The sequence below is a fragment of the Xenopus laevis genome, chromosome 3L (assembly GCF_017654675.1).
Source record: "Xenopus laevis strain J_2021 chromosome 3L, Xenopus_laevis_v10.1, whole genome shotgun sequence".
In the NCBI taxonomy this organism is placed as follows: Eukaryota; Metazoa; Chordata; class Amphibia; order Anura; family Pipidae; genus Xenopus; species Xenopus laevis.
The window spans coordinates 149,989,112-150,116,984 of record NC_054375.1 but is presented as its reverse complement, the minus strand read 5'-3'; the positions used below and the strand labels follow the sequence as shown (position 1 = coordinate 150,116,984).

General features: G+C 42.7%; 7 protein-coding genes and 1 non-coding gene across 15 annotated transcripts in view; 2 read left to right on the top strand and 6 right to left on the bottom strand.

Annotated features, from left to right (window-relative positions):
- nacc1.L (nucleus accumbens associated 1, BEN and BTB (POZ) domain containing L homeolog) overlaps nucleotides 1–3,323 on the bottom strand; it is a 14,629-nt gene extending 11,306 nt beyond the window's left edge. The window contains exon 1 of the mRNA XM_018253700.2: nucleotides 2,521–3,323. The gene's annotated coding sequence lies outside the window, so the exon portion shown is untranslated. The remainder of the gene's footprint in view (nucleotides 1–2,520) is intronic.
- Nucleotides 3,324–10,411: 7,088 nt separating this feature from the next.
- On the top strand, nucleotides 10,412–24,210 carry trmt1.L (tRNA methyltransferase 1 L homeolog). 3 transcript variants are annotated; one of them, NM_001127754.1, is given in 18 exon segments: nucleotides 10,518–10,581; nucleotides 12,797–12,949; nucleotides 14,003–14,058; nucleotides 14,189–14,373; nucleotides 15,031–15,218; nucleotides 15,329–15,444; nucleotides 15,524–15,636; nucleotides 16,723–16,871; nucleotides 17,094–17,177; nucleotides 18,687–18,756; nucleotides 18,880–19,017; nucleotides 21,020–21,105; nucleotides 21,462–21,570; nucleotides 21,804–21,880; nucleotides 22,993–23,112; nucleotides 23,419–23,524; nucleotides 23,668–24,096; nucleotides 24,169–24,205. In NM_001127754.1, coding segments are annotated over 16 exon segments (1,806 nt in total). In that variant the 5' UTR covers nucleotides 10,518–10,581; nucleotides 12,797–12,839; the 3' UTR covers nucleotides 23,767–24,096; nucleotides 24,169–24,205.
- A 2,043-nt stretch (nucleotides 24,211–26,253) lies between these two features.
- man2b1.L (mannosidase, alpha, class 2B, member 1 L homeolog) lies at nucleotides 26,254–51,496 on the bottom strand. Its single transcript, XM_018253697.2, has 24 exons — nucleotides 51,335–51,496; nucleotides 47,872–47,974; nucleotides 46,979–47,152; nucleotides 45,748–45,941; nucleotides 44,764–44,896; nucleotides 42,690–42,835; nucleotides 42,439–42,555; nucleotides 38,427–38,509; nucleotides 36,025–36,145; nucleotides 35,815–35,893; nucleotides 34,673–34,782; nucleotides 34,403–34,510; nucleotides 33,989–34,105; nucleotides 33,669–33,860; nucleotides 32,031–32,128; nucleotides 31,719–31,836; nucleotides 31,392–31,510; nucleotides 31,209–31,310; nucleotides 30,260–30,347; nucleotides 29,224–29,304; nucleotides 28,899–29,135; nucleotides 27,919–28,068; nucleotides 27,716–27,818; nucleotides 26,254–26,555 (listed from the first exon to the last, which is right to left on the bottom strand). Exons 1-24 carry the CDS (start codon nucleotides 51,422–51,424, stop codon nucleotides 26,422–26,424), a joined length of 2,997 nt encoding a protein of 998 aa, XP_018109186.1. The 5' UTR covers nucleotides 51,425–51,496; the 3' UTR covers nucleotides 26,254–26,421.
- Nucleotides 51,497–54,114: 2,618 nt separating this feature from the next.
- On the bottom strand, nucleotides 54,115–58,904 carry wdr83os.L (WD repeat domain 83 opposite strand L homeolog; the record flags this gene model as incomplete). The annotated part of the gene is given in 4 exon segments (NM_001091094.1): nucleotides 54,115–55,204; nucleotides 55,661–55,758; nucleotides 56,906–57,011; nucleotides 58,688–58,904. Coding segments are annotated over 4 exon segments (321 nt in total). The 3' UTR covers nucleotides 54,115–55,137.
- On the top strand, nucleotides 58,875–76,108 carry wdr83.L (WD repeat domain 83 L homeolog). The gene is given in 10 exon segments (NM_001096235.1): nucleotides 58,875–58,938; nucleotides 61,897–62,038; nucleotides 69,964–70,084; nucleotides 70,436–70,541; nucleotides 70,636–70,684; nucleotides 71,846–71,972; nucleotides 72,327–72,394; nucleotides 72,513–72,621; nucleotides 73,121–73,235; nucleotides 75,892–76,108. Coding segments are annotated over 9 exon segments (945 nt in total). The 5' UTR covers nucleotides 58,875–58,938; nucleotides 61,897–61,935; the 3' UTR covers nucleotides 76,039–76,108.
- Nucleotides 76,093–86,118, bottom strand: dhps.L (deoxyhypusine synthase L homeolog). Of its 4 annotated transcripts, XM_018253696.2 has the most exons (11): nucleotides 84,379–84,455; nucleotides 83,643–83,696; nucleotides 81,157–81,366; nucleotides 80,013–80,126; nucleotides 79,574–79,695; nucleotides 79,395–79,491; nucleotides 78,964–79,050; nucleotides 78,777–78,882; nucleotides 78,587–78,690; nucleotides 76,656–76,781; nucleotides 76,093–76,562 (listed from the first exon to the last, which is right to left on the bottom strand). In XM_018253696.2, exons 3-11 carry the CDS (start codon nucleotides 81,349–81,351, stop codon nucleotides 76,464–76,466), a joined length of 1,050 nt encoding a protein of 349 aa, XP_018109185.1. In that variant the 5' UTR covers nucleotides 81,352–81,366; nucleotides 83,643–83,696; nucleotides 84,379–84,455; the 3' UTR covers nucleotides 76,093–76,463. The 4 variants fall into 4 exon arrangements, with proteins under 4 accessions (XP_018109185.1, XP_018109183.1, XP_018109184.1 ...); XM_018253694.2 differs by lacking the exons at nucleotides 83,643–83,696; nucleotides 84,379–84,455 and adding an exon at nucleotides 86,041–86,118; XM_018253695.2 differs by lacking the exon at nucleotides 83,643–83,696 and having other exon boundaries at nucleotides 84,379–84,508.
- A 12,179-nt stretch (nucleotides 86,119–98,297) lies between these two features.
- On the bottom strand, nucleotides 98,298–125,581 carry tnpo2.L (transportin 2 L homeolog). 3 transcript variants are annotated; one of them, NM_001095139.1, is given in 25 exon segments: nucleotides 98,298–100,098; nucleotides 100,177–100,317; nucleotides 100,409–100,483; nucleotides 100,608–100,707; nucleotides 101,446–101,521; nucleotides 101,866–101,961; nucleotides 102,484–102,582; nucleotides 102,743–102,830; nucleotides 102,928–103,086; nucleotides 103,174–103,281; nucleotides 103,720–103,806; nucleotides 104,134–104,305; nucleotides 105,918–106,143; nucleotides 107,305–107,457; nucleotides 107,647–107,821; nucleotides 109,216–109,276; nucleotides 110,391–110,509; nucleotides 114,503–114,625; nucleotides 114,861–114,942; nucleotides 115,026–115,159; nucleotides 116,679–116,785; nucleotides 117,132–117,281; nucleotides 118,902–118,977; nucleotides 123,343–123,457; nucleotides 125,423–125,432. In NM_001095139.1, coding segments are annotated over 23 exon segments (2,673 nt in total). In that variant the 5' UTR covers nucleotides 123,442–123,457; nucleotides 125,423–125,432; the 3' UTR covers nucleotides 98,298–100,098; nucleotides 100,177–100,209.
- LOC121401708 lies at nucleotides 104,003–104,074 on the bottom strand. The gene has a single exon (XR_005966450.1). It is a non-coding gene; the product is annotated as a small nucleolar RNA SNORD41 (small nucleolar RNA).
- Nucleotides 125,582–127,873: the final 2,292 nt, after the last annotated feature.

The following is a 127,873-nucleotide window of genomic DNA, read 5'->3' as shown; positions in this document are numbered from 1 at the left end:
TATCATCTCACTGGTGTTTCCTTCCTTTGTCAGGGAGAATGGATCGCACAGTATCAGTAAACAGAGAGTGTTTATAGCAAAGCAAACACTCCCACCATGCATTTCCCTCTGCTCCTCCCCTGGGGCCCAAATCACAAACATCCCACTGGGCTATACATATATATATATATATATATATATATATATATATATATATATATATATATATATATATATATATATATATATATATATATATATATATATATATATATATATATACACACACATATACACACACACATAAAGTACAAACACCTGCTTCCACTGCCGACAACATGTACCTTATCTGCTTTAGCCCAAATTGTGGATTAAAGGGATTGTTCTCCTTCCAAACACTTTTTTCAGTTGTTTTCAGATTGTTCCCAGGAAATAAAGACTTTATTCAATAACCTTCCATTTATTATTTTTTACAGTTTTTCCAGAGTCTAAGTTTAAAGTTGAATGTTCCTGTCTCTGGTGTTTGAGTCTGACAGCTCAGTAATTCAGGTGCAGACTCTGAGCTGTTACAGTTCTGCAACATTGAGTTGATACATTTCTCAGCAGCATTTCTGGAGTATTAGCAACTATTGTATCAAGTCTAACAGCTGCCTGTAATGAAACACAGGGATTCTGCTCAGCAGGGACAAAGATAAGAAATGTATCAGCTAAATGAATCAATTTAGAACAGTTTCTGGGATGGGGGTCGCTGACCCTGTAGCTACTTGAAAAATGATACTTTACACTTCAATATTAGAAAAACGGTGACATATAGAAAATAGAAAGTCATTGTAAAAAGTTATTTCTGGTGATCTATCTGAAAACTACTTGTTGTTTGAAGGTGAACAACCTCTTTCAACAGTCAAGTCACCTGTAACCTACAGACTGTTACAGCCAGGTATTTTTAATCCTTCAATTAGAGTCCTGCACGGAACCAATTTCTAAGACCCAGACCCGACTCACAACCTGCATATTTAAGCACTTTGATCTGCTACCCGACCGGCCGACCACCATCAAACAGGAAGTGATGTTGACACAAACCGGAAGTGACGTCATCAAAAGTGGGCGAGACAGAAACTAGTTTTGTAAAACTTTAAAAGGAGTAAAATATAGATCTATACCTGCACCTGAAAATCCTCCCCTCATTCTGCAGGGTGACCACTTTTTTTGCGGGTAACCAACCTGCTGCAGGACTCTACCTTCAAGTCCTGCTCTGCCCTTTCCCTGATTGAAATTTAAACTAAGGTTCCACATTTAGAGATTCGGCCGAATCCCGAATCCTTCGTGAAAGATTCGGCCAAATACCGACCCCTAATTTGCATATGCAAATTAGGGCCAGGAAAGGAAAAGGTGGGAAATGTTTTTGCTTACTTGATTTCCCTTCCCATGTCTAATTTGCATATGGAAATTAGGATTTGGATTCGGTTCGGCCATGCACAAGGATTCGGCTGAATCGGAATCCTGCTGAAAAGGCCGAAACCTGGTGAAATCCCGAACCGAATCCTGAATTCGGTGCATCCCTAATTCAAACACAGTCATTAGGTCTGACATTCTAATGGCTGCCTGGTTTCTAGGGGAAATGGGACTTAGCAACCAGATTCATTTAAATTGCAACAGGAGAAAAATAAGGGCAAGGCCAGACGTGGCGTTTTTGAGGCGTTTTTACAAAAGAACAGCCAGGCGTAAATACGCATAAACTGCACTAACACTGAAACAAATGAAAAAGGCACTATGGCAATTCACAGGACGCCAGTATTGGCGTTTTTTTTTTTTAGCAGAAACACCAATACGTCAAGAAACTACCAAATCTATAGACTCTATGGGATCTGCACGTCTGAAACCACACTTTGTGTAAATACGCAGCGTATTTTAAATATGGCGTCCAAATTCTCAATAAGAAGTGCATGTTGGGAAAAGAATCCTACGTACTGAAAAACGCATGTTGAGGGTCACATGTGGTTTCAGTGGCGTATTTACGCCTGGCTGTTCTTTTTTAAAAACGCCACGGCTGGCCTTGCCCTAAGAAAAGAGAGGACCAACTGCAAGCTGTCCCGGGGCAGTTCTGATGCAGATAAAGGGATTGTGTATAATTCTTACACTGGATCCTATGAAACTAATAAAGAGTCACACACAAGTCTACAGGAGCCTTCAGCAAAGTGGGGCCCATAAGAATCCCTCCATTCAGGCCCTGGGCCTTCACTTGCACAGTCCTGTCCTCAATCATATTAAACTTTCTAACTTTCCACTGAGAAGACAAAGAGAAAAATAACTACATGAAAGTCACAAAAAAAGTGTCCCGATCAGTTCCAAAGGAGCAGAAAGCCGTGGGTTGGCAGGGGATGCTGGGAGTTATAGTCCAAAGGGGAGGAACTATGTAATGAGGCAAAAGTTGCAGAGCCTTTAACAAGTGTGTGTTCATCACTGAGGGGCCAATATGGCGCCTGAAACACCTCAGTTTTCTCATAATTTCGCTCCATAAAGAGACATAAGGATGATACGTACCCCCTCTTGCTCTCGCCGCGCTCAGCTCCCCCCGGTAACCGCTTCCGTTTGCGGTCTTCGGCTCTCAGCGGCTCCGGGACCAGCAGCGGCCATTCATCGCCAAGTAGGGGAGAGCGAGCGATTGCCGATGTTACCCAGACGCAAAGGGGTGAGAGAGCGAGCGCCGAAAGCTCCGAGCCAGACAGTAGAGGGAAATAGGCAGGCGCCTCAATCGAGCGTGGAGTGCGAGGAGCCAGACTATAGGGGGTTGTGAGCAGGACAGATAGCGGAGCGCCGCAACAGCGATCCAGACTATGGGGGCGGGGATGAGACGAGAGATAGAGGAATAAAGCGAGCGAGATAAGGAAATAGAGTCATATATACACCGGTACCGGGCGCCTCGCAGCGGAACCTGCTGAGGGGAAAAACTGTCGGGCTAGCGCAATAGATAGGCAGGATACGCAGTCAGACAGTCGTACTCTGAGCGCACAGGGTTCTGATGGCTATGCGACAGTCTAGGGCAAGGAAGCGCCGGTAAAAGCCACGGGTGGAATGAGCGAGGCGATGAAGCGGCCCCAGAGTGACGAGCCAAGCTGCGGGGAGAACCAAAGTATCGGGGAAAAGGAGCAGACTGCATCCCCAGGGGAGACTGAAGGATCGCCGAGCAACGGAGCAGACAGCGAGGAAGAGATACGCGGCCAGTATCAATCCATCCTCGAAACACGGAGCAGACACACAGGGGAGAGGAACTGATCGCCGAGCATCCGAGACCCAGACAGAAAGAAAGAGAGCACGCAGGGAGCGGACGAGGATGCAAACAAAGGCGCGAGCAATCGACTGCCGGGACAACGAGCCAGACAGCACAAACAGGCAAATGAGGATGGAAGAATCATCGCTCCAGACAGGAAATTCATGATGGAGCATCAGGGAAGGGAGGGATAGAATTATACTGGAATCCATGGCTCATTCTTTCTATTTTCATGGATATATTGCAGGATATATTTAAATATCTGTTATGATGAATAAGGCAAAACACTTCTCATTCCCCTGGGCCAGCGAATAACAATAATGGCGATTATTAATAAGAAATACTGTGAATTCTCAGTTTAACTTATTCTGATTTTATTTCCCTCCTCATTTAACACCATAGTTTGTGGTTCTCCAATGTATAATGCAATTTCCCTCATTTTACATTTCCCAGTCTTATACTTTTCTGGTCCCCTTAAAAACTTTAAAGGAGAACTAAACCCTAATAATGAATGTGGCTAAAAATGCCATATTTTATATAGTGAACTTATTGCACGAGGCTAAAGTTTGAGCTTGTCAATAGCAGCAATGATCCAGGACTTCAAACTTGTCACAAGGGGCCACCATCTTGGAAAGTGTCTGTGACACTCACATGCTCAGTGGGCTCTGATTGGCTGTTGAGAAGCTAAGCTTAGGGCTCGTCACTAATTATCCAGCAGAAAATGAGCTTCCCTGGCTGTAATAAAAGCTGATGCTACAGGTTTGCTGATTATTCAATTCTGATGCTAATTGCACTGGTTTCTGTGCTGCCATGTAGTAATTATCTGTATTAATTACTAATCAGCCTTATATTGTGACATTTCTATTCTATGTGTACTGTATATTGTGAGTGGGTCCCTAAGCTCAGTAAGTGACAGCAGCACAGAGCATGTGCAGTGAATCAGCAGAAAGAAGATGGGGAGCTACTGGGGCATCTTTGGAGACACATATCTTTACTGCTAAAGGGCTGTACTAAATGTACAACATTTCTAGCTAATTCTTTAGTTAAGCTCCTACTGTATTATATTGAGCATAGCCATCTTTCTGAAAAAATATCCTTCCTACAGTTTTATGTTTTTCCCTTTTAATGACTTTAGCATCAAGCACCACGTTAATTGGGCAGACAGTAGTATACCAGCCAAGTGGCAACCCTAATAGGGAATAATAATAATAATAATAATAAGCAAGAGTGGGTAAGCACTAGGGTTGCCACCAGGCCAGTGTTTTACCGGCATGGCCGGTAAAAATGATTGCTGAGCCCAATGTTATTAATATGGAAAAAAGATAAATATAAAGGAAGGCCGGTATTTTTTATTTTTTTTGCAGAAAAGTTGGCAACCCTACTACTAGTATTTCACTGGCATAGGTGGCAAAATACCTGCCTTCTTCTTCTGCCTCTTTTCAGCTTTCAAATGCTCTGTAAAGCTACAAATCTATTATAACTGCTACTTTTGATTATCCGTCTTTCTTTTCAAGCCCTCTCCTATTCATATTCGTCTTTTGTTACAAACAATGCATGGTTGCTGGGGTAACTTGGACCATAGCAACCAGATTGCCAAAACTGTAAACTGGAGAGCTGCTGAGTAAAAAGCTAAATAACTAAAAAACCACAAATAATATAAAATTAAAACCAATTGAAAATTGTGTCAGAATATCACTCTCTACATCATACTAAAAGTTAACTAAAAGGCGAACAACCCCTTTAACAAGGAAGAGAGATTAAAAATATGGAAAGGCAAGAATTTTGTACCCAATAATTTCTAGTCACACCATTAATGCCCAACAGCAATAATACTTCTTTGGAAATTTAACAGTGTGTTGGTAGGCCAGAGCTGAAAAAAAGAACTTACACTCGCACACCCTGGCCGTCCGAAGTCACACGAATTCCAGGTGCTAGATGTTAGAGAAATTGGACGACCTCAAAAACAGCGTAGACACAAGACACACCAGCACAACGTGGATAATTCTAGCAGGATTTAACCTTGCTCGTTTATTTGCGGATGCATCCGCAAATAAACGAGCAAGGTTAAATCCTGCTAGAATTATCCATGTTGTGCTGGTGTGTCTTGTGTCTAGGCCAGAGCTGAGCCACCTCCAGTCCTCCACATGGTATAATACTACACCCCACTAACACAGAATTGTCTTAAAGGAACAATAACAGCCCAAAAATTAAAGAGTTCTTAAAGGGATTCTTTCATGATTTATATGGTGGTGTTTTTAAATTATACTGTTTACGCTGCAAATAATTCACTCTACCTTATACAATTTCATTGCTGAACCAGCATTATAAGGGCTTATGTACCCCTACTGTAAATGATAAGGATATAAGAAGTCACTGAGGGGTTCTGTGACCATATAAAGGCACAAGGCTGCAGGCTGAGTTATACAGGGAACTCTGAGTATCACTCATGTATTATAAGGGATAATGTACCCCCTACTGTAAATGATAAGGATATTAGAAGTCACTGAGGGGTTTTTCTGTGACCATATAAAAGCACAAGTCTGCAGGCTGAGTTATACAGGGAACTCTGAGTATCACTCATGTATTATAAGGGATAATGTACCCCCTACTGTAAATTATAAGGATATTAGAAGTCACTGAGGGGTTCTGTGACCATATAAAGGCACAAGGCTGCAGGCTGAGTTATACAGGGAACTCTGAGTATCACTCATGTATTATAAGGGATAATGTACCCCCTACTGTAAATGATAAGGATATTAGAAGTCACTGAGGGGTTGTTCTGTGACCATATAAAGGCACAAGGCTGCAGGCTGAGTTATACAGGGAACTCTGAGTATCACTCATGTATTATAAGGGATAATGTACCCCCTACTGTAAATGATAAGGATATTAGAAGTCACTGAGGGGTTTTTCTGTGACCATATAAAAGCACAAGTCTGCAGGCTGAGTTATACAGGGAACTCTGAGTATCACTCATGTATTATAAGGGATAATGTACCCCTACTGTAAATTATAAGGATATTAGAAGTCACTGAGGGGTTCTGTGACCATATAAAGGCACAAGGCTGCAGGCTGAGTTATACAGGGAACTCTGAGTATCACTTATGTATTATAAGGGATAATGTACCCCCTACTGTAAATGATAAGGATATTAAAAGTCACTTAGGGGTTCTGTGGCCATATAAGGGCACAAGGCTGCAGGCTGAGTTATACAGGGAACTCTGAGTATCACTCATGTATTATAAGGGATAATGTACCCCCTACTGTAAATGATAAGGATGTTAGAAGTCATTGAGGGGTTGTTCTGTGACCATATAAAGGTACAAGGCTGCAGGCTGAGTTATACAGGGAACTCTGCGTATCACTCATGTATTATAAGGTATAATGTACCTCCTACTGTAGATGATAAGGATATTAGAAGTCATTGAGGGGTTGTTCTGTGAGTATCACTCATGTTTTATAAGGAATAATGTACCCCTGTAAATGATAAGGATATTAGAAGTCACTGAGGGTTTGTTCTGTGACCATATAAAGCAGGGGTCAGCAACCTTTATGATCGAAAGAGCCATTTTGCCCCTCTCCCACTAAAGAAAAATAGTCTGGAGCCGCAAAACATAACACAGCTTATAAACTTTTTTAACCTTTTTTTAATTTTAACTGTTACAACAACAGAATACAACAAACAGAAGTGCATTGTGTATATGCAGGACTACTTTGAAAATAATTAAACACTCAATAGCCCTATTAAATGCTAGTGTTCTCATCTGTTTAATGTGACTTCTGTTTCTGAAGCTCCATGCTGATCGTCTCTCTCTTGTCTTGAGTGTGTGACCGTAGTAAGGACCATGATGAATCATCTTGCTGTGGCTCAGTCTTGCCACTCCTGGGACGTCTATACAGCCCACGCACCTGCTGGCGGCTTCTTGAGTGTGCTTACCGCGGTCGCACACTCAAGAAGCCACCAGCAGGTGCGAGGGCTGTAAATACGACCTGACAGGCAAAGCCACAAGACTGAGCCGCAGCAAGCAGGATGAAGAACCACATGCGGCTCTAGAGCCGCAGGTTCCCTACCCCTGATATAAAGGCACAAGGCTGCAGGCTGAGTTATACAGGGAACTCTGGGTATCCCTCATGTATTATAAGGGATAATGTACCCCCTACTGTAAATGATAAGGATATTAGAAGTCACTGAGGGGTTGTTCTGTGACCATATAAAGGCACAAGGCTGCAGGCTGAGTTATACAGGGAACTCTGAGTATCACTCATGTATTATAAGGGATAATGTACCCCCTACTGTAAATGATAAGGATATTAGAAGTCACTGAGGGGTTGTTCTGTGACCATATAAAGGCACAAGGCTGCAGGCTGAGTTATACAGGGAACTCTGAGTATCACTCATGTATTATAAGGGATAATGTACCCCCTACTGTAAATGATAAGGATATTAGAAGTCACTGAGGGGTTGTTCTGTGACCATATAAAGGCACAAGGCTGCAGGCTGAGTTATACAGGGAACTCTGAGTATCACTCATGTATTATAAGGGATAATGTACCCCCTACTGTAAATGATAAGGATATTAGAAGTCACTGAGGGGTTGTTCTGTGACCATATAAAGGCACAAGGTTGCAGGCTGAGTTATACAGGGAACTCTGAGTATCACTCATGTATTATAAGGGATAATGTACCCCCTACTGTAAAATATATATGTGCACTCTGTGTCTTAAAATGTAACATTGTAGTGATGAGAAAAACCAGGTCTAATATTATTTGTTGTTACTGGTATTTACTAAGCATATAAAAAGCAGCGTACAAGTATATTCCATAAATGAGGAATTACGCCTCCTCCCCAATCTGGGTAACAAATACCTGTGGTTACTCATGCTGACGCCTGGTGAGAACACGTTTATCATAGGAGTCAGTGGCCAGGGGAGGCTGCACTATTGTGGCTTTTCAACGCCATGCTACATCATTTGAGTCATTGCTATCTGGGCACTATTTATCCATTCTAAATGATTACACTGACAAATCAGGGCAGACATGTTTTAAAGCAAATATAGTTGATAAAAAAACACACACACACAAAGGTATCAAATAGTGTTTTAGACAAATTCTAGAAATGGATGCAAAGCAAGGAAACCCCACAGCCACCACCTGATATTATATGTACTTACAAATCCAGCAAGTCCATAACCTGGAGTCTCAGTAAAGAAACCCTTGCAGCGCTGATGATGGAATCACCTTTCCTCAGTCTCTTTGGCTGTTTCAGTAAAAGGAAAATCTCAACTAAAGGGTATTTTTTTTGGCTCAGGTGAGTTTTATTGAGGGCACACATTGTTACAATACACATTGTTTACAGAGTAGCAATTTGTATAGTGTGATTTTACAAGCTAATATATAGTACAGACATATCATCGATCATTTGTCAGAATCCACAACTGTCATACTTTCATATGCAACTCTAGGGCTCGGAATCCACAACTGTCATACTTTCATATGTAACTCTAGGGCTCGGAATCCACAACTGTCATACTTTCATATGTAACTCTAGGGCTCAGAATCCACAACTGTCATACTTTCATATGTAACTCTAGGGCTCAGAATCCACAACTGTCATACTTTCATATGTAACTCTAGGGCTCAGAATCCACAACTGTCATACTTTCATATGTAACTCTAGGGCTCAGAATCCACAACTGCTATACTTTCATATGTAACTCTAAGGTACCATTATGTTTGGCAATCAATTGGTCAATTTTAAGCATTTCCTATACAGAGTTTACCCAAGCTGAGTATAGGGGAGATCAGGTGATTTCCATTGTTGGGCTATAAATTTTCAGGCTTGGAGGAGTATTTTGAGTAGGATTCTGTGGGTTGGCAATGTTGAGTCTGCGGGTTTATGCCCAGAAGATACCACCTAGGATCTAGCTAGGGTTGCCACCTGGCCGGTATTTTACAGGCCTGGCCAGTAAAAATGATGGTTGAGCCCAATGTTATTAATAGGGAAAAAAGATAAATATATAGGAAGGCCAGTAATATGATCCCAATGTTATTAATTGTAAAAAAAGATAAATATATAGGAAGGTCAGTGATCCCAATGTTATTAATAGGGAATAAAGATAAATATATAGGAAGGTCAGTGATCCCAATGTTATTAATAGGGAATAAAGATAAATATATAGGAAGGTCAGTGATCCCAATGTTATTAATAGGGAATAAAGATAAATATATAGGAAGGTCAGTGATCCCAATGTTATTAATAGGGAATAAAGGTAAATATATAGGAAGGTCAGTGATCCCAATGTTATTAATAGGGAATAAAGGTTAATATATAGGAAGGTCAGTATTTTTTCCAGAAATGGAAGCAACCCTAGATATAGGGGAAGGTCAAAACCTAATATTTTATTGACCCGGGGCTGGATTGGGGACCAGAATGTGTGGATAAAGGATCCCTCTGCTGTTCTGCATCTCAAGCAACATGCAGAGACCTAAAGGATATTTAACGTACCTCCCAAAGAGGCAGAAAAACATTTGCTGTGCTCTGAACAGCAATTTTTGACCACACCCATGTTGTGGCCACACCCCCTAATTACCATGTTCATTAAACAAAATTTGGCAGGTTATGAAAGTTTGAACACATTTCTGTGTTATTACAGTTTTATAGAGTGGCTGATTCTATACAACTTTTCAATTGGTCTTTGTTTTGTATAGTTTTTTTTTATTTGCCGTTTTCTTCTGACTCTTTCCGGCTTTCAAATGGGGGTCACTGACCCCATCTAAAACACAAATGCTCTGTAAGGCTACAAATGTATTGTTATTGCTACTTTTTATTACTCATCTTTCTATTCAGGCCTCTCCTATTCATATTCCAGTCTCTTATTCAAATCAATGCATGGTTGTTAGGGGAATTTGGACCCTAGCAACCAGACTGCTGACATTGCAAACTGGAGAGATGCTGAATAAAAAGCTAAATAACTCAAAAACTACCAATAATAAAAAATGAAAACCAATTGCAAATTGTCTCAGAATATCACTCTCTACATCATACTAACTCAACGGCGAACAACCCCTTTAAGAGCAAATACATTTATGCATCACTTTAAAACCCACGTGCAATGATTGTATACTTTGCCCTATATAATGACATGGAATATTGATTCTGCACAAATCCACCACAACTCACACAGAGTTCACTTCCGGCGCCGCTGCATCGGCAGCGAATTAAGTCTCTGATAGGCTTGCTCCTTGCACGTGATCAGCTGCGCGTTCTCCGGCAAGATGGCGGCGCCCGTGTGACCATGCGTGGATTAGGAGAGAGCCGCGGTATATCGAACGGGTGAGGAGCTGTTGGCCACCACGTTCTTACAGTGCAGTGCTGCTGGTTACTCAGTGACTATGGGACAGTGAGGAGGGGCAGGCAACCTGGGCTAAAGTACAACTCACTTCTGTGGCATTCTGGGACTTGTAGTTCAGCATCAGCCGCAGAGGCTCAAGTTACAGAGGATACAGGAGACTAAGATTTTAGTGATGGTGTAGAAGGGTGAGTTTACTGTGTTGGACATGGAAGGGCTGGGTATATAATAAAGGTTAGGAGGAGGGGGATTGGTGTCTGCATTTAAATTTAGCTGTTATATAAAGGCAGGTTGTGTCTGGCCCCAGGTATATAGTTTTTTTTTAAGGTAGTAGTTGGAAGTTAGACAAAGACACATCCATCAGTTTAACCCAACTTGTACATGATCCACAGGAAGGCAATGAGGAATCAAAAACATTCTCCCATTTCCCACGTGTTGCACAGGAATAATATATATAATAATATCTACTGTGTACCCTGTGCTTGAATGGCTGCCCCTGTGGCTACACAGCAGCTTATTTATATAAACTATAGTAGTAATTATCTGTTATCTACTTTTTATCCTGTGCTTGAATTGCAGCCCCCATGGCTACACAGCAGCTTGTTTATATAAACTATAGTAGTACTTATCTGTTATCTACTGTGTATCCTGTGCTTGAATGGCTGCCCCCATGGCTACACAGCAGCTTGTTTATATAAACTATTGTAGTACTTATCTGTTATCTACTGTGTATCCTGTGCTTGAATGGCTGCCCCCATGGCTACACAGCAGCTTGTTTATATAAACTATAGTAGTACTTATCTGTTATCTACTGTGTCTCCTGTGCTTGAATGGCTGCCCCCATGGCTACACAGCAGCTTGTTTATATAAACTATAGTAGTACTTATCTGTTATCTACTGTGTATCCTGTGCTTGAATAGCTGTCCCCATGGCTACACAGCAGCTTGTTTATATAAACTATAGTAGTACTTATCTGTTATCTACTGTGTATCCTGTGCTTGAATGGCTGCCACATGGCTACACAGCAGCTTGTTTATATAAACTATAGTAGTACTTATCTGTTATCTACTGTGTATCCTATGCTTGAATGGCTGCCCCCATGGCTACACAGCAGCTTGTTTATATAAACTATAGTAGTACTTATGTGTCATCTACTGTGTATCCTGTGCTTGAATGGCTGCCCCCATGGCTACACAGCAGCTTGTTTATATAAAATATAGTAGTACTTATCTGTTATCTACTGTGTCTCCTGTGCTTGAATGGCTGCCCCCATGGCTACACAGCAGCTTGTTTATATAAACTATAGTAGTACTTATCTGTTATCTACTGTGTATCCTGTGCTTGAATAGCTGCCCCCATGGCTACACAGCAGCTTGTTTATATAAACTATAGTAGTACTTATCTGTTATCTACTGTGTATCCTGTGCTTTAATGGCTGCCCCCATGGCTACACAGCAGCTTGTTTATATAAACTATAGTAGTGTTTCTGAAGCAAACCCACCAGTTGTACCAGTGCAGGGCAACAGTACATTATATTGTCATTCCTTTAAAACACTTTAATTTTTTGGTTTTACTGTTTCCATGTAGAAGCCAAATATTTGGGGACCATGTCATAAATGGGATCTATAATGTACTGATTGTATAAAATTTAAATTAGAATGTGTTTATTTGATACACAATTGTGACACGTGGCAGCCCCCATGACCAGTTGCAGCGCCAGGAAGTATCTAGGAGACGGCAGCACAACTCACAATAATCCTGTTAACTTGGTTGTTCTGCTGAAAGCAACAAATTGTTGGATCCAGCTCATACAGCCTGACAGGCTTATATTGTACCATACATGTCTATGGAGGCCCCAGTATAAGCACACACACTTCCTATATACTTTATTAAATGCACAGCTAATTCTATGTATGTATGATAAATGCCATGTAAATATGTCTGTACGTGGGCTGTATCCCCATGTGTTCCTGTGCACTGAAGGAGAGTACATTGACTGTAATATACTTTGTGCAGGTTTGTCCCCTTGGCTATTATGGGAGGCGATTATTTGGGACACGTGTTTCAGGAACCTTTTTATTATGTGATTCTGATGATGATTTTGTCCTTGCTCTGCTGAGGTCTCCTTCTTCTGATGCGCTCCTGGGCTGCCATTGTAAGGCTCTCAACACTGCCTCATCTCACTTTTCCCTTTTCCAGAACAAGACTCTGATCCTTGGGAAAAGCCTCCTGATCATACATCATGGAGATTTCCGGAGAAACCATTATACATGAGGGAAAAGCCAGTGTCATCTTCCCCAGCACTAACCAAGTCTTCTATAATCCAGTGCAGGAGTTCAACAGAGACCTGACGTGAGTACAGCACTGGGGCCTGGGTTCTGCTTCCGGGGTTAATGTGTACAGTGCAGGGGGAGCGAGAGGCATGTGATCAAGGAAATCCTGTCTTGCAGAGCTTACACTCTAATATACAGAGCGACACGGATACAATATAGGGGGGAACCATTGGGAGAAGGGAATCCTGTCCTGCAGAGCTTACGCTCTAATATACAGAGGAACACAGATACAATATAGGGGGAAACCATGGGGAGAAGGGAATCCTGTCCTGCAGAGCTTACTCTCTACTATACAGAGAGAGACAATACAATACAGGGGGAGGGAACCATTGGGAGAAGGGAATCCTGCCCTGCAGAGCTTACACTCTAATATACAGAGAGACACAATACAATACAGGGAGAAGGAACCATTGGGAGAAGGGAATCCTGTCCTGCAGAGCTTACACTCTAATAAACAAAGATACACTGATACAATAAATGGAGAGGGAACCATAAGGAGGAGGGACTCCTGCCCTGCAAAGCTTTCACTCTAATATACAGAGGGACACGAATACAATATAGGGGGAAACCATTGGGAGAATAGAATCCTGTCCTGCAGAGCGTACACTCTAATATACAGAGAGATAGAATACATGGAGAGGGAACCATTAGTAGAAGGGAAGCCTGCCCTGCAGAACTTAAACTCTAATATACAAATAGACACTGAAACAATACATGGAGAGGAAACCATTAGGAGGAGGGACTCCTGCCCTGCAGAGCTTTCACTCTTTTTAATATACAGAGGGACACAGATACAATATAGGGGGAAACCATTGGGAGAATAGAATCCTGTCTTGCAGAGCTTACACTCTAATATACAGAGGGACCCAGATACAATAGAGGGAGAGGGAATCCTGCCCTGCAGAGCTTACACTCTAATATACAGAGAGATACAGATACAAAACAGGGAGAGGGAACTATTGGGTGAAGAGAATCCTGCTCTACAGAGCTTACACTCCTACATGAAAGGAAATGGGTAATAAATATATTTTGTTATTAGGAAATTATACTACTAATGGCTGTTTCCCTTTAGATGTGCTGTGATCACAGAATTTGCTCGTCTGCATCTCCAGCAGAAAGGGATTAAGAGTGAGTTTCTCTTGCTTTCCTAAATCAGTATAACTTTGTCACTACTCCATCAAATGACCCAGCCAATCTGTCTGCTTAGATTTGTTCAACGACAGGCCAATAAACACTAAAAGATTCTGCTTTCCTACAGTTGTGGTGCCTGGTGAGAGGGAGGAGCAGAAGCTGGTGGTGAACCTCTCGGAGGCAGGAGAGGACAACATGAACTCCAGTACAGAGAATAACTCCGCCCCCACATCTGCAGAGAATAACTCCGCCCCCACATCTGCAGAGAATAACTCCGCCCCCACCACTGCAAGTGTAGGGGAGCCCTGCCCTGTAAGTAAGAGAACATGGATTGTGCATGTCTCCCGGTGGGCCTTTACCAGACATATTGAGCCCTCCCAAGTAAAAGATCAAGCACTGGCCTTTATGTTTGATAATGTGCCAACTTGCATGCATAGCATGAAATAATGATGGCCTTAAAGGAACAGTCCAGTGTAACAATAAAAACTGGGTAAATAGAAAATATTTCTAAAATAGTTAGTTAGCCATGGGTCATATCTGTTGCTTTTGAATCTGAGCTGAATGCTGAGGATCGATTGCAAACTCACTGAACAGTTATGTCCCATGTGGCCCCCCTTATAGTCACTGACTAACTCAGAGTTAGAGAGCTGAAAAGCAGGAAGTAGTGTTCTGGCTATTATGTTACACATCCAGTCACTCCAGCCTTTATACATTACATTTTTGGCTAACTAACTATATATGAAACATTTTTTTTATTTATATTTTATTTTATTTATTTTATATTTTCAGTCTATCGATTTAACCAGTTTTTTTTATTTTTACACTAAACTGTTCCTTTAACACCCTGTCTCTATTTCTTAACTCTTGAGCCTCAGGCCTTCTTTTCCCATTGTACTAATTATACCACCCTCTACATTCCATGGCATTTACACCCTTCCCTAATGTCTGTGCATCTCTCTCCCTGCTTAGGAAGGTCTGCGTGTTTTAGAGGGTCTGGCTGCCTCCGGCTTGCGTTCCATTCGATTCGCCTGCGAAGTGCCCGGCCTACACAGCGTCGTTGCAAATGACTTTTCCGCCAGCGCAGTGGAGCTTATCAAACGGAATATACAGCACAACGACGTGGGGAACCTGGTGACCGCCAGCTACAGTGATGCCCGGTGAGAGGCCTACGTAGCTTTACTTTATGTATTTCATGGGATTTTGCTTAGTCTTCTTTGTCCTCTCCAACTAAAGGCTCCAAATATGGGCACTTTGCATTTGTCTGTAGGATGGTGATGTACAACAGGATGGGGGCACGAGATCGCTTTGACGTCATAGATTTGGATCCCTACGGGAGTCCGTCCATGTTCCTAGACGCCGCTGTGCAGAGCGTGAGCGAAGGAGGTGAGTTACACACCCAGCGGGCGCAGTATGAGAGTGTATATTGCTAAGCAGCATTCACACTTCTACCTCTGCCCTGTAGGACTGCTGTGTATCACATGCACCGACATGGCGGTTCTGGCAGGAAACAGCGGCGAAACGTGTTACAGCAAATACGGTGCAATGTCAATTAAATCAAAGTACTGCCACGAGATGGTGAGCGGATAATGTGTGGTGGGTCTGTACTTATTAACTGTGTCCGTATAATAGTGATATGTGAGTAGGGAAGTCCTCGTCCTGCACCCGACTCTAACCCCACTGATTAGGACTCACACTTGCATTTATTTATATTAGGGACGTACTGAATCCAGGATTTGGCCTTTTTCAGGATTCGGAATCGGCCGAATCCCAGTGCCTGGCTGAACCGTATCTGAATTTGCATATGTAAATTAGGGGCTGGTAGGGAAATGACATGACTCCGTCACAAAAGAAGATTTTTTTTCCACTTATTCTTTTCCTGCCCCCAATTTGCATTTGCAAATTAGGATTCGGTTCGGTATTCGGCCGAATCTTTCACCAAGGATTTGGGTATTTGGCCGAATCTCAAATAGTGGATTCGGTGCATCGCTAATTTATATACCCAAGCCTGGCCCATCCCAGTCTGTGATGTCACATAGGGGGCGGGCGGTGAGCGTCTTTAAATAGATCGGTGACAGAAGTGGGGCACAGTTAGGTCGCCAGATATTTTGTGCAACCCGTGGGCTTCGAGGCACTTTTATCAAGGGTCGAATTTTTGTGAGTTTTTTTAAACTCCTATAAATTTGAAATTCGACTATTTACAATTTATTAATAAAATGGAATTTTTTATACTCTGACAAATTCAAAGACCCAAACATTTGAATCGAGTTTGAATCTGATAAAATTCGATTTGTTTTTTTTTCTTTGGAAAAAAAACTCGATGTCAGGAAGGCTGCAAACCTCTCCAAATTGATCCCTGCACCTCTCCCATTGACTTTAAAAACAGTAAATCAGCAGGTTTTAGGTGGCTAATAGTCTAATTTGAATTCTTAAAGGGCCAGAGTAAATCTCGAAAATATAATTAAATTTTTTTTAAAAACTTGAATCAAATTTGCATAACTCCCTAGTCGAATTTGATCGTTTCGACCATAAAAAAAAATAGAAAATTCGAATTTTCAATTCGACCCTTGATAAATCTGCCCCTTTGTGTTCTGCAGTGGGAATGTTTGTGGTCACATGACTTACCATATTAACTGTGTATGTGCCATTCTCCATATCTCTCAGGCTCTCCGCATCCTCCTGCACAGCCTGGACCTGCGTGCGAACTGTTACCAGCGATACATCGTTCCTCTGCTCTGCGTCTCTGCCGACTTTTATATTCGGGTTTTTGTCCGTGTGTTCACTGGACAGGCCAAAGTGAAGATGTGCGCTAGGTGAGCTTGGGATGGTTTTAGAACTGAAGAACAGTGTCTTTGGGAGGACGGGAGGGTCAAGAGTTATATATGGTATTAGTTCTGGAACTTCAGTCCCATCCAGTCAGTTGTGTAGGGCTAAATGACAAACTATGTGTCATTGTTTTGGAGGGGTGTGTCTTACAGACCAGATTTTAAGTAGCAAATGAACTGGAAATAACAAGCTCCCCTTTATTTGTGCAGTAAGCAGGCTCTGGTATACAACTGCGTTGGGTGTGGGACATACCATCTGCAGCGAATGGGGAAAGCCACCAGCCATGGAAACAAGTGAGTTTTGGCTAAATCTGAGTTTATTAAAGGGTTATGGTTATATGAAAAAAATATTTATACCTAAAACTGTGAAATGTTTAGTCGATTGGTGCTGAAAACATTTTATTTTCATCATAAAAAGATATACAGTAAGTTGCAAAAAGTAATGGATTTCATTCTGCTTCGGAAACAGATTCGGCTGTTTGTACTAGAATTATATATGATCCTTGCCTAATTCATTAATATTTGCTTGTGCCTTTATATGGTCACAGAACCCCTCAATGACTTCTAATATCCTTATCATTTATAGTAGGGGGTACATTATCCCTTATAATACATGAGTGATACTCAGAGTTCCCTGTATAACTCAGCCTGCAGCCTTGTGCCTTTATATGGTCACAGAACAACCCCTCAGTGACTTCTAATATCCTTATCATTTACAGTAGGAGGTACATTATCCCTTATAATACATGAGTGATACTCAGAGTTCCCTGTTTAACTCAGCCTGCAGCCTTGTGCCTTTATATGGTCACAGAACAACCCCTCAGTGACTTCTAATATCCTTATCATTTACAGTAGGGGGTACATTATCCCTTATAATACATGAGTGATACTCAGAGTTCCCTGTATAACTCAGCCTGCAGCCTTGTGCCTTTATATGGTCACAGAACAACCCCTCAGTGACTTCTAATATCCTTATCATTTACAGTAGGAGGTACATTATCCCTTATAATACATGAGTGATACTCAGAGTTCCCTGTTTAACTCAGCCTGCAGCCTTGTGCCTTATATGGTCACAGAACAACCCCTCAGTGACTTCTAATATCCTTATCATTTATAGTAGGGGGTACATTATCCCTTATAATACATGAGTGATACTCAGAGTTCCCTGTATAACTCAGCCTGCAGCCTTGTGCCTTTATATGGTCACAGAACAACCCCTCAGTGACTTCTAATATCCTTATCATTTACAGTAGGGGGTACATTATCCCTTATAATACATGAGTGATACTCAGAGTTCCCTGTATAACTCAGCCTGCAGCCTTGTGCTTTTATATGGTCACATAACCCCTCAGTGACTTCTAATATCCTTATCATTTACAGTAGGGGGTACATTATCCCTTATAATACATGAGTGATACTCAGAGTTCCCTGTATAACTCAGCCTGCAGCCTTGTGCCTTTATATGGTCACAGAACAACCCCTCAGTGACTTCTAATATCCTTATCATTTACAGTAGGGGGTACATTATCCCTTATAATACATGAGTGATACTCAGAGTTCCCTGTATAACTCAGCCTGCAGCCTTGTGCCTTTATATGGTCACAGAACAACCCCTCAGTGACTTCTAATATCCTTATCATTTACAGTGTGTGATTGTGTATATGTATTGTTTGTCTAAAAACCATATACTATCTATACAGCATTATCAGAAATTGTAGGTTATTGTGTGTATACAGCATATTGTGTCCCTGGGAATTTCCTTGTCACTCAACCCAGTATTGTTTCTATATTACATTTTAACAGCATGAAATACTCACCTGCAACTGGCCCTCCTGTGACTCTGAACTGTGAATTCTGCCAGCAAAGGCAACAGGTATATCCGTGTATAGATACTCAGTCCCATTATACATAATAAAGAGAGCATTATAGTCACATAGATACTCCGGACTATAGATTGTGAATCTGAGTATTTCTTTTTGTTTTGTGCATCTTTCAGCTCGGGGGACCAATTTGGGCTGAGTCTCTCCATGATAAAGATTTTGTTGAGCGCATTTTATCTGCTTTAGAGCGAAATAATTCAAAGAGATTTAAGACTGCAGAGAGAATTCAGGGAGTGCTGAGTATGGTGACAGAGGTAAGTGTGAAATAGAGGCTTTCATAATCTGTGTGACCTTCCCCTCCCACTGCAGGGTGATACAGTGACACAGAGAGGAGGGAACTATGGGACATGAGTCTGTCCCTCCCACTGCAGGGTGATACAGTGACACAGACAGGAGGGAACTATGGGACATGAGTCTGTCCCTCCCACTGCAGGGTGATACAGTGACACAGACAGGAGGGAACTATGGGACATGAGTCTGTCCCTCCCACTGCAGGGTGATACAGTGACATAGACAGGAGGGAACTATGGGACATGAGTCTGTCCCTCCCACTGCAGGGTGATACAGTGACACAGACAGGAGGGAACTATGGGACATGAGTCTGTCCCTCCCACTGCAGGGTGATACAGTGACACAGACAGGAGGGAACTATGGGACATGAGTCTGTCCCTCCCACTGCAGGGTGATACAGTGACACAGACAGGAGGGAACTATGGGACATGAGTCTGTCCCTCCCACTGCAGGGTGATACAGTGACACAGACAGGAGGGAACTATGGGACATGAGTCTGTCCCTCCCACTGCAGGGTGATACAGTGACACAGACAGGAGGGAACTATGGGACATGAGTCTGTCCCTCCCACTGCAGAGTGATACAGTGACACAGACAGGAGGGAAACTATGGGACATGAGTCTGTCCCTCCCACTGCAGGGTGATACAGTGACACAGACAGGAGGGAACTATGGGACATGAGTCTGTCCCTCCCCACTGCAGGGTGATACAGTGACACAGACAGGAGGGAACTATGGGACATGAGTCTGTCCCTCCCACTGCAGGGTGATACAGTGACACAGACAGGAGGGAACTATGGGACATGAGTCTGTCCCTCCCACTGCAGGGTGATACAGTGACACAGACAGGAGGGAACTATGGGACATGAGTCTGACCCTCCCACTGCAGGGTGATACAGTGACACAGACAGGGAGGGAACTATGGACATGAGTCTGTCCCTCCCACTGCAGGGTGATACAGTGACACAGACAGGAGGGAACTATGGGACATGAGTCTGTCCCTCCCACTGCAGGGTGATACAGTGACACAGACAGGAGGGAACTATGGGACATGAGTCTGCCCTCCCACTGCAGGGTGATACAGTGACACAGACAGGAGGGAACTATGGGACATGAGTCTGACCCTCCCACTGCAGGGTGATACAGTGACACAGACAGGAGGGAACTATGGGACATGAGTCTGTCCCTCCCACTGCAGGGTGATACAGTGACACAGACAGGAGGGAACTATGGGACATGAGTCTGTCCCTCCCACTTGCAGGGGTGATACAGTGACACAGACAGGAGGGAACGATGGGACATGAGTCTGTCCCTCCCACTGCAGGGGTGATACAGTGACACAGACAGGAGGGAACTATGGGACATGAGTCTGTCCCTCCCACTGCAGGGTGATACAGTGACACAGACAGGAGGGAACTATGGGACATGAGTCTGTCCCTCCCACTGCCAGGGTGATACAGTGACACAGACAGGAGGGAACTATGGGACATGAGTCTGTCCCTCCCACTGCAGGGTGATACAGTGACACAGACAGGAGGGAACTATGGGACATGAGTCTGTCCCTCCCACTGCAGGGTGATACAGTGACACAGACAGGAGGGAACTATGGGACATGAGTCCCGTCTCCCACTGCAGGGTGATACAGTGACACAGACAGGAGGGAACTATGGACATGAGTCTGTCCCTCCCACTGCAGGGTGATACAGTGACACAGACAGGAGGGAACTATGGGACATGAGTCTGTCCCTCCCACTGCAGGGTGATACAGTGACACAGACAGGAGGGAACTATGGGACATGAGTCTGTCCCTCCCACTGCAGGGTGATACAGTGACACAGACAGAAGTAGTAGAAGGATCAGATATTGGGTGCAGAGCCTGAGTCATACCCCTATAAATCAGTATTAATGTTACACTGTAATGCAGAAAAGTATTTAAGTAGCATAAGCCAATCATGTGCCTCCCCAGGAGCTGAGTGATGTGCCGTTATATTATACCCTGGACAACCTGAGCAGTGTCATTCGCTGTAACACCCCCTCGCTGCTGCAGTTCCGGTGAGTGTTCAGTCCATGTAAATCCACATCAGCCCTATAGTATCTCTCTCGTCTCTCCCTCCACCCTGTTTTAGTATTTTAGTTTTATTATTCCTCCTTGTTCTATCTTCACCCATCTGCTTATCTCATTGTCAAACTGAGCCCCACATCCCATTAGACTACATATAGAATTTGGATAAAGAAACTGAGCCCCATGATCAGGCAGGGGGAGGGCCAGACTTAAAGCAGAGTCCCATCCCATTGGTTACTCCCTTAGGTGAGATCATCATGCCCCTCATTCATTTGTGTTTGTCCCATGAGCCTTATGGGATATTTTGTTACAAATTAGAATAACAGGATTGTGTTTCTCCCCACAGCTCTGCTCTGCTCCACGCAGGACACAGGGTCTCTCTGTCACACGCCTGCAAGAACGCACTGAAAACCGATGCTCCGCCCTCTGTCATTTGGGACATTATGCGCTGTTGGGTGAGTCTCCATGGGGATTCCTAGTTACCCACAATGACAAATTAAAATAACTCTAGTGTATACTGTTATGTGTTTGCAGCAAATCATTGCTGGGGGCGCTGTTTTTTTTTTGCAGCCTGTGACAAAGACTGACTGCCAGTAAAACTGGTCAACTGTGGTACTGCAAGTGACAGCTGCAGAAATGGCTGGGAATTGACATGAATTCATTTTATTTGCTTTATTGTACCCGTTAGGAGAAACAGAACCCAGTCAAGAGAGAGAGGTTGTCTGAGACCTGCCCAGCATTTCACATCCTGACTAAGGAGCCAAGGTGAGTGTGTACCCCCTACTGTAAATGATAAGGATATTAGAAGTCACTAAGGGGTTGTTCTGTGACCATATATAGGCACAAGGCTGCAGGCTGAGTTATACAGGGAACTCTGAGTATCACTCATGTATTATATGGGATAATGTACCCCCTACTGTAAATGATAAGGATATTAGAAGTCACTGAGGGGTTGTTCTGTGACCATATATAGGCACAAGGCTGCAGGCTGAGTTATACAGGGAACTCTGAGTATCACTCATGTATTATAAGGGATAATGTACCTCCTACTGTAAATGATAAGGATATTAGAAGTCACTGAGGGGTTGTTCTGTGACCATATAAAGGCACAAGGCTGCAGGCTGAGTTATACAGGGAACTCTGAGTATCACTCATGTATTATAAGGGATAATGTACCCCCTACTGTAAATGATAAGGATATTAGAAGTCACTGAGGGGTTGTTCTGTGACCATATAAAGGCACAAGGCTGCAGGCTGAGTTATACAGGGAACTCTGAGTATCGCTCATGTATTATAAGGGATAATGTACCCCCTACTGTAAATGATAAGGATATTAGAAGTCACTGAGGGGTTGATCTGTGATCATATAAAGGCACAAGGCTGCAGGCTGAGTTATACAGGGAACTCTGAGTATCACTCATGTATTATAAGGGATAATGTACCCCCTACTGTAAATGATAAGGATATTAGAAGTCACTGAGGGGTACTGTGACCATATAAAGACACAAGGCTGCAGGCTGAGTTATACAGGGAACTCTGAGTATCACTCATGTATTATAAGGGATAATGTACCCCCTACTGTAAATGATAAGGATATAAGAAGTCACTGAGGAGTTTCACATTCATATAAAGGCATGAGTCCTAAGGCTGAATGGTTTCATTTGGATTATGTAACTCCGAGGTGACTTCTAATATCCAACAGGGCATAGATTATTTTTAATAAAGTTTCAGTGACTTGTGCGACATCACTGAGCACCGCTTATTACAGGATATTCATGACTTTTTGTGTTTTATACAGAGCTAAGCCAATGCTGCTGGTAAGAACCCAGCAACAACCTCTTCAGTAAATCTTTATTGTTATTTCTCTGTACTTGCAGGATTGAGGCCAACTTTGATATTCGACAGGACGCCAACCCTAAATCTCGTAAACTGGGTTTAAAAAGGTTCCAGGAAAACCCAGAGGCAAACTGGGGCCCCAAAGCAAGAGCCAAAGCCGGGTAATTAGAGTTCTGTGGTTTATGGGTGTTAAAAGGGTATTAACTCTGGAGGTTCTCTTGTTAGAGAGACGAGGGGTAGTCCAGTGGATTTAGAGCCTCCATGAATTATTTATAACAGGTCTGTAGCTTTAGCTGGCTGAGGATGCTGGGAGTTGTATATGAGGCTTCTGTGAGCCACAAGTAGGAATAACATATTCTGAATGATGATTTGCCCTTGTGTGTTAGTTGTGGGGCTCAGTGGTGGGCGTATAGGGTTCTTACTTTGGGGTGTATTAGCCATATAAGTGCACGGCTCTTCTCTTTTAGGGGTGGGCTTTCTACTGCTCTAGAGGACAAAAGAAAGAAGTACCAGAACAAGAGGAAGAAAGACGAGAGCCAACTTAAAAGCTTTCCCAGCAAGAAATTTAAGAAGGTGAGGGAGTCTCATGGGTGCAACCCCTCCCCCCACAATTACCCCCAATATGTGATGTGTGTAAGAGTTTGCACTGCTGCCCGTTCAGACCCAGGTTTGATTTTCAGGACCGGCGCTCATGTTCCTTTCCTTATGTTACTCAGGGTTCCTGCGAGTTAGGGGACAACTGCTGTTACTCCCACACCTTGTCGGATGAAACACAGGAAGAATCTCCCACAACCCACGATGGAGCCCCTTCCTAATCCGGCTCCGCTGGGGAGAAATGTGGACATCCAGTGGTTCTGAGCAGTCACGAGCAGCCACAGGCCTCACCCCTATCTCACGGGACTGACAGACTTGGTAGATTCCAGGAGGAATGGATATTGCTTAGGAGCTTTCTTTTATTTAAAAGTGCAGGAGACGAAGCACTCCATGGTGCATCCTGCCATTTAGGATGCTGGAGTAATACAGATTTATATATAAATATACCCAATTTGTAACCTGAGTTTCACATTCAGTTGTACATAGTCGAGGATGCTTCCATACTGCTTCCCTTAACACAGACTCTCTCACTGGAAAACCATACAGTGTAAATGCATGAACAGATAGTTATAATTATACCGTGTAAATACATGAGCAGATATTGTTATAATTATACAGTGTAAATACATGAGCAGATATTGTTATAAAATCTGGAGTCTGTCACAGCCAAAGTGTCAGTATATGTAAAGAGGCAGAATGGGTTACTTTGTGCAGACATTAAGGGGCACATTTACTAAGCTCGAGTGAAGGATTGGAATGATTCAAATTTCGAAGTATTTTTTTGGGTACTTCGACCATTAAATAAGCTATTTTGACTCTAACTATTTTTACTTCAAATCGTTCGAGTCAAAATAGCCTATTTAATGGTCGAAGTACCCAAAAAAATACTTCGAAATTCGAATCTATCCGACCATTTGATAGTCGAAGTACTGGCTCTTTAAAAAAAAAAAACTTTGACTACCTACTGAGCTACAATGTTAGGGACCTTCCACCATACATTTAAGCTATCTCTGATCGATCGAAAAAAAATTTAGATCGATGGATTAAAATCCTTCGAATCGTTCGAAGGATTTAATCGTTCGATCAAACGATTTTTACTTAGATCGATCAAAGTATTTGCGGTAAATCCTTTGACTTCGATAGTCGAAGGATTTTACTTTGAGGGTCGAATATCGAGGGTTAATTAACCCTCGATATTCGACCCTTAGTAAATGTGCCCCTAAGCCTTGGCTTTGTGCTGATAATTTAAAGAAACTAAATGCATTATAGCCCCCGATTTAGAAACAGAGGTTTTCCCTTTGGGAATGGCCAATTCTAAGCAACTGTTCAATTGGCCTTCATGATTTATTTTTTAGAGTTTAATTATTTGCCTTTTTTTTTTCCTGACTCTTTCCAGCTTTCAAGGTGGGGGGGGGGGTTACTGCCCCCATATAAAAAAAACAAATCATCTAAGGCTACAGATTTATTGTTATTGCTACTTTTTATTACTCCTCTTTCCAATGAGGCCTCTCCTATTCATATTCCAGTCTCTTATTCAAATCAATGCATGGTTGCTGGGGTAATTTGGACCCTAAGCAGCCAGATTGCTGAAATTGCAGCTTGGAGAGCTGCTAAATAACTTTAAAACCACAAATAATAAACTATGAAAACCAATTATACTAAAAGTTTATTTAAAAGGTGAACAACCCCTTTAAGGGCAAAGACACACGGGCAGATTAGAGGAGATTAGTTGCCCAGCGACAAATCTCCTCTTCTTCGGGGCCCCGCACTGCCTTCCTGCCAGATAGAATGTAAATCGCCTGCGGGATGGCACTCAAATCGCTTCATTTACCAAAGCTTCCTCGTGAGGCAACTTTGGGCGACCTTGGAAAACAAAGCGCTCAGAGCCATCCCGCCAGCGATTTACATTCTAGCCGGGAGGAAGGCAGTGCGGGGAGATTAGTCGCCCCGAAGAAGAGGAGATTTGACGCCGGTCTACTTATCTCCCAGAATCTGACCGTAAGTCTCGGCCCTAAGGGAAGATTGTACCTGCAATGATCACCTAATAAAATCAGCTGAGATTTATCAGCCGTTGGCAAGTGGATAAAATGCAGATTTCTGTATCGGTCTAAGACAAATGATAGGAACTGGTTAAGGAAACAAATATTTTGTATGGTTTTCCGTATAAATTCACATTATCTTGGCAGGTTGGATGATTTGACCCAAGAGCCCCATTCTCAGGGCATGTAAGGTGCCATACTAAGCAGCTGGAAAGGGTACCGGCCAATGAGGAATTGAATAGAGCATCCTTGCTTACAGTCCATTGTACTGACTCCGATCTAATAGTTTGCATCAAAAAAGTGTGTGTTTGGGGGGTAAGTATGTGGGGTCAGCTGAAAACCATCATCCCGCTAGAAAGCCTAAAAACAAATGTGACGTAGCCAAAGATGGCAGCTGCCAACCCTGCATATAAAGACACGGTACAAGAGTTCTGGAATATTATAAATGACACCATAGCAGTTGGGGTGTTATGTGTTTGTGCTAAAGGTTAAAATCTGACCCTGGGAGTTTAAATTAGCATTTAAATGAAGCTCTGTTTGCACCCACTGTGTCTGGATTTCCAAGGGCACCTAATACCACCAATCTTCTGTTTCATATGTCCCTATTCGAATCATATCAACCCCCATATCCCTATCATCAGGCTGGTGTGTATGGCTCAAGGCTTGGTCTCTGTTTAAAAAAAAGTTTTTATTTATTTATATTTTCCAACAAAATGTGTGCATGAGACAAGCAGAAGCAAGTGAAAGGACACAAAATGAAGGTATGGGGCATAGGCAGCTGTGTGGGGTGGTATGAAGGGAATCCCTGTGCCCCCTGGCAGGGTCCCCCAAGTCCTGTTATCGACCATGCAAGGCAGTCTTGTCACGGTATCGTATGGTAGCCAGGAATGTGCGGATCTCCATCGGGGAGAGAGTTACGTTGGACGGGTCCAAAACAGGAGAACGGGGAGTGTCCATCTGGAGGGCTGACCCTGGGCAAGGAGAGGAAATGTCTGGTTAATCAGTGTGACTTGTACATAGGGCAGCCATCAGAGGGGAAGAGTTGTAGGCCAAGCCACACTTACTTGATCAGCCGGGCCCCCCCATCTTTCTGAGAGCTGCTGACTTTGGGAAGGCATGGACGTTTAAGGGGCCCTGGCTACCAATTTTCTTATAATGGAGGGGGGGGGGCCTTGGCCACCAATTTTCTTAAAATGGAGGAGGGGGCCCTTGCCACCAATTTTCTTATAATGGAGGGGGGCCTGGCCACCAATTTTTTTTCTCATGTGGGGTCCTATCCACCAATATTTTTTAATGGGGGCCCTGGCCACAAATGTTTTTTTATGGGGGGCCCTGACCACCAATTTTTTTTTTTTTTTTTTTTTTTTAACATGTGGGAACCCTAGCCACCAATATTTTTTTTTTTTACGGTGTGGTGGACCTGTGGGGTGGGGAGGGCAGACCTGTAGGTGGGGCCTGCGGTGGGCACAGCCCAGGAAATTTTGTTGTATGGGGCCCTGTGATTTCTAATGGCGGTCCTGCTTGTACAAGTGTAAACCATTTTGCACTTCTGTGTTTTTGCTGGAAATGTGTCTAAGGTTTCTCTTTCATTAAAATCTCGGCTTTGTTGCTTTGAACCTGGCAACCTTAAAGCACCTGTCCTCTCGCTCTAAAAGAAAATTGGAAGTTGCACTCCGATCTCTTCCATGCCACAGGGGTTTTTGTTCTCAGCCTACAATACAGTGTAGCCCCAAAATTTATGGTGAGCATTATTGAATATATGGTGGCAGACTGAGTCGGTATTACACAGTATTAGGGTCTCCGAACAGTGTAATGATTACTCACCACAAACGGGAAGTGGCCCAGGTGCACCGCCCTGAGCCCTCAGCACGGGGGGCAGATAAAACCAACAAACCAATATGGAGCAGGCACTCAAATAAGGCAAACTTCCACCAGGCAACAAGTCATAGTGAACAAAGTTTGTGACCTCAGCCTGACCCGTTTCGTGTCATCAACACTTAATCATGTGTGTTGATGACACGAAACGCGTCAGGCTGAGGACACAATAAACTTTGTTCACTATGACTTGCCTGGTGGAAGTTTGCCTTATTTGAGTGCCTGCTCCATATTGGTTTGTCGTATTACACAGTACCTGTTTTGGTTCTCCATGCTAGGCGCTTCAGACGGCTCTTTTCTAGATTTGCTGCTAGTGTGGTTTCTTCAAAGTCAGACAGAAATACGGAGGAAAACAAAGTCTGCAAAGAGTAGAAAGAATTGCTCATAAGGTTTACTTAGGGGAGGGTAAATTAGCTTTAGCGGGTGAGGTGGTTTATAGGAGTTGAGGTTAGTACTCACATTCAGGTTGATGGTGATTGGCTGAGAACTGTTCTTGCTCTCCTGGCTCTGGAATGGGTGTTCCAGTCTCAGTAGGATCTTATCCGGAGAATGCATGGCGAATGTGAGCAGGTGGGCATTGTGGGGCAGCTCGCTGCGCAGTGCTGAGAACTAGAGACAAAGGATTAAAGGAACAGTTCAGTATAAAATTAAAACTGGGTAAATAGATAGGCTGTGCAAAATAAAAAAAATATCTAATATAGTTAGTTAGCCAAAAATGTAATGTATAAAGTCTGGAGTGACTGGATGTGTAACATAATAGCCAGAACACTACTTCCTGCTTTGTAGCTCTCTTGGTTTCCACTGATTAATTAACAGGCAGTAACCAATCAGTGACTTGGTGAGTCACATGGGTCACTGAACAGTTATGCCCCATGTGGGCTCCCTTACAGTCTCTGACTAATCCTGTGGATCTCCTTCACCTACTTTGAGTTTTCCAATGAATGACCCCAGTACCTGTCACAAAGAAATTAAAAGTTGCAAACTGCACTGAAATTACATCCGGCACAGCCTCCCGACATCCAGCAGCAGAGCTGGGAGGAGTAACCCTGTCCTACCCAATCAGCAAATGCATTAGAATATTTTTGTACGTGTGCCAATGATTTAGGACAGGGATACCCCCAGCTGTCCATATATAGCCAACCCTATGCACATGACTATATAGGAGTATTGCCCCTGGCTGTGGTTGAAGTGCTCCTCATCTGACAGAAAACTGCAGCAAACACAAAAATGATGGTTCCCTTTATATATTTTGCCAATGCCCCTCTATGAGGAGTCGATGGGACGTAAGAAGATATGGAAGTGACAGTCTCAGTTCCTCCTCACATCTGCTCATTTGCCAAATGGTCAGACAAACCCAGGTTGGCCAATACATGACCAACCTTTATTTGCCAACAAAATATTTTGTCTCTGTTCAATTACATTAAGGCCATGCAACTTACCTTTCTCAGGGGAGTCCCTTCTTGGCTGTAGGGAATCCCATCCCCATAGGAGAGAACAACTTGAGGGGACATATATTGTTGCAGGGCGAGGGTCCTGTGTGCATCAGCCGCCTCCTCAACATGATCCAGAAGCAGTAAGTGTCTCCCCCTCACTACAATCCCCTCCCCAAAAAACCCATTCTCCAGCAGGGGCTCTCCAACTCCACGGTTATCATCATACAGAAGGCGCCGGTGAACCTGAGGGAAGAGCATTAGAGCACGAGAAACCCAAAATGGAAATCATCTTGGCTGGCTATAGATGTTCCTTGCCAACTAAATCACTTACCATCAGCTCTAAGGAACCATCTCGGATGCTGGATCCACCCTGCGATCTGTCTGTTAGAACTGAGAGCTGAGTATATTTGTCCTGCAGAGATAGAGGGACAGATAAGTGCAGACGTGTGATTACATTCTGCTTGTAACTACCCATCTACCTTACTATAATGATAACCAGGCACCCTGAAGGAATATTAAAGGAGAACTAAACCCTAAAAATGAATGGCTAAAAATTCCATTTTATTTTCTGGCTTTATAGCAGCAGCCGAAAGTTTCAGCATGTCAATAGCAGCAATGATCCAGGACTTCAAACTTGTCACAGGGGGTCACCATCTTGGAAAGTGTCTGTGACACTCACATGCTCAGTGGGCTCTGATTGGCTGTTGAGAAGCTAAGCTTAGGGCTCGTCACTAATTATCCAGCAGAAAATGAGCTTCCCTGGCTGTAATATAAGCTGATGCTACAGGTTTGCCGATTATTAAATTCTGATGCTAATTGCACTGGTTTCTGTGCTGCCATGTAGCAATTATCTGTATTAATTATAAGCCTTATATTGTGACATTTCTATTCTATGTGTACTGTATATTGACAGCGCTATATAAATAAATGATGATGATATTGTGAGTGGGTCCCTAAGCTCAGTAAGTGACAGCAGCACAGAGCATGTGCAGTGAATCAGCAGAAAAGAAGATGGGGAGCTACTGGGGCATCTTTGGAGACACAGATCTTTACTGCTAAAGGGCTGTGGTTGCCTTGGGCTGGTACAGAAGCACAAAACATCATGTACAACATTTCTACCTACTTCTTTAGCTAAGCTTTAGTTCTCCTTTAACCCACTGCCTCTCTCATGCACACAACAACTATATTTAAGGGAAAATTACCCTTTGTTATTTTAAGTGCATCCTCTGAATGAATGGGTCCATATTCAGAACAGTAACCCCATTTGTTCCTGCATCTCCTCATCATCACATTCCTTTATTTTGTGCATGGGGGAGGGGTCAGCATTAACTGATCCCCTCAAATTCTTGTAGCATTTACGTCCTCACCTTTATATATATACGGCTGTTAACAGGATAGTAATTTCCGGCCACAGGTTCTGTCTGGTTAAGTTTCCATGTTTCACGGGAATCCCTCCTGAGGTTAAAAAAATAAGTTAAATACTGAAGAGACATGGAGTCTGTCCCTCCCACTGCAGGGTGATACAGTGACACAGACAGGAGGGAACTATGGGACATGAGTCTGTCCCTCCCACTGCAGGGTGATACAGTGACACAGACAGGAGGGAACTATGTGACATGAGTCTGTCCCTCCCACTGCAGGGTGATACAGTGACACAGACAGGAGGGAACTATGGGACATGAGTCTGTCCCTCCCACTGCAGGGTGATACAGTGACACAGACAGGAGGGAACTATGAGACATGAGTCTGTCCCTCCCACTGCAGGGTGATACAGTGACACAGACAGGAGGGAACTATGGGACATGAGTCTGTCCCTCCCACTGCAGGGTGATACAGTGACACAGACAGGAGGGAACTATGGGACATGAGTCTGTCCCTCCCACTGCAGGGTGATACAGTGACACAGACAGGAGGGAACTATGGGACATGAGTCTGTCGCTCCCACTGCAGGGTGATACAGTGACACAGACAGGAGGGAACTATGGGACATGAGTCTGTCCCTCCCACTGCAGGGTGATACAGTGACACAGACAGGAGGGAACTATGGGACATGAGTCTGTCCCTCCCACTGCAGGGTGAAATAGTGACACAGACAGGAGGGAACTATGGGACATGAGTCTGTCCCTCCCACTGCAGGGTGATACAGTGACACAGACAGGAGGGAACTATGGGACATGAGTCTGTCCCTCCCACTGCAGGGTGATACAGTGACACAGACAGGAGGGAACTATGGGACATGAGTCTGTCCCTCCCACTGCAGGGTGATACAGTGACACAGACAGAGGGAACTATGGGACAGAAGACCTAAGTCCCTACCTTCTTTGCATGATTTGCCTGCCATTGGAATCCGTATAGAAAACACCACCTGTCTGCAGTTTAGTGTCAATCAGACTGATCACTTCTTTTCCACACCCATCTCTGCAATAACAGAAAGGCAGTTAGTGACAGAGGTACAATTCATTACAGACAATCCTTCCTCTTACACACAGCACAACTCACCCAATGGGGATTGGACCAACTGTCCACTCCAGTTCAACGTATCTCTGATCCTTGTACAGACGGACAACTTGAGAACACCAGGAAGAGAAGTTCTGATACACTTCCTGCACCAAAGAATTCTGCAGAAGGAGAATTCAAGTTGAAGCCATGTATAATAAAGACAGTTATATGGGGAAAGCCCTGTATAAAAGCAATAATAGGAACAGGGTATTTATAGAATGGGGCTGTGACAGACCAGGGACAGATGCACTTGGGAGTAATTGATAATGTGCCAAGAAGAAATATGATGTTAGAAAATATAAAGAGGACTACGTGTTTCCACCTCACCTGCACTAGGTAACTACGGGAGTGTTGTGACACAGGCAGTGGGCTTGAGTTGTTTGGCCTGAAGATATAAGCTCCTGACGGCTGGGAACTCTCCTCATTCCCAATGCTGGCGTTATACCTAAAAAATGGAAGGATAAAGGTTAAACATATATATATATGTGGAAACCTTGTTAAACCAACCTACTTGCTAATCATGCATTCGAATAACCAGTACAGTAGCTGCTGTATATATAAATGATTATATAGAAATATCCCTATAAAGATTAACCTGTCACAGTGTGTATATATACATTTACTAAATATCACTCTCACCAGTAGAAACTCTGTGTTAATGGTAAGGAGATATTTTTTTCCAGGTTGTGAATGCCACTCATCAATCCTGTTTCTGGGTCAAAGTCAACCCTATAATACTGAGAGAGTAAAGAATCGTCAATAGATGCTCAGGGGTCAGGTTAGTGGAATAAGTAGTTACAGGGACAATAAGGGGCTCAGGGGAGGAGTTAGTGGAATAAGGAGTTACAGGGACAATAAGGGGCTCAGGGGAGGGGTTAGTGGAATAAGGAGTTACAGGGACAATAAGGGGCTCAGGGGAGGGGTTAGTGGAATAAGGAGTTACAGGGACAATAAGGGGCTCAGGGGTGGGGTTAGTGGAATAAGTAGTTACAGGGACAATAAGGGGCTCAGGGGAGGGGTTAGTGGAATAAGGAGTTACAGGGACAATAAGGGGCTCAGGGGAGGAGTTAGTGGAATAAGGAGTTACAGGGACAATAAGGGGCTCAGGGGAGGGGTTAGTGGAATAAGGAGTTACAGGGACAATAAGGGGCTCAGGGGAGGGGTTAGTGGAATAAGGAGTTACAGGGACAATAAGGGACTCAGGGGAGGGGTTAGTGGAATAAGGAGTTACAGGGACAATAAGGGGCTCAGGGGAGGGGTTAGTGGAATAAGGAGTTACAGGGACAATAAGGGGCTCAGGGGTGGGGTTAGTGGAATAAGTAGTTACAGGGACAATAAGGGGCTCAGGGGAGGGGTTAGTGGAATAAGGAGTTACAGGGACAATAAGGGGCTCAGGAGAGGGGTTAGTGGAATAAGGAGTTACAGGGACAATAAGGGGCTCAGGGGTGGGGGTAGTGGAATAAGGAGTTACAGGGACAATAAGGAGCTCAGGGGAGAGGTTAATGGAATAAGGAGTTACAGGGACAATAAGGAGCTCAGGGGAGGGGTTCGTGGAATAAGGAGTTACAGGGACAATAAGGGGCTCAGGGGAGAGGTTAGTGGAATAAGGAGTTACAGGGACAATAAGGGGCTCAGGGGAGGGGTTAGTGGAATAAGGAGTTACAGGGACAATAAGGGGCTCAGGGTTGGGGTTAGTGGAATAAGGAGTTACAGGGACAATAAGGGGCTCAGGGGAGGGGTTAGTGGAATAAGGAGTTACAGGGACAATAAGGGGCTCAGGGTTGGGGTTAGTGGAATAAGGAGTTACAGGGACAATAAGGGGCTCAGGGGAGGGGTTAGTGGAATAAGGAGTTACAGGGACAATAAGGGACTCAGGGGAGGGGTTAGTGGAATAAGGAGTTACAGGGACAATAAGGGACTCAGGGGAGGGGTTAGTGGAATAAGGAGTTACAGGGACAATAAGGGGCTCAGGGGAGGGGTTAGTGGAATAAGGAGTTACAGGGACAATAAGGGGCTCAGGGGAGGGGTTAGTGGAATAAGGAGTTACAGGGACAATAAGGAGCTCAGGGGAGGGATTAGTGGAATAAGGAGTTACAGGGACAATAAGGGGCTCAGGGGAGGAGTTAGTGGAATAAGGAGTTACAGGGACAATAAGTGGCTCAGGGGAGGGGTTAGTGGAATAAGGAGTTAAAGGGACAATAAGGGGTTCAGGGGAGGGGTTAGTGAAATCAGGAGTTACAGGGCAATAAGGATGCATGTAACTACATAAGAACACACCTGGTTTTGGATTTTGTCCGGCTGCTTTTTGCCCTTTTTGCTCTTGAAGACAAATCGGTCTGGTAGGGACAGTTTCCCTACTGTAAAGCTGCTGAACCCCATGGCTGGTATTTGACCCTGGAATATCAGCTCTCTTTCGGCTCGCCCCTGATACAAACGCAACTCCTTTGTGAAGTCAGACACATCTACCACCTACGGAGAAGAAAAATGTGTCAAAAGATGGATTCCCAATAGGACAGTGCTCATATTTCTTTAACCTTAATATAGCTGCAAATATATAACTATAACTGCTTGGGGGTAGGAGCCAGATCTTTACTCACCTCACTAGGTATAGTTTCATCATTGGGGCCAATAACTTTATAGGCATGGCCGTTAACGGGAAGCCGGACGTTCCATGTGATGCTGCGCCCAAGAGGGTTGTACAGGAACACTTTGAACTGACCAGAAAGATAAAGAGAAAGACAATGTAGCAACAGCAGATGGTGGATGTTCCTTTTCCATAAACAGCTATAAGGAATTTATGTATGAGGCAGTATTAATAGGGAGATTAATCTTTACATTAACTATATGATGTAGACTATATGATGTAGACAGTTATATTCTGAGGCAATTGGTCTGTGGACTGTCCCCACTACAACTCCAGGTGTTACAGTGAGACATTATGTGTGTTGTCTGGCTTGGCACCCATATGAATAAGGAAGCAGATTATTGACACCCTTTATTTCTTTCCTTACATTATTGGCTGTTTCTGTCACATGACATACACTGATGTTGAGCAGATTGCAGAAAGCAAAGTTTTCCTTGATCCCAGTCAGGCTGGACAGAGAGTTGCTGATCACCACCTGCAGCAGCAACAGAATAGGGAGAGAGAATAGGAATTCATTTTAGGCAATTCAGCAGACTACTACATACTGCCTGTTGGTGGGTTGCTATGGGTTTGTTATACAGGAGTAAACATTTGACTCATTGCTGCATCAGTAGTGTACAAGGGAAATAGACAGTACCTGGCAGCTGTCCCACCCCTGAGACAGGCGGAGAGTGTAGTCATTATTCACAGGTTGTTTGGCAGTACCAGTCACAGCATCATGATGTTGCGCTACACCCATAGCTCGCCCTGAAAGGAGACAATCAGCAATGAGAAGCTGCCAATAGAAGCAATGTAAACCTAAACTGCCCTCAGTCTTCATATACCTTTGCTATTAGAAGTTTTCATACCTCTTCTGGGTTGCCATACAGTTTTATAAGAAAGTATTTTTACAGGAAGTAATAGAACAAGGAGTTACAGGGACAATAAGGGGCTATGGGGAGGGGTTAGTGGAATAAGGAGTTACAGGGACAATAAGGGGCTCAGGGGAGGGGTTAGTGGAATAAGAAGGTACAGGGACAATAAGGGGCTCAGGGGAGGGGTTAGTGGAATAAAGAGTTACAGGGACAACAAGGGGCTCAGGGGAGGGGTTAGTGGAATAAGGAGTTACAGGGACAATAAGGGGCTCAGGGGTGGGGTTAGTGGAATAAGGAGTTACAGGGACAATAAGGGGCTCAGGGGTGGGGTTAGTGGAATAAGGAGTTACAGGGACAATAAGGAGCTCAGGGGAGGGGTTAGTGGAATAAGGAGTTACAGGGACAATAAGGGGCTCAGGGGAGGGGTTAGTGGAATAAGGAGTTACAGGGACAATAAGGGGCTCAGGGGAGGGGTTAGTGGAATAAGGAGTTACAGGGACAATAAGGGGCTCAGGGGTGGGGTTAGTGGAATAAGGAGTTACAGGGACAATAAGGGGCTCAGGGGAGGGGTTAGTGGAATAAGGAGTTACAGGGACAATAAGGGGCTCAGGGGAGGGGTTAGTGGAATAAGGAGTTACAGGGACAATAAGGGGCTCAGGGGAGGGGTTAGTGGAATAAGGAGTTACAGGGACAATAAGGGGCTCAGGGGAGGGGTTAGTGGAATAAGGAGTTACAGGGACAATAAGGGGCTCAGGGGTGGGGTTAATGTAATAAAGGAGTTACAGGGACAACAAGTGGCAGGTTAATTGTAATAAGGAATCACAGTTCCAATAAGTCACTAAGGGGCCAGGTCACAATAATTAAAGCATTACGGTTGAATTTATTTTATAAAAACATAAACCCCTAACAGTTATTTATAACTCACTCATAACAGTACTGTTACTTTGCCCATAGGGTCCATTTCTTGCTTCCACTCCTGATAAAGCCTCCATCTGATTGCAGACCTGGGAGATATAATGACAGCTGAGAATGAGAGGTCTAATTAGAAAGCTTCATAAAGTACCAGAAAAGATACCATTGAGACCTTTCTATTAATTTAATTTTTACTTAATTTACCAGCATGACCACCACTCACTTGAAGGAAGTTGTTGCTCAGCCTCTCGTATCCTTTGAAAGCCGGGCGGCTGGTGAAATATCCCGTCCAGAACATGTGAGGGCCGTCAGCATAAGGGAAAAAATCATCTGTTTTCACTGGCCTTTGTGTGAGAGAGAGAAATGGATTCACAGTGAGTGTCTCCCCGGCAAGATAACCCAACAAACCAATATTTTGTTTCACCCAAATGAAATAAAATATACAATTTTGCATAATAAAAGAGAATGTAATTCAGCTGTTGAAGGCAATAGGGCTGATTTAAAAACAGATGCAAAAACTGCACAATTGCAATTGCCGATAGCAATTAGCTTGGAAGAGTCTACTACATATTGAGAAATGGATTCTCTTCATTGCTCATCCCGACCACAGGAACCATTGAAAGCAGGTAAATGTAATCAGCCTTGCTCCAGCCACCCAAAGGTATTTCTCACAATGCCCTGTGCATTTCTGTTATTAAAGGAGAACTAGATGCCCCAGTAGCTCCCCATCTTCTTTTCTGCTGATTCACTGCACATGCTCTGTGCTGCTGTCACTTACTGAGCTTAGGGACCCACTCACAATATACAGTACACATAGAATTCCCCCGCACTGCCTTTATTCGTTATTCCTCCTTAGATCAATTATTTCATATAGTTAGAGGAGAGCACTCCCAGATAGCAATATGCCGTGATTGTGTTAATTAAAGAATACTACACACCATGTTTCGGGTCTTGCATACTCTTTTTCAAGTGTACCAAAAACAGAATGAGACAGGCTTTAAACCCTCCCTTCATTCACCCTCAAACACCTAGTGGATAATGGTCAGAGAAGGTGTGTCTCCAATTAAATATTTAAAACATCGCTTTTAGAGAAGTTTAAAAGTCATTAAAAATTTCCCATTGAGAAAAAAAGTCCATTGTGTCCATATAAAACATTTGTGAACTGTGCGTATTTGAAATCTTCTGTGTTCCCGTGCTGCATAATAATACATATAAATATAATAATTTAAAAAAAAATTTGTTACATTCATTTAAATAAGTTACATTCATTTAAAATTAACGAAAGATCAGGGTATATTGCAACAATATTGCTTTCTTATCTTATCTGCTAGGATGTGTTACATTCATACAATGTATCACTTGGTACTACACATACTATCTGCTATGGACCAAAACGAATAGTCAGACATCGCTCAATGCCAGCATTAAACATCTTACCATTAACTTTATTTGGTTTATTATTACTACATGGCAGCACAGAAACCAGTGCAATTAGCATCAGAATTGAATAATCAGCAAACCTGTAGCATCAGCTTAAATTACAGCCAGGGAAGCTCATTTTCTGCTGGATAATTAGTGACGAGCCCTAAGCTTAGCTTCTCAACAGCCAATCAGAGCCCACTGAGCATGTGAGTGTCACAGACACTTTCCAAGATGGTGACCCCCTGTGACAAGTTTGAAGTCCTGGATCATTGCTGCTATTGACAAGCTGAAACTTTAGCCTCGTGCAATAAGTTCAGTACATACAACATGGCATTTTTACCCATATTCATTTTTAGGGTTTAGTCCTCCTTTAAAGGGCACCTATCACTGAAAAATGGTTTCCCCCACCAGAGGTACAGGCTACTAGAGCCTGCACTCCGGCAGTGGGAAAGAATACGTTTTTCACTAAATATGGAACTTCCCGGTTGTCTGGCCAAGTTGGGGAAAATGCATTTGCCAAATGAGTAAGTGTGACGTAAACTTAGGGGGCACATCCACTCAGATCCAGATTTCTGGCCCGGGCCTAGGGCAGCAAATTTTTAGGGGCGGCATGCCGCCCAGCCACATCCTAAAGTGTATGGGGAACGCATCGTCCCCCAGCGCTATGACGTGGACTTGCGTGGAGAGGGGGAATGGTGCATGCCAATATCAGGAGCTAGGACCCAGAGGCCTCGGGGTGCCCGGGAGAGAAATCCGGTGCTGAACCAGGACATTTATTCATTATGCGTATGCAGGTAGGCAAACATGAAGCTCCCTCCCGATGTGGATGGTATAATGCTAATGAGGCAACTTTATTTTTGGAAAAAATTGTTTCCCCCAATCAGACTGTGGGCTCTATTATTAACCTGCACAGTAGGTGGCGGGGGGGGGGGCAAATTTATCAGTGATAGGTGCCCTTTAAGGAAGAAGAATTAGTGAAGTGAGCGGATGTTTTTGCTAGAGGAGAGCAGTGTACGGCTACATTGGTTCTAGGTTGCATGTAGTCAGGGTAAGCAGTGCTGAGAACAGCAAAGGGACAGAGAGACACTACATGTTCAAGAAAGAGAAACATTTCCCATGAAAATAAAGCAGTTATGAAGTGTGTATAAGAACACACACACACACACACACACACACACACACACACAAGTGACTTCTTCTCACCAGGTAACGTTGGCTCTGTGCAGTGACTGCAGGTAACAGCTCGGAGTGGAATAAAAGACATTCACTTTGCTGCCGTTAATTTGCTGGCAAAAAGGAAAGAAAAGCAAAGAAGATGTTAAAGGGATTGTTCTCCTTCCAACACTTTTTTTCATTTCAGTTGGTTTCAGATGGTGTACCAGAAATAAAGATTTTTTTTTCCAATTATTTTTTATTTTCTATGTGTGACCCTTTTTCTAGTATTGAAGTGTTAAGTCTAATTTTTCATGTTTCTAAAGCAGCTCTTGGAGGGGAGGTCGCCGACCCTCTAAACTGTTCTAAATTGATACATTTAGTTGATACATTTCTTATCTTTGTCCCTGCTGAGCAGAATCTCTGGGTTTCATTACAGGCAGCTGTTAGACTTGATACAATAGTTGCTAATACTCCAGATATGCTGCTGAGAAATGGAGAGGCCTGAATAGAAAAAGGAGTAATAAAAAAATAGTAATAACAATAACTATGTAGGCTTACACAGCATTTGTTTTTTATATGGGGTCAGCGACCCCATTTGAAAGCTGGAAAGAGTCAGGAGAGAAAGGCAAATAATTAAAAAACTACAGAAAATAATTGGCCATTCTATACCATACTAAAAGTTAACTTGAAGGTGAACCACCACTTTAAACTTAGATTTTGGAAAAATGGTAAAAAAATAAAAAATGTTAAGTAATTGAAGAAAAGTCTTTCTGGAGAACAATCTAAAAACAACTGAACTTAAGAAGTGTTTGGAAGGCGAATTAATTCCCATTCCAGTGCAGTTTTAACAAGAAGTGTTCATGGGTTAAAAGGACAAGAATATTGTCCCCTACCTACGGCAGCACTGATTTCTATTGGTTCCCCCAGCTCCTGTATAGAGTTCATGTCACTGGCTAGAACGTTCTTAAATCTGGAATGTGAGTGGGGTCTGGTACAGGCATGGGACCGGTTATCTAAAATGCTTAGGACCTGGGGTTTTCCATATAAGGGATATTTCCTTCATTTGGATCTCCATACCTTAAGTCTGCTAAAAAATCATGTAAACATTAGGGGGCATATTTATCAAGGGTCGAAATTAAAATTCAAAAAGACCAATTGAAATCAAGTTGAATTTTCTTTTTGGTCGAATAGGTCAGTTTTCAATCTAATAGGTCCGTATTTGGCCCAATTCGAATCTTACGAAAAGTAATAGCGCATTCGATCGAATTTGGGTCCAACAATTGACTCCAAATAGGTTCTAGGAGGTCGCCCATAGGCTAAAACAGCAATTCCGTAGGTTTTAGATGGCGAATGGTTGAAATCGAATTTTTAAAGAGACCGTACGATAAATTTCGATATTCTAATTTTTAAAAAAAAATTAAATTCGAATCGAATTTGGACTATTCCCTAGTCGAAATACACAAAAAAAAAAGCTTGAAATTCTAATTTTTTTATTCGAAAATTCACCTCGACCTTTGATAAATCTGTCCCTAAATAAACCCAATAATCTGGTTTTGCCTCCAATAAGGATTAATAATATCTTAGTTGAGATCAAGTACAAGCTGCTGTTTTATTACTACACAGAAAAAGGTAAACATTTTTTTTTTTAAAAAAAAAAATTTAATTATTTGATTAAAATTGAGCCTATGGGTAATGGCCTTCCTGTAACACAGCGCTTTCTGGATAACGGGTTTCCGAATAACCGGTTTCCGGATAACGAATCCTATACCTGTCCTGTCTTACATCGGAGCGTGACAAACGTATGTCTATGTCCTGATTCATATTAATTTTAATTAGGGATGCACCGAATCCACTATTTTGGATTCAGCCGAGCCCCCGAATCCTTCGGGAAAGATTCAGCCGAATACCAACTGAATCCACATATGCAAATTAGGGGTGGGAAGGGAAAAACATTTTTTACTTCCTTGTTTTGTTACAATTGTCATGCAATTCCCTGGCCCACCCCTAATTTGCATATGCAAATTAGGTTTTGGATTCAGTTTGGCCTGCCAGAAGGATTCGGCCGAATCCTGGCTGAATCACGAACCGACTCCTGGATTTGGTGCATCCCTAATTTTAATGAATGGAATTTAAAGGATAAAACTCAGGATGCACCAAATCCAGGATTTGGTTCGGGATTTGGCCTTTTTCAGCAGGATTAGACTTCAGCCAAATCTTTCTGCCCAGCCGAACCCAAATTTCCATATGCAAATTAGGGATACGGGAAATCATGTGACTTTTTGTCACAAAACAAGGAAGTAAAAAATGTTTTCCCCTTCCCTCCCCTAATTTGCATAAACAAATTAGGATTTGGATCTGGTTCGTCTTTTGAGAAGGATTTGGGTGTTCAGCTGAATCCAAAATAGTGGATTCGGTGCATCCCTAGATAAAACATTACATATGGGTGCACCAAGCTGACGTGGTGCATACCTTGGATACGGAGGTGGTGTATAAAGTTCACAAGACCTTTACTAAACTGTTCTTAGAAAGATTAGAGTGAGGGCCATTGGCTAAGCCTCTAAAATGCCACTTCCGGTGGCCCTGTACCGAGGGATTACAGAGAACAGATGCCTCGTTGTTCAATACGGCAGCAAAGAAACCTAAAACCAGCAGACGCAGCACTGATAGAGATGATGCAGTTTGATATCGCATATACAGATCATATTCCTGGCGACCTGGGGTTTATTATTACACAGAAGGGAAACAAGGGAGCGGAAAGAACAGACTGTTCTGTCTCACTGTAAATCCCAGATAACATCAAACATCATCATCCGAGGTTTATTAAATATTTGACAATGAGAAATTACGGAAAAATAAAACGGTTTTGTTTAAACCCTTTGTCTGCCAGTGGTTTTTGATCTTGCAATGGCACTGCGAATGGAATATGGCCCCCTGTCATCTGAGTCTAAAGCTAAAGCCTCTACCATCAAAATATGTGATTGGCTTAAAGGGGTAGTTCACATTCAAGTTACCTTTTACTATGTTAAAGAATGGTCAATTCTAAGAAACTTTTCTATTGGTCTCCATTGTTTATGTATCGTTTTTGCATTCTTCTTCTTCTTCTTCTGCCTCTTTCCACCTGTTCCAACTGTTGTTCTGTGAATTTGTTTAATTGTTACGGTTACTTGTTATTACTTACATTTCTACTCTCCTGTTCGTCTTCTAGGCTCTCGTTCCAACTGCTGCCTAGTTGCTAAGGTAAACTGGATCCTAGCAACTAAACAACTGGTAAAATTCCACACTGGAGAACTGCTGAACAACAGCTACATTATTCATTATGAATAGGGATGCACCGAATCCACTTTTTTGGATTCGGCCGAATTCTTCGTGAAAGATTCGGCCGAATACCGAACCCTAATTTGCATATGCAAATTAGGGGCGGGAAGGGGAAAACATTTTTTACTTCCTTGTTCTCTGACAAAAAGTCATGCAATTTCCCTCCCCACTCCTAATTTGCATATGCAAATTAGGATTCGGATTGGCCGGGTAGAAGGATTCGGCCGAATCCGACTGAAAAAGGCCTGGATTCGGTGCATCCCTAATTATGAATAATGAAAAAATTAAAATCGTGTGCAATAAGTAGTAGAAGATAAATTATATTCTATCTATCTATAGCATACTACAGGCATGGGACCTGCGATACAGAATGTTCAGGACCTGGGGTTTTCCGGAAAACGGATCTTTCCGTAATTTAGATCTACATACCTTAAGTCTACTAGAAAATCATATAGACATTAAATAACCCCAAGAGGCTTCCAATAAGGATTAATTATATCTTAGTTGGGATCAAGTACAAGTTACTGTCTTATCACAGAGAAAAGGGAAATTGTTTTTAAAAATTTGGATTATTTCATTATAATGGATTCCATGGGACACAACCTTTCCGTAATTCTGAGCTTTCAGGATAATTGGTTTACGCATAACGGATCCCATACCCGTACAAATTAGTTTAAAGGTGAACTACCGCTTCATCGACCCTCTAAGAATAACAGGAGAAATGTTACATAGTGGGGCACCTTACCTGCATATTAACATTTTTAATCAGCCTGTCCATGTTCTTAAACCACAGTATAGCGTTTTCATATTGAAAATCAGACCCCATTGTCATGACAATATGATCGGAGAGGTACTTCTCTGCCTAGGAATAAAACACAGGTCAAAATCATTTCTTCAAGTATCAATAGAAAATTCTTGTGACCATACAGGTACAGTGCGGCCAGCAGCAGTGCCCCTCATATACACAATCAGCTCAGCTCACTGTCAATAAGATACCTGTTGTGTTGCTGCCTTAAGAAATTTTTTCACAATAACGTCTGCATTATAATCTTCTATAGATGGATCATCGATAAGGGGAACATCATCACAGAGCTGATCCCAACAAAAGCCGTCAGGAGGATTATAGCCATTGGGCAGGACCCCTAAAGAGAAGAGAAAAAGGCACACATTGGGCACCAATCATAGCATAAACGAGAATATATGTAGATGGGTTTAACAACACAAAGGTTGTGAGTTGATGCAAACAAATCTCAATACACTGTTATGTGTATGGGACATGAGGAAAGGAGGTTTCACCATCAGAATAAGAAGGGCTTCTTGAATTATGAAACTCTTGGGAGTGCTGTTTCAATTGCTGGTGCTATACAAGGTAGTAAATAACTTATTAGTTGGATCTAGAAATGTGTTATTAAAGGGCATGTAAAGGCAAAAAAATAAAATCCCATTTTTACTTTCTTTAATGAAAAAGAAACCTCTCAAATATACTTTAATGTGTACCGTTTTTATAAGAAACCTAACTGTATGCAGTGAAATTCTCCCTTCATTTATTGCTGTGTTCCGACGGTCCCTAACTGCTCTGCAGTGAAACAATCATACTTATGAACAGCAGGGGGAGCCCCGTCTTACTTCCCAGCCATGCAGAACTCAAGCAGCTTTGTTTGTTTCCCTGTAGAGCAGTCGGCGACTGTGTAGAGATTTGTATTGGATTTTATTTTTGCCTTTACATCCCCTTTACTGTTTCCAACTCCAGCTGCAGGGACAAAGATCATGGAGCCAGATTTAAACAGATAAACTGGGATTCTATTTGGAGGATTATTTTGCTGCAGCCACTGGTTCTGCAGAGTTGGAGAAAGTTTGTATTAAACAATACAAAAACTATAAAATCCACATTAGATTACATGACAACACAGGAGCCAGTGCAGTCTGTTTATTCTGATTATTAATCAGTCTTGCTGTATCGGCTTCTGGCAGATATTATTTGACTTGTGCTGTTTTGATCATTTATGACGATCCCTAAGCGGCCCAGACCGCACTGAGCATGTGCACAGTCTTGGTCTTGCAAAGATGTATAACAAAGTTACAAGATGGTGACCCCCAGTGGCCAACTTCGAAAGCTTAAATCATTTGATTAGCCTTGTGGTGCAGTAAGTTCATGTTTATGTTTAGTATACAAAATACAGCATTTCTAGCCTTATTCTATTTTAAACTTTACTTCCCCTTTAAAGGGGTTATTCACCTTTAAATGAACTGTTAATATGATCTAGAGCAGGGATCCCCAACCTTTTCTACCCATAAGCTACATTCAAATATTAAAAGAGTTGGGGAGCAACACAAGCATAGAAAAGTCCCTGTGGATGCCAATTAACAGCTGTAATTTGCGATTTGGTAGCCCCTATGTAGACTGTCAGCTTACAGGAGACTCTATTTAGCAGTACCCTTGTTTTTTATGAAACAAAGACTTGCCTCCAAGCCAGTAATTCAAAAATAATCACCTGCTTTGAAACCCCTAAGAGCAACATCCAAGGGTTTGGTGAGTAACATGTTGCTCACGAGCCGCTGGTTGGGGATCACTGTTCTAGAGAGTGATATTCTGAGACAATTTACAATTTTTATTTGTGGGTTTTGAGTTATTTAACTTTTTATTCAGCAGCTCTCCAGTTTGTAATTTCAGCAATCTGGTTGCTAGGGTCCAAATTACCCTAGCAACTGTGCATTGATTTGAATAAGAGATTGGAATATGAATAGAAGAGGACTGAATAGAAAGATGAGTAATAAAAAGTAGCAATAACAATAAATGTGTAGCCTTACAGAGCATTTGTTTTTACATGGGATCAGTGACCCCCATTGGAAAGCTCGAAAAAGTCAGGAAAAAAAAAAGGCAAATCGTTCAAAAGCTATAAAAAAAGAAATAATGAAGACCAATTAAAAAATTGCTTAGAATTAGCCATTGTATAACATAGTAAAAATTAACATAAAGGTGAACCACCCCTTTATCTAAACAAATAATAATATCACAGTCTCTGCATTAGAGATTATACAGTGTAATAGCACAGAGTATTAATACACTGACCAGTGAAGAGGTCGGCATAGGGTGGGGGAATGTCATCACTTGCTCTCCACAGCATCTCCATCTGCTTTGTCTTCTCTCTGTTAGCCTTATCCTGATAATCCAAGCGGCCAAAGAAGAATCCGTCATAGCCCATCTGAGAGAGAAAAAGCCTTGATTACGATATATACAGAGGCACAAAGACAGGTACTAATAAAGGAGACTAAAGGGATCACGAGTAGGACCAAGTCATATCTTGAAGGCATTAGACTAAAGTATTGCGGGAAATGGACTCAATATTGGGAACCATTGGGAGAATGGAATATTCTGCTGCAAAGCTTACACTCTAATATACAGAGGGACACAGATACAATACAGAGAGAAGGAACCACTGGGAGAAGGGAATCCTGCACAGCAGAGCTTACACTCTAATATACAGAGGGACACACATACAATACAGGGAGAGGGAACCATTGGGAGAAGGGAATATTCTGCTGCAAAGCTTACACAGAGGGACACAGATACAATACAGAGAGAAGGAAATCCTGCCCTGCAGAGCATACACTCTAATATACAGAGGGACACAGACACAATACAGAGAGAAGGAATCACTGGGAGAAGGGAATCCTGCCCAGCAGAGCTTACACTCTAATATAGAGAGGGAAGCAGATACAATACAGAGAGGGAACCACTGGGAGAAGAGAGTACTGCCCTGCAGAGCTTACACTCTAATATATAGAGGGACACGGATACAATACAGGGAGAGGGAACCACTGGGAGAAGGGAATCCTGTACTGCAGAGCTTACACTCTAATATACAAAAGGACACATATAGCATACAGACAAAGGGGAACCACTGGGAGAAGAGAAACCTGCCCTGCAGAATGTACACTCTAATCTAAGGAGGAACACAGAATAAGAGGAGAGTACATTAGCAGAAAGGAATGCCTGAGAACTGGGGACTGAACTAACTGACTCTACTCCATGTGCCATGAAAGATTCTGTTACCTGGGCAAACAGCAAGGCCTGCTCCTTGGAATGTCCAAAGGGATCAATATGCCAAGCCACGCGTGGTCTGCCACAATCCCCAAACGTGGACTTCAGGAACTGCAACCCCAGGGTCATCTGGTCAATAATGGAACTGTAGTGTGTGGCGGCTTCATCGTTCATAGACCAGCCCCCGTTTATAAACTCCAGGCGCCCTGAAACAGTCACTCAGGTAGTAATAACAACCTAATGATAGCGGCATATCAGCGGGTTAAATGTTGGCCTTGAGTAAAAAGCAATATATGTTTGGCTAAGAATTGTTCAGTATAAAAATAAAAAAAACTGGGTAAAGATAAGCTGTGCAAAATAAAAAATGTTTTCAATATAATTAATTAGCCAAAAATGTAATGTATAAAGGCTGGAGTGACTGAATGTGTAACAGAATAGCCAGAACACTACTTCCTGCTTTTCAGCTTTTCAGCACATGGGTCATAACTGTTGCTTTTGAATCTGAGCTGAATGCGGAGGATCAATTACAAACTCACTGAACAGTTATGTCCCATGTGGCCCCCCTTAAGCTGGCCATAGATGCAAAGATCCGATCATACGAATCACCGTACGATCGGACTTTCCCATCTCCCGACCCGCCACTAACCATTCAGATCAAAGTCTTACCAGTCAGATCCAGTCAGATTATTAGTTTAGAACAGATCAGCCGATGTTCTGCCCCTGACAGCAAACGTACGATAGACAAAACTAGTGACAGTCTCCCTCTGAAAATCGTACGATCGGCAATACACACAGAGATATTACCCGCAGCCGACAGAAATTTTCTAACCTGTCCGATCGACCAAACGACCGATCTCTGCCGGACGAAAAATGTCGGGACTCTCCACACACGTTCCGAAAATCGTACGAATCCTCGATTCGTACGATCAGATCTTTGCGTCTATGGCCAGCTTAATAGTCACTGACTAACTCAGAGTTAGAGAGCTGAAAAGCAGGAAGTAGTGTTCTGGCTATTATGTTACACATCCAGTCACTCCAGCCTTTATACATTACATTTTTGGCTAAATAACTATATTAGAAACATTTTTTATCTTGCACAGCCTAGTTACCCAGTATTTATGTTTAAAAAAAGTTTAACGACTTCAATCCTAGATGTTCCTGAGCTCTGTCTCTGCAAACATATTTTACGAGACCAGCGAGTGCTCAGACCATTTATTCTATGTACTCTCGCTGCTACACTCACCCTCTTCCACGAGGCGGGTAACGTCTCTTTTCATCTGCTCGTCTTGTTGCTTCCACCAGCGCCAGAAAAAGGCAGATTCCGCATAAATAAAGCGTTTATTGGGGTCACGGAGGAGCTGTGAAACCACTGAGTCCAGGATGTATTGCACCCCAGCATGCTGGATATCATTACGGGCTGCAAGAGACAAAGTATTATATAGTGAATACAGTGCCCCTCTTGTAAAATATAAGGATATTATTAGTTACTAAGGAGTTCCATGACCATATAAAAGCACAAGGCCGAAGGTCATGGAACTCTGAGTTGACTTCTATTATCCTCATATTTTGGAACACTTTATTTATTATAATACACAAGTTTCAGTGAGTCATGTGGCAAAAATGACATCACTAAGCACTGATCATAACCAATGACATCACTGAGCACCGTTTATATCGTGAATAAAGTACCCCCTTGTGTAAAATATAAGGATATTATAAGTTACCGAGAGTTTCATGACCATATAAAAACACGAGGCCGAAGGCAGAGTGTTTTTATACAGGTCATGGAACTGCGAGGTAACTTCGAATATCCTCATATTTTGCAACAGGGGGAACTTTATTTATTATAATACACAAGTTTCAGTGAGTCAACCTCCGAGGTAACTTCGAATATCCTCATATTTTGCAACTGGGGGGACTTTATTTATTATAATACACAAGTTTCAGTGAGTCAACCGCCGAGGTAACTACGAATATCCTCATATTTTGCAACTGGGGGGACTTTATTTATTATAATACACAAGTTTCAGTGAGTCATGTGACAGAAATGACATCAGAACTCACCGTTTATAAGGGTATAATTTACACTAATAAGTCAGACTGTGGGTGTAGCTGTATAGTTACTGCTGATCTCACCTCCATAGTAATACTGGTCCACTGTCTTCAGCCAGCCCACATCATTGTGAGTGTGAGGGATGAGATGCACATTTAGGAATCCATCAGGGGCTTGGGGGCAGCTCTAAAGGTGGCAAGAGAAAAAACAAACACATTTGTCACCATTAATGGCTTGTAACACACCCTTAAAGGAGGGTTAAATATACTGAAAATTTAATATGGCTAAAATAACCATATTTTATATAGTGAACTTATTGCACGAGGCTAAAGTTTCAGCTTGTCAATAGCAGCAATGATCCAGGACTTCAAACTGGTCACAGGGGGTCACCATCTTGGAAAGTGTCTTTTTATTACTCATCTTTCTATTTAGACCCTCTCCTATTCATATACCAGTCTCTTATTCAAATCAATGCATGGTTGCTAGGGTTATTTGGACCCTAGCAACCAGACTGCTGAAATTGCAAACCGGAGAGCTGCCGAATAAAAAACGAAATAACTCAAAAACCACAAATAATAAAAAATTAAAACCAATTGCAAACTGTCTTGGGATATCACTCTCTACATCATACTAAAATTAACTAAAACAACCCCTTTAAGTCTGGGTCCCACACTCTAATCGCCTCCCCAGTCTTATCGCTTGAACAAACCACTTTCTAATGCCAGGTATCACTGCTCAGGGCTTGATAAATGACAAGATGGGTATGTAATTCCCTATTATAGGATGAATTAGCAGAGAGACTGAGATGAGAAAGCTTACTAGGCAAAGGCACGACAATTGGATACAATGGGTAACAGCCCCACCCTGAGCAGAAGAGCTGAGAAAATTAAATATTTTGAATTTTATTTTTTAAAAAAAAAGAGCCGTTTATAGTAATCTTTTCATGATCTTGCCCTGTTAAGATCGCATGCAGCTAAGTTCCGTCCCTGTATTGCAGTTATCCCATTCAGATCAGCTCCCTCCCTATTGAAAAATCAACCTTAACCACATTACACTAAAAGAATACGGTGCATTGTGTTATAATTAAACTTACAGCATCCACTTATCTTAATGCAATTAAAGGGGAACTAACGCAATCTGACAAGCATGGTGGGAGGATCCATGAAATAGCCTCAAATAACTGGACAAAAGGAGGAACCTTTTCAAAGTATGTCATACAGGCAAAACGCACTAGTAGCAGGTTCCGATGGCCAGTTATTTAAAGGGGAACTATCGTTAAAATGAAAATTTAATATAAGCTTCCATCATACTGAAATAAGAAACGTTCTAAATCCAGTCAATTAAATATTCTGTACTGTTTCTGAAATAAAAAGTTAATATGAGCTTCTTCATAGAGAATTAAGAAACTTTCTAAATACAATCAAATATTCTGCATTTTTTCTGAAATAATTACGTTTATCTTCACTATTCCTCTCTCAGCATCTGTTTCTCTTCATTCTCTCTTCATGCAGCAGTTGGGTGTCAGATATTCATTGACAGTTAGATCCAATATATCTTATAGGGGGGCTCCTTTTGCCTAGAAGATGTATTAGAGCTCACGCTATTAAAATCACCAGACATCATGTCTCTCTACATGCAGAATTTGTGCAAAAGGCAGTTATTTTGTTAGATTTAGTTTGTACTGGAATCAGTTATTTGAGTGAGCTCTAATACATCTGCTAGGAAAGAGAGCCCCCCTATAAGATATATTGGATCTAACTGTCAATGAATATCTGACACCCAACTGCTGCATGAAGAGAGAATGAAGAGAAACAGATGCTGAGAGAGGGATAGTGAATCTAAACGCAATTATTTTAGAAAAAATGCAGAATATTTAATTGATTGTATTTAGAAAGTTTCTTAATTCTCTATGAAGAAGCTCATATAAAATTATAATGGTCGCAATAGTTCCCCTTTAAGGGAAGATCTATTGGTGGGCAATACCCTGCTGCTGGTCTGCTTGTCACATATGTTACCAGGTCAGACTTACTGGAACATCTATATATGAACTTCATGCACACATTGTTATCCATTCCGCCCCCATCCTGTGATCTGGACCAGTTGTCAGGGCTCTGTCCTTCTACCTTCTTCTCAGACCTCCAAACATGGGGCAATAAGCCAACAATTTCATCTGGAGGTGGATTTAATAGGACCATGTATGGGGGTTGTTCACCTTTATATACACTTTTAGTATGACGTAGAGAGTCATATTCTGAGACAGTTTGCAATTGGTTTCCATTTTTTATTATTTGTGGTTTTTGAGTTATTTTGCGTTTGCAATTTAAGCAATCTGGTTGCTAGGGCCAAATACATAGCAACCATGCATTGGTTTGAATAAGAGACTTGAACATGAATAGGAGAGGCCTGAATAGAAATAGAACGAAAAAGAAGCAATAACTAGTGATGTGCCGGCTGGCCTGATACCGAGCTGGTGGGGGAGGTGCGGGTCTATATTAGTGATGCACCGAATCCAGGATTTGGTTCGGGATTCTGCCTTTTTTTTAGCAGGATTTGGATTTGGCGAATCCTTCAGCCGGCCAAACCAGAATCCTAGGGGAGGGAAAATTCATGACTTTTTATAACAAAACCAGTAAGTAAAAAAATCGTTTCCCCTTCCCACCACTAATTTGCATATGCTAAATAGGATTCTGTTCGGTATTTGGCCGAATCTTTCACAAAGGATTCGGGGGTTCGGGTTGAGACGGGTGCAGGTCAAGTAGTAGCCATTCTACAACATATAAAGATGCAACTTAAAGGATCTCTGTGGAAGCTGCAGACTTTCTTTGGAGTCAGAGTAGACTTCCCCGGGCTTGTCAGGTTTGGATGGGTTAATATTTAAAGCAAAGGTGTCAAGTAAAACTGTGACTTATCTGTATGCGCTTCCTCTTTTGTTCCTAAAAGTATAACCACAGTTATCACCCCCTCCCACCCCAGATCTGTATTCTCTCCCCAGCTTGTAGCCAATGAGCACAGTTAGCAGTCAGGGCCCCCCATAAAAAAATATTGGTGGCTAGGACCCCCACATGAGAAAAAAAAAATGGTGGCCAGGGCCCCCCCTCCATTATAAGAAAATTGGTGGCCAGGGCCCCTTAAACGTCCATGCCTTCCCAAAGTCAGCAGCTCTCAGAAAGATGGGGGCCCGGCTAATCAAGTAAGTGTGACGTTGCCGGGCCCCCCTACAACTCTCCCCCTGATGGCTGCCCTGTCTCCCAGTGCCACCAACATACACAGGACCAGTATAACTACAACTCCCAGTATCCCCCCCAAACCAGCAGAATGGTCGTGTCAGCACTTCAGTATCACTCAAAGGAATATATCACCAGAGGAGACGTGAACGTGGCTAAAAAGTGTCAAGGGAATATAAATACACCCTGGGGCGTCCAGCCTCCATCACTAGATCTGGAGGAACTACAACTCCCTTTGGCTGTGCTGGGGATGCCGGGAGCTGCAGTTCGGACATAGAACCTTTCTTCTTTACCCTCAGCCCTCCCTTCCCATCGTGCTCGCCTGTTCTCCGCAGCCCTCCGCCTCCTTCAAGTTCCCGACAGCCCCGAGCAGCAGCACAACGAGCAGCTCCGACAGCCACCGACGTTCCATCTGCACAAACTCCTGTCATATGACAGACACCAGCAGAGCCAGGGAATTTTACATCGGTTCACGTGACCTTGCACTTGGTTACGCCCCCAGGAAGAAAGTCACATGACCTCTCGGGTCAACATAATAAAGCGAATGCTGTGGTCACACGGCAGTTGGGGAACTACAATACCCAGAATTACCTGACGCGGCAACCAAGCTGGGGGAAAGATGGGAGTTGTAGTTTATAAGTGTTTGAGGGCTCAGCGCTCGAGAGGTTTTCAGTCACAAAAATAGCTTCAGAGTCGCATAGGCGGATTTTAATGAAGGCTAAGCCTCCCCAAACCTAATTCCCCTTGTAAATTTAGTTAAGCCTGCAGCATTATACTACACAGGTTTTTCACTCATAAACAGTAGGGGTGCAACAGGTTAAAAAGCATTCACTGGCAGTGCACGATCAGCGTTCTATGGGGAGGGTTAAAGGGCATATAAAGGCAAATAATAAAATCCCATTTTTACTTTCTTTAAAAAACTTTTTCCAATACACTTTAATGAAAAAATGTGTATGCAATGTATGCAATGAAATTCTCCCTTCATTTACTGCTGTGGATAGGAATTGTCAGACGGTCCCTAACTGCTCTGCAGGGAAACAATCATACTTATGAACAGCAGGGGGAGCCCCCACCTTACTTCCCAGCCATGCAGAACTCAAGCAGCTTTGTTTGTTTCTCTGTAGAGCAGTCGGCGACTGTGTACAGATTTGTATTGGATTTTATTTTTGCCTTTACATCCCCTTTACTGTTTCCAACTCCAGCTGCAGGGACAAAGATCATGGAGCCAGATTTAAACAGATAAACTGGGATTCTATTTGGAGGACTATTTTCCTGCAGCCACTGGTTGTGCAGCGTTGGAGAAAGTTTGTATTAAACAATACAAAAACTATAAAATCCACATTAGATTACATGACAACACAGGAGCCAGTGCAGTCTGTATATTCTGATTATTAATCAGTCTTGTTGTATCAGCTTCTGGCAGATATTATTTGACTTGTGCTGTTTTGATCATTTATGATGATCCCTAAGTAGCCCAGACCAAACTGAGCATGTGCACAGTCTTGGTCTTGCAGAGATGTATAACAAAGTTACAAGATGGTGACCCCCTGTGGGCAACTTTGAAAGCATAAATCATTTATTTGATTAGGCTTGTAAGTTCATGTTTAGGTTAAGTATACAAATTACAGCATTCCTAGCCTTATTCTATTTTAGACTTTACTTCCCCTTTAAGAAGTGAAGGGATGCAAGTGGAAGACCATAATAATCGAGCCACAGTGTTCTCTACCTTGCTGGCAAAGGAGACTCTTCTTTGGCTCACACTCTGCTGCTTATGCCTGTCTTCCTTCCCAGTGTAAGTTTAGAACTGCCCAGTAAGGTTCAGGACTACACAGAGGAATCACTGAGCAGGGAAACTTGTGGAGAGGAGGAGAAGGTGTGTAGTATAACTTTATAATAGAATAAGCACACAGATATTCATTTATTTAACTTAGCTGCTATGCTATAGAAAGGCTTTTTTGTGACATATAGGAGCTGAAGAGTGAAAAGTCTTGGGACAGGCTCGTTTGGGGCTGTATGGGTTCATATAGTTCTGCTGGGGTGTATGGATGATTGTCTGTCTGCAGGGGTTATTGGGGGAGTGGATCTGATGGAAAATGCAAAATAAGTGTGGGGACTGAAAAAAATTGCATATTGAGTTGAGCATAAGCTGTTGGTATGAAATTCATCTAACATTTGGTGCTCATTTAGAGAAAGAGCTATAGGCCTGAATGTAGTTGAAAAAAGCCCAACAGATCTTTCCTTCAGATCTTCTTACCTTAAATCTACTAGAAAATCATGTAAACATTAAATAAAGCCAATAGGCTGGTTTTGCTTCCAATAAGGATTAATTATATCTTAGTTGGGATCAAGTACAAGCTACGGTTTTGTTATTACACAGAAAAAGGAAATCATTTTTAAAAAAGTTAATTTGGATAAAATGACTTTTATGGGAGATGGCCTTTCCATAATTTGGATCTTTCTGGATAGTGGGTTTCCAGAGAACAGATCCCATAACTGTATTTCAATCACACTGCTACCAACAGAATCTTTGCTTTAGCACAATAGAGTTAATAACGGGTGTGACAAAAAAAATGTTATAGGATGGTAACGGCCATTGCAGTCATATACTAACATTTTAGCCTCCCTGAACAAAACAATCACCATCTGCCTATGATCTTTTGTGTTGTAAAACCACATTTCCCATCTTTCCACCAGAACAAACTATGGGATTAGAATTGCTAGTTGTAGCATTTCACCACCAGCCCACTAATATATTCTGGCCCCAAATTTCTATCATTGCATTTCTCCCCAGATGGCAAGATGCTTGGAGAAATGCCATAAAGGTTCTGGATTATTTGCATTTTTCTTCTGACTCTTTCTAGCTTTCAAATGGGGGTCACTGACCCCCATCTAAAAAACAAATGCTCTGTAAGATTACAAATTTATTGTTACTTGTATTACTCATCTTTCTATTCAGAGCCTCTCCTATTCTTATTCCAGTCTCTTATTCAAATCAATGCATGGTTGCTACTGTAATTTGGACCCTAGCAACCAGATATCTGAAATTGCAAACTGGAGAGCTGCTGAATAAAAAGCTAAATAACTCAAAACCCACAAATAATAAAAAGTGAAAACGAACTGCAAATTGTTTCAGAATATCTCTACAGCATACTAAAAGTTAATATACATTAATATTTTGAATTGTAGTTTTTTTTTAGTGTCAGAATCACTTTATTGTACACACCCATTTATATTCAATGCTGCAGAATATGTTAATGTTTTATAAATATATGGTAATCCCTATGCAGATGGCATACTTCCCAGCACTAAAATATTGAAAGAGGGACACAATTAATAGGAGGCTTTGACCACCAGCATTTAATGAGGCCACCACCATCTCACGAAATACAGTTGGGAGAGATGAGATTCTCAAGCAGCTCTGGGAGGGGGGTCACTGACCCTGTAAACTGTTCTAAATTGATACATTTAGTTGATACATTTCTTATCTTTGTCCTTGCTGAGCAGAATCGCCGAGTTTCATTACAGGCAGCTGTTACAATTGATACAATAGTTGCTAATACTCCAGAGACGCTGCTGAGAAATGTATCAACTAATGCAGCAATTGTAACAGCTCAGAATCTCGAAACCACCAATTTTAATTTTTTTATTAGAATCGAGTCTATGGGAGATGGCCTTTCCGTAATTCTGAGTTTTCTGGATGACGGGTTTCCAGATAATGGATCCCATACTTGTACTAGAAGTCTAAAAATTTAAATATCTCAGAAACCACTATTAATAGAAAATGTAATGAATCAATGAGTAAATTAACATTTTTTTTTGGTTTCAATTTTAACTGCTATGGATGTAGGATCTGACACTAAAGTTAGAGTATGCCAGGTGACAGATTCTACTCGGTTAATGTATTCCCGTTGATCCTATTTGCAGATGGCCACGCTTGTTACTGCATTGACAACACAGAACCCAAAAGCACTACTTGGGTACAGACAGGGCAGCAAAGACTCTTTTACAGATGCAAATATCTCCAAAACCAGTCTATTTATTGAGAAAGACACCCCAAACCTGGGGGCTACAGGGGATGACAGACAGTATAAAGAGATTCTCCAGGCCAGGATGGAATAGTCGGTGCTACCAGGGAGGCGACATGGGCTGTGGGTTCTGTAGATAAGACATTACCACAGCAGAGATGGATAACCTGGGAGAAAACAATACATTGATTATTATTAATTTGTACTGAAGCGCATCAAGCAACCGATCAGCAACAGTTCTCTTTCAGCACAGAACTTCCATTTTCATACACTCCATCTCTTTCATGCCCCAGCCGTACTCTTTCAGCATAGAACTTCAATTTTCATACTTTAGTATTTCATCATTCCAGCATCACATTTTTGTCCTCTGTATCACAGTTCCCTCTACCCAACTGCACCTCCATTACTCCCTCCCTGGTCTCTCTTCTCCACAGTACTCCTCACTCATTAACCCAACTCCATTTCCCTGGTCTCTCTGCCCTACAATATTTATCTTCTTTTCCAAGCTACCTATATGTTCTTATTCATATCTCACTTCCACCCCCCCCCCCAATCACCTCAAATAAACCATAGCCCCAGGCAACCAAAGCTGCCAGTTTCCTTAGGCCTCCTGCAGGACTTACATAAAGCTGCTCATCATTTGCTTGGTGTCTTCAGAGCTGCGAGAATTGGCGAAGCTGATAAAGGAGCAATAAACTGCAATCCATGCACACCACTTCAGCTAATAAGGGGGAGAGAGAATAAACAATAAGGACAAATGTAATGCAGAAAAAAACACATTTATATTGAGGCTTTATCCATATTAAATGTAGGAGAGTCAGAAAGAGGATAGTTTTAAAGGGAAATAAGATACAAGCAACATGGTAGCTCCCATTCATATACTAGATCTGCACAGATGACGCTACACCAAAAAACACAGTATGTATGAACAGTACAGGTATGAGATCAGTTATCCTCAAACACATTATCCAGCAAGCTCCGAATTATGGGATGGAAATCTCTCATAGACTGGATTGTATCCAAATAATCCAAATTTTTAAAAATGATTTTCTTTCTCTGTGTAATAATAAAACAGTAATTTGTACTTGATCCCAACTAAGATATAATTAATTCTTATTGGAAGCAAAATCAGCCTATTGGGTTTATTTAATGTTTACATGATGTTCTAGAAGACTTAAAGGAGAACCAAACCCTTAATTTAAAAAAAACCCTACCCCCCCAACCCTACATAGACCTTCCTCCCTGCCCCCTGGTAATCTTCGGGAAGAGAGTGGAGTATCGGTGCATGCACAATTGGAGCCTGTGCTGCACAGAATCTGTACTGAAGGGTAAATAAAGAGGTAAGGGCATTTAACGGGGGTAACACTTAGGCTGGAGGGGGAGCAGGGTCTATGTAGGGTAGGGGTTTTTATAATTAAGGGTTTGGTTCTCCTTTAAGGTATGAAGATATAAATTATGGAAAGATCCGTTATCTGGAAAACACCCGGTCCCAAACATTCTGGGTAACAGGTCCAATACATGCATATGATTTTTCTCTTGATGAAAACAATCTCTGAAACGCCAAGCATCTTGCATAGCTCAGCTTGTGCCATAAATCCCCAGCTTGTAAAGGAAACCTATACAACACCATCTGGTCACTTCTAAACAGCATATTATAATAAGATTATCCCGCCTGCAATCCAATTTATCCTACTCCTGTTATCTTCATAGACTGTAAACTCAAGGGTAGGAGTAGACAACCTTAGCTCTCTATGTTATATAGAACTACTATTCCCAGCAATGTACTAGTTCCTACAGCTTCCTACTAGTTCCTACAACTGCTCTCAATAGATATTCAAAGAAATCTTGGCTGTTCCTTGCAAATGTACCTTAAGCATGAGACCACACATACTGAATATCATCCCCAGCAGGTTCATATAATCAGGCGTAGGATCGTCTTGAGTTGGAGAGCTCTCTGTGGTTGGGGCTTTATACCTATGTAAATACAGATTGATTATGATTAGGGGAATAAAGTATCAGCATGCACATTATACGTCTTCATTATATATTTTCTCCAGAACTTCCATCCCAAATAAAGTAAAGTTCCCCTATCGCTGAGGCTGAAGTGTCCTGTGTAGAATTCAGATTTGGTCTATAGTTCACTCAGTGATGGATATAGCAAAGCTACACACTCGTGCATTATCTCCTATGATTATATATCACCAGTTATTGGTTTTAACTGTATGCTTTATGTAACTCATCACTTCCATTGGGTATGGCTAGGGTTGCCACCTTTTCTGGAAAAAAATACCAGCATTCCTATATATTTATCTTTTTTCCCTATTAATAACATTGGGATCAGCCATCATTTTTACCAGCCAGGACAGTAAAATACCGGTCAGGTGGCAATACTAAGTATGGCAGAGACATAATCACTCAAAAATCCACAACATTTGCATTATGTTCTGGCCCACCTGCTGGGGCCCCTGGGTTTGGCCAAATTGGGCTGATCTGATTGTTGGCTCATCCAGTGTAGGGCCCTAGGTTACATCCACACAGGGCCCCTTCTAGGCTACTGCTGCCTGCAGATGTGTTCAGATCTAGGTAGGGATGCACCGAATCCAGGATTCTGCCTTTTTTCAGCAGGGTTCGGATTCGGGGCGAATCCTTCTGTCCGGCCGAACCGAATCCTAATTTGCATATGCAAATTAGGGGCAGAGAGGGAAATCACGTGACTTTTTGTCGCAAAACAAAGAAGTAAAGAATGTTTTTCCCTTCCCATCCTTAATTTGCATATGCAAATTAGGATTCGGATTCAGTATTCGGCCGAATCCTTTGTGAAGGATTCGGGGGTTTGGCCGAATCCAAAATAGTGGATTCGGTGCATCCCTAGATCTGGGATCATGTGCAGCTGAGCTCTCTACGTGGGGTCAGGTTTGGGTTCTGGCAGTGACATCACTGGATGTGAATGTATCCGGGTGCACAAACTTTGCCTGTCGTCTTCTCCCAGCAGGTTCACAGATAAAAGTAAATATCAAAAGAAAATAGAAATGGTCCCCTGATCACACTAGTTCCTTAGGCTATAGCGTAGGCAGCCCCTGCTTATGGAGACCACTCCTTGTCCAACGTAATTTTCAATTTCATATCTGGTCAATTTTCAAGCAGATACTGGCAGGGCGGACCCCGTATATTGGCATATATTTTGCTGACTGGGTCTGGTTTAGAGATACCTTTAGGAACCCATCAGAAACAAAGACATGAGCACATAGGACCCCTCCTCAGGCCCAACACAGTATGATGGGATCACCCGCTTCATCAGCCCAATCTGACCCAACACATGGGGGTCCAAATCAGACAAAAAAGTGCTTGTATGCCCAGCTTTAGAGACAATTGAAGAGTGGGGGGGAGGTGAGATAAAATAAATCAGCTGTGGTTGAACTACAACTCCCATGATTCCCCTATAGCTTTTGGTATATAGATATATCTCTGTGCCATATACATATAATATAAGCCATAGTATCTGACTACACATAGGGATGGAGGGGCCTGGGCAAAGGCTCTTTCTTTCCAACGCTAAAATCAATAGTGGGCTAAATCTATGGCAGTAGCACAGAGCACACAATCGATTCTATGAAAAGTCAGTAGAAAAAAAACAAAACCCTCTGCATTACCGGTGTATTTTCCCCGGTCTCCTCGGGTCGTTCGCTCCATTCCCCGTCATCTCTCTCCCCGACTGATGAATCTGGACTAATCCTGAGCCAAGTGGCGACCCGAACCAGCTGCTTCCGGCACTGAGACCGGATGTCTAGGGACACGTGATCACCGGAACGGGAAGTCTCGTTGTAGGAGGAGCACGTGGTTAATGTTTATACACCAAAGCTTGGGAATGTATTAGTAGGTGGCTGGAGAGGAAAATCAGTATGTGAGTAAGAGGGGGGTTGGGTTATTAGGCCCTTGCAGCCATTCTCCCTTTATGTTATTGTTTAGAGTGGCTACAAATCACTACTTTCTCTATGTATCTCTGTGTCTCAGCTCCTCCCTCTTCTCTTTCCCAAATGCACAATCTTGCTGTGGGCACAGTGACATCTAGTCACATCTCTGGAGCTGTTGGTGAGAGAGGCCTGTGCTGGGGCCTTACGATTAAAGACTTTGTTTACTTTTCCTTTAACTGAAATATAGTGAATAAAGTACCCCTTATTGTAAAATATAAGGATATTATAAGTCACAGAGGAGTTTCGGCCAAGTTCCTTTAAACAGGTCATGGAACTCTGAGGTGACTTCTGATATCTTCATATTATTCAATAAGGGGTACTTTATTTTTTTATAATACACAAGTTTCAGTGAGTCGTGACAAAAATAACCACTAAGCTCCGTTTATAACTGACATCACTAAGAGCCGTTTATATAGTGAATAAAGTACCCCATCTTGTAAAATATAAGGCTATTATAGGACGAGGCGTTTCATGACCATATAAAAACACGAGGCCAAGGCCAAGTGTTTTTATACAGGTCATGGAACTCCGAGTTAACTTCTAATGTCATCATATTTTACAACTGGGGGTATTTGTACTTGTAATACACAAATTTCAGTGAGTCATGTGACAGAAATGACATCAGTACTCACCATTTATAACTGATGACATCAGAACTCAGCTTTATCAAGAAACTTTATAAGGATATAATTTACAAGATATTCATGGCTTTTGTGTATTATAAGGATATAATTTACACTATATTCATGGCTTGTGTGTGTGTGTGTGTGTGTATATATATATATGTGTATATATATATATATATATATATATATATATACACACACACACACACAAATACAAGAGTCCTCTGCACTCAACCCATTATCAATATATTTAAGACAGAGACATTTTGTGCATACTGCTACTGAAAAATGCCTTACCCTTTAAACAAAACAGGGATTGTTTGTCCATATATTGCAATATATTTAAGCTGCCAACTACGTCAAAGTCATCCCATATCTGGCCAGTCCTACACTCAATTTTCATCTGATTCATTAAGAATTCTATTGCTTCATTATACATTTTACAAAGGGACTACGTTTTACCTGCAATTTACTTGCTGCTTTCAAAGTAAAACTCCCAAACTTGGCTGCCCTTTTATTAGACACCAGTGGGATCACCTGACTATAGCTGGGAAGGGTGGGAGCTACAACATGGAGCTGGTCTCTGCTCCTGTATAAACTATAACAAACAAGGGAAAGTAGCGCTCACCACTATTTTTTAAAACCATAAGGCGGGGGTGCAATGAGGCTGTGACCACAAATACATATGTTATAGTTTGTAAGGGTATAATTTATCACCGTTTATAAGGATATAATTTACAAGATATTCATGGCTTTTGTGTATTTTATATATATATATATATATATATATATATATATATATATATATATATATATATATATATATATATATAATCCACATCTTGGACTGGATAATTAATAATTTCACATTGTAGACTGCCCTGCATTGTGCATTTAAATAAACTGCCAACCAGATTGTCCTGTCTAAAAGGGGTTGTTCACCTTCAAACCATTTTTTCAGTTTAGTTAGTTTTAGATAGTTCACCAGAAATAAAGACTTTTTCCAATTGCTTTCTATTTTTTTTATTTTCGACCATTTTTCTGATATTGAAGTGTAAAGTTTCATTTTCCACCTTCTAAAGCCGCTCTTGGATTGGGGTCGCTGACTCTTTTACTGTCCTAAGTTGATACATTTAGTTGATGCATTTCTTATCTATGTCCCTGCTGAGCAGAATCCCTGAGTTTCATTTAGGGGGAACTCCGGCTTCCAACCCAAAATTTGATAAAGAGGCCCACATAACACAGAAACCCCTAATATAACCAACTCAGTTATTACCTGTTTCTTCAAAAAGTATGAATAAATGCCATTTTCTCTGCTGAAATCTGGCTGTTTAACAGTTCTTTTCTTTCTGCATCATTTGAAATCCTTTGCAAAATAGATAGCACCCAACAGGAATTTTCTTTAAAAGCCTTTATTTGAAGGGCTTTATTCAGACAAAATACAGCAAAGTTTCAGGCTTACATTAGCCTTTCCTCAAGCTCATTTGAAATCCTGGCAGGGATGGAGGGACTAAACACTGATGTTACAAATTGTAACAACTTCTCCACAGCTTACAGACAGCATGCAGGAACTACATAACCCACAATGCATTGCACTGTGATGTTCTGTTCATTATTGGAATCACGTGTGCAGGGAATTGTGGGGTTTTGGAGGATGCAGGCTGAGGACAGGTGGCCGCTGATACAAAGTAACAGTAGTCAGCCAGCTCAGCAGGAGAACAGGGGGCTAGACTTAGGGAACTGTTCCAAACCATTAAAAATCATGAAAAGTCGGCATATTTTTTAATTGCAAAGTTGCTTGAAATTATGTTTACTTTTCAAAAAGCTAAAGTTATGTTTGTGTGGAGTTTCGCTTTAAAAGCAGCTGTTAGAATTGATACAATAGTTGCTAATAATCCAGAAATGATGCTGAGAAATGTATCAACTAAATGTATCAACTAATTGTATCAATTAAATGTAGCAAATTGTAACTGTTCAGAATCTGCCCCATAATTACTGAACTGCCAGACTGAAACACCAGAGACAGGGAGTCGGGACATTAAGCTTTAAACTTACGTTTTGGGAAAATTGTAAAAAAAATAAAAGATTGAAGGATCTGAAAACAACTGAACTGAAAAAAAGTGTTTTGGAAGGTGATCAACCCCTTTAAGGGCAGTGGCAACAGCCCTGTTGGCAACTACCTCTTTACATGTAGAGAGTGTTTGTATCTAATAGTGACATTTGTGAAGCATGACGCAGATTTAATAGATTCTCTTTACTCAGGCCCAGGTCACCGTGTGGCTGATTCCATTTGCTGTCGCCATGTCCTTTCCTGCTCCAAAACCCAAAGCACCAGAGCTACCCCAGAAACTGCAGCACAAATTAGAGTGCAATCAGGGGGCTGTGCGGGCAGTTAGATTCAATGGTAAGTACACTCATACATTCTGTCTGTGCCTTGTGTTCCTTGTGCATGTCTTATCTGTATCAGGGCTGTGTTCATTGAACGTTACACAGTCTACAATGAATTTTATTATATAAGGAAATGTTTTGGAGTCTGTAACTTTAGTTAGTGAATGGGTCCCATTCCCTGGTGTTACGTTATAGAAAGGGTTTTCCTACAAACCTTGTATTTTATTTACCTTCCCCTGGGCTAGCCAGAGACTCTGTAATAACCACATGCACAAAGAGCAGAACTTGGTGGATATGTGGCTTTTTTCAGCCTTAGTTACTAGGACTCATATAAGTGTATGTGTTCATGGAATGTTACATGGTCTGCAACGTATTTTATTATAAAAGGAAATGCTTTGGAGTCTGTAACTTGGGATTTCAATGAAAGGGTCCCGTTCCATGGTGTTACGTTATATATAAAGTAATATTGTAATAACCACATGCACAAAGAGCAGAACTTGATGGATATGTGTCTTTTTTCCAGCCTCGGTTACTATGACTCATATAGTAATGCAAGGGCAATGGCAAAGTGCTACGATATATGCAAAATCTAACACAAATCAATGCTATGCCCATGTTGCTTGTAACTACTTGTACCCATATATGCTGCTAGCAATTTGGAGCAAGCATTTATGCACCCCCAGCCTGCTCTGATAATTTACATGTAAGGGCACAAGGGAAGCTTGATCTGGTAGTAAATGCTGGGTTCCCTAATCAGCTGTAACTGAACCCAAGGGAGCTATGCAATGCTAGAGGAAGAACAAAACACCACACAACTGGTGTGTGACTTTTTACACTCCATGTTGGCCGTCACATACAAGTTACGGCAGATGCTGCTGATTCTGTTAATCACATTTTTCTAATGATAGTAATAACATGAGGTTGAAAAAAAAACTCAAGTTCATCCTGTTTGTCTAAACAAAAACCTGCTTACATTATAGTTGATCCAGAGGAAGGTGAACGAAGGCTATGTTCCAATTCAGAATCATCTCTAAATAATATACATATCTTTATATATAGATATATATTAGGTATGCACCGAATCCAGGATTCGGTTCGGGATTCGGCCAGGATTCTGCCTTTTTCAGCAGGATTAAGATTCGGCCAAATCCTTCTGCCGGGCCGAATCCTAATTTGCAAATTAGGGGTGGGAGGGAAATCGTGTGACTTTTTGTCACAAAACAAGGAAGTAAAAATGTTTTTCCACTTCCAACCCCTAATTTGCATATGCAAATTAGGATTCGGTTCAGTATTTGGCCAAATCTTTCGCGAAGGATTCGGGGGTTCGGCCAAATCCAAAATAGTGGATTCGGTGCATCCCTAATATATATATACTCAAAGAAATTAATTTTTTATAGTTTTTCGCTGCACTCAAAGTGAATAAACCCAGCAAACAGTGCCAAATTAAACACACAGCTGTGCGAGGAAAAGTGAGACACAGGTGATGACCACCAAATGATCAGCAAACATCATTACCATAAAAAAATGTGCATAGTACATTACAATACTTTATTAACTGACCAGGGTCTTATTAGCTATGCTAATCTTCCGGTATATACCAGGTGTTAAACTATAAAATAAAGTTTATTTTAATAAATATACTTTTTAGCAATCTAATTTGTGTTTCATGTCTCTTTATCACCATTGATAAGAGTCAGGACCCAAAAGATAAGGTGGAAACAAAGTCCAACAGATTTGGTGGAGGATACACCTCCTATCTCCCATATCAGCATTAGTTACTAATGGGCGGTGCCCACCACCTTCACTAAGGGAGGCGGTCCATAAGGTTGTTAGGGGGAGGACTCCAACCCCCAGAAGTCCCATTGGAACTGTGAGAGGAATCTTTTCAGTGCCAATTAACATGTTAATATAAAGCCTGCATGGCACTGGTCATTTTTATAAATATAGAGGGCCCTTCCAAAATTACATTGGATGCTAGGCCAAGTATGTACCCCTTAAAAGTGGGGAACCAGCACTACCAGAATTTTATGTGTTCCTGTTTTTTGATGGCAATGAATTGGATCTGTTTTCACTAACAATACGGTCAAGTTCCGGCCCCTCCTATAAGTGGTAACGTCTTGTCCTTTTGTAGCACAGTCCAATGGTCAAAAATACCCTTAGACATATCCTTGGTATGAGGAGAAAAGGTAGTTACAAATGTCAGTCTCTCATCTGATTTTTGGATGGTATCTGGTGGTTGTGAATGGCTTCTAGTTCATTCTTCGTGTGATTTCTCCTTGGTGTAAGTTTATTAGTCTCTTCAATAAGTAAGCGGGTAAAAGCCTCAATGGACTTAGGGGTGTTAAGGGGGTTCATATGGGCTCTTGTTACAAAAAGGAACCCTCTTGGACTTATTCTCAGTTCTAAAGTGTTCCATTAGTTTCCTGTTCCGCTGGAAGTGGTGTATGTCTATCATCAGGTCTAATGAGTTTTGTAGTTGGTATAAAAGAGAGACCCTTTGAGAGCACAAACTTATTTAGGGAAGCTTAAATTAAACACTACTTCCTTGGCGATGTCTGGATCTTGGTACATATATATCTAGCCCCACCCCTTCTCTTGTGTGGGCAATGGACCCAGGAGTAGATTGAAATGATGTGTTGGAGGTATTATTATTTATTAACAAAAACCAACAAACCGCACTCCAAGGACTTTGTGATGTGAAACAAACAAATTACTCTTTATTACAAGGTTTTCCAGCACAATCACTTCAGGAAGGTGGGGTTCTCCTGTGTAAAAAGGTTTATAGTCCAACACAGAGTTGGACTATAAAGACGGCCCGAGTGATGGTGCAGAAATGTCGTAATAAAGAGTAAGAGTTTGTTTCACATCACAAAGTCCTTGGAGTTCGGTTTGTTTTTGTTTATGCTATTATTTTTAAACCAGCACCCAGGCATCTGTTTATTTTGGTCGTGAGTGCACCAGATTGGACTAAGATTTATTAACATGTATTTATATAGCGCCAACATATTGCACAGCGCTGTAGTAGTAGTGTCTATTGGTGTTTGTACAGGTCGCCCTCTAGCACTTCCCTTACCCTATTTAGTTGTTTCAATATCAGAAGGGGATGAAGTGTAGGGAGAAGAGTCAACAGTGTTATAATGATTAAATAACCTCTGTCTCTGTGAAACAGTTCTGCCTGTGTTCTCCCCTCCAGTCAACCACCTATAAACTTTTCTATTTTAATAGTCTGCAGTCACAGTGTGTACCTTTTGTCTTTAAGGGTCAGGCCACACAAGCAGATTCAGGGAGATTAGTTGCTAGTCACTAGAAACTTCGTGCGACTTCAGAAAATGAAGCACCGCGTGTGCATTCCCCCAGGCGATTTTCATTTTAGCCAGCGGAGGGCAGGGAGAAGGCAGTTCGGGGAGATTAGTTCCCCCGAAGAATAAGAGATTTGTCGATGGGGCGACTAATCTCCCTGAATCTGCTCATGTGGCCAGACCATTAAACTTGTGTAGTTCAGAGGTGTAAAGTATTAATTGTTGGCCAAATTTCTCTACCCACTTAGTCTCTCTGTCAGCCTTTAAAGTATTTAAATGTGTCTGTTTAAAAGCAGAAATTTCAGTACGTACAGAAATACGATTTTTGTACACCTCTTCTATTACTAACAGCGTAAGATCAAGAGAACACTTTACAGAACTCTAATTGTTACGGCCAATGGTGGGTATGACCCTAAAACCATTAGGTATTTTTATATATCAGATGGGTATATCCAGTATAGTTTCAAATCAACCTCCCTCTCCTTCAAGGGTAGCAAATTGTGATAGAGTTTATTTAAAGAACATGATGGTGTTACATCCTCGGCTGTTTCAGTAAACAGGAACTTAGCAGCTTCTGCATAGTCAGGGGGACATCAAAAACTTCACTCTCACAAGACCTCTCCATAACCAGTGTTATACCAGATACAAAACTGAAAGTCAAATTAGAAGCTCGGGTGCCAATGCCAAAAGCACATAGTTTAGCAACAAGCTATTGTTCCTGTTTCTAGTTTATTTCTGCATTTTGCTGATGTGTATCAGTTCAGGCTCTTTTTGTGATACCTCTGATATACAGAATCCTCACCATAACGTGTGATAGGGCTGCAGTTTGACTGTACAGAAAGGAAGCAGGGCCAGTTGTTTGACTACAGGCAAGTAGGATTACCGTATATACTCGAGTATAAGCCGAGTTTTTCAGCCACCAAAATATGATAAAAAACTCTACCTCGGCTTATACTCGGGTCAACTGCAAAAACGGTCGCTGTTTGCGCATTAAAAACCGTGCACGGGGGCAGGGGTCCAGAGGGGGGCCCTGGGACAGCAGCACTAGTGGGCCCTTAGTCTGATCCTGCCAGCTGGTATTACAAACACCTACCAAGCCCGGTATTACAAATTTACCGGCAATGTAGTTGCCAGTAAATTTACCCTTAACAAAACCCCTTGGCCTACCTCCAATGCACTTTAAACATAAGTGTTCTCCTTCTTCTGGCAATCGTGGCAATGTGGCCCCACTCCTTTTATGGTACAAAACGCCCCTTTTCATCATGGCCCGCCCTCTTTTCATCACAACCTGCCCCTTTTGTTCGCACCCCCATCACCGGCTGGTAGAAAATTTATGAAAAGTTGGCAACCGTAAAGGCAAGTAACATTATCAGCTCCTGTTTTGTCACTGCATTTTTCTTTTTACTCCAAGAATCTAGTGCCGTAGACACGTATGGGTCTGCAGAATGGGGGAGATGTGTGGCCATTGTGCTTCTTCCCCCTGAAAACCTGGCCCTCTCTCAGGGGTTTATGGAAGTCTTGCCCCTTATTAGCCTTTTGTATGGAGGGTATAGATAAAGGGGTCCCCCTAACCTTGCGGCAAACTGGACCTAAAGACCCTTGCCCGTCTGGGTCTTTTTCTGAGGGGTTGGGGCCCTCCCTAGACCAAGGATTAAAGGAACAGTAACTTCAAAAAAAATGTATTGTTTTAAAGTAATACAAATATAATGCAGTGTTTCTCTGCACTGGTAAAACTGTTGTGTCAGAAACACTACTATAGTTTATATAAATAAGCTGCTGTGTAGAAATGGGGGCAGCCATTCAAAGGGGAAAAGGCTCAGGTTACACAGCAGATAAGCTCTGTAGAACATAATGGTGTTATCTGTTATCCATTATTTAATCTGTGCCATATAGACTTTTTTCAATTTCCGCCATTGCTACACAGCAGCTTGTTTATATGAACTATAGTAGTGTTTCTGAAGCAAAGAAATCAGTTTTACCAGTGCAGGGCAACACTGCATTACTTTAAAACACTTTCATATTTTGACATTACTGTTCCTTTAAAGCGATTCTGAAGATTTTGCTGTTATGAGCCTTTTGGTCAGGTGGTCAGGATTTTGGACTCCGTTTTTTTTTTGGACATCCGTTTGCACTGGGTGAATTAAAGTGCTAGCCCAGGCTTCTATTTGGCCTTTAAAATCACTTTCCAGAGAGCAGACAAAAAGGGTAGACAATGAGTTGTTGTTGGATGGGTTGTATGGGGCTGTACCAAGAACCACCCAAATGCAACCACAGATGGGACCAGTGAGTGGTTTATTGTTTTGGGGAATTATCAGGATGTGCAAACAAATAAATGAAGGCATAAGAAGGCAGACAAACATAGAAGTTATGTGCAGGTCACACAAACTATGACCAGAACCCAAGCTTAGTCATCCCCTAGAGAACCTGCACCCACCCAAGCCCTGACTTTTAACTTAACCTGATGGATGGGGAAATATGATAGAAAAGGTAACACACAAGGGCTTGAGGCAATAGCAATAGCTGGACCCACTCAAACCCCTTCAAACTGCAGGTGAACCCACTGGTATTGGATATATCCACACATCACTACTGCCCAGTCATTAGCTATGCCCTGCTAATCCTCAGTGCTCTGAATAATGTCCCTGTGCCCAGTGTATGTCTGTATAACACCAGCTTTAAAGGAATTGTTCAGTATAAAAATAAAAACTGGTTAAATAAATAGTCTGTGCAAAATAAAAAATGTATCTAATATAGTTAGTTAGCCAAAAATGTAATGTATAAAGGCTGGAGTGACTGGATGTGTAACATAATAGCCAGAACACTACTTCCTGCTTTGTAGCTTCCTTGGTTTCCACTGATTGATTACCAGGCAGTAACCAATCAGTGACTTGAGGGGGGGCCACATGGGTCATAACTGTTGCTTTTGAATCTGAGCTGAATGCTGAGGATCAATTGCAAACTCACTGAACAGTTATGTCCCATGTGGCCCCCCCTTCAAGTCACTGACTAACTCAGTTAGAGAGCTGAAAAGCAGGAAGTAGTGTTCTGGCTATTGTGTTACACATCCAGTCACTCCAGCCTTTATACATTACATTTTTGGCTAACTAACTATATTAGATACATTTTTTATTTTGCACAGACTATCTATTTACCCAGTTTTTATTTTTACACTGAATGTTCCTTTAAACTGGGTGTAGCTTGTTCCCCTTTTCCTGTTAGTAATAGTTCCCCAGAAGTTGGGTAGAGATGTAGATGACATGGAAGATAAGACTTTCGAATGAAGATAGAAAAGATATTAAGATGAGATCTTATATGTGTTGATGCCATGTGGGCACCCCAAATACCTACAGAGATGCTCTCAGGCCCCGATTTGTACCAAGGCCACAAAGGCCCGGGTCTAGTGCAGCAAAATTTTAGGGCTAAAATATCAGGCTAGACTTCTGAACGTCTATACTGTCTCCCTATGAATCTATTAATCCATTCCAGCTACATGAGAATCTTCATCCTAAGGTAAGGTATTGCTGTACTATCACTGATCCAGAACATTCTGTTTCTCATCAATGACACCAGTCCAAATTCTTTTTACGATTAAAATTCGCCTTTATTCATTCCATCTTGGGGCAGCATAAGCTTGCAACATTTCGAGTGGCACTCCACTGTTTATCAATGCTTGATAAAGAATGGAGTGCCACTCGGAACGTTGCAAGCTTATGCTGCCCCAATATGGAATGAATAAAGGCGAATTTTAATCATAAAAAAGAATTTGGAGTGCTGTCATTGGTGAGAAATGTATTCAAGTGGGGACCTTGGTGAACAGGTTTTTATGACGTGCACCCAGGCCCAGACTGGCATTCTGTGGGTTCTGGCAAATGCCAGAAGGGCTGCTATAAGGTCCCATAGAAAGTCACTATTTAGTGGGCTTGTGGGGACTGTTTGGGCCTCTATGTGGGCTGATTGGGCCTCTGTGTACCTGTAATGCCAGGGCCTATTTTAATTCTCAGTCCAGACCTGCATGCACCCATACTTCGGAAAGTGAACTGAAGAGTAAATGTGGTTTGCTTGAAATTTTAACAGAACATTCTGTCCCAGTGGCTGCACAGATCTATATGATCCCTGTTGTAAGCAGCAGTCCTGTCCTGCTTTATGGCAGCTGAGATTCTAGCTATCTGTATAACAGAGCATTCTGTCCCAGTGGCTGCACAGATCCTATCTGATCCCCATTGTAAGCAGCAGTCCTGCCCTGCTTTATGGCAGCTGAGATTCTAGCTATCTGTATAACAGAACATTCTATCCCAGTGGCTGTACAGATCCTATCTGATCCCCATTGTAAGCAGCAGTCCTGCCCTGCTTTATGGCAGCTGAGATTCTAGCTATCTGTATAACAGCATTCTGTCCCAGTGGCTGCACAGATCCTATCTGATCCCCATTGTAAGCAGCAGTCCTGTCCTGCTTTATGGCAGCTGAGATTCTAGCTATCTGTATAACAGAACATTCTGTCCCAGTGGACATTACAGATGTTGTTAAACTACAATTTCAACAAAACAGGAGGGCTGAGGGTTGTAGAGCTGCATGATGTGGTATCCTGTAGTTACACATGGCAGTTCTTGGCTGTGAATACTAAGCAGTGCTCTTTGTTTATTAGTGGATGGCAATTACTGTATGACCTGCGGCAGCGACAAGTCACTCAAGCTCTGGAATCCACACAAGGGAAGTTTGCTGAAAACCTACAGTGGCCATGGGTATGAGGTGTTGGATACAGCGGGGTAAGTACCTAAGGAGAGAGGTGTTGGTTTATACCTATAAAAAATACAGAGCTGGAATATTCACATTGAAAAAAAAACAAATATATTCTAAGCATTGTCATGCATTGTTATAGGTCTGTTATTACAATTAAAAATTGACATATGTATGTATATATATAATTAGTGCTGTAGAATCTGTCAGAACCTGCATAGCAAGAGGGAATGCAGAGCTACTGCTGGTGCCTGAGGGTGAGGGTGCCCTCTAGTGGCAGTGACAGTTCCTTCAGTCTATTTATGGAATCTCTTTTACTGTGTGTGATCAAGATTCCGATTCTTCTCACCTGTAAAATCCCCATTGTTTCCACTCCGCAGGTCATGTGACAACAGCCAGCTGTGCTCCTGTAGCTCAGATAAGACTGTCATTCTGTGGGATGTGGCACAGGGTCAGGTGGTCAGGAAATTCCGTGGACATGCAGGGGTGAGTCTTACCCAACTCTCCCACTCCACCATTGGCAGGTTCTCACGTTTGTAATCCTATCCCACTGCTAATGCTCCCCCTCTTCTTCCCATAGAAGGTGAATTGTGTGCAGTTTAACGAGGAAGCAACAGTGATAATATCAGGTAATGTCTCTCTGAGTTGCAGGAGCTCTACTCCCCCTTAATTTACCTATATATATATAGCCAAAGGAATGGTGCACTCCGTAGACAAAATTAATACCTCAGTGCCAGCATTGGAAATAAGCAGTGAACAAGGATTTCGGCACTCACAGGGTTTTAGTGAAAAATTATTATTATTATATATATATATTTATATATATATTGGATAATGTACCCCCTACTGTAATTTATAAAGATATTATGTCACCGAGGAGTTATGTGACCATATATTTTATACAGGTCACATAACTCCGACTTCTAATATCTTTATAAATTTCAGTAGGGGGTACATTATGCATTATAATCTACATTTTGTGTGAAATGCCGGGAGAGGGGTCGGTGTCCAATTCTGGTCGCCGGCGTCCAATTTCGGATGTGCATCGTCAAATTCTGACGCGCTGCATCAAATTCGCCGGCTGGGGAACCCCTGTTATAAACGGCGAGTTCTGACGTCAGAACGCCCCGTTTATAAGGATATAATTTACAGTCTGGTCCCATAAGGAAATAACCAGACTGTAGTTTATATAAATATACTCTGTAACCTGTATAGCTATTCCCCTGTACTAAGCACAATTCAGCAGGAACAGCCCCTAAATTTGCTCATAGTCTATACAGAGAGATCCCATAAAACTATGGCAGCATAGGTATTCCCCTGTACTAAGCACAATTCAGCAGGAACAGTCCCCTAAGTTTGCTCATAGTCTATACAGAGAGATCCCATAAAACTATGGCAGCATAGGTATTCCCCTGTACTAAGCACAATTCAGCAGGAACAGTCCCCTAAGTTTGCTCATAGTCTATACAGAGAGATCCCATAAAACTATGGCAGCATAGGTATTCCCCTGTACTAAGCACAATTCAGCAGGAACAGTCCCCTAAGTTTGCTCATAGTCTATACAGAGAGATCCCATAAAACTATGGCAGCATAGGTATTCCTCTGTACTAAGCACAATTCAGCAGGAACAGTCCCTAAGTTTGCTCATAGTCTGTACAGAGAGATCCCATAAAACTATGGCAGCATAGGTATTCCCCTGTACTAAGCACAATTCAGCAGGAAAATGTTATAGTTAGGATGGGTCATTATTTTACTATATACACTCTTTTGATGCATTCTATCTGTCCCAGGCTCTATAGACTCCTCGATACGGTGCTGGGACTGCCGCTCCCGTAGACCTGATGCAATTCAGATTATGGATGAAGCCAAAGATGGAATCTCCAGTGTCAAAGTTTCAGCTCACGAGATCTTGGCAGGGTCTGTTTCATTATTTAATATTTGCTTTTGTTTAGTGATTATAAGTGTGGGGGAGTGCTAGGGACAGACTCACGCCCCATAGTTCCCTCCTGTCTGTGTCACTGTATCACCCTGCAGTGGGAGGGACAGACTCATGTCCCATAGTTCCCTCCTGTCTGTGTCACTGTATCACCCTGCAGTGGGAGGGACAGACTCATGTCCCATAGTTCCCTCCTGTCTGTGTCACTGTATCACCCTGCAGTGGGAGGGACAGACTCATGTCCCATAGTTCCCTCCTGTCTGTATCAACATGGTTCACGTTTTCATGCCATCATATGAGATGGGTAATGACCGTTCCTCTGTGTATTATTACAGGTCGGTAGATGGGAACCTGCGTCGTTATGACCTTCGGAAAGGAGAGATGTGCGCAGATTATCTTGGCAGTAAGTTCTAGCTAATGAGGACTAATGAGCCATGACAGTCTTTCAATTATTAGAGGAAATTCTGGCTTTCCCTAACATTTCCAGCATATAAAACATTGACACCGTGCTTTTTCCACAGGCCCTATCACATGTGTGAGCTTCAGCCAGGATTCACAGTGTCTTCTGGCATCTTCCCTAGACTCCACGTTGCGTCTGCTGGACAAGGACACGGGAGAGCTGCTGGGAGAGTGAGTAATGCATGCTGGGAACAGGCTGGGGCTCTATGACAGTAACAGATATATTGCAGGGAGTTCTTGGACTACGGGGGGTTTGCTGCATTAGATTAGGGGGTGTCCTGCAAACACCAGTTATTGCTAAGAGCTGGGTGGTGGGGTATCGTTAGTGACATCAGAGAGATGGGCCCTTCTGTAAGGCTCCAGGGAGGCTGGTATTTGTGCAAGACGTTTGGCCCTACCAGGCTGGTTGAATTGCAACACTATAAGGATATAATGGGAAGACTGGGTGCTGGTAGTAACACTAGTCTGTTATAACTTATTACTAATGATGTAATTTTTAAAGAAAGTTCAGGTAACGTCATCAATCCATCTGAACTCTGAATATCTGGTTCATTTATAATATACACTTGTGGGTCTCAGGGACCAAATTATTAAATGTGTGTGTCTACTGAAGTAAAAATGTATATATCCAGGGGGAGACCTATAATGACATCACTGTGTGACATCATAGGTATACAGGACACCAGAACCTTAGTTACAAGTTGGACAGCTGTCTGAGCGAGAAGGACACTCACGTGCTGAGCTGCTCTGAGGACGGGACAGTGTGCTTCTGGGATTTGGTGGAGGTAAGGGGGTGTAAATGCCATAAAGCAAACTGACTGAGGGGCGGAATCTATTTATAAAGATCTGGAGCTGAAGTCCTGATATCAGACATTCCTAGTTTTAGGATGAAGCACCCTCTCTAGTGCAGGTGGTCTGTATTGTACTGTATTGAAGCCCACTCTGTGCTTATGCATACCCCTTTAAGTCCAGAAGATAGAGGGCTGCACTGCTGGAACCGCGAAGGTTGCTGGGAGTTCTAGTTTAGAGACATCAAACACAGACTATACTCTATGAAGATACAGTATATAGATCTGTCATCTTCCAAGTTGGAGTAATCAATATTCTTTGCCTCATACGCAACGCTTGAAACCCCACCCCGTCTAAAAACAGACACCAGATATAACCGTCCTGTTTCCCAATTCTCTGTCCCCTCAGGGATGTGTCACCCCAGTGGTGATTTATCTGTCACTCAATACACCATTGTCCTGTGTTTTGTTTGGTTCAGACAGTGTAGCAAGATGGCTTAGAGGACACAGTATCAGATAGTGGCACTGGCTTTTACTGATACATTATATTGCTGGGAATATCTGTGCACAGCCTTATAGTTATTGAGCTTTATTTCCCTGTTGATGTTACAATGTCATCCTTTGCTGTGTTGATCGCTCAGTGCAGGGATTGCCCAATGCCAGTGCTGTTAGAGGATGGGGAGGGCATCACTCCTGAGAGGTTAAGCTTGGGTTTCAGGGGGCCCAGCAATTTTTATTATACATAGGTAACATGGTGAACTGTATAGTAGGCAGTGCAGTTGCCTAAAAGGTCAACCTACTACCCAATGGTGCGCCGGCATTCTAACACAACCGCTCCAGATTGTAAGCTCACATGAGCAGGGCCCTCTGTCAGTCTGATTGTTTACATTTCTACTTTGGCATGAGGCTGCTGTATGAGGGTGGAGGTACCGTTGTCCTATGGCAGTGATCCCCAACCAGTAGCTCGTGAGTAACATGTTGCTCTCCAACCCCTTGGATGTTGCTCCCAGTGGCCTCCAAGCAGGTGCTTATTTTTAGAATTCCTGGCTTAAAGGCAAGGTTTAGTTGCATAAAAAACATGTATACTGCCTAACAGAGCCTCCTGTTTGCTGCAAGTCCACATAGGTGCTACCAATACCTAATCATAGGCCTTATTTGGAATCTGCAGGAACTTTTTACATGCTTGTGTTGCTCTCCAACATTATTTTATACTTGAGTGTGGCTCATGGGTAAAAAAGGTTGGGGACCTCTGTCCTATGGTAAGTTGCTGCTCTTTCTCCTCTGCCCTTTTTCTATGGTCTAGCTCCCTTTGATGGCATTACATGTGAGAGCAATAGAGGGGCATCCTGAGACGGGAGCTGAGGGTGGGAAAGTAATTTGCAGGAATGTATCTCCATTCAGTGTCCTAAGAAATGTCTACATCAAACACCTAATTATAGCTTCTTTATCTACAACCGTGATCTCCAACCCTTACTCATGAGCAACATGTTGCTCCCCAACCCCCTGGATGTTGCTCCCAGTGGCTTCAAAGCAGGTTCTTATTTTTGAATTCCAGGCTTGGAGGAAGTTTTTGGTTGCATAAAAAACAGTTGCAGTGCCAAATAGAAATTTCTCTAGGCTGCCAGTCCACATAGGGGCTACCAAATAGCCAATCACAGCCCTTCGTTGAAATCCTCAGGAACTATTTTCATGCTTATGGTGCTGCCCAACCCTTCTTACATTTGAATGTGGCTCACGGGTGAAAAAGGTTGGGGATCCCTGATCTAGAACTACCTGTCTGTACTTGCTATCGCTCTAGATTCATTCCCTAGAACTACCTGCCATTGCATCTTACCTAAGGCTAGGGCCAGACGATGTTTAGCACATAACTGAAAATGCAAGGGGGAGTAGCAGGGTAGCAGATTCTCCGCCTGCTAATCCCCCTTGCATTTTCATTGCGACTGGATTTTGGTGTGAAATGCAAAATGTTGCGTATCCGTGCCAAAATCCGCCACTTTTACCTGTACCTGAGTACAAACAATGCTTCCAAGTGCAGGCGCACCAGGAGCAGAAAAACAGCGGGTTTTCCACCTGCGGCGAAACACAGTCGGAGAACCACCATTGTCTGGTCCTGGCCAAGATCTCTATATTGTTGAAGCACATAACTTGAAGTGCAGCTCTTTAAAGCAGACAAAAGCAATTAGCAGCCAATTTGTGGGCTCGAGTTTGAGTAGAGAAGTTGTTTAAAGTCAGTATAAAAATTTAACTAATTCTTTTTTCCCAGTTCATCTGCCTGTATCATGAAATTCTTATTCCCTATTTAATTGCCTCAGCTTGAGCTTAGTTGTATAATGCCTTTTACAGATGTGGAAAGTGGGTATTACAAGTAGGGATGCACCGAATTCACTATTTTGGCTTCACTATTTTTGGAGTCCTAATTTGCATATGCAAATTAAGGGTGGGGAGGGGAACATTTTTTACTTATTTTGTGACAAAGTCACGCAATTTCCCTCCACGCCCTTAACTTATATATGCAAATTAGGATTCGGATTGGCCGAATCCTGCTGAAAAAAGGCCAAATCCTGGCCGAATTCCGATCCGAATTCTGGATTTGGTGCATCCCTAATTACAAGTAATGTATATAGTTCATATATCATCCTTCTCTTGCCTGCAGGGCTCGTTGGTTCTGAAACTTCCCGTGGGTAAAGCAGTTGTGCAGTCTCTCTCCTTCCATCCCACAGAGTGCTGCCTGCTCACTGCAAGTGAAGGAGGGGTGCAGGTTTGGAGAGGGGCGTCGTATGAAGAGGAAGGGGGCAGCTGAAGCCTTTGATTAAAGGTGCCCTGACATTTACTATTTTGTACACAACTCAATACATTTCTGTTGAAAACTTTTTTTTATTTCGTTCCTTAACGTCTGCTTGGCGAGTTTGGTAGGGTCACTGTATTCACACCTTCCTTCACAAAAATAAAACTTAAATATACACCATAAAATACATATTACAACAGGCAAGAAAATTAAATAATTACCCACCCCCCTACATATACTTGCCTAGTGTATGTACAAATGAAGCTTATATGGTACATTATTATTGCACTCATACTAATGTACACACATCCTAGAAATGCAGGCGTACAGGCTCCAGAAGATGTGGCTGGGTGCCAGGGGGCAGATCACACACAGTTTGTATGAACTGACAAGCAGGGGATTGCCAAGACAGATGGCACTGGCTATAAAGCTTTAGGGGGTCAGTCCTCTTCTTGCTTTTTAGCAGGGAAATCTGCCTGTTTCTGTGCAAAAGTCTGAGCCACGAGTAAAGGGAAGACCAGAGAGGCATCAGCATAGATCTGTAGGGAGAAAGTGCAAGGTGAGAAAAGAAAGTAGTAGAGTTGGCACAGATGGTAGGAAAGAAGAGTTTGGTTTCTGATACAAACACTGACCTTGACAGGTTTCGCTTCCATACGGATTTTGCCCCATGACACGGCTTCATCCGGCCTCGCACCGGCATCCGAACCATCAAACTCCTGAGCCGTATTTACATAAACTGCATAATCTGCTCCATTCCTCTGAGGAGAGAAAAAAAAAGTTGTAGTTTCTGGGGCTACACAGCCCAACACAAGATGGATACATACAATAATGGGCAGTCTAATAGACATGTAAATATAAGGCCAGATTACCGCTTAGCCTTCTGTTGGTCATCATAGTTTATAAAGTGAGAGCGCCATTTAACAGGTGATTCGCTTTTTTTTTTTTTTTTTTAAAGGAGAACAAAAGCCTAACTAAAGAAGTAGCTAGAAATGTCGTACATTATGTTTTGAGCTTCTGTACCAGCCCAAGGCAACCACAGCCCTTTAGCAGTAAAGATCTGTGTCTCCAAAGATGCCCCAGTAGCTCCCCATCTTCTTTTCTGCTGATTCACTGCACATGCTCTGTGCTGCTGTCACTTACTGAGCCACTCACAATATACAGTACACATAGAATAGAAATGTCACAATATAAGGCTGATTAGTAATTAATACCGGTAATTACTACATGGCAGCACAGAAACCAGTGCAATTAGCATCAGAATTTAATAATCAGCAAACCTGTAGCATCAGCTTATATTACAGCCAGGGAAGCTCATTTTCTGCTGGATAATTAGTGCCGAGCCCTAAGCTTAGCTTCTCAACAGCCAATCAGAGCCCACTGAGCATGTGAGTGTCACAGACACTTTCCAAGATGGTGACCCCCTGTGACAAGTTTGAAGTCCTGGATCATTGCTGCTATTGACAAGCTGAAACTTTAGGCTCGTGCAATAAGTTCACTATATAAAATATGGCATTTTTAACCACATTCATTTTTAGGGTTTAGTTCTCCTTTAAAGGTAAAATGTTATTGTTTTAAAACCCACAACATAAAACAAAACACATGCCGTTAAGGTAACCATTTCTACTATAGTGTTTAGGTAATATAGATTGAATAAATGTTTCATTCAATGGTTTGGCTGGTATATCAGTCCCTTTGGGGAACTGCGACCCCCCCTAGCCCTGCCTCCGACCATGGGCTCCAGATTTTGTAAAAAAATTTTTGCAAACCTCTGGCTAATAAAGTGAAGCTTGATAAGAGGCCGGTTTGATTTACTAGTGTGATCCAGTTCTGTAATGTGAGGTGTTTTGGACCCATCCTTGTCATTGCAATTATTTTCATAGTATAGGAGTGTTCTGTATCTGGTTCTGGCATGGTTAGTGTTTAGGAGTTCTCCTGGGGTGGTTCACTTTTATGTTACCTTTTAGTTTGTTATATTCTAAGCATAATTGGTCTTTTTTTATTATTATTTGCCTTCCAGCTTTCAAATAGGGGTCACTGACCCCATCTAAAAAACAAATGCTCTGTAAGGCTACACATTTACTGCTTTTTATCACTTCCTATTCATATTCCAGTCTCTTATTCAAATCAGTGCATGGTTGCTAAGTTTATTTGGACCCTAGCAACCAGATTGCTGAAATTGCACAGTAGAGGGCTGATGAATAAAAAGTGAAATAACTCAAAAACCACAAATGATAAAAAATGAAAACCAATTGCAAATTGTCTCAGAATATCCCTCTCTTCATCATACTAAATGTTAACAAACCCTTTATCAAACATTACTCTTAATACCCCACTGCTTGGGCTCCGGTCCCTGTGGATTGCAGCTATTGCTGTGTTTCTAGCACATATGCCCCACCCTAAGATGTTCAATTCCTTCCAATTCGGTGGAATGATGGAGACGGTCTTTTATATTTATGGGGTTGGCAGCAGATTCCCAGGGCTTTCTGAATTACTAGTTATCAATATATACTGGGAACAAGGTGTGTGCACTCTCTAACAGCTCAAGGAATCCCCCCACACTCACCATGAGGTTAGCATTGCAGATGTGATGCTTGATAAGTCCCCCACCCAAAATAATCATCCCTGTCTTCTTCGCAAAGATGACTTGGGAGTTCAACTTCCGTATATCTAATGAGGGGGAATGAAAAATATATATATGTATTTTTTTTTTTAGTAATCCAAACTGTGATCAGAGCCATTTCAAATGTACATACCCTCAACAATGTCAAGTTTGAGGCCAGGGTTTTTGTATGAGTGAAAATACATCATGTCTCCAAGTGATCCATCCGTCAGAGCAGGACTGAACACTGGGATGTTGTTCTGTCATTCCAAAGACAAAAGTGTATTACTTACAGTGATAGGAATGGGGAAGCCTTTAAACGAGTGAGTCAGGCTGAATACCTTATAGGCCCAGTAATACACAGAGTCTGGGTGGTTGATCTCCTTTCCTAAACGTGCGATCATCTTGGAGGGAGTCCACTTGGTGCCCTGAGGAAGTTGGGTTTTGCCAAGTTTAAAATTTGATGCAACTTGTGTAAAGGTGGCCATACACAGGCCGATAAAAGCTGCCGACAGACCGAGTCGGCAGCTTATTGGCCCGTGTATGGGGGCCCCCGACTGGTTTCCAGTCGGCCAGATCTCGATCGGATGGGATTAAAAACCCTGTCGGATCGTGGCCACATCTGTTCGTTGATGCAGTCCCGCGATCTGACCGCCCGTTCGCTAGGATCCGATCGTGGGCCTGATATTGGAGGGAGATCCGCTTGTTTGGCGACATCGCCAAACGAGCGGATCTCTCCATCTATTGCCACCTTAATAAAGTCTCCACTTACCTCTGTATCTTGCTCCAACACCATCTGATCCAGTATTGGGGTGACCCAGTCCTCAAATAAACAGTAATTATTGTTGGGAACCAAGAGATTCCCGATCCTGCAAAGAAGAGATAAGAGTGGATACGAGACTCGGGAGTCACGGAATAAACAAAAAAAGGCTTAGGTCAAGTGTTACTTACCGGTTAATGCCCCGAGGCCTTAGGTCTGCCCCCTTCAAGCTAAAGTCTCCCAGGTAAGTCGGTGCCAGACATTTAATCAGATCCTCTTCAATACCCCCAGCTGTAGTGACTACAATATCAACCTGTAAGGAGACAAAGATGTAACTAGTACGTTTAACTAGATGACTGACCTTCCAATCCAAACTGGCGGGAGAGTTAGCGCCTTCTCTACCCTCCAACCCCCTTAGTTTCCAGCCAACGAGAAGCCGCCAAAAAGTGACAAATGAGATTCAGCTGAAATGGTCATAAATGCACCCACTTTCCACATCTGTAAAAAAAGCTTGTTGGATACACTTCTAGCTCTAACATGATTAAAGAAAGCAATTAGGACAGATAATCTCAAAGTCTGGATGTGCTAAACCCAACAAGGCTAAAACCACCCACTGCCATAGTCCCTTACCATGCTGTGCTCCACCAGATACCGTATAGTTTCTCGTACTCCAGAGCTGATCAGATTCGATGTGTATCCGAGAAAGATGGTGCAGCCTCCGGGAGATGCCAACTTAGCCTCTATCTGCAGAGAAAGGCCGTCTGTCTTATTTATATTCGTTACTTTTCAGCCTAGGGCCCCCCTTCCGAGTCACACACCCCAAAGTGAAATTAGTTTACATTTAGGTAGTAACATGTGACTAGGGATGCACCCTATCCAAGATTCACCTTTTTCAGCAGGATTTGGCCAAATCCTTGTGCAGGGGCCTAACCGAATCCGAATAGGGGCAGGGAATCACGTGAATTTTTGTCACAAAACAAGGAAGTAAAAAATGTTTCCCCCTTCCCACCCCTGATCTGCATATGCAAATTCCGATTCTGTACAGTATTCAGCAATCTCGCAAAGGATTCGGGGGTTCGGCTGAATCCAAAATAGTGGATTCAGTGCATCCCTATATGTGACCTTTTCCCCAGAGCGGTAACCACCAATAAACAATCAGGCATTTGCTTTCAACAGATTAATGGCACCAAGACCAATCAAAGATGACTGCCAACTGGATGCTATGCATTACTAAACTGACTACAAAAGTGACAGCCGGTTTCAAATATTTTATTCGATTTTCACACTGGACAGCGAAAGAAAACAATATGATAGCTACTATTCTGCAGTCTCAAAAACATATTATAGGTAACATTTCAGGGTGCTTGTTCAAAATAAACATGAACCTAGAATAAGAAATTTTCAGATAGTCAATACGTTTTCAATCGGTTATCAAAAAAAATTATAAAAAAATCAATATAGTAACAAATGATAAAATATATATAAAAAAAAACATAAATAATCCAGTGGATGATAAAGAAAGCCAATGTTTTTGGGAAAATCAGATTCTCCGACTGACATATGTTCTAAATACAGAGAAACCTAAATATTTGTTCCCTGTTTCTAGTATCGCAAAGCTCAAAATAAAGAGACCATATTAGCTTGAAAGACTCTCCAGATCTGTCTTCTTCAGATTTAGCTTTCAGAGCTTCTTGCCAACTTAGTTGGTTAAAGTAGGAAGTGATATCTGCTGTTGAAGGAGATTCCTTTCCTCCCAGCACCACATCACACTCACCATGTTGTTGATCTCCTTGACCGATTGCCCAAAGTGTGTGGCCTGGAAGCCTGTGGTCAGGTAGCTCTGCAACAAAGCTTCATAGTTGACTCCACGATTAAAATCATATCCTCTGACCTGAACAGAGCCCTCTGGTAGGGAGTCACTGGGCATCAACACTGCCCCCTTGGCATCATTGGGAAGACCTTCTGCCATTATGTTGTTAGAAACCTGGGAAAGAAATACAAAGGTGCTGCAACATAAGAGGTCCTTATCTAGATACACCACTGGAGTGCAGGGGAAATAGGGGGTACAAAGTTGCCAGTATTAAGGGCTGGGTAACTCACATAAGGCAGGCAGATGGCAGTGCAAGACGCAAAAACATCTGACAACATTCAGATTAAAAGGCATGTAAAGGCAAAAAAATAAAATCCTATTTTTACTTTCTTTAATGAAAAAGAAACCTAACTTCAATATACTTCAATTAAAAAATGTGTACCGTTTTTATAAGAAACCTGACTGTATGCAGTGAAATTCTCCCTTCATTTACTGCTGTGGATAGGAATTGTCAGACGGTTCCTAACTGCTCTGCAGGGAAACAATCATACTTATGAACAGCAGGGGGAGCCCCGCCTTACTTCCCAGCCATGCAGAACTCAAGCAGCTTTGTTTGTTTCCCTGTAGAGCAGTCGGCGACTGTGTAGAGATTTGTATTGGATTTTATTTTTGCCTTTACATCCCCTTTACTGTTTCCAACTCCAGCTGCAGGGACAAAGATCATGGAGCCAGATTTAAACAGATAAACTGGGATTTTATTTGGAGGATTATTTTGCTGCAGCCACTGGTTCTGCAGAGCTGGAGAAAGTTAGTATTAAACAATACAAAAACTATAAAATCCACATTAGATTACACGACAACACAGGACCCAGTGCAGTCTGTATATTCTGATTATTAATCAGTCTTGTTGTATCGGCTTCTGGCAGACATTATTTGACTTGTGCTGTTTTGATCATTTATGACGATCCCTAAGCAGCCCTTTGACAGCATGTGCCTATCTTCCAGCCCTACTCAATGCCATCTTACACAAACAGTTCATGTTACTCAGAGCTTTTTAACTGTGGCAGTCAGAGACAAAGCCCAGTAGTGATGTACAAGTTGGCCTAAAAACAAATGCAAGCAGATATATATAAAATAAAAAAATAAAAATAAATATATATATATACATATATATATATATATATATATAGGCACATGTATATAGAACAGGTTTAGCCTCCAGTAGTTGCACAGTAGATGCGATCGCACAGAAATAATACACAAGCCTCTAATCACAATATTAAAGGACCAGTAACGCCAAGTTTTTTTTAACAATTAAAGGGACAGTATACACCTTAAAACACCTTTGCTAAAAACGAGCACAATAAATAGGACACGTGTTTAGAATGAATTTGGCCTATTCTTTTAAAAATCCATATTTTTCTATGTTTTGCCCTTTCTCGAGTTCTGTAGAGAGTCATATATGGTACTGGATTCCTGTTTATCTCCCTGATTAAGTACTAAACTCATTGTATTCTACAGAGCGTATCTGTTATTTGCTATGTAACCTGTGCCCTATTGCCCAAAAGCTGACTAATAAAATGTATAAAGTTGTCATTGTCATCATTGTTTATTTATATAGTGCCAGCAAGTTAATCCACAACTTTACATTCATTTATAACTAACAGGAGTCTTACAGTTAAAAATTAACAAACAACAGTTAGAGTAAAAATAGTATCAGAGAGGCCTGCTCACATGAGCTTACAATCTAAAGGGCATTAGGGTACATTGGAGACATAAAGAAGGTAAAAAACAGTTGGTGATTTATGGGAAGTTGATTTCTGATCAGTCAAGCGTACACTGAATATGCTTCTCTAGGGCCTTTAGGGATTATAATATATAAATGACACAATTATAATAGTGTTTCTGGAATAAATACACAGTACAGTATACTTACAGCATATATGTTTCTTTAATAATGTTCAATGGTTCTTTGTTATTTCGTCTCATTATGTATGCTTTTTTGATGTTTACATTACCCCTATAGTTAATTCTACGATGATCTTAGCCTTTAACCATATAAAAGTATGAGACCATTACAAGCATGCATTGATTGTATTTTATAGACAAATAACTGGGCTCAATGTAAGGTCCTACTGCCATCGTATTTCATGTCCAACTCCTGGGAACACAGAAGCCATTGACAGAGCAGGTCATTAACACATACCAGTCATTTCACTGAGACAAAACCCCATACATTTAACACACACACACACAAATACACAGTACAACCATGTTCTCTGTTACAGAGCAGCAGCACTGTGGGTGTGAGGGCACAAACGCATGCAGCGCAACTATGGATGAAATCGTGGACTGGCCCTGTGCACAAGTTATGGCACCCGCATGCACACAGACAATGTTACACACACGTTACACACATAGTGATGTAATAATAGCACCTTCCGACCTACCTGTGCTGGTGGCTTTTATAAATCAACCCATAACATCAATATGACACACGCAGCCTATGAGAAAGTAAAGGGGGTGTAAAGTCTTTCTATAGTGAGGGGTGATAGTGAGGTGAGTGGGGAATGAATTTGGAAAGTGAAATCAGAGCCTGGTGGGTTGTTAGAGCTACAATTACATATTTAAGTTACCATTTTGGAAGCATTTAAGGCTTTATCCAGAGATTTGAACTGCAGTTTGGTTGCTAGGGTCTAATGAGGACAGGTTGGTTGCTAGGGTCTAATGGAGACAGGTTGGTTGCTAGGGTGTAATGAGGACAGGTTGGTTGCTAGGGTGTAATGAGGACAGGTTGGTTGCTAGGGTGTAATGAGGACAGGTTGGTTGCTGGGGTGTAATGAGGACAGGTTGGTTGCTAGGGTGTAATGATGACAGGGGAGGGAAGAAGACAAAGACAGGTTCTCCAGCAATAAGAAGAGCCCCAGTAACTGTTTTCTGGTTGGGGGTAATCAATGATCCAGAACAAGTCGATAATTACAGCAGAGGGGTCACACGTCCAATAACTCAATGTAAACACTGTAACAAGTGACAGACAAAGACCTGCAATTCCCCTGATGGGCCGCGAGCTCCTGTGAGCCCCAGACACACGAGTTCTCCAGTGAGACGCACAAACAATACCGAGAGGCCTAAGACTCGCCACAGTTACAGCGGACAAGAATCCCCCCAGCTCCCCGGTGTCACTACCTCCATCGCATCTGCTCCCAGCTCACATGGCACAAACAGACCGGTACGGAAGCCTACTCGGGACAGCGCACCGCCCACATAACATAACCACGCCCACTAAGGACTTCCTGTTTCTACGTTCCCTCAAATCACTTTAACGGGGCGTTTCCTCGCATTTCTTTTCCCTCCTCTGCCCCGTGTCTGGTGTTCGGATGCATTTGGGTCCCGGTACCGACCCATCCCCGCGTATCGACCTTCAGCTATTCTGTAACCATGGAAACAACGCAACAATGACGCAATTGTTCTCACAGTTTAGTTTAATGGTCTCCCCCAGTGGCACCAGTCACAGCCCCTCCCTCTCTCTCTCATATTATCAGCTCCTGTTTTATCTCTCTATGTCTCTGGCCTTTCTTTTGTTTCCCATTGTTTTGGGAATCAGTTTGGCTTTTAGAATTAACCAAAATCAGATCCAATGTGTGACCAGTAATATATGGGCCCCTAATAGTGTCAACTCTGTATTGTCTGGGGCCCCTCTGTGCTGCCTCCTTACACTGCCCACAGTATGGACTGAGAATTGGCCCTGACATTTCACTTACACACAGGCCCAACCAGACTTTCTATGGCACCTTATAGCAGCCCCTCTAGCATTTGCCAGAACCCACATCTTGTCAGTCCAGGTCTGATAGCAGGAGTCCATTGTTACACATTTTATTGTCCCTGTAACTCCTTATTCCACTAACCCCTCCCCTGAGCCCCTTATTGTCCCTGTAACTCCTTATTCCACTAACCCCTCCCCTGAGCTCCTTATTGTCCCTGTAACTCCTTATTCCACTAACCCCTCCCCTGAGCTCCTTATTGTCCCTGTAACTCCTTATTCCACTAACCCCTCCCCTGAGCCCCTTATTGTCCCTGTAACTCCTTATTCCACTAACCCCTCCCCTGAGCCCCTTATTGTCCCTGTAACTCCTTATTCCACTAACCCCTCCCCTGAGCCCCTTATTGTCCCTGTAACTCCTTATTCCACTAACCCCTCCCCTGAGTCCCTTATTGACCCTGTAACTCCTTATTCCACTAACCCCTCCCCTGAGCCCCTTATTGTCCCTGTAACTCCTTATTGCACTAACCCCTCCCCTGAGCCCCTTATTGTCCCTGTAACTCCTTATTCCACTAACCCCTCCCCTGAACCCCTTATTGTCCCTGTAACTCCTTATTCCACTAACCCCTCCCCTGAGCCCCTTATTGTCCCTGTAACTCCTTATTCCACTAACCCCTCCCCTGAGCCCCTTATTGTCCCTGTAACTCCTTATTCCACTAACCCCTCCCCTGAGCCCCTTATTGTCCCTGTAACTCCTTATTCCACTAACCCCTCCCCTGAGCCTCTTATTATTGGTGTAAATACTGGGCAGGTCTGACTGTTTCTCAATCCCCATGGGAGCAATGTGGAAATCTACAGTGTAGTTCAAAGACACATATAGAGAAATAGAGATCATTAGATAAATCGCTGCTGTTCCTTGTTATCTAGTTATCACTTTTGCAAATGAAGACATTACAGGCATCCCTTATGGTCTTTATGCAACGTGATATGCAGTTCCCCCACACACACACACATATAAATAAATACATATATAATATACAGTATTTCATTAACAACCCCCCCCCATCCATCCATCCAAGAACACAAACCTGTTGCTTCCAAACTTCCATTCCACTTGCTGAGCTCTGTTTCTGGCAGACTGTCCCTGTCATTTCAGTGTCAACTTGAAAACCCGTTTGCCCCTCCCCCTTCCTCTTTATGTCACAGATATTATTGGCCCACCTCTGCCTCGGGCTCTGGACATTACACAGTAGTACAGAGAAATCTCCCTGCCTGGACAACCACGTGGATCATGGTATTGGCTGTTGCATTGTTTCTAATGTTTCTGATAAATTTACCAGTGTCACAGTAAATGAGCTCCCTGATTGGCTAATCAGCAGATATAGAAATGTATGAGAATAGGGACATTCAGTTCTCATCAGAATTGCATTGGAGTCTCACAAGTAACACTGGCTTCATAGTTTAGAATCTACTGACATTGGGCATTTAAAAATGTAGCCCATTCAATACCATAAAATTGTTCCCTCAAAACAGCCTTGTCCCCAATCCCCACCATCTTCTTAATGCCTCTCTATGCACCACTGTTTCTCACCCGTTGCTTGTGGGTTAATACTTTTCGGCTGAAGGGGTTCAGCAAATTGTTCAGCATCTTTGTGTTCTCGAGGGGCAGGCTAGGGGCTACTGGTACATGGGCATCCCCTGGGACCCCCTACTTTGTGCATCAACAAGCGAGGAAGTGCCCACGGGTGTAAAACAGATTGGGTGGCTGTGCATGCCTTCTGTTGGCAGGTGTTAAAAGAGTTTTTTACCTTTGAGTTAACTTTTAGTATGATGTAGAGAAGGGCTGTCCAACTGGCGGCCCGCAGGCCACACATCAAAGTCTGTCTGCTTTGTGTCTGTTTACCATATACCTTAAAAAGTTTTAATCTAAAGCCCTGTACTGGTCACACCTGAGCAGAGCCGGGCCAGACGCAACAGGCGCCCTAGGCAACTTTCCCAGCCTGGCAGCGGCTGAGCGCGCTCATGCACGAACTGTTACTTCTACGCATATGGGCAAGTTGACATCACGTGCAAGCATGCGCGGAAACGCTAATTGCACGGGGAAAGATGCGACCGGACAATGGGGTAGGCGACAGAGCAGGAACGTGCCTGGTGCCCCTCCAGCTTTGTGCCCAAGGCACGTGCCTACTCTGCCTTTTCCTTGGCCCTGCCCTGCACCTGAGACCCAGACTGATACTGCCCACATTGTTCACACCTTATTCAAAATGCTAATGGGGCAGCAGCACCGTGTCACAGAATGTAGTACATATTAGACTGGTCCTGATTCCTGTCTACTGCTCTGTTCTGTTTTCCCTGTGTTCCCTGTGTGTGTCATACTCTGCCTTCCCTATGCTCCCTGTGTGTGTCATATTCTGCCTTCCCTATGCTCCCTGTGTGGGTCATACTCTGCCTTCTCTATGCTCCCTGTGTGTGTCATATTCTGCCTTCCCTATGCTCCCTGTGTGTGTCATACTCTGCCTGCCCTATGCTCCCTGTGTGTGCCATACTCTGCCTGCCCTATGCTCCCTGTGTGTGCCATACTCTGCCTGCCCTATGCTCCCTGTGTGTGCCATACTCTGCCTTCCCTATGCTCCCTGTGTGTGTCATACTCTGCCTTCCCTATGCTCCCTGTGTGTGCCATACTCTGCCTTCCCTATGCTCCCTGTGTGTGTCATACTCTGCCTGCCCTATGCTCCCTTTGTGTGTCATATTCTGCCTTCCCTATGCTCCCTGTGTGTGCCATACTCTGTCTTCCCTATGCTCCCTGTGTGTGTCATACTCTGCCTTCCCTATGCTCCCTGTGTGTGTCATACTCTGCCTTCCCTATGCTCCCTGTGTGTGCCATACTCTGCCTTCCCTATGCTCCCTGTGTGTGTCATACTCTGCCTTCCCTATGCTCCCTGTGTGTGTCATACTCTGCCTTCCCTATGCTCCCGGTGTGTCATGTTCTGCCTTCCCTATGCTCCCTGTGTGTGTCATACTCTGCCTTCCCTATGCTCCCTGTGTGTGTCATACTCTGCCTGCCCTATGCTCCCTGTGTGTGCCATACTCTGCCTGCCCTATGCTCCCTGTGTGTGTCATATTCTGCCTTTCCTATGCTCCCTGTGTGTGCCATACTCTGCCTGCCCTATGCTCCCTGTGTGTGCCATACTCTGCCTTCCCTATGCTCCCTGTGTGTGCCATACTCTGCCTGCCCTATGCTCCCTGTGTGTGCCATGCTCCCTGTGTGTGTCATACTCTGCCTGCCCTATGCTCCCTGTGTGTGCCATACTCTGCCTTCCCTATGCTCCCTGTGTGTGTCATACTCTGCCTGCCCTATGCTCCCTGTGTGTGCCATACTCTGCTTTCCCTATGCTCCCTGTGTGTCATACTCTGCCTGCCCTATGCTCCCTGTGTGTGCCATACTCTGCCTTCCCTATACTCCCTGTGTGTGCCATACTCTGCCTGCCCTATGCTCCCTGTGTGTGCCATACTCTGCCTTCCCTATGCTCCCTGTGTGTGTCATACTCTGCCTGCCCTATGCTCCCTGTGTGTGCCATACTCTGCCTTCCCTATGCTCCCTGTGTGTGTCATACTCTGCCTGCCCTATGCTCCCTGTGTGTGTCATACTCTGCCTTCCCTATGCTCCCTGTGTATGCCATACTCTGCTTTCCCTATGCTCCCTGTGTGTGTCATACTCTGCCTTCCCTATGCTCCCTGTGTGTGTCATATTCTGCCTTTCCTATGCTCCCTGTGTGTGCCATACTCTGCCTGCCCTATGCTCCCTGTGTGTGCCATACTCTGCCTTCCCTATGCTCCCTGTGTGTGTCATACTCTGCCTGCCCTATGCTCCCTGTGTGTGCCATACTCTGCTTTCCCTATGCTCCCTGTGTGTGTCATACTCTGCCTTCCCTATGCTCCTGTGTGTGTCATACTCTGCCTGCCCTATGCTCCCTGTGTGTGCCATACTCTGCCTTCCCTATGCTCCCTGTGTGTGTCATACTCTGCCTTCCCTATGCTCCCTGTGTGTGTCATACTCTGCCTTCCCTATGCTCCTGTGTGTGTCATACTCTGCTTTCCCTATACTCCCTGTGTGTGTCATACTCTGCCTGCCCTATGCTCCCTGTGTGTGTCATACTTTGGTATTTGTTCTGGGGGTTTGTTAGCATTTGAAAATTATTGTTAGGGGCCCCTAAGGTGTTTAATCATATGCTGGGGTACTGTATTATACACAGGGGAGGAGGAGGCATATGGATTTATGGGTATGTCTTATATGACTTAACTGTTTTCACATATGAGTGACATCCCTGCCAGGACAGGCACAAGGTAGTTCAGCACTCCAGGCAAGAGCTTCACTCAGTGCCCCCCTGTCCTGCATTACCATTTCCCTCCTTACCATGATGGTTTTTAAATAAAGAGAGCAAGAAAGTGTACAACACTTTTTCATTTATATTACTGCCCCCTGTACCTGTACCAGCAAGCTCAGTAGCCCTCCATCATACAGCCCTCCTGCAGCCATCATATTGCCCCCAATATTTACCTGTGTCAGCAGCAGCCAAAAATAAATCTGATCAAATCATATTGCCCCCAAGTATTTATGTACCTGTGCCAGCGCCCAGCCCAGCAGCAACAGCAAACGTATGGCCCCCAAATCTGTGCCTGGCTGTGCCATCAGGAAGCTTCACACTTTACAGTAATAGAAAGAAAGTCTTCAGTATAAAAAGATGGAGTTAGGCCATCAGGACCACCTGCTTTAGAAGTTTTCAAATTATTGATAATATTGGACACTTCTTCAGTAGAAATTGGACGATTTAGAATTTCCAATTGTTGTTTCGAAATCTCAGGGATTTTACAACTTTCAAAGAATGTTTTCATTCATTCATTTTCATAACATTAGGATTGGAGTACAAGTCTTTATAATAATTTTTGAAGATGTCTACAATTTTATTAGGATCATTTGTTAACTGGTTATGAATATCCCTTATTTTTATAAGCTTAGCTCACTTGTTTTCTGCCTTTGTGAGAGCTGTAGTTGTTAGCCCTCCCTCCTACCCCTGATGATCTAACAGATTTTTTTTCCTTTACCTAGATGATCTGGCTCCAGAGTGGGTGATCCGGCTCACATGTGTGGGTATAGTGGGGCGGCGGGTGTGGGTATAGTGGGGCGGCTGTGGGTATAGTGGGGAGGTTGCTGTGGGTGTGGGTATAGTGGGGTGGCTGTTGCGGATGTGGGTATAGTGGGGAGGCTGCTGTGAGTGTGGGTATAGTGGGCAGCTGCTGTAGGTATAGTGGGGCAGCTGCTCTGGGTGTGGGTATAGTGGTGTGGCTGCTGCGAGTGTGGGTATAGTGGGGCGACTGCTGTGGGTATGGTGAGGAGGCTGCAGTGGGTGTGGATATAGTGGGGTGGGTATAGTGGGTTGGCTGCTGCAGGTGTGGGTATAGTGGGGAGGCTGCTGTGAGTGTGGGTATAGTGGGGCGGCTGCTGTGGGTATGGTGAGGAGGCTGCAGTGGGTGTGGGTATAGTGGGGTGGGTATAGTGGGTTGGCTGCTGCGGGTGTGGGTATAGTGGGGAGGCTGCTGTGAGTGTGTGTATAGTGGGGCGGGTGTGGGTATAGTGGGGAGGCTGCTGTGAGTGTGGGTATAGTGGGGAGGCTGCTGTGGGTGTGGGTATAGTGGGGTGGCTGCTGTGGGTGTGGGTATAGTGGGGAGGCTGCTGTGGGTGTGGGTATAGTGAGGAGGCTGCTGTGGGTGTGGGTATAGTGGGGAGGCTGCTGTGGGTGTGGGTATAGTGGGGAGGCTGCTGTGGGTTTGGGTATAGTGGGGAGGCTGCTGTGGGTGTGGGTATAGTGGGGAGGCTGCTGTGGGTGTGGGTATAGTGGGGAGGCTGCTGTGGGTGTGGGTATAGTGGGGAGGCTGCTGTGGGTGTGGGTATAGTGGGGAGGCTGCTGTGGGTGTGGGTATAGTGGGGAGGCTGCTGTGGGTGTGGGTATAGTGGGGAGGCTGCTGTGGGTTTGGTATAGTGGGGAGGCTGCTGTGGGTGTGGGTATAGTGGGGAGGCTGCTGTGGGTGTGGGTATAGTGGGGAGGCTGCTGTGGGTGTGGGTATAGTGGGGCGGGTGTGGGTATAGTGGGGTGACTGCTGCAGGTTGGGTTGCAGGTCAGCAGCTCCTGGTTGGACCCAGATCTGCTCAACTGGGAAGTTGTGCTGATCGATGAACTTTAAACCATTGGGGGGGGGGGGTGCAGTGAGGCTGTACCCCCTGTACTGTGTGACAGTGATCTCGTGACTCTCCTTGTATAAAATTAGCTTCCCGCGCCCACTGAAACCCCACGATTCACTTCACATTCCACATATCTATGTGCCAGGCTGTGCCCTGGGGATGAGGAGGAGCGCCCATTGACTGAGTGTTGCTGACACGGCATTGCCTGTGGGAGTTATAGTTTAAGAAATGTGATATTTTTAAGTACTCAGACTACATGGGAAAATACATGACATGCCAGCTGCGTGTGAGATTTCAGTTCCATGTTAAAAGATCATATTTCACATCTGTAATAAAAGCGGTTATTCTGGTTTGGTGGTGGTGAGGGGCAGCTGTGGCGCCAAACAATGGAACCTGCTCTCATTACTCACATACCTGTATCTTTTTTTTTTTTTTTTTTTTAATTTGAGTTTTTTATTGGTTTTCAGATAACAATGAAAATTTTCAGTAAAGACTGGAGAAGAAAAGAAAGTGGTGAAGACAGAAAGGTAAGTAGAGCTCGGGAGAGGGGGGATGTGGAGGGGGTTAGGAAATGTATAGTCCATGAATCTTTGCTGTATATCTTGAATGGGGGGGGGTCACATACCTGTATCTTACCTGTCATTAGGCCAATGGCACATACATGTCTTTGTGTTGGGCCCCTGGATGCCCATCACTGACCCCATATACAATTAAATGCTCTGTAAGGCTACACATTTATGGTTATTGCTCATTTGTATTACTCCTCTTTCTATTCAGGCCTCTCCTATTCATATTCCAGTCTCTTGTTCAGATCAGTGCATGGTTGCTAGGGGAATTTGGACCCGAGCAACCAGATGGCTGAAATTACAAACGGGAGAGCTGCTGAATAAAAAGCTAAATAACTAAAAAAACACAAATAATAAAAAATGAAAACCAGCTGCAAATTGTCTCAGAATATCCCTCTCTACATCATACTAACAGTTAACTCAAAGGTGAACAACCCCTTTAATACTGTAGACAGAGCCATTCTCAGCAACCTTTCCATTGGTCTGTAGTTACAGCACTGGTTGTGTCAATCGATTAGACCCAAGTTGTTTAGAGGGTTTGTTTCAGGAGCCCCCAGGCTGGGAGATATGTTGAAATCAACAGATTTTATAGGGGCTTTTCCAAATGTATCTAATATAGTTAGTTAGGCAAAAATGTAATGTATAAATTCTGGAGTGACTGGATGTCTAACATAATAGCCAGAACACTACTTCCTGCTTTTCAGCTCTCTAACTCTGAGTTAGTCAGTGACTATAAGGGAAGGCAAATGGGACATAACTGTTCAGTGAATTTGCAATTGATCCTCTGCATTCAGTTCAGATTCAAAAGCAACAGATATGACCCATGTGACCCCCCTCAAGTCACTGATTGGTTACTGCCTGGTAACCAATCACTGTAAACCAAGAGAGCTGAAAAGCAGGTGTAAGTGTAGTAGTGTTCTGGCTATTATGTTAGACATCCAGTCACTCCAGCCTTTATACATTACATTTTTACCTAACGAATTATATTAGATACATTTTTTATTTTGCACAGCTATTCTAACATCTATTTACCTAGTTTTATTTTCACACTGAACTGTTCCTTCAAGACTTGGGGGCGGCACAGACAAGTAAACAGTAGCAGATCACACAGTTCATTCACAACAAACTCAAGTCATTCCTTATATATTTATACAATGAAATCTCAATTTTACATCCCCTGATTTTAAGTTGTCCCTAATTTTACATTATGGTTTAGTGGTCCCACCTATATATTATGCAAAATACATTTCCCTGATTTTACACCATTTTTTTCTGGTCCCCTGAAAAACTTAAAATGTGGGTTCTACTGTATAATATATATATAATACTGTATAATGGCTGAAATAGCTTAGGGGCAGTGTGTGAGGGAGGTGTTTCCAGTGCAAGATTCCACCATGGAGCAGCCCCATATCTGTCCAATAATGTGCCGTCACTGTGGCACCTCACATTTCATACAGGTACAGTTTGTACTGGGAGCTAATTATAGAGAATGTAAACCCCAAAATGATGTGTTAGTGGCTCTTTTTGTACTGCAGGGGTTTTTGTCTTTAAACAATGTAGCACAGGTTCTTTCCAGGCCTGAGACAGACGAAGCAGAGCAAAAAGAGACAGACAAAGCAGAGCAGAAAGAGACAGACAAAGCAGAGCAGAAAGAGACAGACAAAGCAGAAAGAGACAGACAAAGCAGAGCAGAAAGACGAAGCAGAGCAGAAAGAGACAGACAAAGCAGAGTGAAAAGAGACAGACGAAACAGAGCAGAGACAGACGAAGCAGAGCAGGAAGAGACAGACGAAACAGACAGACAAAGCAGAGCAGAGACAGACAAAACAGAGCAGGAAGAGACAGACGAAGCAGAGCAGAAAAAGACAGACGAAGCAGAGCAGACACACAGCTTACAATAGCAGTAACATTTACGTATAACTTAATAACCAGTTAAAATGAGGAGTATATTTATATTGGGAAGCTGCTTAGAATTATATATTCTTTTCATGATATTGGTGCCCAGGGCATATACTACTAGCAGTGACGTACCATTAAAGGGCCGGATCCCCCTGCAGATGAGTTCGGGAGCAGCTCACATCTATAGTTGTATGGTGACAATACAAACCTGGCCCTCACTCATGTGTTGCACTAGCGGGAGCTGCTAATATACAGCAGAACCTCCATCACCCAGGCCTCCTCCTTCCCTGGTCCCTCTGTGGTTAGATCAAGTTCAACCTTAAAGGAGAATTCAACCCTAAACGTAAAAAAAACCTACCCCCCTACCCTACATAGACCCCCTCCCTCCTTCCCCCAGCCTAAGAGTTACCCCGGGCAAATGCCCCTAACGTTCTACTTACCCCTCGGTGCAGATTCAGGCAACGGAGTTCACGGGCGCCATCTTCAGAATGAGACCGGCGTGTCGGCACGTGCGCAGTTGGAGCAGTTTTGTGACAATTGCACATGCCCCGAAACTCATGAAATTTGCCAAAGCGTCAGTCTCATTCAGAAGATTACTGAATCAGCTCAAGGTGGCTCCCGTGAACTCCAATGCCTGAATCTGCACCGGGGGGTAAGTAGAACGTTAGGGCCATTTGCCCTGGGTAACACTTAGGCTGGGGGTCAATGTAGGGTGGAGGGGGGGTTAAGGTTTTTTATGTTTAGGGTTGAATTATTCTTTAAGTCTATATATAACCTGCCTAACTGCCAGTTGATCCAGAGGAAGGCAAAAAACCCATCTGAAGCCTCTCCAATTTGCCTCAGGGGGCAAAATTCCTTCCTGACTCCAAAATGGCAATGGGACCAGTCCCTGGATCAACTTGTACTATGAGCTATCTCCCATATCCCTGTATTCCCTCACTTGCTGAACACCATCCAACCCCTTCTTATACCTATCTAATGTATGAGCAACCCTACCTCCCTGGTGACCCACTCCAGTGCCTCTTAAATAACACCATCAACAATCTGTGGCTAAATACATGCCTAGTCTGTATAAACCCTATTTGCAGCCTGTAAGGAATGGAGTGAGCTTGGCATATTGTAAAGCAGACCCTTCCATTCTAAGTGTATAACTTTAGCTGCCATAAAGCAAGGGAAGACTGTTGGTTGTAACCAGACAGGAAGTAAGAACGGTCAAGAGTACCAAGAAATGCAGTCCCCCTGCTGACAAGCTGCCGCCCACTGTAGACTCTATGGCACCAATATGCTGCTACATGTTGATACAAGTTACAGCAAGATCAAAGCACTTAAAGGTGTATTCATTCTATTTATGTTCTCATTCATTGGTGGGATCTGCAAAGGACTTCCCCCATTATAACTGCCTTATCTTTCCCTACAGCATTATTGGCTGCCCTGTACCTCCCCTACAGACTGGTGCCCAATGGAAGCTGATGGTGGTTTCTGTGTTCTAAAGGGGTACATGAAAGGGTCTGTCTGTATCCAAACTGCATCTTTGGGGTGAGGGGGAAGAAATGTGCTGAAAGTCCCCTGGATTCAGGTCATGTGGGTCTCTCCCATGATTCTGGTTATTAGATGTATCATTGGATTGAGACCTTGCTTCCCTCACAGGCTGGGGACTCTGCTCAATTAATTTAGTGTTTCATCTCCTCCTGAGATCCTGCTAAATGTGGGGCGCGGGACTGCGGCTAAACGCCTGGAACCGGAGCGCAGGTAAAACCGCTCGTCTGTATGAGCCCTTATATATAGCCCCATAGATAAAGCATTTGCACCCAAATTACTGGCAAGTACAGGCTGCATCTAATTACACATTTAATTGATTTGTTGCAGGTTTGGGAGCCGTATGCTGTTATTTCAGAAGAAACTGCACCCTGGAAACATGAACACCCCCTTCTCCATCAAATGCAGGGAACGGCCATGAATAAAGGCCAACTAAAGCCTAAAGCAATAAAAGGGTAGGTTTATTCACATTCTAGCATCTTTTTTCTTGCAGACACCATCGCCTGTGTCATACTAACAGTTCATTAAAAGGTGAACTACCCCTTGGGGCTGCTATTTACCCCCCCCCCCAAGGAATCAGCCTCTGAGTAGATGTGATGTTACATCAACAGTACAAGGGCCACACAATTGGCAGGTTTACATATCGGCCTTTGTGGGTGTTTGTACATGGGGGGGCTTTGGTTCAGAGGGTATGTATGCAGAGCTGCCATCTGGGGGGGCCCGGCTGTGCTGAACTTTTCGAATTTGCTGGGCCTAGGGTTGCCACGCGGCCGGTAAATCAACTGCCAAATTGTAGTTGCCGGTAAATTTGTAATACTCTTTAAAAAAGCTCTTGGCCTGCCGACAATTCACTCAGAACTTACCTTTTCTTTGGCCTTCTGGCCATCTCATGGTATGACTCCACCCCTTTTATATCACAATATGTGGCTCCGCCCCTTTTGTTCCACCCCCCCTCCCAGTAAAACCTTTCAGAAAAGGTGGCAACCCTAGCCGGGCCCCCCTTGACATTGCCGAAGCCTTAGGTAAGTTCCACTGAACACCAATGTGTTTTTTTTTAAATTTTAATAAACCTCTGGCCACCAGTGTATTATTTTAATACGATATAGGCCCCTGCCACTAATGTTTTTTAAAAATATTCTATGGGGTTCCTGACCACCAATGTGGGGTGGTCATGTGCGGTCACTATTTCTAGAGGGGGTAAGACTGTGAAGGGGGGAGGCAGGCCAATGGGGACTTATCACAATGATGGATTTAGTTCTCCTTTAAAGGTGACCCACCCCTTTAATGGAGAAGGAAAGAAAACTCAGGCTCCCCCAACTGAATGTATTTACTTACATGAAACCCCGGGCCTGTGCTCCTATCAGCAGAAAACTGCACCGGCCCGGGGTTATACCAGTGAGCACCACCGATCGATCCTCTTCCAGCTTCTTCTTGCGGCTGCGCATTAGAGTGAAAAGCTGAACTTTAATGAAAAAGTCGACTATTCTACTGCAAATGCGTCTGCCCCGGGAAATTTGAAGAAAGAAGAAGCCAGAAGAGGGTCGATCTGCCGGGGCAGTTTTCTGCTGATAGGAGCACCGGCCTGGGGTTCCAGGTAAGTCAATACAATCACTTGGGGGTGCCTGACATTTGGTACCCACAAGTAAATAGGGTGTAATAAAGAGTAATAAGTAATGAATGCAAGTGAGCACTTTGTGCTGCAGGTTTAACCCTATGATCAGCCCCTCTGTCAGACGTAAGCCCCCCTAGGTACCCCACATTTTTCCCAGAGGGGGGGGGGGTTATGCACCAGGCATAGGGGAAATTGTACCAAATGCAAAACAGAGATTTAGGACTAAATTATCTTCTTACTTTATTCTGGATGGGGATTGTGTGATTTCACATTCTGACAATGAAGCTGCTATTGTTGACCTCCCTCTGGGGCAAGTTACCTTCCTGCACAGAACCCACCTGAATGGTCCCCAGTGTGACTGAAGTGGTCTGGTAACAGGGACCCCCCAAGTCTTCACCCAGGGGAAACACATAAGGGACTATGGGGGGCACAAATGAAGCCCAGGTCCCTGGCACAGGTGAGTATGTGCTGCTGGGAGGGGGGTAAGGTCCATGGTAAGAAGAACCAGCTGCCACTTCTTATTCATCCATTCTCCTATAGAGGGGGAAATGTGTACCCCCAGAAGTGCTTCCCAACTGCCAGTAATGAGGCTCAGGTTTGCTAACAATTCATTATGTATCGATCAGACGTGGATGAAACTCTAGTGGGGGCTAAAACTCTAGTGGGGGCACCCCACTGCTTAACACCCCATTGCCTAAAGGGCTGGTTCACCTTTAGATTAACTTTTAGTATATTATAGAATGGCCAATCCTAACAACTTTTCAATTAGTCTTCATTATTTCTTTTTTTTTTTTTAGTTTATGCTTTATTTTCCTCCTGACTCTTTCCAGCTTTCACATGGGGGTCACTGACCCCATCTAAAAACAATCGCTCTGTAAGTCTACACATTTATTGTTATTGCTACTTTTTATTACTCCTCTTTCTATTCAATCTCTTCTATTCATATTCCAGTCTCTTATTCAAATCACTGCATGGTTGCTAGGGGAATTTGGACCCTAGCAACCCAATCGTTGAACTAGCAAACTGGAGAGCTGCAGAATAAAAAGCTAAATAACTTTAAAAAAAAAAAAACATAAAAAATGAAAACCAATTGCAAATTGTCTCAGTATATCCCTCTCTTCATCATACTAATAAGTGAATTTAAAGGTAAACAACCTCTTTAAGGCATCCATAGATACAGGCCAGTCTTGGCTAAATGGACTAATACTATATATAGTATTGGCCACATGTTGGCTGTTCCAGGCTAATGATCAGAAGCGCATGGGCTACATAAGATGTATTTGCATCGTGACAAAATGACTCCCAATGAGCCACATCAATGAATAGAGCGGCTGCCCCTCTGCACCAATGGAAATGCAGAGGAACATCTTTGAACTCACTAGTGTAGGGTCATTATTTGCTATATAAGGGCAATACAAGTTTATCGACTATTTGAACCCGGCAGCACTAGATTTAAGTGTAATTATAAAGGGACGTGTCGTGTAATACATGTCATTTACCCTAAGCCTCTAGACTGTCAGTTTGACAAACTAGAAAATCTGCCACCTCCCCACCCCTTCATTCCAATCATTTATAGCCCATGGCACAGCCCAGTACCCCCCTTAAATATATTGGGCCTGGTCCAACAGTGAAATGACTCCGGCTCACAGGTAAAGTGGTAAAATCCTCCTTCAGTTACTTTTTGTTTTACTTTTTCTGCGACAGAGACAAAAATCGCCCTTGGTGGGGGTTCCAGATTGTTTTGTACAATAAAACACAACATTGTTTTTAGAGTCACAAAAAAAAAAAACCTGCATTTTTTTAGTTAACCAAAAAAAAAATGTACATAAAATGAGAATATAATTCTCATCTGAGCAAAGGTGCAAGCAAGATGGCTTTACACTAAATACACTGCAGTTTTACCATAGGAAACATTACATCACAAATACCAATATACAGACCCAGAATTGAACTGGAGCCTAGTGGTGCGCCCTAGAAAACAAGGGAGGGAGGGTGATATTAAAGGGGAGGCGTCCCACCCTATGCCAGGCAGGCTGTGACATCATAAAGGCCCCCCTTGTTTCTTGCCTTTAATGCAGGTATTGTTTCAAGGTTACCCCCATAATATCCGTCCTCATCTGTTGTTTGCGTTGACCACTTCCCTGCCAGCACAATGCCAGCTAATCTCTAGTAACAACTCCTCTGCCATTTTGGACCCAGTCAGTGCTTGTCTCCCAAGTTCATTGCTTGGGGCCAGTGCTAGCCACAATCAGTAGCCAAGTTACTCTCTGAGCCAGGAACCTGCACTGCCAGCACCGGAAGCCTCAGCTCACTAGGAACAATCACATTTACTTGGAGTCTCTTTTCATCCATCCCACGTCAGCAGCCAAGGGGGTTAAGGAGACCCTTTCGGAAATCGGTTTCTTTTATAAACTAAGCAGCACCCCCTGCTTGCGACACGGAGATCCCGGTGTGAAGAGAGAGCGGATAAAGTGGAGAGGCTGAAATGCAACGTTTCTTTGATAAAACATGGATAAAGTCCAACCTGGGTCTCGTCTGTACTTCACATGCCAGTGACGTGGAGTAGGCGGCTAGTAGAGTGTTGCCACAAGGAGACCGTGGGCTTGCTGCCTTTGCCAAAAGTATGAGGTGGAACCCAAGCTGCTTGGATTAATAAACCTAGGGATTTGGGCAGTTTAAAACCCACTCCAAGGAAAGTGGCTGAAGCCCCTGCAAAATGGCATGGAGCAACGGTGTAAGACTTGGCCGCTCCAACATCCAAACCTGCCCGATTGCTACAGATTTAACGACCCTTCCTCCCTCTATATATGCACACAGGCCCTATATTACACTGAATAGCCCCTCCCTACCTTGATTTTTAACCCTATCTGTAAGAGATACGGCTGTCTCTACCCGTGCCGGTTCTAAAATAGCACAGGAATCAATTTCATTCCCTCCCTCTCTATGCGCTACCTCCCCCCCCACCCGCATCCCACGGTGTACCTGGCTTCTCCTCATATTCCCAACCTCCTCCCCATAACGATAGAATTTCATCTTAAAGCCTGTCCCCACGGATGCACAATAGAAAACAAAAATTTACTACAAAATCTGCATTGGATGTGTGGTTGGGGGGTGAAATGTTGTGCCGTGTAGTTCTCACTATCCAGCACCTCCTCCCTGCAATAGAATTCCTGGGGTTCGGCGACGAGGGGTGTAATTCTAGCCTTGGACACTGTTCCCTAAAACCCTTCTAAAGACCGGATGAGGGGGCGTAGGACATCTGTCTCCCCGATGACCACATGGACCAAACAGGAACCTAAACAAGAGAGATAAAAATGAACGGCGCCAGCCTTATGTATCAACCTTCAATGGCTCCTCCTCTAAACTCACTTACCTCCCACGCTGAGTGTGTGTCTGATAATCCCTTTTACACACCGTAGAACGCAGCTAAACGTTCCTTCAACAGAGGGGGGAATTGCTCAGAGAACTGATTCCAATTTTCCTCCCCGACCTGCTCTTTAAAACCGTGCAAAATCTATAATTAAAATAAATAAAAAACCAATGAAATGAAGCAAAATCGGTGCAGATAAGGGGAAGGCCAGCCTCCATCATTAGAGAATTCTCACCTTGTAGAACATGTCCCTTAGATCATCCTTCGGACTCATCCATGACGCCACAGCATCACAAAAGAAAATAAAATCCTATGGGACGAGGAAGAGAGGGCACAAAAAAAATAAAGGAATGGCAAAACGGTTGTCATGGGAACAGATCCAACTATGCTTTTCCTCTACCCTCCCAAATGATGAGATTAAGAGCTGCATTTACCTGTACAACTCCTCCAGGATTTGCACCAATCATTATACAGATGCCCCTGAAGGCGGAGTCTTTCTCCTCATTGTCACGGATATTGCGAAGTGATGTGCACCTGCCAATGGAATGATCATTGAGAGTTGAATTATTGGTGCTTTAACGGAGAACTAAAGCTTAACTAAAGAATTAGCTAGAAATGTTGTACATGATGTTTTGTGCTTCTGTACCAGCCCAAGGCAACCACAGCCCTTTAGCAGTAAAGATCTGTGTCTCCAAAGATGCCCCAGTAGCTCCCCATCTTCTTTTCTGCTGATTCACTGCACATGCTCTGTGCTGCTGTCACTTACTGAGCTTAGGGACCCACTCACAATATACAGTACACATAGAATAGAAATGTCACAACATAAGGCTGATTAGTAATTAATACACATAATTACTACATGGCAGCACAGAAACCAGTGCAATTAGCATCAGAATTTAATAATCAGCAAACCTGTAGCATCAGCTTATATTACAGGGGAAGCTCATTTTCTGCTGGATAATTAGTGACGAGCCCTAAGCTTAGCTTCTCAACAGCCAATCAGAGCCCACTGAGCATGTGAGTGTCACAGACACTTTCCAAGATGGTGACAAGTTTGAAGTCCTGGATCATTGCTGCTATTGACAAGCTCAAACTTTAGCCTCGTGCAATAAGTTCACTATATAAAATATGCCATTTTTAGCCATGATCAGTTTAAGGGTTTAGTTCTCCTTTAAGTGAAGGTGTCAAAAGTGCAACCCAGTAACCAATACACAGAATCCTTTGGGGAGGAGGAAAAGCAGAAAAGGACTGTAGACTTGAACCATTACTTACCAAGGCCTGATAAACTGTTGCAGCATAGGAGCCACCTCCTGGGGACACACACAACCCAAGCGCCCAATGGTAATAGCTGTACAGAAAGAGACAACAGAGGGCAACCTATAAACAGCAACATGATAAGCAGTACCACTATACTGTCAGAGAGAGGTGTATGATGTTTCAATATAAGTGGAAATAAGGAAATCCAGTTGGATATCCCTAGGGAATATGTGAATACATTATTTAATAGTTCCCTCTAGTGGGCAAGTGCTGACTTGCATGTGCTGCACATAAGAGAATGGGCTGCTGTTTTAGCATCAACACAAACAGGAATGATGGACCTTAAAGAATTCATTCCATGACCTCTGAAAATACTACGTTTACAGAACGTTCCCTAGATATTTGTCTTTAGCATAAAAGGAGGGTAATTCTCACCTGTGTTTTCCAGAAGGGTCTTTGGGGTATTTGGCCGGTTAATGATCTCCACGAGGTTATTTAAGACCATGGGGACATAGGGCTGCATCTCAGATCCTGTAAGAAAGAAATACACAGAGTTAGACACACAGTGGGGGGGCGTTTATAAACACTGAGCAAATTTGCCGCTGGGCAGTAACCCGTGGCAACCAATCAAATGCTTGCATTCATTGTTTAACTAGCAGCTGGCTGAAAAAAGCTAATCACCGATTGGTCGATAGGGGTTACAGCCCACAGACAAATTTGCACAGAGAGGCCCAGTATCTGTATTTGGTGTCCCAATATGTGCAGCAGGGTTATGATTCCATTCTCACACTTCAAATACTGCACATATTAATTATAACTGAAAACTACACGTACAGATCTTGTATGTCATTAGTCTGGTTAACAACTTCCCCCTTAGCTCAGGTTGAGTACGTCCCTAGTAACTATGCTCATACACAGCTCAGTGTGTACTGGGGGCCACATGATTGTGCAGCTACACTCTGCATCAACCCTAATAAATATCATGGGAAAGGGAAATGGAAATTCAAGTGTCAGTATTTTCCAGTCCCTTTAAACTCGGCCTGCACCACTCACCCATCTGCATGCAGATCTCTCCGATGGCCCACGTTGCATTATTGCACACAGAGATAAACTCCGGATTTAAATTGGTGCCCAGAATAGGCATGAACTCCGCTAGAAAAGACAAAAGGAAAATGCATGTTGCAATAAGTCCAGCGGCTTTTAGCAACTATAACTCACAGTTACTACTAGGAGGCCCCTATGAAGACAAATCACAGTAAGGAAGACCTAGACCAGGTCAGTGAAGGGCTGAATTTATTTCCAAGATACTTACAGATACACGGCTTGACATGCAGGAAGCAGGCCTTTGTCAGATCACCCAGCAGAGCAAAGGAACTTTGCCGGACTTCAGGCATAATGTCCTGAGAAGAGAAGACGGAGATAAAGAAGTCATTTACTAACTGCCCCCTCACAGACAGAATTCCTGTATTCCCTACACCCCGCTAAAAACTTCCGTACCTGCATGCACTGAAACAGCAAAGTCATGATGTTACTCCTGGCTACTAACTGCTCAACATGCCCACCGAGCCCTTCCGCCAGCCCACTCAGCAAGTCCAAGGCAACGATCATGAAATCCTTATCGGGGGCTTCATACTGGTCAGGGTGTTGGCTGTACATCTGGCAGGAAATAAGTGGAAAAAACAATAAAGTTTGCACAACAAATGTGGAAGGCATCTCCCTCACTTTAAAACCATTGGTACGTACCATTGCCTGGGCAAGTGTTTTCTGGACTAGCGTGACGCAGCGCTGGTATACGGGTTCACAGTAGGGTAGGAAGCCACTCTGGAGGGCTGTAGCTATGGAGGATAAACACTGGAGAGAAGAAACAATGATCAGGGTTACCCAATAATATGACTTCATAATTTCCACAGACCCAATTAGTGTTTTAATACTTGGAACCAGACTGTCTCAGTTTGACCAGAGCCATTTTGGTATTACAGTTGAATAAACTGCCTACTGGGGGCGGGGTCAGATTCGAATAACCATTCCGTCATGGTAAAAATCATATTTCTGGTTCAGCATCACTTCCCGCCCCACACACTGGGGGTCAATTATCAACACTGGGCAAATTTGCCCATGGGCAGTAACCCATAACAACCAAATTGCTGCATTCATTGTTCTACTTGCAGCTGGCTTTAAAAAGCTAATAATCGCCGACTGGTTGCTATAGGTAACCCAGTCTTGATAAATGAGCCCCACTGAACGTTACCGACCTACAAACAGCCAATATCAATTGAGTTCCAAACTCACCTCTAGCAGTGGGAATAGATCTTTGTCTTCATCCTTTAGCTCGTTCCATTTCTGGATCAAAGGGGGCATCAGTTTTTGGATGTACTCCTGCAACAGAGCTGCAAGGATCAGTGCTTACCCATTACATTGTGGGTCAGTTACTAAACATTGAAGGAAAATAAAGGAATCGGGACTACAATTTAATGGAGGATATTCAAGCATAGTATTATATTAGCCCTGTATGTAGGGATATATGCGGATTCTAAAACCCAAAGAGTCAAAATGAGAGGTTTGATACAGGTGCCTGGATCAGACAGTATGAATACAAAGGGTCTCATGAGATAACTTCAATATTCACATTATACATCACATCCAGCAGGGAAAACAACTTGCACCTGTTTCTTCTGCTTCCCGTATGGGGTGGGGGACACTCACCGGCTGGTTTAGATGGTGTCCCACGGAGTCGGCCAGGGTCCCAATTGCATCATAGAGAATCAGCAGGTTCTTGTGCTGGTATTTTCCAAAGGCAAACACCAGCGTATCCAATATAAAGCTTAAATAGGGAACGAGTTCTGTGCACGCCTCTTCTTCCAGTGTAGCAAATGCACTAGGTGGAAGATACACTTACAGTTAGTAAGGGGTTAACTAAAGAGACTATAAAACTGCTCAGTTCTTTAAGGAGCAAAATCAGGCCAGTGAGGGAAGAAACATTTCTGTGCTTCGACTGCAGGGATTCATTTTAAATCCCTGCAGCACCAAAGAAGAGAGGAAAAAAGAGAATGTTTTGGTTGAACTTTTAGTAAAATGTTAAGAGTGATATTCTGAGAACTTTTGCAATTGGTTTACATTTTTTATTATTTGTAGTTTGAGTTATTTCACTTTTTATTCAGCAGCTCTCCAGTTTGCACTGTCTGCAATCTGGTTGCTAGGGTCCAATTTACCCTGAAAACCATGGATCAATTTGAATGAGAATACAGAATATTAATAGGAGATGGTCCGAACAGAAAGAGGAGTATTAAAAAGTAGCAACAACAATAAATGTGTAGCTTTAGAGAGGATTTGGTTTTGAGAGGGGGTCAGTAACCAGAACAAGAAGGCAAATAATTCAAAATAAATAATGAAGACCAATAAAAAAGTTGCTTGGAATTGGCCATTCTATAACATACTAAAAGTTAACCTGAAGGTGAACCGTCGATTTAAATGAGAATAAAGGAAAGGCTAAAAAGTAAGCTTTACCTGAAAGGTCTAGGGTAGGACTACACATCGTGTCAGATCAACGCTGCGACTTCATCCGACATTTCTATATCTGACCTTATTTTTGTTGCATGCGACTTGTTACAGGCATTTTGTTGCAGCGCGTCTGATAGGGCCGAAAACGTCCGTGTAGTCCTACCCTTATATAAATACACCAGTAAACCCTCAAAGTAATGCTGCTCTGAGTCCTCTGTCAAAAGAAACAGCACATTTCTTTCCTTCTATTGTGTACTCATGGGCTTCTGTATCAGACTTCCTGTTTTCAGCTTAAACCTCCAGGGCTAGGGCTTGAGCATGCTCAGTTTGCTCCTCTACCTCTGTGCTGTAAGCTGAGCCCAGAGCTATGAGTGAGCAGGGAGAGACGTCACACTAAGCCAGTGATCCCCAACCAGTAGCTCGTGAGCAACATGTTGCTCTCCAACCCCTTGGATGTTGCTCCCAGTGGCCTCAAAGCAGGAGCTTGTTTTCGAATTCCAGGATTGGAGACAAGTTTTGGTTGTATAAAAACCAGGTGCACTGCCAAACAGAGCCTAAATTTAGGTTGACAACGCAAATCGGGGTTACCAAATGTCCAATCACAGCACTTATTTGGCACCCCAAGAACATTTTTCATGCTAGTGTTGCTCCCCAACTCCTTTTACTTCTGAATGTTGCTCATGGGTTCAAAAGGTTGGGCATCCCTGCACTAAGCCAATATGGCAGCTGCTATCCTAAACCAACAGAGAACACTTCAAGAGCTGTTTACTCAGGTATGGTAAAGCATTGTGCAGAATAAATATAGTCTTATATCTTGTACTATTGTGGCTAATCTATCGGCAATAAAAGGCTTTGGTAGCTTTCCTTCTCCTTTAAATGCCAGGGCCTATTTTGAATGCCAGTTCAGACCTGTAAAGACGAATAGTTGACATAATAATGAACAGAAAAAGAAAGCAGCGCACAACACAAGATTGGGCATATGCCAATACCTGCAGGCAGCCTCCTGTACCCGCTTGTTGCTGTCTAGAATACGTTTCAGGAGCTCAGTCATTAATGGCTTCAGGTAGAGGTCCGGAGGTTGACTGACCACCCAATGAGCATAGCGGCTCAGTGTCCAACAGGCAATAGAACGGACGAGAGCCTTCTTATCCGACAAGCACTGGATCAGGTGTGGGATGAGCTCGGGAAGGTAAGGGACCATGCCCTGCATACAGCCTTGTCACAGAGAAAGGGACAATGTTATACTCGATTCTAGTCCCCTGATTTTAAGTTTTCCCGCATTTTAAATTTTTTATTTGTGGTCCCGTCAATTTATAATGCATTTCAATGGGTGCATTACCCTGATTTTAAGTAATGTTTTCCTGGATTTTACATCAAAATTTTTTCCTGATGTTCCCAGAAACTATTTCACTAATAATAACATTATTAAAAAAAAGCAAAGAGGTTTAAATAGTAACTAGATGTATATTGTGCCAGGGTTCTGCCTGTAAATGGTCAATTGCAATGAGTCTGCCCCTTATACAGTCCTGCACCAATCACTTATTGCTTTAGCTTGTGTATGTGACTGGGGGGCATGTGCAATACTCTCTGTCATAGTGTAACATTAACTCTGCAATGTTTAACCCTTGTTAACACACTAAATATTGTATCTCAAAGCAACACTGACTCCTGTGCTTATATCCTTTCAGTACTTGAAAGGAGACATTTTGTGTAAAAAATTAGAATGTACCAGTGCGTTATTCTCATTTAGATATAGAAGAATTGAGCTTCAAAAAGTCGTGTTTCAGGCTGATTTATTGAATTTTTCTGCAAAAACCCTCCCTTCTCTTCAACTTGCTGCTCCCTGAATTCCCGGGCTGTGCAGGGGGGCCGGCGACTCTCAGCTCACTGCACTGTAGGACAGGAACCAATCAGCAGCTAGCAGGACCTGATAGGGAACTGAAGCCTGTCTGTGCTTGTATGACTGCAGGGCTGTGATTGGCTGTCCCCCTCCTACTCTGCTTCTGGCAGGGACCGTTAGGACCCGCCCACCCCTCATTTGAAACACAGACAGGGACGAGAGAACATAGAGCTCCAATAAAGGGGTGATTTTTAAAGATAATATGAATTTTTAGCACCATGTAAAAGCAACACCATAGATTACTTAGAATTGCCTACAACACTAGGGTTTTTTCATTTATCCTATATGTCTCCTTTGAAGAAAAAGTTACTTTACACATTTCCCTGATTTTCCATAATTTTTTCCTGGTTGCCTGAAAAAAAGTAAAGTGGGGGTTCTACTGTATAAAGCCACAAGAGCCGACGCTTCCACTCTACAACATATAAGTTGCACAGAATGAGGCAAAGACATAAATCACGAGGCAGGGCATCATTTACCTTCAGCGATGGCCCCAAGGACCAGTATCCCAGACTCCTTTATGACCCACTCAGGGTGGAAGAGGAGATCTTTCAGAAGGGGAAGAAGATGAGGAAGTAGTTCCTCTCGAAATACATTGGCGAGGATGTCCAGAGCTGCGGCCGAACATTTCCCTGCAAAGCCACAAACGAGAGGAATGAACGAGGCCTCGGAGGTTTGGGTTGTGAGTAGATTCAGGTTTATCCCTCGATCAGACAGTATGAATACAAAGAACCCTCAGGTGTCAGGTTAATCAGTCTGCATCATGTCCAGGGGACGGAGAAAGTCCTAATACTCTCTTCCCCCCTATTATTTATACTCACTCAGATTCCAGTCAGACAGAGTGTCGTCGTCATCATCATCATCCTCGTCATCTGCATCGTCCTCCCCTTGTACTCGCTCCTCCTCGTGCTGCAGCGTCACCGTGCGAGACTTGTGGAACCGAGGCTTGATGTCCTGCTCACTGTCTGGGACTGTCTCGTCTTCCTCCACATCCCCCTGACAGAGTAAAGATTTAATTGGCAGTCACATTAAAGATTTCCCCAAGGTTCTAAGGGTCAGGGCACACACTCAGATGTACATGCCTTTTAATATCAAAGTTCTCTATAGGTTATACTGTATTTCTACTCAACCTTTTAGCTCTCCTTTAAAGTTTAGAAATTGAACACACCTCTTCTAGAATTGTAGTCTTAATGGCAGAGACACACGCTCAGTTTCGGGGAGATTAGTTGCCCGGCGACAAATCTCCTCTTCTTAGGGGTGACAAATTTCCCCTCCCGTCCGCTAGAATGTAAATCGACGGCAGGATGGCACTCGGAGCGCTTTGTTTTCCGAAGTTGCCAAACGAGGAAATTTTACCCGACTTCAGAAAACTAAGCAATCTGAGTGCCATCCCGTCGGCGATTAAGATTGTAGCCGACGGCTAGGCAGTTTAGTCGCCCCGAAGAAGAGGAGATTTGTCGCCAGGCGACTAATCTCCCTGAAGCGGAGCGTGTGCCCTGAACCCAGTGTGTAACTGTCATTTACTGAACCCTAAACCTAAGGGGCCTGAAATAAACTGGAATGATCAAGGAGGTGGTAAATGACTAAGAGCAGACAGGAAAGGCCTGACACTTTGAAGGGGGGTTCACCTTTAAATTAGCTTCTAGTACATTATAGAATGACTGGTTCTAAACAACTTTTCAACTAGTCCAATATTTTTTTTTTTTTTTTTAGTTTTGGAATTATTTGTCTTTCAAATGAGGGTCACTGACCCCATTTAAGCATGCCTTAGTTCACGTAGTAGTTAAAGGGGTGGTTCACCTTTTCAGTTAACTTTTATTATGTTATAGAACGGGCGAATCTTAGCAACTGTCATTTATTTTGTATATATTTTTTTAATATTTGCCTCCTTCTTCCGACTCTTTCCAGCTGTCAAATGGGGGGGGGGGGGTCACTGACCCCATCTAAAAACAAAAGCTCTGTAAGGCTACAAATGTATGGTTATTGCTACTTTTTATTACTCATCTTTCTATGCAGGCCTCTCCTATTCCAGTCTCTTATTCAAATCAGTGCATGGTTGCTAGGGGAATTTGGACCGTAGCAACCAGATTGCTGAAATTGCAATCCAGAGAGCTGCTGAATAAAAAGCTAAATAAGTCGAAAACTACAAATAAAAAATGAAAACCAATTGCAAATTGTCTCAGAATATCCCTCTCTACATCATAATAAAAGTTCATTTAAAGGTGAACAACCTTAAAGTCAGTATAGAGCAGCCATCTATTATCAATAGCAAGGCAGGACACTACCCATAGCTCTCTGGTGCCTCAAACCCATATCTGCCATCAGACTATTGAGTGAAGCTCATAACTGACAGTGGGCTTTGGAAGGAGACAGAAGAAATGTGAACTCACCTTAAGCAGAATGATGTCAATCTCGTTATATTTCATCCCATTCACCAGAATTGGAATTAATCTGCAAGAAAAAAAAAAGTGACCCTCAGTGGCTCTGCAGGAGCGGATTCCTTGCCCTGTATTGTATGTGATCCTCTCTATACTGAGCATAAAAGGGGTCTAAAGCCTCACTTTGCAATTTACATTAACGTTTATTCTCTTTAGTTTTTACATTAGCAGTTTTACACTGCCAACATGACTTTCAGTTGTGCCCTGAGTTAAATGACGGATACAGGCAGCAACACTGAACACTTGATCCTCCTAAGCTCTGCATGTCAGATTTACCTCCCCTGTCTCCATATCACAATGTATATTAGCGTCTAGCCTCTGCGGAGCAGAAATCTGTTGTCTCAGAGAGAAAAGTATCACATAATTTCCCATGCTCTCACTATACCTGTCGCTGTGTTCAGCTCTCAGGCCTCGTTTTTATTGAAGTGTATCTATAAAGCACCAGCATATTCTGCAGCGTTCTACAGGTATGGGACCGGTTATCCAGAATGCTCAGGACCTGGGGTTTTCCAGATAACTGATCTTTCTGTATTTTTGATCTTCATACCTTATGTATAGAAAATCATGTAAACATTAAATAAAGCCAATAGGCTGGTTTTGCTTCCAATAAGGATTAATTATATCTTAGTTGGGATCAAGTACAAGCGACTGTTTTATTATTACACAGAAAAAGGAAATCATTCCTAAAAATGTGGATTATTCTAATAAAATGAAGTCTATGGGGATTCTATATTTCAGAACTTTCAGGATAATGGGTTTCTGGATAACGGATCCCATACCTGTACAATAGATGGTATTTTTACATCAGACATACATATCACACTATACCATAGATACTGGGTGTAGAATACATTCCCCTCCCTTCAGCGTATGTAAGTGTGTGCTCTACGTTAATGATGTGCGGACCGGGATTTCCCCGACCCACAACCGACCCTAACCGCTCTCCTGGGTTTCTTTTATAGACCAGCCCCACTGAGGACGTCAAAAACGGGGCGAGCAGGCAAGCTGTTATAAAAGACGAACCCGTAAGTCGGCATTTGACAGTGACGGGTGGGGAGAGCAGGAGAACCTGCCCGAACCGCAGGTATCGGGTCGGCCCGCACATCATTACTATACGTGATACTTACTGCAGCAAATGGTTGGACAGGGCTTCCTTACAGATGGGCTGGTCGGCTAACGTTAACCAAAACTCGCACGCCTCTAATGAAACGTTTTCATCGTTATCTTGTGTTCTCTGCAGCATGTACTACGGAGAGAGAGAGGGGACACACCATGAGGTCATATACAAGACAATGGCATGCGATTTGCAACAAGTGCAGCTTAGATCTGATGCGGCCAACAGTGGAACACCTGACTACGCACATTACCGATTCCAGAAATTAAATTGCGAAGTTCGCGAGCTAAGTTCGTGAGTGAAAAAGGAGAGGATTTTGTTTCAAAAACGTTATCGCAACACACAGAACAACTACAGCGACTACGGGAAAATATTTCCGCTAAGAAAACAGCTAAATTTGAAAGAGATACTAATGATTACCTGCTTGACCGAGTCTATACATGGCGGGAGGAGCGCGGTGGACAGCGGGAGGATTGCGGTGGATACTGGGAACCACGTGGCAGACGTGGTGAGGGACGCAACAGGAGAGAAGATTACAGCGTGGATGAGGGTTATGATGGCAGCGATACAAGGTGAACTACCGGAAGGATCGTTGCCATTTCAGAAGAGGAGCGCAAGCGGAGTATCGATAAGATATTTCTTAAAAAAGTCTTTGCGAACATAAAGTTAAATGTGTGGTTTTTTTTTCGTTAAGGGCAAATTAATTTTTTATAAAAAAAAATTTCATGTTACTGTTCCTTTAAGAAAACCCACTACTTTTACACCTGCGATTGATAACTCCTCCATTGACACATTTGAAAATGTAGTAATTAATGAAGTGTCACGCGTTTGGGACACCCATTATAGACATGCGAAGCAAAATCTTACTCTTTCTGAAAAACAAGCTTTATGTTCCCTTCAAAATAATAAAGGGTTAATTATAAACCAAGCAGACAAAGGGGGGGCAATCGTGATTATGAATAGGCAGGAATATATGGAGGAAGCCTATAAACAATGGAATGTGACTATGAACAAACAGGGCATGATCCAGTGTTTGAAATTCTCCCTAATAAATGATGTTATGCGTAATGGTGAAATCACTAAACAAGAACATGGATTTTTATGTACAAAACACCCCCCGCTGACCGAAATCACTAAAGAACCCACCAGGACGCCCCATTATATCGGGCATTGGCTCAATCCTAGAACCCCTATCAAGATTTGTTGATCAGCATTTACAAACAATTGTGTCTAAAATTCCCACCTGCTTAAAGCTGGTCATAGATGCTGAGATTTTTAAAAGATCCAATCGTCATCGTGAGACCACGATTATCTCAGAACGATCGTACGAATTGTCCATCAACTAAAAAGACCAATTTGCCAGGAAAACAAAGGGGAGCTGCCTGCTTGGCCCTGCAAACATAGATACATTGCACTGGGACCGACAAAGATTTTTTAACCTGGCCGATCAATTTCCTGACAGATGTCGGCCGAAAAATCGTAAGATGTACGATCGTTCGAATCCCACTAACCACACGATAATTTATAAGGATTGGTCGGACTTTGCTAAAATCGGTCATTCGGCAAGAGAAATCTTTGCGTCTATGGGGACCTTTAGGGATACAACAGATTTGCTTAATAAATTGCAGGTACCAGAATACCTCAGGGAGACATTTCTTTATGCAGTATAGACATACAAAGTTTATACACATCCATACCACAAAAAGAAAGCATTGACTGTATTGAGGAAGCCCTTTTGGAAACCAACTTGTCACACCATCTAATATACTTTCTAATTAACTGTTTAACATTGGTTCTACAAAAAAATGACTTCCGATTCGACGGTCAATATTTCTGGCAACGCCAGGGCACGTCGATGGGAGCAGCGGTTGCTCCATCGTTCGCTTGTCCAGAGATTGTTTATAAAAGGACCTTATAACAGCCATATTATTAAGTATTGGAGATTTATGGATGATGTCCCAGTCATATGGAAAGGAACAGATGTGTTGTTTCATCAAATGATTGAAGAGGCAAATCAGAAGCATCTCACTATCAAATTTACTAGCGAGATCTCAGCCTCTTCCATTCATTTTCTTGATGTAAATATAAACCTCAGTGGTCAGCAGATCGTAACACAGATGTTTTCCAAACCTACAGATCGAAACACACTCCTTTCCTGTGATAGCTTTCACAATCCACATATCATTAATGCGATCCCTAAAGGACAATACATACGAGCAAGACGTATCTCTTCTGATAATGAACAATTCCGGTCTTCCATGCAGAATATTACCAATAAATTCCTGATTAGAGGATATAAAATGAATGGCATTCCTTATGGAGGAGGTGAGCCAACTAGACCGGAAGGGATCCTATGCACTAAAGGGAAAGTAAAAAGTGAAATACCCTTTGTTGGTATGGAAAGCAAAGTAAATGTATTGAAAAAATTGGCCCATCCTGAGACAGGATAAACAGTATGGATGTCTCTACAAACAACGGTCCTTTTTTGTTACACAAAAGGCAGAGTATTGAGAGACATACTTTGCCCCTCTGATTGCAATGACAGTACTGACAAACATCAGGTAACTTCCCATGCCTCAATTGTATTTGCTGTCCATCGATTATGAAGGGCGACATGTTTAATCACCCGACAAAAGTTACTCCAACAAAGTATGTTTTATAAATGCTAAAATGCCCATGCGGCATGGCATACACAGGGCAAACTATTAGACCAGTAAAGGAGCGGATCAAAGAACATAGAAACAATATAAGAAATTATAAAATGAACACGGCCACTGACACATCTGTTTCTAGACACTTCTATAATGAAGGCCATAATTGAATCCAGTTTAGATGGCTGGTACTTGAAAAGATAGTCCTGGCTAAAAGAGGAGGTGATATAAAAAAGACCCTTGGACAACAGGAGGCATATTGGATAAAAAGAATGAACACACTGGCTCCTCCAGGCTTAAATGATTATTGGAGTTTGTCTCTTTTTTGTAGCCAGATTGTTTATATATGTATCTCTTCCTTTACATCAGTGATCCCCAACCAGTGGCTCATGAGTAACATGTTGCTCCCCAACCCCTTGGATGTTGCTCCCAGTGGCCTCAAAGCAGGAGCTTATTTTTCAATTCCAGGCTTGGAGGCAAGTTTAAGTTGCATAAAAAAACAATTGTACTGCCAAACAGAGCGTCAATGTAGGTTGACAAACCACATAGGGGCTACCAAATAGCCAATCACAGCCCTTGTTTGGCACCCAAAGAACATTTTTTATGTTGGTGTTGCTCCCCAACTCCTTATACTTCTGAATGTTGCTCACGGGTTCATAAGGTTGGGGATCCCTGCTTTACAGATATTGACTACAGCCTTGATTAGAATACATTGTTGCAAGTACCAGCTAAGGGTAAGACCTAATTTAAAATGCTAGTAATTTGTATACAGCATTAACTGTATAGGCAGCTGAAACAAGGTTTCCTATAGGGAGGCTCCTTTAATGAGCAGTTCCTTCAAGTAACTATTTATTGTTTTTATTTATATTTATGTGTAGTTTTGACTTCACTGTATTATGGGGAACTACTGGAGGTGAGCGCACTTTCATCCATCCACAAGTAATGGCATAATAGATGGATTTAGAGGACACCATATGCCATCTTCACAATTATAAGATTCCCTATGGACTATTTATGGACTTTTCATGAGTTTATATAATAAATGAATATACAATTTTATGGGTCAATGGTGAATTGTTATTTAAATGTTTACGATGATAATTCACAGAGGTAAGGGTTAACTGTGTTTCACATCACTAATTAAGAGGTGGGACTTCCTGTGTGATCCTTTAAAGCAATTTTTTACTGTGATTTGTACACACTTGAAAAAGGGCCCTTGCTGCCCGAAACATGTAGTGTGGATGCACAATAAACACTAATTAGCAGGTATTCTGCTTTTTGCCTCTTGATTCATATACCTTTCAACTGAATTTAACCCAGTGGTTGCCAGTGACAGAGCACCAGTGTGAATCAAGGCTACTCAATAACGCTGGGCTTTTGTGTGTGCCCTTCTAAATGTGGGGATATACAAGACAGACATCAGAGCAGCAGCAACTTATCAAAAAAAATATGGTGATAAAAGTAAATTGCTTACCTGTATTATGCTGTGCATGTGCGGGAGCAGCCGGTCTATCCGCACCTCTAACAACATTACCAGCGCCCTACACACATTCTTCCGAACCTCAGGATCCTCGTCCACCGCAAGGGCAAACAATTGCTGCAATAATAGCGAGTAGCAGATATTGTAACAGACGGCATAAAGCTTCTGACTGCATAAAGTAGTAGAACTACCTCGGATCAGACAGTATGAATACAAATACCCTCACTCTGGGTCAGGTGAAGTTCTGCTGCATCATTTCCAAAAAAAGCGCTCAAGATATATCCTTTATTAGTGTGTCTATACATTCAGCTGGCAGGACAGCTCTAAAGGTTTCCCAGGCAAATGCTCTCACCTCAATGAAAGTGTCTATGTTATCCATGAGAGCCTGTGCCCGGTCTGTGATGAACTGGTTCACGCAGGCAATGGCATGGGACCTAAAGAGGAAGGAATTTCGTTTATTCGAGTAGGAGGGTGCATTTTTAGAAGTGGCAGAAATCTAGGATATAAAGGGAGTTACCTGATCTTGGGACTGCAATGCTTAAAGAACTGCAGGAACTTGGGGATCATGATATTGAGCGGCCTGTTTAATGCGTCGCTGTCTAGGAGTTCGGAGGAATCCTCACAGATTTTTTGCAGAGCCCCAAAGGCACCCTGATAACAGAGGAACGCGAACAGTGAGTCTATGGAAGCGCCTTAGTTTACGTGCATAAAGAGCAAACGTATCAAAGAGCACTCTTCCAACAACTGCTCCACCTTCTGGTCCATCGATAGTACTGCAGGTTCAAGGACTTCATCCCGACACGGCTCAGAGTAAAAAAGGCAATTCACATACCCACGCACTACTGAAGCATTATACATTTTATGTTACGATAGTCTAAAATGAATTAGCCTGCTCTCTCCTTAATTCTAACCCAGCCCAGGCTTATGACTTGTGTGGAACCACAGGTGTGACCTATGGCTACTCTTGGATGAAGAATTCTAATACATCTGCAACAGCACCCCTAGTGGTAATAAAGTCATTATACATTTGGCAGCTCCCTCTTGTATGCAGAAATACCAGTATGCACGAGTAGCCTCATACTATACGGCCCATGCCAGGGTAATGTAGCCATAAAAACAGCTCTGGTGCCCTGTGGACTCATTAGACATGGTGTTATCATGGAGGTCTGCAGAAAGGGGCAGTTGCCCCACCCTGACTTCTTCAGGCAGTTCCAAGAAATTGTCTGTAAATTTAAATCCCAACACAAAAACTGGAAATTGTTTATTACTCACCGTAATTTCTGTTTCCTGGTCACCTTCCATGGCAGCATTCGGTCGTGGAGATTAACCCATGAGTGAATGCCGTCCATGGGTGACTAGGAAATGTTTTATATACCACCCAACGGCAAGCCTTAATTAGGTTGTTTTCTGCATTGTCATGAATAGGTTCATCTTCAGTGAGATGCAACCCTATGTGATATTAGCTCAATTACCCCCACCCCAGGAAAATGTTCTGCGGGAAACTTTCATTAAAGGCTAGAAGCCACCCAGCTGCACTGCAGATACTGGCCACCCAGGAGGTTAGTGGGCAGCCATTTCCATCCCCTTGTTGCATTTATAATAAGCACCAGGACTTCCCACAACCAGCTACACTGACAATGCCGAGAGATTTCCTCCCCAACTCACCATGTACAATCCTCCTGTACTGACAGAAACCCCCACACAAACATTTAGCCACCCCACATTGCACCAATAGGAAGTGGCCAAAAGCACACTGTATCTGGCCCCCATCACCCCTGCACCTATGAGTTTCCACCCACTGCAACCATAGTATGGGCCAACTGTACCTCCTTCCCATTAGTATTGAGCCAAACATCCTCCACTGCACTGACAGAAATCACATAAATGCCACCCCTAACACCCACCCACAGACTTACACCCACCCGCAGACCCACCGACCCACACACAGACCAACAGACCCACCCACACACAGACCCACCCACACACAGACCCACCCGCCCTTCACCAGAAGGAAACTACCAGCCATTGCACTTAAAGCAACAGAACCTTTAACTAAACCATTCAGCACATACACAGACAGAATAAAGAACATTTGGCATTCACCCTAGCTAAGTGATAAAAAAAATGCTGTCTGTTTTTTCTGTTCAGGTGACCTGCCATTGGCTTGTACCTCACACGTGTTGTAATCCTCAGAATTGAGCAGGTTGCACAGCTGGGGAAGGAGCTCCGGCCATGTTTGCAGCTCTCCCTTGGAAGCAATGGTGGTGATAAGGATACCTAGGAAAGGAACGGCATTACATAGCTTGTTACATTGTACTTGGCAGGGATAGGTGTCATACATAGAGTGTTTACTGGAGCAAAAAGCTTTCCTTCTCTGAGAACCATTATGGCAGCTCCCAGATTCACACAGTTGAGATTTACATCTAGTGCTGAAAGTAATATTCCATTAGTACTGGTGGGTATGGAAGGTGATGATATACAGCTGCACCCCTGGATCAGACAGTATGAATACAGTGACCCTCACACTAGATCAGGTTAATGGCGTGCATCATATCCAGGGGTACGAATGGGAAGAGAAGTAACCCCAAATCCCTAACAGGTGATAGGCCGTTGGGTCACTCACCAATTGTAGCCCTGATGAGGGAGGAGGAGTCTCCTATACTGTTCAGGCACTCGTGCTTTATGAAGTCCGATACGGTCTGCGGGAAGCTCTGATAATGCGCTTTCACATTATTCTTCAGAATCAGTCCACTAAGGGACCGCGTTGGCTCATCTGCAAAGAAAGGAAAGACTTTTCAGGAAGAAATGGCTGGAAACATGCAACAAGATATGGCAAGGGAGGGTTATGTGTGTAGCCAATACTGGCTAATGGAGAAACTCTACTGGTCACATGCACCTAAAGAGTTAAACACTGCATCATGAGAACAATGACAGAAAGTTACGTATTCAGCTATTCGCAGTCTTACTTCACATAGTAGTTAAAGGGGTGGTTCACCTTTAAGTTAACCTTTAGTATGTTCGAGAATGGCCAATTCTAAGCAACTTTTCAATCGGTCTTCATTATTTTATTTTTTTTATTTTTTGTATTATTTGCCTTCTTCCCAGCTTTCAAGTGGGGGTCACTGACCTCATCTAAAAACAAATGCTCTGTAAGGCTACACATGTATTGCTATTGTGACTTTATTTCTCACCTTTCTATTCAGGTCCTCTCCCAGGGGTGTAACTACAGGGGAAGCAGACCCTGCGGCTGCAGAGGGGCCCAGGAGGTATTGGGGCACCATGAGACCCTAATTCATATACAATTTAAATAAATATTGGTAAAACAGGTAAACTTCGACATTTTGGGGGCCTGAAAAATAATTTAGGAGTCTTACAGAGGCAACTGCACAGCCACTCATATTACTATTCATATTTTTTAAAAGGGGTTGTTCACCTTTAAATCAAGTTTTAGTTTATATAGAGAGTGATATTCTGAGACCATTTGCAATTGGTTTTCATCTTTTATTATTTGTGGTTTTTGAGTTATTTACCTTTTTATTCAGCAGCTCCCCAGTAATTTCAGCAATCTGGTTGCTAGGGCCCAAATTCCCCTAGCAACCATGCATTGATTTGAATAAGAGACTGGAATATGAATAGGAGAGGCCTGAATAGAAAGATGAGTAATAAAAGTTTGTACGTAATTTGTACGTTAGATGGGGTCAGTGACCCCCATTTGAAAGCTGGAAAGAGTCAGAAGAAGGAGGCAAATAAAACTATACAAAATAAATACTGACGGTTGCTTAGATTTCACCATTCTATAACAAAATAAAAGTTATACATTTGTTGCCAAACAGAGCATTTGTTTAAGATGGGGTCAGTGACCCCCATTTGAAAGACAAATAATTAAAACTATAAAAAAAGTAATAATGAAGACCAATTGAAAAGCTGCTTTTATCACCTTCTAAAGCAGTTCTGGGAGGGGGGTCGCCGACCCTGTAAACTGTTCTAAATTGATATTTAGTTGATCCATTTCTTATCTTTGTCCCTGCTGAGCAGAATCTCTGAGTTTCATTACAGGCAGCTGTTAGACTTGATACAATAGTTACTAATACTCCAGAGATGCTGCTGAGAAATGGATCAACTAAATGTTGCAGAATTGTAACAGTTCAGAATCTGCACCTGAATTACTGAGCTGTCAGACTCAAACACCAGAGACAGGGACATTCAACTTTACACTTAGATTTTGGAAAAACTGTAAAAAAAATAAAAAAATGGAAAGCAATTGAAAAAAAGTCTATTTCTGGGGAACAATCTGAAAACAAATAAACTGAAAAAGTGTTTGGAAGGTGAACATCCCCTTTAATATCTATATGTGAGCAATTAGACATGTAGGATGGGATTGGCCCTCGCTCACCTTCAGACTTGAGCCGCGTCAGCACGAAGATCAGATAATTATTGAAGTCCGGGTATTGGTTCAGCTGCTTAAGTTTCTGCATTCAAGCTCAGGAAAAACACATTTTTGGCATATCCCCCCCCCCCATGTATCATTCCTACTGGGGCAGAAAGCCTTGCCATTCAGGTGTTTGGGGGCACTTGCACTTATCACTGGCTGCTGTGTCTGCCATAGACTCCTGATTTGCAACAAAAACATAATCCCTCCTCGGCCTGCTGAGAAACAGCTCCCCTACTGGCCATAAGCAGACAGTGCATCTCTACAGGAGGGAACTGTGAATAGAGAAAGCTAAAGATCCACTGATGGGAAAATGCAGAATAATTCCAAAGTATAAACACAATTTATTATCAGTAGGTTTGTTGCAGGGTATTCACGTATATAATGACAGACCCTGGGGGGGTTATTCAGAACTGTATCCCCTATTTCTGGCTCAGAGGGTGCAAAATGTAATTATCAGTCAGTGAGAAAGACATATATACTGTGCTTTAGTGAGTCACACGCCTTCTGCTCTCTCTGTACAAAACATGCCACACACTGGCTCATTCTCAAGCCGGTCCCACACGGCAGCTTCTTCCTCTGCTCAAGCACAAAGCCAAGTTCATCAACAAGAACAAAGGCATCTGGACCTTTCTGCCAATTTCTAGCTGCCTACAACTATGCATTCGCTTAAAGGGGAACTACACCTGCATAACTCTAAAAATCTAATTTATGCTATTTATAAACAGGGCTGTGGAGTCGGTACATAAATCTTTCAACTCAAACTCCTCATTTTACGGTACCTCTAATTCTGTTTTTAAAAGGAGCAGCAACACCAAAAACTGAAAGTGTATCAAAGTCCTTAAAATATAATGTACTGTTGTGCTGGTAAAACTGGTGTGTTTGCTTCAGAAACACTACTATAGTCTATATAAACAAGCGGCTGTGTAGCCACGGGGCAGCCATTCAAGCACAGGATACACAGTAGATAACAGATAAGTACTACTATAGTTTATATAAACAAGCTGCTGTGTAGCCATGGGGGCAGCCATTCAAGCACAGGATACACAGTAGATAACAGATAAGTACTACTATAGTCTATATAAACAAGCGGCTGTGTAGCCACGGGGCAGCCATTCAAGCACAGGATACACAGTAGATAACAGATAAGTACTACTATAGTTTATATAAACAAGCTGCTGTGTAGCCATGGGGGCAGCCATTCAAGCACAGGATACACAGCAGATAACAGATAAGTACTACTATAATTTATATTAAACTGCTCTGTAGCCATGGGGGCAGCCATTCAAGCTGCTGGAGAAAAGGCACAGGTTACACAACAGAAACACCATTGTATTGGACAGAGCTCATCCGCCCACACTTTGGATACTCAGACCACATCTCTGTTATGCTAATTTCAGCATACAGACCACTCGTCAAGCACTCGATGTCTCATCAGCAATAATGACGAGCCACCATACAGAGAGGAGACGCAGCGGATAACAGACTGGTGCAGAGCCAACAACCTGTCTCAATGTAGACAAAACAAAGGAGATGGTGGTTGACTTTAGGAAGACTAAGAGTGACCACCTGCCACTGTACATCGACGGCTCAAATGTGGAGATCGTCAAAAGCACCAAATTCCTTGGTGTCCACCTGGCGGAGAACCTCACCTGGTCCCACAGCACCAGCTACTTATCCAAGAAAACCCAACAGCGCCTCTACGTCCTGCGCAAGCTGAGGAAATCCCATCTCCCACCATCCATACTCACAACCTTCTACAGAGGGACTATCGAGAGCATCCTGAGCAGCTGTATCACTGTCTGGGCTGGAACTGCACTGTCATGGAGCGCAAGACCCTACAGAGGATAGTGAAGACAGCACAGAAGATCATAGGTGTCTCTCTTCCTTCCATCACGGACATTTACACCACTCGCTGCATCTGTAAAGCCACCAGCATTGTGTCTGATCCAACACACCCCTCACACTCACTGTTCACACTCCTGCCATCTTGAAAAAGGTACCGAAGCATTAGGGCCCTCACTACCAGACTGTGTAACAGTTTCTTCCCCCCCAAGCCATAAGGCTCCTGAATACTCAGAGACCGGACAGATCTCTCTCACACTCCATCTGACCTTACTATATACCACAACGTTACACAGCCACTGTGCGCCATTGTATAAATAGATAGCCATTGGATACAATTGTTCTCTATGAGCACATCTGCACTTTATCATGTTCTTTATCATGTTCTTACTACTGTCATATCACAATGATACACCCATCATGTCTGACATTTAGCATTATTTACTTAACATCTGCTGAGTGTGCACTGTCTTGTCCCTGCACTGTCCTGTCCTGCAGGAGTTGCTTATTTTTGCACTTTTTGTCTGTTGTTCGGTACATCTATGTTGTGTTGTGTAGCACCATGGTCCTAGAGGAACGTTGTTTCGTTTCACTGTGTACTGTACAAACGTATATGGATGAAATTACATTAAACTCACTCGACTCTTCTATGTAACCCGAGCCTTTTCTCCAGGAGCTTGAATGGATGCCCCCATGGCTACACAGCAGATTCTTTATATACAATAGAACCCCCATTTTACGGTTTTTAGGGGACCAGAAATAAATGGAATGTAAAATCAGAACGCTGTAAAATGAGGGAAAACAAAATCGGCGGATGTAAAATTGAGGTTTCACTGTAAACTATATTGGTCTTTCTGAAGCAAACACACAGCTTTTACCAGTGCATGCTTTCAACTTTTGGTGTTACGGTTCCTTTAATACACTAATGTATTTTCCATGTTGATTGAATCACGTTAAAGGGATACTGTCACGGGAAAAAAAAATGTTTCCAAAATGAACCAGTTAAAAGTGCTGCTCCAGCAGAATTCTGCACTGAAATCCATTTCTCAAAAGAGCAAACAGATTTTTTTATATCCAATTTTGAAATCTGACATGGGGCTAGACATATTGTCAATTTCCCAGCTGCCCCTGGTCATGTGACTTGTGCTCTGATAAACTTCAATCACTCTTTACTGCAAGTTGGAGTGATATCACCCCCCTCCCTTTTCCCCCAGATAACAGCTCCCTAACACAAGATAACAGCTGCCTGGTAGATCTAAGAACAACACTCAATAGTAAAAACCCATGTCCCACTGAGACACATTCAGTTACATTGAGAAGGAGAAACAGCAGCCTGCCAGAAAGCATTTCTCTCTTAAAGTGCTGGCACAAGTCACATCACCAGGGGCAGCTGGGAAATTGACAATATGTCTAGCCCCATGTCAGATTTCAAAATTGAATATAAAAAAATCTGTTTGCTCTTTTGAGAAATGGATTTCAGTGCAGTATACTGCTGGAGTAGCACTATTAAATGATGCGTTTTGAAAAAAACATGTTTTCCCGATGACCGTATCCCTTTAAGTACACAACATACCAGGCATTTTATCACTGCCAAAGCTCAAAAATAAAAACCACTGTGGGTTATTCTAAACCAAATTTAAACTACATATTGAAAACCTAAAAGAAATATTAATTGAACCCGGCATATACAGTAGCTGTAGAATAGCTGTTAACTACAATCCAAGTATTGCCCTTAGAAACAGAATTGCTTCGGTCATATCCTCCTTCATAGAAGCTCTTAATTCTGATTTGATTATTTTAACCATTTGTATTTAAAGTTATTAAATAGTCGGTACATTTTTGGCAACTGATTCCAGATACCCAAAATTGCTTCCTACTCCACTTAATAAACATCATAAAAACAGCATTCGTAATTAAACATTCTGTACTGTTTCTGAAATAATCAAGTTTAGCTTCTCTATTCCGCTCTCAGCATCAGTTTCTCTTCATTCTCTCTTCATGCAGCAGTTGGGTGTCAGATATTCATTGACAGTTAGATCCAATATATCTTATAGGGGGGGCTCCTTTTGCCTAGAAGATGTATCAGAGCTCACTCTATTAAAATCACCAGACATCGTGTCTCTCTACATGCAGGATTTGTGCAAAAGGCAGTTATTTTGTTAGATTTTGTTTGTACTGGAATCAGTTGAGTGAGCTCTAATACATCTGCTAGGAAAGGAGCCCCCTATAAGATATATTGGATCTAACTGTCAATGAATATCTGACACCCAACTGCTGAATGAAGAAAAACAGTGAACATAAACTTGATTATTTCAGAAATGATGAAGAATATTTAATTCTCCATTAATGGATTGTCTTTTCTTATTTCAGTATGATGAAGCTTATATTAAATTTTCACGATAGCTCCACTTTAACAGTTGCCCTGTGACAGACTTTAGTGCTCAGTGAGTATGTTATACTGCTGAGAAATCCATCAACTAATGTATCAAACTGTGACTACAGAGAGACAGTTATTTCTGAGCGGCTACTGGGAAGTATGAGACTGGCTATTAAAGGATACATCCTGGACTATCCTCTGGGTGGCAGTGTCTGGGGACTGAGAGTCCTTTAACAGTTGCAAGACTTGCTGCAGTCCTTCCTCATCTGGGCGCCAGTCCATTGCAGCAACTCGAAAACTGAAAAGAAAGGGTTAAGTGAGTACTTTGCTCTATATATGGATATATAGATAGATATAGATAGATATAGAGAGAGAGATATAGATATATATATATATATATATATATAGATATCTATATCTATAGATATACATCTCTTGTATGCATGCCCTGCGATTAGGGGATTCTCATAGGGGCCAATGGGGTGATTTGGGCGCAAGGCTTCACTTCATCAGTCCCTTTCCTTTAATACCTTCTGCAGTTATTAATCCTTAATGTATCAGAACCCCCATTAAAACATACGATGGTTCTTTAGTCATTATCCGAACAGAGTCTGGATTGTACCAGTGTCTCCTCATGATAAGAAGTAAATACAGCAGCACAGCAGTGCAGTAAAGGGATTTAAAACTTTAGCACCACGCCAGGATAAAACACGTCACTATTCAGTTATGTGCCTTTTACCAATAGGTGGCTACTACTGTGCCTGCTAATACTGTGCAACTGAGCCAAGAGGTGTGTGTGTTCATCAATGGGGAGATGTATAATGCAAGACTGATTAATAATCAGAATATACAGACTGCACTGGCTCCTGTGTTGTCATGTAATCTAATGTGGATTTTATAGTTTTTGTATTGTTTAATACTAACTTTCTCCAACTCTGCAGAACCAGTGGCTGCAGCAAAATAATCCTCCAAATAGAATCCCAGTTTATCTGTTTAAATCTGGCTCCATGATCTTTGTCCCTGCAGCTGGAGTTGGAAACAGTAAAGGGGATGTAAAGGCAAAAATAAAATCCAATACAAATTTCTACACAGTCGCCGACTGCTCTACAGGGAAACAAACAAAGCTGCTTGAGTTCTGCATGGCTGGGAAGTAAGGTGGGGGCTCCCCCTGCTGTTCATAAGTATGATTGTTTCCCTGCTCAGCAGTTAGGGACCGTCTGACAATTCCTATCCACAGCAGTAAATGAAGGGGGAATTTCACTGCATACAGTCAGGTTTCTTATAAAAATGGTACACATTTTTTAATTAAAGTATATTGGAGATAGGTTTCTTTTTCATTAAAGAAAGTAAAAATGGGATTTTATTTTTTTGCCTTTACATGCCCTTTAATATCAAAGTTCTCTATAGGTTATACTGTATTTCTACTCAACCGTTTAGCTCTTTAGCCCTCCTTTAAAGTTTAGAAATACAACACATATCTTAAAGAATTGTAGTCTTAAAGGCAGAGACACACGGTCAGATTGGGGGAGATTAGTCGCCCGGCGACAAATCTCCTCTTCTTCGGACGACTAATCTCCCCGAACTGCCTCCCGTTGGCTAGAATATAAATCGCCAGCGGGATGGTGCTCTTATAGCTTTGTTTTCTGAAGTTGCCTGGAGTCGCCTCACAAGGAAACTTCGGGCGACTTCAGAAAACGAAGAGTGCCATCCCGCTGGCAATTTACATTCCAGCCGACGGGGGGCAGTTTGGGGAGATTAGTCGTCCAAACATGAGGAGATTTGTCGCCGGGCGACTAATCTCCCCCAATCTGAGCGTGTGTCTCTGCCCTAAATGCACATATGCCAATACCCCTCCCCCATATCTATAAAGATAAGGCTTTCCCCTGGAATGAAAGCGAGTGAGGAATGCTGGCTCCTGTATGGAGGGAGTGTAAATCGGACACGTGATATAAAAGCATTGCCGGCATCATATCATCACTGAATAACCGACTCTAAGCTCAGCCTCAAGTGATACTCCCAGACTACAGCTCCCAGCATCCCCCAGGAGCACAGGGCTTATGGGAAACGTATGTGAGCAAGAGCTGTAAAGCCGGGCGAGTAAGGATGTGTGGGCTAACACGCCTCATTAATATCCTCATTCTCCAGCCAACATTCACCGGTAACGCTTCTCCCCTCACCAGCGCTGCCCACGTCTCCTCCCTTTCCCTTCCGTGAGTGCCAACTACCCGTTACACCAATAACCGACCCCCCACCAAGGACTCACCGCGCGGGGCTGCTGGAGACTCGCGAGCAGCGGAAACTGAGAGAAAGCGAAAAGAAGGAGCGCGGGCTGATGACGTCATTCGCTCCACTTCGACCAATGGCGTTGCGCGGAATGGGAGGGATTAAGCCTGACTGAGCCACGGCGGCCCCCGTAGGACGCAGGATTTGAAAAAGACGCCCTGGCTCATCCCTGAGGGTACTATGTGATCTTATTAAAAGGAGAGGGCGGTGCGGCCAACCAGCGCCATCTTTGTTGGGGAATAAAGTCGATGTTGAAGTGCGTTGTTGTGAGAAAAGAGGCCTTATGGAGTTTCCACTTCCAAGCTGTCATTGCCTGTACACAGTTACACATATAGTGTTATCTGCAGCTGTGGCTGTTCTGGGCTCTCTGCCAAAAGCCAATTAAGTTAGAAAATTTGTTTCTTTTTCTGCCTGTTCAGTGCAGAGAAAAACGGGACTTTCCAGTACAAACGAGGTACTGTCCCTCTAAAAATGGGACCGTTGGGAGGTATAATTAAAGGGGAACTCTGGCTTCCAAACCAGAATTTGATAAAGAGGCCCACTAGGGTTTCCACCTTTTCTGGAAAAAAATACCTGTCTTCCTATATATTTATCTTTATTCCCTATTAATAACATTGGGATCACTGACCTTCCTATATATTTATCTTTATTCCCTATTAATAACATTGGGATCACTGACCTTCCTATATATTTATCTTTATTCCCTATTAATAACATTGGCATCACTGGCCTTCCTATATATTTATCTTTATTCCCTATTAATAACATTGGGATCACTGACCTTCCTATATATTTATCTTTATTCCCTATTAATAACATTGGGATCACTGACCTTCCTATATATTTATCTTTATTCCCTATTAATAACATTGGGATCACTGACCTTCCTATATATTTATCTTTATTCCCTATTAATAACATTGGGATCACTGACCTTCCTATATATTTATCTTTATTCCCTATTAATAACATTGGGATCACTGACCTTCCTATATATTTATCTTTATTCCCTATTAATAACATTGGGATCACTGACCTTCCTATATATTTATCTTTATTCCCTATTAATAACATTGGGATCACTGACCTTCCTATATATTTATCTTTATTCCCTATTAATAACATTGGGATCACTGACCTTCTTATATATTTATCTTTATTCCCTATTAATAACATTGGGATCACTGACCTTCCTATATATTTATCCTTATTCCCTATTAATAACATTGGGATCACTGACCTTCCTCTATATTTATCTTTATTCCCTATTAATAATATTTGGATCATATCACTGGCCTTCCTATATATTTATCTTTATTCCCTATTAATAACATTGGGATCACTGGCCTTCCTATATATTTATCTTTATTCCCTATTAATAACATTGGGATCACTGACCTTCCTATATATTTATCTTTATTCTTTCTGCATCATTTGAAATCCTGGCAGGGAAGGAGGGACTAAACACTGATGTTACAAATTGTAACAACTTCTCCACAGCTTACAGACAACATGCAGGAACTACATAACCCACAATGCATTGCACTGTCATGTTCCTTTCCTTATTGAAATCACGTGTGCAGGGAATTGTGGGGTTTGGAGGATACAGGCTGAGGACAGATGGCTGCTGATATAAAGTAATAGTAGTCAGCCAGCTCAGCAAAGTAGTCAGACAAATCAGCAGGAGAGCAGGGAGCTAGGCTTAGGGAACTGTTCCAAACCATTAAAAATCATGAAAAGTCTGCATAATTTTTAATCGATGTATATTACAAAGTTGCTTGAAACTATGTTTACTTTTCAAAAAGCTTAAGTTATGTTAGTGTGTGGTGTTCCCCGTTAAGTATTTTGACCAAGTTATTCCTACTTAATTTTTAGTTAATAAATATATAATATACATTTCTACACATTCTTTTAATGAGGTGTGTCTATTTTCAAATCTTTTAGGTCAGACCTTCCCAGTTTTAGCCGTCAAGCTGGTGATCCCTGATGTCCCCTTGAAAACCCTGCCATGATCTCATCTTGCCTCACATTATATAAAGCACAGTCACTTGGAGACAAACAGACAGAACAGGAACACTGTAGGGATGTCAAAAAATACTTGGGGACCATCACTATGTCTGCCATGAATTGCTTAGGGGCCACAGTATCTCATAACATGCTGGGGCCCCAGATATTATGAACTTTTTAGGGGTTGCAAAATGTAATAAACTGCTGGGGAGGGGCACACTATGTTATGAAAAGCTATCATAACCCTAATTTGGTTACTGTCGTTTTAAATAACAATTAACCCTTGGCAATATGAAAAGTACTGGGAACTGGGATTTACAGCACAGTGCCTTGACCTAGGGAACACAGAGGAGCACACCTCAGGGGATTTCCAGTAGGAAAAATAAACACACACACAGTTTGCAATAAAACAAATATAAACTTT

What these genes read in the sequence shown, in the direction of transcription:
- trmt1.L (XM_041584805.1), top strand. Translation starts at nt 12,840, where the DNA reads ATGGAGATTTCCGGAGAAACCATTATACATGAGGGAAAAGCCAGTGTC. An exon ending in GCCACCAGCCATGGAAACAA is followed by an intron (nt 17,178 to 18,686) that starts GTGAGTTTTGGC and finishes ACATTTTAACAG; the next exon opens with CATGAAATACTCACCTGCAA. An exon ending in TGCTGAGTATGGTGACAGAG is followed by an intron (nt 19,018 to 21,019) that starts GTAAGTGTGAAA and finishes GTGCCTCCCCAG; the next exon opens with GAGCTGAGTGATGTGCCGTT.
- man2b1.L (XM_018253697.2), bottom strand. Translation starts at nt 51,424, where the DNA reads ATGGAACGTCGGTGGCTGTCGGAGCTGCTCGTTGTGCTGCTGCTCGGG. An exon ending in GGACCAGTATTACTATGGAG is followed by an intron (nt 47,153 to 47,871) that starts GTGAGATCAGCA and finishes TGTCTCTTGCAG; the next exon opens with CCCGTAATGATATCCAGCAT. An exon ending in TGAGCAACAACTTCCTTCAA is followed by an intron (nt 35,894 to 36,024) that starts GTGAGTGGTGGT and finishes TATATCTCCCAG; the next exon opens with GTCTGCAATCAGATGGAGGC.
- dhps.L (XM_018253694.2), bottom strand. Translation starts at nt 86,103, where the DNA reads ATGACAGGGACAGTCTGCCAGAAACAGAGCTCAGCAAGTGGAATGGAA. An exon ending in TGGAAGTTTGGAAGCAACAG is followed by an intron (nt 81,367 to 86,040) that starts GTTTGTGTTCTT and finishes TTTCTTTCCCAG; the next exon opens with GTTTCTAACAACATAATGGC. An exon ending in TGTATTACTGGGCCTATAAG is followed by an intron (nt 78,883 to 78,963) that starts GTATTCAGCCTG and finishes TTGGAATGACAG; the next exon opens with AACAACATCCCAGTGTTCAG.
- tnpo2.L (XM_018251145.2), bottom strand. Translation starts at nt 123,441, where the DNA reads ATGGACTGGCGCCCAGATGAGGAAGGACTGCAGCAAGTCTTGCAACTG. An exon ending in TGCTGTTTCAGTGCATGCAG is followed by an intron (nt 102,831 to 102,927) that starts GTACGGAAGTTT and finishes TTCTCTTCTCAG; the next exon opens with GACATTATGCCTGAAGTCCG. An exon ending in TAAGGGACATGTTCTACAAG is followed by an intron (nt 100,318 to 100,408) that starts GTGAGAATTCTC and finishes TTTTAATTATAG; the next exon opens with ATTTTGCACGGTTTTAAAGA.